A 144179-nucleotide genomic window follows, 5' to 3' on the forward strand; every position below is an offset into this window, starting at 1 on the left:
TTCGGACGTTACAAGTTGGTATCAGAGCCCTGGTTTGAGGGATTCAGACACACCTTCGGGGGTGTCTGGACTCAAATCGAGGGATTAAAAGATTTTTATAAAAAAAAAATGATTTTCTAAAGACTAAGTAAAAGGGGTTTCTAAAAAGAAAAAAGTGTGTTATGTGCGTGACCGGCCGAGCTCAAGTAAGTTTTCCCCAAACTACCCATACAAGTTTACGTTATGATTATCAGTTTCAGTTTCAGTAGAACAGCATGCTAGAATAGGACTAAGGATCTAGGAATGATGCCTTATGTGCCTGTTTTATGTGTTTCGGCTTTTTGAGAATTGCATGCTAGTACAGATCAGTCAGTATGATAGCCAGAGTAGTATATACTCGATTATGCGTACTCAATGCCCGAATGCTGCTTGCTTTGTGCTATTAGGAGTTCTAGTCGTCTTTCACTAACTAGTGAACGAATATGCTAAGTTACATATTGCAAGGATTAAATAATTTCAGAAGGTTGGGACTAGCCCTATTTCGCAGCTCTTGTTTGAGTCCAACCGTTGTAGGGTAGGACCTCTCATTCGAAGAATTATCTAGTCTGAGTAATATGTAATAGTATTCGCGAGCTAGTTAGGGAAAGAAAGCAGGGACTTCTTGTGCAGCTGATGGCAGAGAGTGGGATGGTGATTACTTAGGGCAAGCCTAGGGCGAGAGTAGCACGAGAACCGTAGTATTAGTAGAAAGGACTTGGTTGAGTTGAGGCAATTCTTGAGGAAAGTACGGATAGACATGGAAGGTGGTATGGGCCCGTACTACTGAAAGCGGAGGATCCGTACTCGATTCAAAAAGGGCCTAGACGAGACCGGGGACTTGTGATATGAATGTGAGCCTCGTTAGTGGAATATAGTATGATGGTGGTTATGCTATGTTTTGCAGCATGGTGACCACACGACAGGGAGCGGGAGGCTCAGGATCAGGATCGGGTTCAGGTTCAGGGTCCGAACCAGTTGATGAGGGTCTACGCGAGTTCATTGCGTCAGAGATTACCAGGGGCATCCTTGAGTCGACTCCCATCATCTTCGGGTCGATCAAGGAGGGTATTGTAGAGTTGATGGAGGATCGTCTCAGGGCGTTCAGGAGTGATATGGCGGCTAGCCAGTCAGGACCACGCACACTGTCCTTTAAGGACTTTAGGGGCAGTGGTGCATCAGATTTCCATGGGGCAAAGGACCCCATTGTTGCCAGACGATGGATTGCAGACCTTGAGTCTGCACAGCTGATCAGCTTCTGTCCCGAGGGGTCGAAGGTACGATTTGCAGCAGGGTGCCTACGTGACAGAGCTAGAGATTGGTGGGAGTCGGTTTGTGACTCTTTGGGAGCCGCGGCCATTGAGGCTATGACATGGCCGGACTTTGTGACACGATTCAGGGCGGAGTTCGCGCCTGCGGTGGAGCTCCACCAGTTGGCACGGGAGTTCTTGGATATGAGGCAGACGACAGAGACAGTGGCGGAGATCACTGCCAAGTTCCGGGAGAGGGCATTACTGGTGCCCCAGTATGCAGGTGATGAGGATATGAGGAGGACCCGCTACCACGACATGCTGCGAGCCGACATTCGGGAGCATGTCAGTTTTTCAGCTTGCCCTACCCTAGATTCTATGATTGCTAGGGCGAGGGAGAGGGAAATAGATCTGGAGCACATCCGGAAGAGGAAGGCAGAGGAGGGACAGACGATAGGGGCTTCGGGAAAGAAGCCCAAGGGATCAGATGGTAGGCCGAAAGGCCATTCAGAACCGGGCCGCTGTAGGAAGTGCGGCAGGTCGCACGAGGGAGCGTGTAGATTAGGATCGACAGGCTGCTACAGGTGCGGCAAGACGGGACACTTCAGCAGGGATTGTACTGCCCCTGCTCTGGTTATTCAGACATCTGAGTTGCTGTGTTTCCACTGCAACCAGAGGGGCCACAAGAGGGCCAACTGCCCCCAGTTGACAGCAGCAGCGCCAGTACAGGCGCCAGCTCCAGCGTCCCTGCGGATTACAGATGGCCGGCAGGGCAAGGCAGAGGCTCCGGTGGTGAGGAGCCGGGCATTTCAGCTGACAGCCGAGGAGGCACGCGCTGCACCCGATGTGGTGACGGGTATGATTCTTTCCCTCTGACCTATTTATATGAGATTTATGATATTGATATGTGCTCTGTGTATATACGTTTAGGATCGTTCCATGTGAACGGTATTCCAGTCCAGGTGTTGTTTGATTCGGGGGCTACCCGATCCTTTGTTTCTCTTGCACTTAGCAAGAAGTTTCCTGAGTCCTCGGGCATGTTGGATTGCCCTTTAGAGGTCGAGATTGCGGACGACCGATCGGTGCGAGCATCAGAAGTCTTCCGAGATTGTGTGTTAAGGTTGTTCGAAGAGCGGTATTTGGTTGACCTAGTTCCCATTCCATTGCAGGGAAACAAGGTCATTATTGGTATGGATTGGCTGAGTCCCAATGGGGCAGTGATAGATTGCGCGCAACAGTTAGTACGAGTCAAAGCCCCAAGTGGGGGAGAGTTAGTAATTCAGGGTGAGAGATCACAGCGAGGGCCAGCCTTCTGTTTCAGCAGCGAGGGCAAGGCGTTACCTTCAGCAGGGTTGCGCAGGATATGTCACATATGTCATGGACACCCGGGAGGCGGGTAAGGCGACGGTGGGCGATGTGCCCGTAGTACGAGAGTTCGCGAATGTATTCCCCGAGGAGCTGCATGGGATACCTCCAGAGCGACAGGTGGAGTTCAGGATCGACCTAGTCCCTGGTGCGGCTCCGATAGCCAAGGCACCGTATCGGTTGGCTCCTCCTGAGATGCAGGAGTTGTCTACACAGCTTCAGGAGCTGTTAGACAAGGGTTTCATTAGACCGAGCAGTTCACCCTGGGGAGCCCCGATTCTGTTTGTGAAGAAGAAGGACGGGTCGCATCGGATGTGTATCGATTATAGGGAGCTGAATAAGGTAACGGTGAAGAACCGCTACCCACTCCCGAGGATTGACGACCTCTTTGACCAGCTTCAGGGAGCATCTTGGTTCTCCAAGATAGACTTGCGTTCAGGGTATCACCAGGTGAGGGTCAGAGAGGAGGATGTGCAGAAGACGGCATTTCGGACACGTTATGGCCACTATGAGTTCGTGGTGATGCCTTTCGGGCTCACCAATGCTCCTGCCGCGTTCATGGACCTCATGAACCGCGTGTGTAGACCGATGTTAGACTTGTCGGTGATAGTATTTATTGATGATATCTTGGTTTACTCCAGGACGCGAGAGCAGCATGAGGAGCATTTGCGGGAGGTTTTGGAGACCTTGAGAAGGGAGAACTTGTATGCTAAGTTCTCCAAGTGTGAGTTCTGGTTGCGCGAGGTGCAGTTTCTTGGGCACCTTGTCAACCAGAACGGGATTTCGGTGGATCCGACCAAGGTGGAGGACGTGATGAGATGGGAGGTTCCGAAGTCTCCATCTGAGATTCGGAGTTTCCTAGGATTAGCTGGCTACTATCGGAGATTCATTCAGGATTTCTCCAAGATAGCATTACCCCTGACCAGGTTAACGAGGAAGGCTGTGGTCTTTCGTTGGGGGCCTGAGCAGCAGGCAGCATTCGAGACACTGAGATAGAGATTGTGCGAGGCGCCAATCTTAGGCTTGCCAGAGGGTATGGAGGATTTTGTTGTATACTGCGATGCGTCCATCTCAGGTTTGGGCACGGTATTGATGCAGAGAGGGCATGTCATCGCCTATGCGTCGAGGCAGCTGAAGCCTCACGAGGCGAACTACCCGACGCATGATTTGGAGTTGGGGGTTATTGTGTTCGCCCTCAAGATTTGGCGTCATTACCTCTATGGGGTTCGCTGTACGATTTACACGGACCACAAGAGTTTGAGGTACCTCATGGACCAGCCAAATCTGAATATGAGGCAGCGTCGGTGGCTTGATGTGGTAAAGGATTATGATTGTGAAATCCTTTATCACGTGGGGAAGGCCAACGTGGTGGCCGATGCGCTTAGCCGCAAGGCGGCGCCGATCAGGGATATTTGCATGCAGATGACAGTGGTGACTCCGCTTTTGGAGCGGATTCGGGAGGCTCAGCAGGAGGCTATAAAGGAGGAACATCGGAAGAGTGAGCGGATTGTGGGACAGGTTTCCTGCTTCGACCATGACAGCAGGGGATTATTGACATTACACCACAGGGTGTGGGTTCCATATCTCGGAGGCGTGCGCCAGGTTCTGATGGAGGAGGCGCACAAATCCCCATTCTCCATTTATCCAGGGGCAACGAAGATGTATAGAGATCTTCGTCTGGACTATTGGTGGCCCTGCATGAAGCGGGATGTAGCATGGTACGTTGAGCGGTGCCTGACCTGCAGGAAGGTCAAGGCCGAACACCAGAGACCACACGGCAAGATGCAGCCGTTGGATATCCCGCTGTGGAAATGGGAAGACATCACGATGGATTTCATCACCAAGCTTCCCAGGACCGCGCGGGGAGTGGATTCGATATGGGTCATCGTCGATCGATTGACCAAGAGCGCCCACTTTATCCCGATTCAGGAGAGCATCTCGGCCGAGAAATTGGCCGATATCTACATCAGAGAGGTGGTGGCACGGCACGGGGTGCCAGTTTCAGTGATTTCGGATAGGGATGTGCGGTTCACTTCCAGGTTCTGGAAGAAGTTTCATGACGAGCTGGGTACTCGTCGGCATTTTAGTACAGTCTTTCACCCGCAGACGGATGGCCAGAGCGAGCGGACCATCCAGACTCTAGAGGACATGCTGCGGGCGTGTGTTTTAGACTTCGGTGGTAGCTGGGATACCTATCTTCCTTTAGCCGAGTTTTCATACAATAACAGCTATCACGCGAGTATTGACTGTCCTCCCTTCGAGATGTTGTACGGGAGGAAGTGCAGGACCCCGATATGTTGGGGCGAGGTTGAACAGAGAGTCATGGGGAGCACCGAAGTAGTGCTCAAGACGACAGAGAAGATTCAGCAGGTCCGGAGCAGGCTTTAGACTGCTCAGAGTCGGCAAAAGAGTTATGCCGATAGGCGCCGATCAGACCTGGAGTTCCAGGTCGGGGATATGGTTCTCCTGAAAGTGTCACCGTGGAAGGGCGTCATCCGATTCAGGAAACGGGGCAAGTTGGGTCCCAGGTATATTGGACCGTTTAGGGTTGCAGCCCGGGTGGGCAAGGTGGCATATCAGCTGGACCTGCCAGCCGAACTCAGTCAGATCCACAGCATTTTCCACGTCTCCTAGCTGCGGAAGTGCATGGTGGACGATTCAGCAGTGGTACCTTTGGAGGACATCCAGGTTGATGACAGCCTGAATTATATCGAGCGGCCTGTGGCTATCCTAGACCGGAAGTCGAAGGAACTGAGGAACAAAAGGGTGGAGCTGGTGAAGGTGCCATGGTAGCATCGGAAGGGCTCAGAATGGACTTGGGAGCCCGCGAATGAGATGATGGAGCATTATCCAGAGCTGTTCCGGAAGGGAGCGGCAGACTTCGAGGACGAAGTCTAAAATAAGTGGGGGAGATTTGTAACACCGGGTTCATGGTATGATTTTATTTAAGTTTGTATCTTAATTTTGCCACGAACTCGGCGAGTCTGCGTCCCGACTTGCCGAGTAGCAGCAGGGTGGACACGGGATTTGAGCGGTGAACTCGGCGAGTCGATGCATGGACTCGGCGAGTCCACCTGTCTGGATGAAACTCTATTTTCAGACATTGCACCCTATTTTACCCATTCTAAAACACCCATTTCGTCCCATTCTCTTCCAGAAGAACTGGAGAGCGAAACCCTAGCCCATTTTGATCCTTGAGAGTGATTTTGGCTTGGTGAAGGAAGTTTGAAGCTTAAGCGAAGAAGGAGGAAGTTGGAGGGTGCAAGGAAGTGTGGTAGATCCGAAATCTACCCTGGGAGAAGCTCCTAACCAGGTAAGAAAGCTGCTTCTTAATCTTTAGTATAATAGATTCCCTTTTTTGTCCCTTATATGTGGATTTCAAGACCTTAAACCTCCCAAACTCCGTGTGTTTATACCCTAGGAGCTTAGATTTATGGTTTGGAACCATTGCGTGTCTCAGTTTTGGCCAGAATGAGTGAAGAGTCGAAGGGTACTCGGCGAGTGGCAAAGTGCACTCGGCGAGTTCCAAGAAGATGGCCTTAGACTCGGCGAGTTGGATAAACAACTCGGCGAGTCCTATGAAGATTGCCTGGTACTCGGCGAGTCGTTCTTCAAACTCGGCGAGTCCCTTGAATATAGCCTTGAACTCGACGAGTTGTTCTTCCAACTCGGCGAGTCATATGATCAGTCACTAGGATAAGAAGGGTTTAAGTGTAGGAGGTCCAACCCTCCGTAGTCGCACGTGGAATTAGCAATTTAACGTGTAGCTATAGTCCCAGAATCTCCAAATCTCCAAGGTTGATGTTCTGATGGAAGATTGGAGCGATTTGTGAGATCTGTTCGTCGGACTCGGCGAGTCACCCCCTCGGACTCGGCGAGTCCAGTCGCGGGTTTGTTAGTTGTCCCCGTCTAGCGAGTCAGGCTGACTCAGTGAGTGGGAACAGGGACCCGATGAGTCAGAGTCGGGCTAGACATAGAAGGACTCGGCGAGTCGCCATATGGACTCGGCGAGTCCAGTCAATCAGAAGGTTGACTTTGACCAAGGAGTTGACTTTGACCGGTCATTTGACCTTAGGGGTATTTATGAGTACCTAATCCATGTTTACGGATTTATAGCCGGAGGGATTACCGGTGCGGCAGCCAGGCGTAGTCTGAGCAGGTTTTTGGCAGCTACTCTCGAGGTGAGTTTGCTTCCATTAGGGACGGGTCTAAGGCACCAAGGCCGGCCCGTATAGACGATATGTTAGTATCGGAGTGTGGGCGAAGCCCGTATCTCATAGTTGAGTTTGATTGTGATATATGCCAGTATGATAGAATTGCTTATACTTGTTGTCTGTGTGATACTTGTATGTTATGGTTTAGTAGCGGAGTGTGGGCGAGGCCCGTATCTCCATGGATAGCAGAGTATGGGCGAGGCCCGTATCTCCTAGCTAGTAGAGTGTGGGCGAGGCCCGTATCTCTATGGGTGTGGGCGAGGCCCGTATCTCTTAGCTGTTCATTATATGATTGCATGGTATGTGGCATTATGGGGGAACTCACTAAGCTTCGTGCTTACGTTTTATAGTTTTGTTTTCAGGTACCTCTTCAGCTAGGGGAAAGGAGCCGGCGCGGTAGCGGCATATCACACACTCTCATGTTTTCCGCACTGTGGATTTTCTGGGATGTACTCTGAATATTTTGTTATGAACGTTTTATAACGATGTTTTATGTATTAACCTAATTTAAAAATGAAATGTTTAGCTGGTATTTTTCGGACGTTACAGTATTTTATAGAAAATACTGCATATCTAGGTGTAAGATGAAAGTGACTACACACTCACATGATTGGATGAAAATCGGGCAGCAATTCGTTTCTTAAAACGTTCGTTTCTAATAAAACCGAGAGTTTTATTGAGAAACCGGGCTCTGCGAAGGTCGGGCTTCGAAACCAAAAAGATAAATTTTCCGAGCTTCTCGGGCACTTCGTGGCGTATTCCGGGGGTTGTAATTGGTACAGGGGCTTTGGGGGATGTTCGAATGAAAGAAATATGGGTTTACGGGCTAAAAGTGACAAGTTTCCAAAATATACCCGGGAGGTCTCGCACCCTCCTATTTATAGGGGCCGAGGCTGCTGATCCAAGGGCTGAGAAGCCTCCACGCGTCAGCAGATGCGAAGGCTCGCAGGTGGCTCGTACGTCGGCTGCACATGCGAAGGGCTCGGTGGCATGTTCTGATTGGACCGAAGTCCGTGTCCGATGGGGGGTTCCGTGGCACCATGCGAAGCTCGGATGCACAAGGAAAGGGGCACGCGTCGCAGCTTAATTGGACCACTTCGGATTAGCTCTCCGGTTCGGATGACTCAGCAATATTTCGGACACGCGTCGGATGCGAGGCGAGGACACGTTGTCGAAGTCCACGTATGCGAGATTTCTCGGTTTTGACAATATTTCTCGATTTTCGCGCCATAACTTCAAAAATCCATAACTTTCGCATACGAGCTCCGTTTTTGACATTCTTTATATGCACGCGTAGGTAAAATTACGCTCGACAACTTTCGTTTTGACTTCGTCGGATAATTTTGACTTTAATTTTTATATTATTATTTTTAACAGACAGGGACAGGAAATCCGTTAAAAATTCATAACTTCTTCATCCGACGTCCGTTTTCGTCTGTCTTTTTACTGTTGTGCTACTATTGACGAGACCTTCGATTGTCGTTTAGGTCCTGTCGGCTAAAAATCACTCGATCTAAAATTCGAGTTTTTAGCTGTCTACTACTAAGCTGAAACTTCGAAAAATCATAACTTCCTCATACGAAGTCAGATTTGGGCGTTCTTTATATACATACTCTCGGTTTGACGAGCACTACGACTTTCGTCAAGATCACTAAGGCTAAAAAGTAGTTTATCAAAAACTCACTTTTTACGGCATTCGGCACCGTGTCGGTTTTGTCGCGAAACTTCGACAAATCATAACTTCTTCGTTATAACTCGGATTTCGGTATTCTTTATATATTCGTAATCCTTGTCACGACCACTACAACTTTCTTAATAGATATCGGCTTTATCTAATATTTATTTTCGACGCTCATTTTTATTCTTAATTATTTAACTCCTAGTAATTAAGCATAAAACACATAATATTCACATAATTCCTTTTCATTTCTTCAAAATGAGTTACAAAGGTTAACGTAGACTATCACATCAATATTAATGCCTAGCCTAGAAACACGGGCATTACACCTCAGGGCTGCGACGAGTTGCTAGAAGCGTAGCGCTTCCCGTCACCTTTCCGTGGATATGAGGTTCTTTGGAAACAGACATATAATGACGAAGGTATGACAGTTTGAAGTTTTGGAAGGATAAGTCCCTTATTTGAGAAAGGTTGCAGCTAAGTACGATGGGCGTACGTGTGTGTATGCTTAGCGTACTCAAGTGCGTGAAATTGAAGTGGAGCCACCTAGTACGCTGGGCGTACTAGGCACATAATGAAAACCCTAAATGACGGGGTGTCCCTATATAAATAATAAGATGGCCTCATGCCTGGCCACCATCCTCAGACAATCAACCCTCTCAAACCCTAAATACTTGTCCATTGAGCTTGTGTGTCCATTTGTGAGCTATTGAGTGATCTTGTGTTTCTTTGGAGTGAGGAAGGAGCCTTGAAGAAGAAGGAGTGGGATTCCAGGCCTTGGATCTGAGCTTATTTGAGTTTGGAGCTTCATTTTGAGGTATAAAGCTCAAATCTTTCTCACTCTTTTGATTTGTGCATCATTCTAGTTCAGTTTAGGGTTTTGGTCCCAAAGTTGGATGCTTTATGAGATATTGAGCTCCAAAGATTATTATCAGCTTCTTTGAGTGTCTTTAGTGGTGTAGAGTCATAAAAATCGAGAATTGGACGTTTGATTCAACCCATGCATGAGATATGAGCATTTTGAGATAAGAGAATGAGAGTTTTGGGTGTTTGTGACTTTATCAGCCATGCAAAGCCTTAAATTCATAGACTTTATGGAGTAAGAGCCTCTAGGTCGTCCAGATCTGTGATATGAGCTAAGGTCTTAACGAGTTAAGACCAAAAGAGTGAGAAAAGCCATATTGGACGTACGCCGTGCGTAATCCTAGTACGCCCCGCGTACTGGGCTGGTGTCCCCGATCAGGATTTGTGCATGCTTGTGTACGCTGAGCGTACCAAGGGAGGTACGCACCGCGTAACCTCGTTGTAGGCTTTTTGGTCTAAATCTTATATTGGGCCTTAAGGCTTGGGCCTGGATCTTTGGGCTTGTGTTTTAGAGATTTTGAACAGAGAAATATTATATATATATGTGCCTTGGGCCCTTGTGTTGGGCTTGTCGCTTGGACTTGAGAGTTGGGCCTCAGGAGAACCCATTCATTATTGGGCCTTGGTGGGCCCAATGAGTTTTAGGTTATTGATGGGCTAGTTAGTGGACTACCTTTAGACCTAAAGAGTGAGGGTTTGGACTTAGATCTTAATTGGGTGATTGTGGATTTTGGTCCAGTGTTAGAGGCCGGTGCAGCAGCAGCATCTATAGGAGTTGTTCATCATTCGAGGTGAGTCTTCTCATTATACTTTACCTAGAGTGGTAACCTTAATGTGACCTGAGGGTCTTATGTGCTTATATTGAGTATTGTGATATCCTGCATTATGTCTTTGTGATTTATGATGTGTGTTATTCTGAGCTTATTGAGTTAGGACCGGAGGGTCCACCCGAGTTGTGGGACCGGAGGGTCCCACTGAGGCACATTGACCGGAGGGTCTTATCTGAGTATAGCCATGAGAGGTTAATGACATATGTGTGGTATTTTAGGGAACTCACTAAGCTTCGTGCTTATCGTGTTATGTGATATGTGTTTCAGGTAATTCTCAGGATCGCGGGAAGGTGCCGGCTTGATTGTACACAGAAGAGAAAGAGTTATGTTTTGAGGATCCTGGATTATTAATCAATCAATTATGGAGTTGCATTTTGTTAATTAAATAATTGGGATTTTTGTGAAATGTGTTATGAGAATTATGTGATTTTAAAACGAAAAATTTGTTTGAAAATTTTCGGTGTTACAGTACCCCACACCCTTAGCTATGTGTTCGACGCAACCAAAAAACAAAGAGAAATACGAAGCACTAATCATGGGCTACAACTAGCCAATGATCTTTAAATCAAGGATATCTAGGTATACGTCGATTCGTTATTAATTACTAACTACCTTAATGGATTCTATGCAGTTAAATGCGAAAGGCTAGCATCATAACTTCAAATTCTTAAAGAATTAGCCTCCGAATTCGAAGCTTTTTGCATAAACCAAGTTCACACGGAAGATAATGTCGAAGTAGATGCATTAGCCAATCTACAATTTTCGCTTAGGATCCCACCGGAAACTAGGATCTCATTAATCCATGTAATAATCCCGACAATTGAGGATCCCGCCAAAAGTCCAAAAGATCCTGGCGACCGTGATCAGACAACTTATATTGCAACAATTGACGATCCTAGTCCTCAACCCCCTCTCCAGGATCCTAATTATCAGGATCTTGATCCAAATAATTTGGATCCTTTAAGATCCTGGATCAAACCCATTAGATAATACCTCCAAGATGGAACGATCCCAAAAGAGGAAAGAAGCAACAAAGCATTTAAGATGAGGGTCTCACGCTTCGTGATGATCTAAGGGAAATTATACAAGAAGTTCGTGGCAAGTCCATACCTAAGATGTTTGGAAGATCACGAAGCTGCAGAAGTTCTAAAAGACATACATGGAGGAGAATGTGGCAACCATACTGGGGGCAAATCCTTATGATCCAAAATACTAATGACGGGAAACTAATGGAAAATAATGAAAAAAATGCCTTCTTACACGCACCAAAATGTAACGAGGATCACAAAAACGCCTTCCAAGAAGTTAAAAAATACATCACTTCAGCACCCCTATTAGTAAAACCATTAGATGGAGAACCGCTCCTCGTATACCTTTCAGTATCCTCAAATTAGGTAAGTGTAGTCATGGCCAAGGATCTTGACGGGGACCAACATCCCATTTACTACGTAAGCAAAAGTCTCCTAGATGCCGAGACCATGTATTCTCATCTCGAAAAGGTAATACTTCCACTAGTTAGAGCTTCGACTAAGTTAAGACACTATTTTGAGACTCATACGATACATGTAAAATATAATTATCTAATTAAGAATGTTATGAGAAAACCAGAGATGTCAGGAAGGATGGCTAAGTGGTTGGTGAAGATCAACACATTTAACATAAAGTATGATTCAAGATCCGCAATAATGTCACAAGCACTAGAAGACTTTGTGGCTGCATTTTATGATGATCTACAAGCCAAAGTGGAAATGGAAACTCGACAACTTCTAGAAGAAGAAAACATGGGAAGATGGACGCTCTTCATGGACGGAGCATCCAACAAAAAAGGAACCAGCCTTGGGATCATAATAAAATCGCCACAGGGGGACATACTACCCTACACCCTTAGTTGTATGTTCGACGCAACCAAAAACGAAGCGGAATATGAAGCACCTATCATGGGATTGCAACTAGCCAAGGATCTTCAGGTATACATCGATTCGTTATTAATTACTAACCACCGTAATTCATCATATGTAGTTAAATGCAAAAGGATAGCAATATACCTTCGAATTCTTAATAAATAATCCTACGGATTCAAAGCTTTTAGCCTAAACCAAATTCACAAGGAAGATAATATTGAAGCAGATGCATTAGCCATTCCAGGATCTTCCCTTAGGAACCCACCAGAAACTAGGATCTCAATAATCCATGCAATGATCCCGGAGATTGAGGATCCCACCAAAAGACCAAAATATCCTGACGACCGTGACCAGACAACCAATATTGCGACAATTGAGCCTCCTATTCCTCAACCTAATCTCCAGGATCCTACTTATCAGGATCTTGATCCAAATAATTGGGATCCTTTGAGATCCTAGATCAAAATCATCATATAATTGATGGGTTTTGAGCATTCTAACACTTCCTAAGTGTACATGCAACCCTAATAACCTTGGATCTATGTTTGTCTAATAATCATGCAAAGTTGAATTCCAAGGTTATATTCCTATCTAGCATACATGGGGAACATTTTTAACTTGAATGAAAGATAGAATAACTTACCTTGTTGTTGATTATGATCCTTGAAACCTTGTGAGCCTAGCACCCCAAGTGTGATGCCTCAAATGCTTCACACAACACCAAATGCAAAGGAGTAAACTTTGAGAGAATCTTACACTTGCAAAATCGGCTCTAGCCCTCTTGTTTCTTAGTGTCCGATTTTGGTGGAGAATGGGTTTCTTATATAGTGTTTCACATCTAGGGTTACACCATGTAAACCCTAATGTGGCATGACTCTTCATTTCCATGACCCATGGGTTTGTAACTCCCATGGAGCCTCCATGGAGCATCCTATGGGTGGAACCCAACTTGATAATCCATGGAGCCTCTTAGCCCACTATATAAGATATGTAAGATTTACATAATTTACCCATATATTTAATTAGTTATCTTTTGATCACTTTATTAATTCTAAATTAATTCTTGATCAAACTAATTAAATAATATTATTAATATATTAGAACTTATAATATATTAATAAACCATAAGTGTTATTTCTCTCATTTTAGTTTATCCAATTGCATGGTGCCATGCAACCCAAATGGACCATGCCGGGTCGGGTCAAGTACATACCAGCAATAGTTATGGACTTAGACACCTTATCCAACAGTCTCCCACTTGGATAAGTCTAATAACTATAACTGCAATACTTTAGGAACCGATCGGGAATCGTAGCTCTTTCAAGGTCTCTCGGAACTGAGAAGATGATGATACGTCATTTCAGATAAGTGATCATATAATCCTCTGTTCTAGATATCAGCCAGACAAATACATGGAACAATGTCTTACTTATTGTCCAGCAGTTTGTTTACCGATTTCCGATTTGTTTGACAAAGAACTTAATTGAACACATCAACTTAGTTCTGACCGGGCCCGGTACATAGGTCAAAACAAAATCATCGAGGGGCCCAGATATCATCTTCTAATCCAAGAAGGAACAGATAAACTTCGACTCATATGTTTGTTCTAACACTCATTGAATTATACACAAAAACACGTTTTATAACATCGAGTTACCAATGCATTAACGTACAATCAATGCATAACCAACTCATAAGTAACAAATCATATCTCTAGGTTTGAAGACTTATATGATATTACCGTCTCACGGTCACTCGAGATAAATTCCATGAAGTGATTCCAGTGAGCGTGGGTTGAGTCCAATGCTCAGAACTTATGAGCACTCATGAGTGTTGTAGCCATGTCCAACAACTTAGACCTCTGCAACCAATCATGATAGTCTTGATTCATACCTACTTCCGATATATGACCGACTGTGGAGGTTCGAATAATATGATATACCAAACATAATTATTCTGGAAGTCAAAACATGCAAAAGAAATATAGTAAACGATCGACAAGAGATAGCAACACTTTACTCATAAATAAAACACATTTTATTCATCATCTAATGTCAATTACACTTTACAAATTTCAAGGTTATCTAACTACTAAATCTAATATCATCCTTCAGCCCTATGCTCCGAGCATGCTGGAGATGCTTAACCCGAGTCAGTCCCTTCGTGAGGGGATCTGCTGGATTCTCATCCGATGATACCCTCTTTGCCACGAGGAGTCCTTCTTCTATTCGATGTCTGATGAAATGGTATTTTCTGTCGATGTGTCTGGATCTCCCGTGATCCCTTGGTTCCTTGGCTAAGGCAACTGCACTTTCACTATCACAGAAAATTTCCATTGGCTCTTTAATAGCTGGTACAACTCCAAGTTCTCCAATGAAGTTCTTCAGCCATATCGCCTCCTTTGCTGCCTCGCTAGCTGCTATATACTCTGATTCACAAGTTGAATCAGCCACTGTCTCTTGCTTGGAACTCTTCCAAGAAATTGCTCCTCCATTTAAGGTAAAGACCCAGCCTGACTGAGAGCGGAAATTATCCCTATCAGTTTGAAAGCTAGCATCACTATACCCTACAACTCTCAAGTCTTCACTCCCACCGAGGGTAAGGACCCAGTCCTTAGTCCTCCGTAGGTACTTGAGGATATTCTTTACCGCAGTCAAGTGTGCCTTGCCAGGGTTCCCCTGATACCTGCTAACCATGCTCAAAGAAAAGGCTACATCAGGTCGAGTACACGTCATAGCATACATGATCGATCCTACGGCCGAAGCATAAGGTATTCGACTCATTTCTGCTATCTCAGCCTCAGTACTAGGGCTTTGTGTCTTACTCAATCTGGCATTACTCTGGATGGGTAACTCTCCTTTCTTGGAGTCCTGCATGCCGAATCTCTTCAACACCTTATCCAAGTAAGTACTCTGACTAAGTCCAATTAGTCTTTTACTCCAGTCTCTCAAGATCCTTATCCCTAGAATATAGGCAGCTTCTCCTAGGTCCTTCATAGAGAAATACTTCCCAAGCCAGGACTTAACTTCCTGCAGAGTTGGGATGTCATTTCCTATGAGTAGTATGTCATCCACATACAATACCAAAAAGCTAACTATACTCCCACTAGCCTTGACATATACACAAGATTCATCTTCACTCCTAGAAAAGCCAAATTCTTTGACTTTCTCATCAAAGCAAAGATTCCATCTGTGAGGTGCTTGCTTTAACCCATAAATGGATTTCTCAAGCTTACACACTTTATTAGGGTTCGGTCTAGCTGTTGCATGCAGCTAAGGTGTGGGTTTGTCAGACCCAATATAGATCTATACACAAGTATCACGCTCTCCCTCGAGGAGACTCTGGTTATAATACAGGACTTATTTGTAAATGGAATCGAATGTCTCACAGAAGTCATTAACGAATTTATGTGTAGTGTAATGAAAACTTGTTACCGTATGGCCGTACCTTGCTTAATGAAAATATCATTTGTATAAATGTACCCTTTTTAAATGTATGTGTTATGTAATGTTTCATAAAGTCATTAACGGAATTACGTGTTATGAAAACTTGGTACCGTATGGCCGTACCTTGCTTAATGAAAATATCCTTTGTATAAATGTACCCTTTTTAAATGTATGTATTATGTAATGTATCATAAACTATACCTATTATAGTTTATCAACCAAGGGTAGTACGTAGTAATGTATGCAAACTATATTCAAAATAGTTTATTAAATGTTTGAATGTATCGGTTGTACTTTGATTATAATCACTTGTTATTCTTTATATTTTATATGTCCAAATCCATTTGTAAACTGATGTGTGTCTAAATATTAAGATAAAATGTCATATATTGCAATAACATATAATCACATAAAGATATACACCTTGCTCAACATGTTACAAGGTGAAATTAAATTGACAGCAACTTTTTGTTGTATACAGTTTCTGTTACTGTTCTTAGAAAATTTATAGAAAAATCATCAAAGATCTAAATCCAAATCCGCAAATTCTGAGAGTTTGGAATATGAGTCTAGTTTGTTCGTAAATTTTATCATGATTTTTAGTGATCTCTAACAGAGGTGAAAATGTTCATAATCACAGACTGGTCCGGGTTTGCCTCTGAAATGATAGGCAGTTTTGTAAAAATCACCATAAATTGTAGAAAAATCATATGGAGATGTGCAAGTAGCCATTTTAAAGCTAAGAGTTTGACTTACTTGCACCTGCAACAGTTTTGAAAACTAAAATATTTAAGTTGACCAAAACAGTCCGTGATCAAAGTTCATCTTTTCTGATGTAATCTGATAGAAAAAGTTTAATTGTGTTCTTGATGATTTTACTTGTATTCCCCCCTTAAAACTTAAGAAAAACATGTAAATGTAGGGGTATGAACTCACCTTATGTGATTTCAGTAGATGAAAGTGAGATAGAGGAAGTGTTCAACCCAAGAACACTAAGAAGATGTCTTGATGATTCGAGAATCTAACACCGAATAAGATGAAATTTGTGTAAGATATCAATGATTTGAGTAGAATGGAGTTTAATAATTATGTGAATGATGAAGATACTTACTAATTGAAGAAAGAAATCCCTGGAGAAAGCCTTGAAGTTCTTGAAGTTGAGAGAAAAGATGAGAGAATTTTGGAGAGTGTTCTTGGTTGCTAAGTGTAGAATGAAAGGGCTTTTAAGGAGAATGAGGAGAGAGGACCAATCCTCCAGCTCTTAGAATGTGGGAAGAGCTGGAGATAGGGTGTAAAGGTACCCCAAGGAGACAAGGGGTAGTGGGAAAGAGTGGCTGATCATAGAGTGAGGTGGTGGTGGTTTGCTTTTGTCATAAAATAAGGAAAAGCAAATATTCCCTCAATAATTAGTTCAACCACTAATTCTTTTAATATATTTTTATAAAAACCCTGGGGATTTATATATTTTGGGGCCTTAGTTTATAAAATAAAGTTTTGGGTGAAAATCCCACATTAAAATAATGAAAAACGGAGTTAAAACGAAGTCGTAGTCGAAAAACCGGTAAAAAGGGGCCGTCTGCGAGACCTCTCGCATGGGCTGTCTGAGAGGCTTCTCATGCGAGGCTTCTGTCCTGAGAGGCTTCTAATGAGAGGCTTCGGTCCTGAGAGGCTTCTCATGAGAGGCTTCGGTCCTGAGAGGCTTCGGTCCTGAGAGGCTTCTCATGAGAGTTTTCGCTTCTAATAGGAGGGTTTTGGTTCCTTAAGGTTATTTTACCCGTTTTTACCCCGTTTCAAGTGGTTTTTGACCCGGTTAAGGGTCGGGATGGCCCGAATGATTACAAAAAGTTAAAGTAACTTTTGAGAGAGATTTGGGAGAGATTTCAAATAGAAAGAGATAGAGTGAAAACGATTTAGAGAGGTTTCGTTTGTGATTAATTTGAGTGTCCGGCTTCACAACGCAAGGTTCGTAAACCCCGTTAAATCGTGTTTTAGTGTCGTACACACTCCCGATGAGTGTGCAATAATTTTTTTATCGTTTTGGTTCAATGTTTACTGCATTTGAGACTTAGGAAATTCAACACACGAACTTTCCAAATAATGTTTCTCTCATTAAAATATTGCATTGTACAGTAATTACATAGTGTAAACCCTAATATACAAGGGTTAATTGAGTCGATTGGTTTTGACTTGTTGACTTTGTTTGACTTTGACTTGACTCAATTTTGACGATTGTCACATCATCCCCCCGTTAGAAGGAATTTCGTCCCGAAATTTGCATTTGACTGGGACATCAAGAGTTTGGGAAAAGATGTGGGTATTTTTGTTTCATTTGATCTTCGCGTTCCCAGGTGAACTCAGGCCCTCGTTTAGCGTTCCAACGGACCTTCACGATGGGAATACGACTTTGTTTCGTTCGTTTGATTTCCCGATCCATGATTTTGACTGGTTCCTCCATGAAGTGGAGATTTTTGTTAACTTTGATTTCGTCGAGTGGTATTACGAGTGTCTCACCAGACAAACACTTCTTTAGGTTCGACACATGAAATGTGGGATGTACTTTGTCGAGTTCCTGAGGTAATCGAAGTTTGTATGCTACTGGCCCAATCCTAGCAAGGATTTCGAATGGCCCGATGTACCTAGGATTTAGTTTCCCGCGTTTGCCGAATCGTATCATTCCTTTCCAAGGGGAAACGTTTAGTAGTACACGATCACCCACCTGGAATTCCAAGGGTTTGCGTTGTTTGTCTGCGTAACTCTTTTGCCGATCTCGAGACTCTTTTCCCTTATGATTTCATGGCCAGTGAGGGTGCAATTAGAGACTTGTCCTCTAGCTAGTTGTGTATCCCCCACCTCAGCCCAACACAGGGGTGATCTGCATTTGCGACCGTAAAAAGCTTCGAATGGAGCGACTTTGATGCTAGTATGATAGCTGTTATTGTAGGAGAATTTGATAAGCGGTAGATGGGTATCCCATGCTTTACCAAAGTCTATCACACAAGCTCTTAACATGTCTTCCAACGTTTGAATGGTTCGTTCGCTCTATCCGTCGGTTTGTGGGTGGTAGGCCGTACTCATGTCAAGCCTAGTTCCCAAGGATTTTTGTAGAGACTGCCAAAACCGTGAGGTAAATCTACTATCTCTATCGGAGATAATGGATATCGGCACACCATGGAGTCGTACAATCTCTTTGATGTACGTTCTAGTCAGCTTCTCCATCTTGTCGGTTTCTTTTATCGGTAGCAAGTGTGCTGATTTGGTCAATCTGTCTACGATTACCCATATGGTGTCAAGCCCGCCCGATGTCTTAGGCAGCTTGGTTATGAACTCCATGGTTATTCGTTCCCACTTCCACTCAGGTATATCCGGCTTTTGTAATAGCCCGGATGGTTTCTGGTATTCGATTTTGACCTTGGCGCAAGTCAGGCACTTGCTCACATAGGTAGCAATCTCAGCTTTCATGTTCGGCCACCAGTATAATTTCTTGAGGTCTAGATACATCTTATCCGACCCGGGATGGATGGAGTATCGAGTCTTGTGTGCTTCATTCATGACGACGTCTCGGAGTCCACCGAACTTCGGTGTCCAAATCCGGTTCATGATATAACGTGCTCCATCATCCTTGACTTCTAAGTTTTTATTCATTCCCCTTAATGTCTCTCCTGCCACCTTTTCTGCTTTCAAAGCTTCCAGTTGAGCTTCCTTGATTTGTATGGTTAGGTGGGAATGGATTGTCATTGTTAAGGATTTTACTCGGCGGCCCGAGTACTCCTTCCTGCTTAGAGCATCGGCCACTACATTGGCCTTGCCCGGATGATAACGAATTTCGCACTCGTAGTCATTCAGCAACTCTACCCATCTCCTTTGTCGCATGTTGAGCTCTTTCTGATTGAGGATATGCTGAAGACTTTTGTGATCAGTGAAGATAGTGCATTTCGTGCTTTAGAGGTAGTGTCTCCAGATCTTCAAAGCGAATACTACTGCTCCTAATTCCAGGTCGTGCGTAGTATAATTAACCTCGTGCGTCTTAAGCTGTCTTGATGCATACGCGATAACCTTCCCTCTCTGCATGAGCACACATCCGAGGCCTTGATTCGAAGCATCACAGTACACTACGAAGTCTTCGGTTCCCTCTGGGAGAGACAACATCGGTGCTCTGCATAGGGCTTGTTTTAACATTTGGAAAGCAGCTTCTTGTTTCCAAGTATATGACCGTTTGTAAAAGTTTCACACATACTAATTTAGTCGGGACATAATTAATATATTTATGTTTTAAAAAGATCTTTATCGGTTACTTCATTAATTGCAAAGTGCATACCAGTCATATGTGATTAAGATATAATAGTCCTTGGAATAGATGACCCTAACTCCAAGACCACAACCAAACAAGGACAGGAAGTGAAACAAAGATACATAAATTCTAAGTCTATAGAATCTTAGTTACATATGACCTTAGCGCATCCACTTAGCAGCTATTGATCTATAAATAAAGACCTATTTAATTCTCAGATAATTTATTATAGTAACACAAAATACTCCTATAGTATTTGTAAATGTTTAGTTTTGAGTTCTTAAAGTATCCTTTGTAGTGTGTTATTAGGTTTGTTAGATTTGTTGCCCATCCTGACCATCCCCCGGTATATGCAAGTCAATTCCCGGACAGATATAGTTGATCAGGCTATATCCTTCCCAGACTTAATCTACATATACTAAGGCATACTCAAAATGTTCAACTCTTCTTCTTTTGCTTTATGTTTTCGCTAGTTATGATACCATGCGAGCATGTAATGTATGTATGTATACTTTAATCAAGAAAATCATTTATTTTCTAAAAGTATATTTATTTGAAAAATGCACAAATCAGAGACTATTAGTCCCAATTGTGTTTATAGTTTTTATATCTTATGTGGTTTGATATACTTAATTCACTATAAATTGTGCTCCGATACCAATCTGTCACACCCCCAAACCAAGGATGGCGGAAATGTCCGGGGGTGGAGGACTTCATGTATAGTATCATAACAACAATTGTAATAGTAATTCAAGCAAACACAACCAACATATATATAATTGAAAAAGTTACATCATTGTATGAATTACATGTTTACGAATCAATTACAATATGTTGACAAAATATGAAATAGTAGACGCCTTAGCGTCCCATCCTCAAAAGCACTTGGTTACCTGTTTAATGATTTCCTGAGAATACAAGTTGTTTGAAAAAGTGTCAACACAAAGGTTGGTGAGCTCATAAGCTTTTGTTTGGTATTATTAAAAGCCTTTCGTTTGTAAAAGTAGTATTTGTTTTAGAAAAATCCAATATTTTCCTTAAAATGTATATGTAGTCTTAAATCCAAAGACCGAAATGTATAAGTAACTTTTCTTACTTATAATAAATAATGTAAGTTTAAATCGACATAAACTCGTTTAATTTTAACGAAGTTCCCGTAAATTCCAATATTCATTAATACTTTATGTGAGTTTATTAAAGCCTTTTCTTGTAAAAGTAGTGTTCATTCCAGAAAATCCAATATTTCCTTAATGTGTAAATGTAGTCTTAAAACCCAAAGACCGAAATGTACAAGTAGTGTTCGTTCCTTATAGTAAAACAATGCAAGTTTAAATCGACATAAACTCGTTTGATTTTAGTGAAATCCCCGTAAATTCTATGTTTGTTAATACCACATGTGAGTTATTATAACCATGCTATGACCTAGTTGGCCTGAAACGACGTTCTTCAGGCGTCGGAAATGTTATGACATTTGTCACCCCAGACCTGTCGGTCTAGCTGTTGCATGCAGCTAAGGTGTGGGTTTGTCAGACCCAATATAGATCTATACACAAGTATCACGCTCTCCCTCGAGGAGACTCTGGTTATAATACAGGACTTATTTGTAAATTGAATCTAATGTCGCACAGAAGTCATTAACGAATTTACGTGTAGTGTAATGAAAACTTGGTACCGTATGGCCGTACCTTGCTTAATGAAAATATCCTTTGTATAAATGTACCCTTTTTAAATGTATGTGTTATGTAATGTTTCATAAAGTCATTAACGGAATTACGTGTTATGAAAACTTGGTACCGTATGGCCGTAGCTTGCTTAATGAAAATATCCTCTGTATAAATGTACCCTTTTTAAATGTATGTATTATGTAATTTATCATAAACTATACCTATTATAGTTTATCAACCAAGGGTAGTACGTAGTAATGTATGCAAACTATATTCAAAATAGTTTATTAAATGTTTGAATGTATCGGTTGTACTTTGATTATAATCACTTGTTATTCTTTATATTTTATATGTCCAAATCCATTTGTAAACTGATGTGTGTCTAAATATTAAGATAAAATGTCATATATTGCAATAACATATAATCACATAAAGATATACACGTTGCTCAACATGTTACAAGGTGAAATGAAATTGACAGCAACTTTTTGTTGTATACAGTTTCTGTTACTGTTCTTAGAAAATTTATAGAAAATCATCAAAGCTCTAAATCCAAATCCGCAAATTCTGAGAGTTTGGAATATGAGTCTAATTTGTTCGTAAATTTTATCATGATTTTTAGTGATCTCTAACAGAGGTGAAAATGTTCATAATCACAGACTGGTCCGGGTTTACCTCTGAAATGATAGGCAGTTTTGTAAAAATCACCATAAATTGTAGAAAAATCATATGGAGATGTGCAAGTAGCCATTTTAAAGCTAAGAGTTTGAACTACTTGCACCTGGAACAGTTTTGAAAACTAAAATATTTAAGTTGACCAAAACAGTCCGTGATCGAAGTTCATCTTTTCTGATGTAATCTGATAGAAAAAGTTTAATTGTGTTCTTGATGATTTTACTTGTATTCCCCCCTTAAAACTTAAGAAAAACATGTAAATGTAGGGGTATGAACTCACCTTATGTGATTTCAGTAGATGAAAGTGAGATAAAGGAAGTGTTCAACCCAAGAACACTAAGAAGATGTCTTGATGATTCGAGAATCTAACACCGAATAAGATGGAATTTGTGTAAGATATCAATGATTTGAGTAGAATGGAGTTTAATAATTATGTGAATGATGAAGATACTTACTAACTGAAGAAAGAAATCCCTGGAGAAAGCCTTGAAGTTCTTGAAGTTGAGAGAAAAGATGAGAGAATTTTGGAGAGTGTTCTTGGTTGCTAAGTGTAGAATGAAAGGGCTTTTAAGGAGAATGAGGAGAGAGGACCAATCCTCCAGCTCTTAGAACGTGGGAAGAGCTGGAGATAGGGTGTAAAGGTCCCCCAAGGACACAAGGGGTAGTGGGAAAGAGTGGCTGATCATAGAGTGAGGTGGTGGTGGTTTGCTTTTGTCATAAAATAAGGAAAAGCAAATATTCCCTCAATAATTAGTTCAACCACTAATTCTTTTAATATATTTTTATAAAAACCCTGGGGATTTATATATTTTGGGGCCTTAGTTTATAAAATAAAGTTTTGGGTGAAAATCCCACGTTAAAATAATGAAAAACGGAGTTAAAACGAAGTCGTAGTCGAAAAACCGGTAAAAAGGGGCCGTCTGCGAGACCTCTCGCATGGGCTGTCTGAGAGGCTTCTCATGCGAGGCTTCTGTCCTGAGAGGGCTTCTAATGAGAGGCTTCGGTCCTGAGAGGCTTCTCATGAGAGGCTTCGGTCCTGAGAGGCTTCGGTCCTGAGAGGCTTCTCATTAGAGTTTTCGCTTCTAATAGGAGGGTTTTGGTTCCTTAAGGTTATTTTACCAGTTTTTACCCCGTTTCAAGTGGTTTTTGACCCGGTTAAGGGTCGGGATGGCCCGAATGATTACAAAAAGTTAAAGTAACTTTTGAGAGAGATTTGGGAGAGATTTCAAATAGAAAGAGATAGAGTGAAAACGATTTAGAAAGGTTTCGTTTGTGATTAATTTGAGTGTCCGGCTTCACAACGCAAGGTTCGTAAACCCCGTTAAACCGTGTTTTAGTGTCGTACACACTCCCGATGAGTGTGCAATAATTTTTTTATCGTTTTGGTTCAATGTTTACTGTATTTGAGACTTAGGAAATTCAACACACGAACTTTCCAAATAATGTTTCTCTCATTAAAATATTGCATTGTACAGTAATTACATAGTGTAAACCCTAATATACAAGGGTTAATTGAGTCGATTGGTTTTGACTTGTTGACTTTGTTTGACTTTGACTTGACTGAATTTTGACGGTTGTCACATCATCCCCCCGTTAGAAGGAATTTCGTCCCGAAATTTGCATTTGACTGGGACATCAAGAGTTTGGGAAAAGATGTGGGTATTTTTGTTTCATTTGATCTTCGCGTTCCCAGGTGAACTCAGGCCCTCGTTTAGCGTTCCAACGGACCTTCACGATGGGAATACGACTTTGTTTCGTTCGTTTGATTTCCCGATCCATGATTTTGACTGGTTCCTCCATGAAGTGGAGATTTTTGTTAACTTCGATTTCGTCGAGTGGTATTACGAGTGTCTCACCAGACAAACACTTCTTTAGGTTCGACACGTGAAATGTGGGATGTACTTTGTCGAGTTCCTGAGGTAATCGAAGTTTGTATGCTACTGGCCCAATCCTAGCAAGGATTTCGAATGGCCCGATGTACCTTGGATTTAGTTTCCCGCGTTTGCCGAATCGTATCATTCCTTTCCAAGGGAAACGATTATTAGTACACGATCACCCACCTGGAATTCCAAGGGTTTGCGTTGTTTGTCTGCGTAACTCTTTTGCCGATCTCGAGACTCTTTTCCCTTATGATTTCAGGGCCAGTGAGGGTGCTATTAGAGACTTGTCCTCTAGCTAGCTGTGTATCCCCCACCTCAGCCCAACACAGGGGTGATCTGCATTTGCGACCGTAAAGAGCTTCGAATGGAGCGACTTTGATGCTAGTATGATAGCTGTTATTGTAGGAGAATTCGTTAAGCGGTAGATGGGTATCCCATGCTTTACCGAAGTCTATCACACAAGCTCTTAACATGTCTTCCAACGTTTGAATGGTTCGTTCGCTCTGTCCGTCGGTTTGTGGGTGGTAGGCCGTACTCATGTCAAGCCTAGTTCCCAAGGATTTTTGTAGAGACTGCCAAAACCGTGAGGTAAATCTACTATCTCTATCGGAGATAATGGATATCGGCACACCATGGAGTCGTACAATCTCTTTGATGTACGTTCTAGTCAGCTTCTCCATCTTGTCGGTTTCTTTTATCGGTAGCAAGTGTGCTGATTTGGTCAATCTGTCTACGATTACCCATATGGTGTCAAGCCCGCCCGATGTCTTAGGCAGCTTGGTTATGAACTCCATGGTTATTCGTTCCCACTTCCACTCAGGTATATCCGGCTTTTGTAATAGCCCGGATGGTTTCTGGTATTCGATTTTGACCTTGGTGCAAGTCAGGCACTTGCTCACATAGGTAGCAATCTAAGCTTTCATGTTCGGCCACCAGTATAATTTCTTGAGGTCTAGATACATCTTATCCGACCCGGGATGGATGGAGTATCGAGTCTTGTGTGCTTCATTCATGACGACGTCTCGGAGTCCACCGAACTTCGGTGTCCAAATCCGGTTCATGATATAACGTGCTCCATCATCCTTGACTTCTAAGTTTTTATTCATTCCCCTTAATGTCTCTCCTGCCACCTTTTCTGCTTTCAAAGCTTCCAGTTGAGCTTCCTTGATTTGTATGGTTAGGTGGGAATGGATTGTCATTGTTAAGGATTTTACTCGGCGGCCCGAGTACTCCTTCCTGCTTAGAGCATCGGCCACTACATTGGCCTTGCCCGGATGATAACGAATTTCGCACTCGTAGTCATTCAGCAACTCTACCCATCTCCTCTGTCGCATGTTGAGCTCTTTCTGATTGAGGATATGCTGAAGACTTTTGTGATCAGTGAAGATAGTGCATTTCGTGCCTTAGAGGTAGTGTCTCCAGATCTTCAAAGCGAATACTACTGCTCCTAATTCCAGGTCGTGCGTAGTATAATTAACCTCGTGCGTCTTAAGCTGTCTTGATGCATACGCGATAACCTTCCCTCTCTGCATGAGCACACATCCGAGGCCTTGATTCGAAGCATCACAGTACACTACGAAGTCTTCGGTTCCCTCTGGGAGAGACAACATCGGTGCTCTGCATAGGGCTTGTTTTAACATTTGGAAAGCAGCTTCTTGTTTCCAAGTATATGACCGTTTGTAAAAGTTTCACACATACTAATTTAGTCGGGACATAATTAATATATTTATGTTTTAAAAAGATCTTTATCGGTTACTTCATTAGTTGCAAAGTGCATACCAGTCATATGTGATTAAGATATAATAGTCCTTGGAATAGATGACCCTAACTCCAAGACCACAACCAAACAAGGACAGGAAGTGAAACAAAGATACATAAATTCTAAGTCTATAGAATCTTAGTTACATATGACCTTAGCGCATCCACTTAGCAGCTATTGATCTATAAATAAAGACCTATTTAATTCTCAGATAATTTATTATAGTAACACAAAATACTCCTATAGTATTTGTAAATGTTTAGTTTTGAGTTCTTAAAGTATCCTTTGTAGTGTGCTATTAGGTTTGTTAGATTTGTTGCCCATCCTGACCATCCCCCGGTATATGCAAGTCAATTCCCGGACAGATATAGTTGATCAGGCTATATCCTTCCCAGACTTAATCTACATATACTAAGGCATACTCAAAATGTTCAACTCTTCTTCTTTTGCTTTATGTTTTCGCTAGTTATGATACCATGCGAGCATGTAATGTATGTATGTATACTTTAATCAAGAAAATCATTTATTTTCTAAAAGTATATTTATTTGAAAAATGCACAAATCAGAGACTATTAGTCCCAATTGTGTTTATAGTTTTTATATCTTATGTGGTTTGATATACTTAATTCACTATAAATTGTGCTCCGATACCAATCTGTCACACCCCCAAACCAAGGATGGCGGAAATGTCCGGGGGTGGAGGACTTCATGTATAGTATCATAACAACAATTGTAATAGTAATTCAAGCAAACACAACCAACATATATATAATTGAAAAAGTTACATCATTGTATGAATTACATGTTTACGAATCAATTACAATATGTTGACAAAATATGAAATAGTAGACGCCTTAGCGTCCCATCCTCAAAAGCACTTGGTTACCTGTTTAATGATTTCCTGAGAATACAAGTTGTTTGAAAAAGTGTCAACACAAAGGTTGGTGAGTTCATAAGCTTTTGTTTGGTATTATTAAAAGCCTTTCGTTTGTAAAAGTAGTATTTGTTTTAGAAAAATCCAATATTTTCCTTAAAATGTATATGTAGTCTTAAATCCAAAGACCGAAATGTATAAGTAACTTTTCTTACTTATAATAAATAATGTAAGTTTAAATCGACATAAACTCGTTTAATTTTAACGAAGTTCCCGTAAATTCCAATATTCATTAATACTTTATGTGAGTTTATTAAAGCCTTTTCTTGTAAAAGTAGTGTTCATTCCAGAAAATCCAATATTTCCTTAATGTGTAAATGTAGTCTTAAAACCCAAAGACCGAAATGTACAAGTAGTGTTCGTTCCTTATAGTAAAACAATGCAAGTTTAAATCGACATAAACTCGTTTGATTTTAGTGAAATCCCCGTAAATTCTATGTTTGTTAATACCACATGTGAGTTATTATAACCATGCTATGACCTAGTTGGCCTGAAACGACGTTCTTCAGGCGTCGGAAATGTTATGACATTTGTCACCCCAGACCTGTCGGTCTAGCTGTTGCATGCAGCTAAGGTGTGGGTTTGTCAGACCCAATATAGATCTATACACAAGTATCACGCTCTCCCTCGAGGAGACTCTGGTTATAATACAGGACTTATTTGTAAATTGAATCGAATGTCGCACAGAAGTCATTAACGAATTTACGTGTAGTGTAATGAAAACTTGGTACCGTATGGCCGTACCTTGCTTAATAAAAATATCCTTTGTATAAATGTACCCTTTTTAAATGTATGTGTTATGTAATGTTTCATAAAGTCATTAACGGAATTACGTGTTATGAAAACTTGGTACCGTATGGCCGTACCTTGCTTAATGAAAATATCGTCTGTATAAATGTACCCTTTTTAAATGTATGTATTATGTAATTTATCATAAACTATACCTATTATAGTTTATCAACCAAGGGTAGTACGTAGTAATGTATGCAAACTATATTCAAAATAGTTTATTAAATGTTTGAATGTATCGGTTGTACTTTGATTATAATCACTTGTTATTCTTTATATTTTATTTTTCCAATTCCATTTGTAAACTGATGTGTGTCTAAATATTAAGATAAAATGTCATATATTGCAATAACATATAATCACATAAAGATATACACCTTGCTCAACATGTTACAAGGTGAAATGAAATTGACAGCAACTTTTTGTTGTATACAGTTTCTGTTACTGTTCTTAGAAAATTTATAGAAAATCATCAAAGCTCTAAATCCAAATCTGCAAATTCTGAGAGTTTGGAATATGAGTCTAATTTGTTCGTAAATTTTATCATGATTTTTAGTGATCTCTAACAGAGGTGAAAATGTTCATAATCACAGACTGGTCCGGGTTTACCTCTGAAATGATAAGCAGTTTTGTAAAAATCACCATAAATTGTAGAAAAATCATATGGAGATGTGCAAGTAGCCATTTTAAAGCTAAGAGTTTGAACTACTTGCACCTGGAACAGTTTTGAAAACTAAAATATTTAAGTTGACCAAAACAGTCAGTGATCGAAGTTCATCTTTTCTGATGTAATCTGATAGAAAAAGTTTAATTGTGTTCTTGATGATTTTACTTGTATTCCCCCCTTAAAACTTAAGAAAAACATGTAAATGTAGGGGTATGAACTCACCTTATGTGATTTCAGTAGATGAAAGTGAGATAGAGGAAGTGTTCAACCCAAGAACACTAAGAAGATGTCTTGATGATTCGAGAATCTAACACCGAATAAGATGGAATTTGTGTAAGATATCAATGATTTGAGTAGAATGGAGTTTAATAATTATGTGAATGATGAAGATACTTACTAATTGAAGAAAGAAATCCCTGGAGAAAGCCTTGAAGTTCTTGAAGTTGAGAGAAAAGATGTGAGAATTTTGGAGAGTGTTCTTGGTTGCTAAGTGTAGAATGAAAGGGCTTTTAAGGAGAATGAGGAGAGAGGACCAATCCTCCAGCTCTTAGAACGTGGGAAGAGCTGGAGATAGGGTGTAAAGGTCCCCCAAGGACACAAGGGGTAGTGGGAAAGAGTGGCTGATCATAGAGTGAGGTGGTGGTGGTTTGCTTTTGTCATAAAATAAGGAAAAGCAAATATTCCCTCAATAATTAGTTCAACCACTAATTCTTTTAATATATTTTTATAAAAACCCTGGGGATTTATATATTTTGGGGCCTTAGTTTATAAAATAAAGTTTTGGGTGAAAATCCCACGTTAAAATAATGAAAAACGGAGTTAAAACGAAGTCGTAGTCGAAAAACGGTAAAAAGGGGCCGTCTGCGAGACCTCTCGCATGGGCTGTCTGAGAGGCTTCTCATGCGAGGCTTCTGTCCTGAGAGGGCTTCTAATGAGAGGCTTCGGTCCTGAGAGGCTTCTCATGAGAGGCTTCGGTCCTGAGAGGCTTCGGTCCTGAGAGGCTTCTCATTAGAGTTTTCGCTTCTAATAGGAGGGTTTTGGTTCCTTAAGGTTATTTTACCCGTTTTTACCCCGTTTCAAGTGGTTTTTGACCCGGTTAAGGGTCGGGATGGCCCGAATGATTACAAAAAGTTAAAGTAACTTTTGAGAGAGATTTGGGAGAGATTTCAAATAAAAAGAGATAGAGTGAAAACGATTTAGAGAGGTTTCGTTTGTGATTAATTTGAGTGTCCGGCTACACAACGCAAGGTTCGTAAACCCCGTTAAATCGTGTTTTAGTGTCGTACACACTCCCGATGAGTGTGCAATAATTTTTTTATCGTTTTGCTTCAATGTTTACTGCATTTGAGACTTAGGAAATTCAACACACGAACTTTCCAAATAATGTTTCTCTCATTAAAATATTGCATTGTACAGTAATTACATAGTGTAAACCCTAATATACAAGGGTTAATTGAGTCGATTGGTTTTGACTTGTTGACTTTGTTTGACTTTGACTTGACTCAATTTTGACGGTTGTCACATACTCTATATTGACAAAACCCTCTGGCTGACTCATGTAAGCATCCTCAGCCAACTTTCCATTAAGGAAAGCGGTTTTGACATCCATTTGCCATATTTCATAGTCATGAAATGCAGCTATGGCTAACAGAACCCTAATAGACTTAATCTTGGCCACTGGAGAAAAGGTCTCATCATAATCAACTCCCGGAGTTTGTGAGAAACCCTTTGCAACCAGTCGTGCCTTATAAGTGTGTACATTACCATCCATGTCGGTCTTCTTCTTGAAGATCCATTTGCACCCTACAGTCTTACGACCTGGTACATTCTCAACCAAGTTCCAAACTTGATTGTCGTACATGGACTGTATCTCGCTATCCATTGCCTCTTTCCACTTGGCTGACTCAGGGCCTGCCATGGCTTCCGCGTAACTATTAGGTTCATCGAGACCTATCAGTGTCTCATCACTGATAAGTGTATCACCTTCCGCAGTAATATGGAATCCATAGTAATGCTCAGGTGCATTCCTAACCCTTGTGGAACGCCTCAGAGGTACAGACTTGTCAATTGGCTCAACAGAAGTTTCCTCCTCAAGTTGAGTGCTATGGTTTGAAGTTCCTTCACCACTTGACTCTTGAATTTCTTCAAGGTCAACTTGCCTCCCACTGTCTCCTTGGCTTATGAACTCTCTCTCTCGAAAGAAAGCCCTCCTAGCTACAAAGACCACATTCTCACTAGGTCTGTAGAAGAGGTAACCAAAGGATTTCTGTGGGTAGCCGATGAAAATACACCTCTCACTTCGAGGTTCGAGCTTATCATGAGTCTCGCGTCTCACGAAAGCCTCGCAACCCCAAATCTTAATGTGGTCTAGTTTAGGTACTTTACCAGTCCACGTCTCATGAGGAGTTTTGGCAACTTTCTTTGTGGGAACTAGATTAAGGATATGGGCGGCAGTCTCTAAGGCATACCCCCAAAATGAGATTGGTAGCGAAGCTCGACTCATCATGGAACGAACCATATCCAACAAGGTTCGATTACGCCTCTCAGCTACACCATTCAACTGCGGTGTCCTGGGAGGTGTCAATTGTGAGACAAATATCACATTCCCTAAGATAGTCGAGGAACTCTGAACTAAGATACTCACCACCTCGATCGGATCGAAGCATCTTAATGTTCCTGCCCAATTGATTCTCGACTTCCTGTTTAAACTCTTTAAACCTCTCAAAAGTCTCTGACTTATGCTTGATTAAGTAGACATATCCATATCTACTGTAATCATCAGTAAAAATCAAATAATAACGATTACCATCCCTTGTGGCATGTTTGAAGGGCCCACACACATCCGTGTGTATAAGATCCAACAAACCTTCACCTCTCTCACAAGAACCTATGAAGGGTGACTTTGTCATTTTTCCAAGTAAGCATGATTCGCAACTATCATCTGACTTTAGGTCAAATGACTCCAATACTCCATCCTTTTGGAGTTGGCCTATGCGTTTCTTGCTTATATGTCCAAGACGACAATGCCATAATGATGCTTTATCCAAGTTATTATTGTTGGATTAATGTCTAAGTCCATAACTATAATTGGTAAGACTTGACCCGACCCGGCATGGTCCATTTGGGTTGCATGGCATCATGCATTTGAATAGACTATAATGAGAGAAATAACACTTAAGGTTGGTTAATATATTATAAGTTCTAATATACTAATAAGGTTATTTAATTAGTATTGATCAAGAATTAATTTGGAATTAATTAAGTGATCAAAAGGAGACTAATTAAATATATGGGTTGATTGTGTAAATCATTCATTCTTATATATATGGGCTTGTGATCCAAGATTCCTTATGTTGGACAAAGTCCATGGGGTGACCCATGGATACTCCATGGAGGTTAAAATCCATGGAGCATAAGGAATGGGTAAAGTTATGAGTTACATGGTGTAACCCTAATAGCCACCATATAAAAGAATCTCATGGCTCAAGAAATCGTGCACTAATGTGTGAGTGTGAGGGCTAGACGATTTCAAGGAGTGTTCAAGTTTCTCTCAAGTTATTCCAAGTGTATTTGGTGTTGTGTGAACCATTTGAGGTGTCACACTTGGGGCACTAGGCACTCAAGCTTCATGAAGACATTCTACATCAAAGATGTATGTATTCTATCTTGTTATATTTATTATTTTGTATGCTAGATTAGGATAATACCGTGGATGTTCATAATTGTATGTATAATAGAGAAAACATAGATCCAAGGTATTTAGGGTTGCATATACACTTAGGAGTGTTAGAATGCTCATAACCCAACAGTGGTATCAGAGCCTGGTTTTGTTTTCTTGTTATTCTTGCAAAAGTAGCTGAAAAATCGAGTTGGATGCATATATTCGATTGTTTTGGCTGGAATTGGACTAGGAACATTACCCTAAGATGTTTTTGGACTTATAAACTTGTTTTTGATGTGGTAATGTTCATGCTAATCCAATTTCTAAGATAATTGTCATAATTTCAAGATTTGTATTAGTTTGTATGTTCATGCTAATTTCTTGAAGATGGATGATTTGAATTATCTTGTTCTTATGAGGTTCTTAGATTAATAGAAAAGTTGTGTGAAATAGTTGTTTTCAATCCATTTTAATCTAAGAGTTGATTCCAAAGTGTGTTTTTGTAACTTGTCCTCAAGTTATATGAAAAGTCACATTTAAGAATCATAAAACTCATAAAAGTTGGCAAAGGTTACAAAATGAATAGTCTAGTTCTAATTAAATGGTTTTATGACTCCATAACTTGTCCTCAAGTTATGGAGGTTCAAGAGTCTCTTCATTAAATTAAAAAAAAAAGTGTAACCTTAATTAGTTCCATAAGTTGCAATAAAAAAAAGTTATTTTTTATTAATTAGTTTAAAGTCTTCCATAACTTGTCCTCAAGTTATGGAACTTGAAGAGTTTTTTTTTTTTTTAATTAAAACTACTTTAAACTCATAAGTTATGGAATTAATTAGTTTTGAATAGTTTCAAAACTTGCCCTCAAGTTTTGGAATTTGAAAAGTTTTCACTTATGAATACTTTAATTCCAAGTTAGCCCTAAGAATTTTAAAAGTTAAAATTCAACCCTTATACTTTATAATATTATAAGTTAATAATATTTATATATATGTATAAGAGTAAAGTCAGTCTTACCGTTAGTAGGCCTCATTCACGAAGCCGGTCTATAAGGGGGGTATAAGTTTACTGCCTATAAAATGTCAGTTTAATGGGTGTCCACTCTCACCCACCGCTTCCTTGACTGGTGGAGGGTCGTTAGCCGAACGGGTAGGACAAGGACTATAATTCTCCTTTCATTAAAAGTATTAATGATAAATACTAAGTAACTAAACTCTTATTAATACCCAATCTTAATTACTTAGGAAAATGTGAATTTGGTGCTAACCCATGAAATTACACTTTGCACTTTGCTTAAGTCGTTAGTGGAGCGTGTGTGGTTAACCGGCACACTAACCTGGACTTAACAAGGTAGGCAAAGGGTAACTTAATATTTATCATAGTATCGGTGGAGCGTGTGTGGTTAACCGGCACACTGATTAAGGGGTAAATATTAAGGGTACCAAGTATATTTGCATGGTTATTCACACCTTGTTTTGTGATCCTCGGCATCCCAGTCACAAAACCTGAAGGGCACACTCGAGATTGAAACATGCCTTTGAACAGTTCAATGAATCTCAAAGATCTAGGACTTTCAAATCCAATTAAAACCTAATAAATTATTTCGTTTTTCATGGTGGAAATTGGTGAATCGTCATTTACCTACCTTCAAATATTTTATAGCTTGGATTACGGCATCCCTCTTCTAAGTTATAAAATAGTTTGTTGGGTCCTAGCCTTAATATTTCATATTGGGTGTCATATTAAGGACTTTAAATCAACTATCTTGAATATCTCCCAAAAAGATGTCTGGTCTAGACATTTATGATCTTCCCAAATCTCTTGAAACAAGCTTTCCTAAATGAAGATGATGTCCCATGGATATCATACTTCTTTCACCTCCTCCAATTATTCTCCCAAACCCACAAGTTCCTAAAAAGTTTAAGGTCACTCAAGCCCTATTGGCAAGGCAAGGTCTAGGTGTGATCACATCTTGGAGATGTAGTCACATATTGACAAGCCGGGAGAGTTGGGTGTCAAAGTCTTGAGAAAGTTGGTGGCTCAACTACTTTCTAAGTCACATAGTGAGTTCTTTTGGGAATCCTATTAAAACAGACTAAGACAAGACCCTTAATGATCTTATCTATTTGCTAAGATCAACTTCCTAAAACGCTATGGACATTGACAACGATGACATTGGATATCCAGTAAAGCTCTCTCTTCCCAATGGAAAGGGATCGGCCATAGTCAACTCGGTTGACCCAATGGTAAAGAGAGAGGCGAAGTCTGAGATAGTCCCATTATCAAGGGTCCATAGGTAACTATTGCCAAAGGAAGGGGCATTGGTTACGAAGCTGCCAAATTTACCTAAGGATGTTAAAGTCAATAAGTTTGGCTCTACTTCAGGTAAAGTCCATTGTCTAACTCTATTAAGTACATGCTGATTCTGATCGCGAAGATGGATTTCAATCGCATGGTTCGGTGATCAGAATTTTGGGCTATTACTTAAGAGTTATGATATTTATATTGCTTAGGAATAGATAACAACAAGGTTTTCATATGGATTGTAAGGATAAGTTTTTCCGCAAAGTTTTAAAATAAAAGAAAAAGGTTTTGATTTTATTTATTTTAAGTATCCTTACAATGGAATATGTGAAAAGTTGTTGCTTATAAGATTCCACTGATAGCAATATTGGAAAAATGGATTTGATTCTTTCGGTTGTGGTAGTGTCTAATATTACCAAATAAGGAAAGATTCTCATCACCCAAGGTTCAATTGGACCGAAACTTGGAATCATGCAAGTTGTATAGTATGATGAATGAGAACTTTCAGCTTGGAAAATTAAGACTAATTCCTTATGTGAATAAGGAAAGGACTAAGGGATCGAGTACACATTCTTGTGCACTGGTCAAGTCCACCACAAAAGATCAAGAAGACTATTCGTCATGATTTACTTAAGTTCAGTAAATATGGTTATACTTATAAGTTTAAGTATAAGTCTGTAGCATTGGAGAAGTTTCAATGTGAGACAGAACGAATAAGAAGAATCAAAGTATGGCAGAAAGATAAAAGTTTCTCAAATCTGAAAAGATGGGAGAGTACTTTAGTATCATGTTTATGATCATCTTAATGATTAAGATACCATATCACAATTGGTCCTCTAAAGTCATCTTAGTGCATTCTTATGACTAAGAAGAGGAGTCATGAATTGTTGAAATGGTTAAATCAAAAAGATGAGTCATACTTCGTTCCAAAATAATTCTTAGAGTCATACTCCAAGATTGTAACTTGAGTGACATATCTTAAAGAGGGTTTGTTAACACTTGTCAAATGTAAGAGTAAAAGGTTATCTACTCTTGTACATTTGAAATTGGTAAGTTGTGATGTTTTCGATAAAACAGAGACCAACTTAGGCCAATTGTGTAAAGTGTTAGTCTTGATAAAGAATCCGCACTATCTCTTGAATATTTGACAAGGGAGTCTTATATGTCAAGAGGACAGTGGGAGTCTTAAAGCTCTTGAAAGTTTCAAGACTTAATCAAGAATAAAACCTAAAGTCCTTCACTAGCACACGACTTGAGGTTTATAACCTATCGTGTTGAAATTTTTGTGCCTATTCAAGTTGGCTTTGCATAGGAGTTCTGAGAGTTCTCAATTGGTTGCACAACTACTTGGAAGCAATGGCAGGCACCTGAGCTGCCAAATGGCAAGAATTTAAGATTGCGCAAGTTTAATCAATATGAGTTTGGATTTGTCACTAACCTTGTCTTGTGATTATGGTTTTGACAAATTCACATGGATAAGAACACATACACTATTAAATCTAAGTGTCATAAGGTTTCTCTCCGATTCATGAAAATGATGGTGAGGAAACACTTTCACTAAGTAGATTTTAGCTAGATAGCAACTGTGATATTTGCATTCTCAAAGTCGTTAGTGGAGCGTGTGTGGTTTACCGGCACACTAACATGGACTTGTGAGAAGTGGCAAAGGTCTAAACAATTGAGCCTATGATTACGGCATCCCTTTTCATAGTTCTAAAATTGTTTAGACACACATGTGAGCTATCTAAGAGAGGTGTATGATTTTGATAAAGTTTTATCAAAACAATCTAGTATCAGAAATCTGAACTTTGGTAAGAAAGTCAGCTGATTTCTGAGTACATGTCAAAGCTAGTGGGAGCATAAGTGTTATGCTAATAATCATCATGTTAGTGGGAGCATGATAATTATGAAAAAGGTTGCAAGTTAGCAATGTTAATTATAGAAAACAAAAGTTTCAATTCGTGAGGTTGCAGGGGTTGAAAAAGTTGTTTTGCTATAATTAAGGGAGAGGAAATTATACTTCATTTCAATTCTAAAAGCTTAGATTGAGATTTTAATCGTATTTAATCAAGGATATATATATGAATTTCATGTTGGAATGGCTCAACATAAGGAAATTCTATATATGGGTCCATTATTTGCGTTCTAAAATTCGATTATGATTACGACATCCCTTTTCATAATATGAATTTTGAGAACTTGGCAAATTAAAATGGAAATATTATAGCAAAAGACTGGTTTAGTCTTTATGTGACACATCATGAATCGTGTCCCATATGCTTCGGATATAGGATCAATTACATGTGCTATATTCATCCTTTCTAAAATTTTCCAAATGCCTGGGCATTATGAAGGGAAAAGGTCTAGAATTGGATATGACTAAAATGATTAAGCAATTGTCGAGGACAATCTAAGGTTTACCAAAGATTGGTTGCTCAAGGACAGTTGGAAGTATAATGTTAATTCTGGAAGGACCATATTGACATAATCTGTAAGGAGGCAACTCTTGTTCAGAAGTGATAGTCAAAATGGAATATGGAAATGTTTCAAAGTTAGAAATTATTCAATCTGTGTAAGATTAGGAAACTTAATGAAAGAAGGATGTTTCCAAGGAGCTGATCTCCTTTGGAATGCTCTGTAATGATTGTTGTAAGGATTTGGGACTGTGAAAAGAGGATCATTGGAGTGATGTTCAATTAATCTATTTAACAAAGTAAAGATCATAGACAAACATAGTATGCATACTTGGTGTATGGCATGACTAGTGTTTAGAAAACATAGTGTACATGCTTGGAGCATGGGACAACTATTGTTTTAAATTCAAGTATAAAGTTGATAAAACCGAAACAATGAATAATGAGTAATTAGTATGGTGATAAATAAAAGTGTTTATTTATATTCATAGGGTTTGATACCATATTTGATTCATTTATTCTTGTGTTTCACTTTGCATGTTTTGACTTCCAGAATAACTAAGTCGTTCTTCCTGAATGATTAAGTTATTCAAACCATCCACATTCGGTCATATGTTGGAAGTAGATATGAATCAAGACTGTCATGGGTTGGTTTGTAGAGGTCCAAGTTGGTGGACAAAGTGGTGCTACAACACTCATGAGTGCTCATAAGTTATGAGTATTGGATTCAACCCGCGCTCATTTGAATCACTTCATGGATTTTATCACGAGTGATCATGAGACGATAATATCTTATATTCTTCAAACCTAGAGATATGAGTTGTTACTATGAGTTGGTTATACATTGATTGCACGAAAACGCATTGGTAACTCGATGTTATAAAACGTGCCTTTGTGTATGATTCCACAAGTAGTAGAACAAGCCATATGAGTCGAAGTTTATCCATTCCTTTTACCTTCGGGATAAAAGCGATATCTGTGGGCCCCTCGATGATTTAAAGATGATACATGTGAGTGCTTGGCCAAGCCAGGACTGATTTGATTTGTTCAATCAGTCAGTCATCATGAATCGGAAATCGGGAAACAACAAATGGACAGAGAGAATGATTGATAATCCATGTATCAGTCCATATGATATCTAGAATGGAGGAATATATGATCCCTTATCTAATGGACAAGTCATTGAAAAAGGTCAGAGTTCATCGACAAGGTCAGAGTTCGACAGAAGCTTTTGAGAGCTACGATTGCTGATCGGTTCCTGAAGTCATACGCAATAATAGTTGTAGACTTATCTAAGTGGGAGACTGTTGGATTAATGTCTAAGTCCATAACTATAATTGGTAAGACTTGACCCGACCCGGCATGGTCCATTTGGGTTGCATGGCATCATGCATTTGGATAGACTATAATGAGAGAAATAACACTTAAGGTTGGTTAATATATTATAAGTTCTAATATATTAATAAGGTTATTTAATTAGTATTGATCAAGAATTAATTTGGAATTAATTAAGTGATCAAAAGGAGACTAATTAAATATATGGGTTGATTGTGTAAATCATTCATTCTTATATATGTGGGCTTGTGATCCAAGATTCCTTATGTTGGACTAAGTCCATGGGGTGACCCATGGATACTCCATGGAGGTTAAAATCCATGGAGCATAAGGAATGGGTAAAGTTATGAGTTACATGGTGTAACCCTAATAGCCACCATATAAAAGAATCCCATGGCTCAAGAAATAGTGCACTAATGTGTGAGTGTGAGGGCTAGAGGATTTCAAGGAGTGTTCAAGTTTCTCTCAAGTTATTCCAAGTGTATTTGGTGTTGTGTGAACCATTTGAGGTGTCACACTTGGGGCACTAGGCACTCAAGCTTCATGAAGACATTCTACATCAAAGAGGTATGTATTCTATCTTGTTATATTTATTATTTTGTATGCTAGATTAGGATAATACCTTGGATGTTCATAATTGTATGTATAATAGAGAAAACATAGATCCAAGGTATTTAGGGTTGCATGTACACTTAGGAGTGTTAGAATGCTCATAACCCAACAATTATCATTAACAGAATCAATACACAATACATTATTTCCTAAGTTATCAACCACAGATACAGTTTCATACACACTATCACAAGGTAATGCTTTAAAATAAAGAACATTATTAAAGAAAGCATTAATTGAACCAACTTCGTTATCAAATGAAAAGGTGAAACCTTGTTTATACAATGCATGAAAGGAAATAATATTTCTTGCCATTTCTGGCGAATAACAACATTTATTCAAATCTAAACTAACCCACTACTTAGCGATAAAGTATAAACTCCAATCTTGGTGACAGGTAAAGCTTTCCTATTCCCCATGATTAAGTTTATTCTTCCATGCTCCACATTCTCACTTCTTCTTAGTCCCTGCAAATCAGAACATATATGAATACCACAACCGGTATCAAGGACCCAAGAGTTAGAATGGAGTGAGTTATTAGATAAGATAGTGTAAATACCTACATGGTTGGGTTTAACTTTCCCATCCTTCACATCTTGCTGGTACTTTGGGCAGTTCCGCTTCCAATGTGACTTTTCATGGCAATAGAAGCATTCAGCCTCTTTAGGGTCAGAAGAAGGAGTGACAAAACCTTTCTTGGTTCCACTTGAAGAAGAGCCATCAAGGGTCCTAGCCTTGGTACCCTTCGAAGAGCTCTTCTTCTTCTTCCCTCTACCTTTCCCGATTGCCAAAATCGGGGCGGAGTTTGGAGTAGGAGTGTTAACAACTGACTTACCCTTAAGACCTGTTTCTGCGGTCTTGAGGAGTCCCTGAAGTTTGCTGAGTGTGACCTCTTCCTTATTCATGTGATATGGCATGCGGATTTGATCATAGCACGATGGTAAGGAGTGCAAAATGATATCTATTGCAAGCTCCTCAGGGAAGTTCACATTAAGCTTCAGCAACCGATCCACATACCTTTACATTTTCTGCATGTGGCTCGTGACGGATTCCCCGTCCTTCATCATGGTTGTTATGATAGAGCAGATGATTTCATACCTCTCTTGTCGTGCACTTTGATGGTATCTTTCCATCAGATCTTGGTGCATTTCAAAAGGGTAGAAGTCCTCATAGGACTTTTGGAGTTCCGCTGTCATGGTGGCCAACATGATGCATGCCACTTTTGTAGCATCCCTTTCATGTGCCCGGAAGTCAGCGATCTCCTGGGGAGTTGCAGTGGTCTCATCAATCTCCTTAAGCTCCTTGTCAAGGACATATTCTTTGTCCTCGTAGCGGGTAATCATCCTGATGTTTCTGATCCATTCATTGAAGTTGGATCCATCAAAAGTGACTTTCCCACACAAGTTCATAAGGGTAAAGGAGCCATTAGGATTAGAGCCAGAAGCAGCATTATTTGAAGACATCTGAAAGAAGAGAACAAGATTAGTTTAGATATTAAGAGAGTCCTTAATAAAACACCCAAATGTAATATTAAGGCTAGGATCCAATCACAATATATTATAACTTAGAAGAGGTATGCCGTAATCCAAGCTATAACATATTTGAAAGGTAGGTGAATGACGATTCACCAATTTCCACCATGAAAAACGAAATATAAATATTAGGTTTTTAATTGGTTCTTAGAAATTCCTAGATTCTTTTGAGATTCAATGAACTTTTCAAAGGCATGTTTCAATCTCGAGTGTGCCCTCCAAGTTTTGTGGCTGGGATACCGAGGATCACAAAACGAGGTGTGAAGTAACCATGCAAATCACTTGGTACCCTCAAGGTTTATCACTCAATCGATGTGCCAGTAAACCACACACGCTCCACCGATGCTATGGTAAACCTTAAGTCACCCTTTACCTACCTTGTTAAGTCCAAGTTAGTGTGCCGGTTAACCACACACGCTCCACCAACGACTTAAAAAAAGTGTAAAGTGTAATTTCATGGATTAGCACCTTATTCACATTTTCCTAAAGTAACTAAGATTGGGAATTTAATAAAAGCATTTAGTTACTTTATAATATTCATCATACTTTTAATGAGAATTTATAAGTCCTTGTCTTACCCGTTCGGCTAACGACCCTCCACCGATCAAGGAAGCGGTGGGTGAGAGTGGACACCCATTAAGTTGCCATTTTATAGGCAACAACCTTATACCCCCCTTATAGACCGGCTTCGTGAATGAGGCGTACTAGCGGTAAGACGACTTGACGTTATACATATATATATTAGTAACTTATAATATTATAAAGTATAAGGGTTGAATTTTAACTTTTAAAATTCTAAGGGTTGGAACTAAAGTTTTAATCAAGACTTTACATGTCCAAAACTTGAGGGCAAGTTTTGTAAACTTCCAAAACTTTTCATTTCTTATAACTTATGAATTAATTGAGTAATAAAAATGAAGACTCTTCATTTTTATAACTCTTGTGTTCTTTTAATGGCTTTAATAAAAGTGAGACTTTTGGTTTTCCATAACTTGAGGACAAGTTATGGACTCCATTAAAACACATTATGATCATGAATTAAACTACCATGAAGGTTACAAACAATTCCTATGATCATCTAATCTTCATAAGTTCAAGAACATGAATATGAACACTTTCAAGAATCAAAAATTACACTTAAAAAAAACTTGTAATTTTAATAATTGCCATTGTAAATGGATTAGCATAAACATTACACCATCTAAAACAAGCTTTAAAACATCAAAACAGTTTAGGGTAATGTTTCTAGTCCATTTCCAGCAACAAATGTGGAAACTTTCATACGAGCAGAAAACAGAAAAACGATTTTTTTCAAGCTGTTTGCACACAAAAAAAAAACAACAAAGGAACCTGGCTCTGATACCACTGATGGGTTTTGAGCATTCTAACACTTCCTAAGTGTACATGCAACCCTAATAACCTTGGATCTATGTTTGTCTAATAATCATGCAAAGTTGAATTCCAAGGTTATATTCCTATCTAGCATACATGGGGAACATTTTTAACTTGAATGAAAGATAGAATAACTTACCTTGTTGTTGATTATGATCCTTGAAACCTTGTGAGCCTAGCACCCCAAGTGTGATGCCTCAAATGCTTCACACAACACCAAATGCAAAGGAGTAAACTTTGAGAGAATCTTACACTTGCAAAATTGTCACACCCCGATCCTTGTTGGAATCGATCAAGGCGTGATATATTGTTCAAAGTCTCATGACAACTAGGTTATAATGTGATTAGATTCAATTAAGTACTAAGTATGCAAACAAGATCCACAACATACAAGTACAAATACAAATGCAAACCACATTTATTACATCAAATTTAAATTGTCTTGTGGATTTCTAAGGCACAACCTATTTTTCATCATTCTTCATTCTTCAAATCTGCATCATGGGTAAAAACAGGTCAACTACGAGAGTTGGTGAGTAATCAAATTTTAGTAGAGAAAATTGTGAAGTTGAAATATTTATAATTTGAAATCTGTTTTCTTTTGAAGTCGCCAAACAATTATATTTGAGATAACGGTTTATAAATCAAAAATTGATTAACAATTGATAACAACAACAATAAGTCCTCACCCTATATATATACATATGTATATATATAAATATATATAGGATGGAGCATCTAATCATCATACACACTCAACCACGTGTGATCAATCACCTTAGCGTCCCAAGGCGGGGTGGTCAACCCAATAGCGCTATTATTGTCCATAACGTACCTCAAGAATACGGGCATAGTCATGGAGATTAGACTAAAAATGATAATGCACTACAAGTACATGTAGCGTAAACGAACAATAGTTATACAATTAATGACTCACGTATAAATGTCCCAACAATGTCTCAATTGTGATAAAACAATAAAATGAAGTTGGAACATATTAGAACCACATGATACACCCCAAAAGTATTGAAGATTATAAAATATGGGGTAGATTACTCACATTAGTCCCAAAACGAAATGTGTGTGTCGTACGATAGACGATTCGGGTCAAAATGGCGTAGAACCTAATATAATTAATAGTTTTGGTTTAGGAACTGCTAAACGAGAATGGAGTATTAATACAAATAATTAGACACATATTCTTATATTAGATGAATTAACAATAATTCATTTTGATTATAATATTAAGGTATTTATTTGTTAAATGAATTTTAAATTGAATTACTTACTTTGCATAATTAATTTATATTTTCAATTTAGGCCAGATTTTAATAATTTCTTATTAAAATAATAACTTGCCCAATTATAATTATTTACAGATTTTAACAATTATTTATATGAAATAATCATTAAAATGCATTTTTACATGCTTAAATACTTAGGAAAATAGTTTTAAATAGTAAACAGTATTGAAAAATTATGAAATTATTAGGAAATCATTATCTCATACAATATGAATTACTGTAAACAGTTTACATGCTTAAATACTTAGGAAAATAGTTTTAAATAGTAAACAGTTTTAAATAGGCCAGATTTTTCTGAACTATTTTAGTATTTATTTAATATTTTAATGATTAAACAACACAAAATTCGGGAAAAATAGTAAATGATTCTCAAAATATCTGTAAAATTAACCATAGTTTTATAACATGATGTAGAGCCCAGTGTATAAGTTTCAGATATTTGTGACTATGGGAAGTATTTTTTATATATTTCATTATTAATTAATCAATAAAATTATAAATAATAGTAAACAGTAATATAAATGCATGAAACTTCATATATCATGTTTAATCATTATACACGTCATCCCAGAATTTTCTCAGAATTTATTGAATGCAACAAGTATTTTATGTGAATTATTGCCCTACTTTATTGCAATAATTATGATAATTCAATAAAAATAAGTTATTTTCTGAAAATTTCCAGAACTTCTTATTTTATTGATGGTATTCTGAGAAAAATCAGGTTTATGCAAAAAAATGAGTTTTAGATATTTTGGTGGATTTAATTTGTTTCTTGTATGAATTTGAAATTTTTAACAACATACCTTGATGAATGCTTCAAGAAGGATGAAGATTTGAGTATAATAGATTGTTCTTGGATGGAATATGAGTATTCTTGGAGGAAATTTCGATATTGAGAGTGAGAGAAAGAATAGAGAAGATTTAAGTGGTGAAGAGAATAATGTGTTGGGAGAAAAAGGAAAGGAAAGTGGATGGGAGGTGTGAGTGGGAGACCATGGGAATAATCTTTTTCCTTTTGGTGGTCTTCATAATTTCCCATTAACACAAGCATCTTTTACATAATTAATATAAGAGTTTTATAAAATTTAAAGTAAAGTTTATAAAAAATAGAGTTTTATAAAATTTAATGTAAAGTTTATAAAAATGGAGTTTTATAAAAGATAGGTTATTATTTGATTATAACAATCTACTTTGATTTGAAGTTTAATTAGAGAATTCAAGTTTGATTCTTTTAATTTAATTAGAGCATTATACTTTGATTTGATTTTAATATGGTATCATAATTTACTTTGATTATAGTTATAACGTTGTACAATACTATGTTGCTATTAACGTCAAGTTATATCGTATTGTATGGGTTTTGATCCTATTAGTGTCAAGTAATCTTGAGTAGGGTTTATTAAATTTCCAATTGGGTTGGGTTGACCCGAAAAGTTGTGGGTATTTGGTACGCATATGATCCTCACGCTCCCATGTATACTCAGGTCCACGTGCCGACTGCCACCTGACCTTAACCAGGGGAATGCGACTTCTTTTGAGTTGCTTTTCCTTTCGGTCAGCAATTTCCAAGGGTTTCTCGATAAATTGCATTGTCTTGTCGATTTGGATATCCTCGAGAGGAACATGAAGGTTCTCGTCTGCTAAACACTTCTTGAGGTTGGCTATATGAAATACCGGGTGAACTTTCTTAAGCTCTGTTGGTAGATCCAACTCGTAGGCTACTGGTCCGATCTTTTTTATGATCTTAAACGGGCCTACGTAGCGTGGTGCCAATTTACCCTTGCGTCCAAATCGAACCACACCTTTCCATGGGGACACTTTTAACATGACCATGTCACCTACAGTAAATTCAAGCGGTTTCCGTCGCTTGTCGGCATAACTCTTTTGTCGGCTACGAGCTGCGAGAAGGTTATCGCGAATCTGAGTGATTTTGTCGGTTGTTTCCTGGATAAGCTCAGGACCAACGATTGGAGAATCCACTGTTGCGCGAATCACGTGGGACTCACCGATTTCATGCCAGCAAATAGGAGATCGGCATTTACGGCCATACAATGCCTCAAATGGTGGCATCTTGATGCTAGAATGATAACTGTTATTATAGGAGAGTTCCACCAACGGTAAATGAGAGTCCCAGTTTCCTCCGAAATCCAAGACACACGCCCTCAACATATCTTCGAGTGTTTGAATTGTCCTCTCAGATTGACCATCGGTCTGAGGATGATAGGCGGTACTGAGATCGAGGCGGGTTCCCATTGCTGTTTAAAGTGATTGCCAAAACCGAGAGAGAAATCTCCCATGACGATCTGAAATGATGCTGAGAGGAATGCCATGTCGACTAACTATCTCGTTGATGTAAATCCGAGCAAGTTTTTCGACTTTGAAATTTTCCTGGATGGGAAGGAAATGAGCGGATTTGGTCAAACGGTCAATGATTATCCAAATGCTGTCACGTCCTTTTGTGGTACGGGGAAGTTTGGTTACGAAATCCATGGCGATCGCTTCCCATTTCCACCTGGGGATTTCTGGTTGGACCAATAGTCCAGAGGGTCGTTGATGTTCTACTTTGACCCTGGAACATGTAAGACATTTGGCCACGAATAAAGCAATATCCTTTTTCATTCCCGACCACCAATAATTGGTTCTCAGGCCATGATACATCTTGTCAGTGCCCGGATGAATGGAATATCGGGTTTTATGGATTTCTTCCATCAGGAATATGCGAAGATTGTCACGATCTGGGATCCAGATGCGATCTTGATAATAGAAAATACCATCAGATTTGGTTTCCAACTCCCCATCAATTCCCGTGGGCATGTCATTTTCGGTAATTGCCAAGTGTTGGGCTCCTCGAATTCGGTCCCTGAGATTGGACAAGATAGGAGAACATATTAGATGAAACGCATGTGCATGTTCTTTTCGGCTTAACGCGTCGGCTACGACGTTTGCCTTGCCCGGATGATAGCGTATTTCACACTCGTAATCATTTAGGAGCTCGACCCATCGTCTTTGCCTCATATTGAGTTCCTTTTGATTAAGAATATGTTGCAAGCTCTTGTGGTCGGTGAAAATTACGCATTTAGTGCCGTAAAGGTAATGCCTCCAAATTTTAAGAGCGAAAATCACGGCACCGAGCTCCAAATCATGAGTCGTATAATTCCTTTCGTGGATTTTGAGTTGTCGTGATGCGTAAGCTATAACCTTTCCCCTTTGCATCAAAACACAACCTAGACCGAGATTGGAGGCATCGCAGAATACCACGAAATCTTCGGATCCTTCAGGGAGTGTACGAATCAGAGCGTCACACAAACTTTGTTTAAGGGTTTGGAAAGCGTATTCTTGCTTGGGTCCCCAATCAAATGGTGTACCCTTGCAAGTGAGAGAAGTAAGCGGTAAAGCAATCTTTGAGAAATTTGAAATGAAACGCCGGTAATAGCCGGCTAAACCAAGGAAGGACCGAATTTCCTTGGGGGTACGGGGGGCTTTCCAATTCTGGACTGCTTCAACTTTTGCGGGATCGACTAAAATACCCTTATCACTTACAATATGACCAAGGAATTGTACCTCATTTAACCAAAACTCACATTTCGAAAATTTGGCGTAGAGCCGATGTCCTTGCAACGTTTGGAGAGTTAGGCGAAGGTGTCTTTCATGCTCTGCCCTTGTCTTGGAGTAAATGAGGATGTCATCAATAAAGACGATAACAAAACGGTCGAGATAAGGTTTAAATACCCGATTTATCAAGTCCATGAATACGGCAGGGCATTTGTTAGGCCGAAAGGCATAACGGTGAACTCGTAATGACCATAGCGAGTTCGGAAAGCGGTTTTGGGGATGTCTTCTTCCCGTACTCGAAGTTGGTGATAACCCGAGCGAAGGTCAATTTTTGAGAAGCATGAAGCTCCTTGAAGCTGATCAAAAAGGTCATCGATCCGAGGTAACGGATATCGGTTCTTGATGGTTAATTTATTTAACTCCCGATAATCGATACACATACGAAACGAACCATCTTTCTTTTTGATGAAGAGAACCGGGGCTCCCCAGGGTGAAGTACTAGGGCGGATAAATCCCTTATCGGTTAGTTCTTGGAGCTGACTTGCCAATTCTTGCATCTCGGTTGGAGCCAACCGATGTGGAGACTTGGCTATGAGAGTAGCCTCAGGACAAGATCGATGCGGAACTCTAGCTCACGTACTGGAGGGAGTCCAGATACGTCATCGGGAAAGATGTCGGGAAAGTCTCGTACTATCGGAATATCTTCAATCTTCTTTTCTTTGACCTTTGTTTCCACCACATGGGCTAAGAAAGCCATGTATTCTTTTCGTAGATATGATCGAGCTTGAGTACATGACATAAGACTAAGCTTTTTCGAATGAGTCTCGCCATAAATACGAAGACTTTGACCGTCGGCGAGAGGAATACGAATGAACTTATTGTAACATACTATTTCAGCATGGTTTTGGGATAGCCAATCCATTCCTACGATGATGTCGAAGCTACCAAGTTCTATAGGAACTAAATTGACAGAAAATTTATGACCGGAAAAATCGAAAGTGCAATCTTGGATGACTGCATTGAGTGAAACGTATTTTCCATCGGCGACTTCTACGGTAAAGTACTCATTAAGAATCGTGCGAGGTGTGTGAAGTATGGGCTCAAATTCCAAAGACACAAAACTTTTATCGGCACCTGAATGAAAAAGTACTGACGCGTAGCAGTTATTTATGAGAAACGTACCATTTACGACCTTGTTATCGGTCTTTGCTTGGGTTGCGGTAATGACAAAGGCTCGGCCTTTGGGAGCTGGAACCTGCATTGTTGGATTTGCCTGGGCTTGGGTGTTGATGATATTGACTAACCTAGGACACGCGTTTTTGAAATGGGTGGGGTCACCACAGTTGAAGCATGTTCCAGTTGGATATCGGGTTTGTGTTTGCTGATTTGAGGGTAGATAGAGTGGTCGCTGAGTTTTTGGTGCACGACATGTGTCCGCCAAGTGGCCATAGCGACCACAATTCGTACAGATGCGACACGGGCTGGTGGTCATATGGTGATAGTTACAGTGGTTACAGAGGGGGTGAGGTCCGGTATACGGCTTTTTATTTGGTTGGGCTGGTGGGGTGACTTGGGTGATAGGAGTAGCAGGGGTAATAACAGCATGGTTGTGGTGATGACTTTTCCGCTTCTTTTTGTCATGTCGGTGGGAGGACTCGGACTTGACAATTAGGGGGGTCTCAGGGGTCGACTTTTCAGTTGACATCTTTGAACCCTTGCGTGGGAGGACACCATCGTTCACATTGTCCTCGTTGAGTTGACGTGCTAATTCAATGGCGGATTCTAGGGTAGATGGCCTGCTGCTGGTCACCGAATCACGGATCTGGTGTGGTAACCCTTTGATGTAGCGGCGTAATGTAGTTTTCATAGGTTGAACCATGTGAGGTAGGAGTCTCGAGAGATCATGGAATATATTGGTGTAGGTCGCGTTGTCGCCTCCCTCCTGTTTCAGATTCCAGAATTCATCCTCGAGAGTTTGCAATTCGCTGTCAGGGCAGAACTTCTCCATCATGCGTTCTTTTAGTTTTGACCAGGTCATTCCCAAGGCAACAGCCTCTCCCTTTGCTTGTTTTTCTAGGTTCCACCATGTGAGAGCATGACCTAGGAGGCACCCTGTAGCATGACGGACCATCAGGTCCTCAGGACACTCGCTATGGATGAAAGTACTCTCCATTTCTTCAATCCATGTGAGGAGTGCGGTGGCACCATCGGTGCCTTTGAAGTAAGGCGGATTGCAGTTACGAAAGTGCTTGAACGAGCAACGAGGAGTTGTTGTTGGAGCTTGTGGCTGAAGAGAATGAAGTTGGGTTGCAATTGTTGGGATGACGTTTGCTACCTCCTTGGCGACCAGGGCAGCTAGCCTTCTGTTGTTGCGAGCAGCGTATGGGGGTCGTAATGCCATCTACGAGAAACACGCATATGGACTTGTGAGTTATTTGTAATTATGGAAATAAAGTTTTTAGACATTGTTGGGTAAAATAATTGTAAAACACTTGTTGGGCCATGGTTAGGAGTGTTGGGCACCTTTTGGGCTTTCCATGGTTACTAAATGTGAAACATGTAGCACTTGCGTGGGCCCCCACAAAACTAAGTTTTCACATTTCTTTCCCACTTCTAGGCCCATTAGGGAACTTAATAGTCCAATGAGTTGGCCATTTTGGAGTGTATCCTTTCGGATACGTTTGATAAGGTCGGGTATTTTGATGGCTCAAAAGTAATGTGAATGACGCGCTTTGGCCTATAGATTTGGGAACTCTCGCCTTTGGTCCCCAGATAAGCAAACTGGTCCCTCGGTTGATTGGGATGTATACGAATGCTTACCTAGTCAGGACTTTCGGGCTACCGGCACCTCCCCCTTCCAGTTACTACGCGTCCATTACTATGATCCTACCCAACTAGAGTGGATGACTTTGAATTTCCTATGAGCTCTAAGGAATACATATATGTATATACATTTTGTTAAACAACTTGAGTATGTGTGTGATTTTCAGAGAAAGTGGAGAATATTCACAAGTGTATGCACACATATAAGTGTCAGGAGTAATACGTATGCACATAAGGGAGCAATTAACACACAAAGGTATTCCTAGGATTTTCTAAGTGCGAATTGCATACAGTTGTGTGTGCATTTTATAAACTAGCATACGAGAGGACCCTAGAGGCTATAGACTAGGTCAAGGCAATTAACCTAATTCCTTATAGTCAAGGGCTCTGATACCAATCTGTCACACCCCGATCCTTGTTGGAATCGATCAAGGCGTGATATATTGTTCAAAGTCTCATGACAACTAGGTTATAATGTGATTAGATTCAATTAAGTACTAAGTATGCAAACAAGATCCACAACATACAAGTACAAATACAAATGCAAACCACATTTATTACATCAAATTTAAATTGTCTTGTGGATTTCTAAGGCACAACCTATTTTTCATCATTCTTCATTCTTCAAATCTACATCATGGGTAAAAACAGGTCAACTACGAGAGTTGGTGAGTAATCAAATTTTAGTAGAGAAGATTGTGAAGTTGAAACATTTATAATTTGAAATCTGTTTTCTTTTGAAGTCGCCAAACAATTGTATTTGAGATAACGGTTTATAAATCAAAAATTGATTAACAATTGATAACAACAACAATAAGTCCTCACCCTATATATATACATATGTATATATATAAATATATATAGGATGGAGCATCTAATCATCATACACACTCAACCACGTGTGATCAATCACCTTAGCGTCCCAAGGCGGGGTGGTCAACCCAATAGCGCCATTATTGTCCATAACGTACCTCAAGAATACGAGCATAGTCATGGAGATTAGACTAAAAATGATAATGCACTACAAGTACATGTAGCGTAAACGAACAATAGTTATACAATTAATGACTCACGTATAAATGTCCCAACAATGTCTCAATTGTGATAAAACAATAAAATGAAGTTGGAACATATTAGAACCACATGATACACCCCAAAAGTATTGAAAATTATAAAATATGGGGTAGATTACTCACATTAGTCCCAAAACGAAATGTGTGTGTCGTACGATAGACGATTCGGGTCAAAATGGCGTAGAACCTAATATAATTAATAGTTTTGGTTTAGGAACTGCTAAACGAGAATGGAGTATTAATACAAATAATTAGACACATATTCTTATATTAGATGAATTAACAATAATTCATTTTGATTATAATATTAAGGTATTTATTTGTTAAATGAATTTTAAATTGAATTACTTACTTTGCATAATTAATTTATATTTTCAATTTAGGCCAGATTTTAATAATTTCTTATTAAAATAATAACTTGCCCAATTATAATTATTTACAGATTTTAACAATTATTTATATGAAATAATCATTAAAATGCATTTTTACATGCTTAAATACTTAGGAAAATAGTTTTAAATAGTAAACAGTATTGAAAAATTATGAAATTATTAGGAAATCTTTATTTCATACAATATGAATTACTGTAAAATTTGTATATTTTTCTGAACTGTTTTAGTATTTATTTAATATTTTAATTATTAAACAACACAAAATTCGGGAAAAATAGTAAATGATTCTCAAAAAATCTGTAAAAATAACCATAGTTTTATAACATGATGTAGAGCCCAGTGTATAAGTTTCAGATATTTGTGACTATGGGGAGTATTTTTTACATATTTCATTATTAATTAATCAATAAAATCATAAATAATAGTAAACAGTAATATAAATGCATGAAACTTCATATATCATGTTTAATCAGTATACAGGTCATCCCAGAATTTTCTCAGAATTTATTGAATGAAACAAGTATTTTATGTGAATTATTACCCTACTTTATTGCAATAATTATGATAATTCAATAAAAATAAGTTATTTTCTGAAAATTTACAGAACTTCTTATTTTATTGATGGTATTCTGAGAAAAATCAGGTTTATGCAAAAAAATGAGTTTTAGATATTTTGGTGGATTTAATTTGTTTCTTGTATGAATTTGAAACTTTTAACAACATACCTTGATGAATGCTTCAAGAGGGATGAAAATTTGAGTATAATAGATTGTTCTTGGATGGAATATGAGTATTCTTGGAGGAAATTTCGAGATTGAGAGTGAGAGAAAGAATAGAGAAGATTTAAGTGGTGAAGAGAATAATGTGTTGGGAGAAAAAGGAAAGGAAAGTGGATGGGAGGTGTGAGTGGGAGACCATGGGAATAATCTTTTTGCTTTTGGTGGTCTTCATAATTTCCCACTAACACAAGCATCTTTTACATAATTAATATAAGAGTTTTATAAAATTTAAAGTAAAGTTTATAAAAAATAGAGTTTTATAAAATTTAATGTAAAGTTTATAAAAATGGAGTTTTATAAAAGATAGGTTATTATTTGATTATAACAATCTACTTTGATTTGAAGTTTAATTAGAGAATTCAAGTTTGATTCTTTTAATTTAATTAGAGCATTATACTTTGATTTGATTTTAATATGGTATCATAATTTACTTTGATTATAGTTATAACGTTGTACAATACTATGTTGCTATTAACGTCAAGTTATATCGTATTGTATGGGTTTTGATCCTATTAGCGTCAAGTAATCTTGAGTAGGGTTTATTAAATTTCCAATTGGGTTGGGTTGACCCGAATCCATTTTAGGCGGATGTCACAAAAATCGGCTCTAGCCCTCTTGTTTCTTAGTGTCCGATTTTGGTGGAGAATGGGTTTCTTATATAGTGTTTCACATCTAGGGTTACACCATGTAAACCCTAATGTGGCGTGACTCTTCATTTCCATGACCCATGGGTTTTTAACTCCCATGGAGCCTCCATGGAGCATCCTATGGGTGGAACCCAACTTGATAATCCATGGAGCCTCTTAGCCCACTATATAAGATATGGAAGATTTACATAATCTACCCATATATTTAATTAGTCATCTTTTGATCACTTAATTAATTCTAAATTAATTCTTGATCAAACTAATTAAATAATATTATTAATATATTAGAACTTATAATATATTAATAAACCATAAGTGTTATTTCTCTCATTTTAGTTTATCCAATTGCATGGTGCCATGCAACCCAAATGGACCATGCCGGGTCGGGTCAAGTACATACCAGAAATAGTTATGGACTTAAACACCTTATCCAACAATAATACCTCCAAGATGGCATGATCCCAAAAGAGGAAAGAAGCGACAAAGAATTTAAGATGAGGGTCTCACGCTTCATGATGATCTTAGGGAAATTATACAAGAAGTCCATAGCAGGTCTATACCTAAGATGTTTGGAAGATCATGAAGCTGCAGAAGTCCTAAAATACATATATGTAGGAGATTGTGGAAACCATACTGGGGGCATATCCTTATGCTCCAAAATATTAAAGACGGGGTACTACTGGGCAACAATGAAACAGGGTGCCTTCTTACATACACCAAAATGCAACGAGGAACACGAAAACGCCTTCCAAGAACTTAAAAAATACTTTAGTTCTGCACCCCTGCTAGTAAAACCATTAGATCGAGAACCGCTCCTACTATACCTTTTAGTATCCTCAAATTTTGTAAGAGTTGTCCTGGCCAAGGATCTTGACAGGGACAATCATCCCATTTACTACATAAGTAAAAGTCTCCTAGATGCCGAGACCAGGTATTCACATCTTGAAAAGTTAATACTTCCACTAGGTAAAGCTTCTACTAAGTTCAGACATTATTTTGAGACTCATACAATACATGTAAAATCTAATTATATAATTAAAAATGTCATGAGAAAACTATAGATGTCAGGAGGGATGGCTAAGTGGTTAGTGAAGATCATCACATTTGACATAAAGTATGAGCCAAGATCCACAATAAAGTCCCAAGCACTAGCAAAACTTGTAAATGACTTTAGTGATAATCTACAAGCCGAAATGGAAATGGAAACTCGACAAATTCTAGAAGAAGAAAACACGGGCATATGGACGCCCTTCACAGACGGAGCATGCAGCAAAAACGGAACCATCCTTGGGATCATACTAAAATCGCCACAAGGGGACATACTACCTCACACCCTTAGCAGTGAGTTCGACGCAACACAAAACGTAGCGAAATACGAAGCACTAATCATGGGACTCCAACTAGCCAAAGATTTTCAAATCAAGGATCTCTAGGTATACGTCAATTCGTTATTAATTGTTAACCACTATAATAGATCCTATGCAGTTAAATGCGAAAGGATAGCATCATACCTTCAAATTCTTAAAAAATTAGCCACGAAATTCAAAGCTTTTAGCCTAAAACAAGTTCACACAGAAGATAATGTCGAAGCAGATGCTGATGGGTTTTGAGCAAAGCAAACAATCCTATGTGTGCATGGAACCCTAATATGTTGGATCTATGTTTTGTCTATTATACATACAAGCATTGAACACAAAACTAAAAACCCTAGGAGGCATGCTATAATTTTCGAAATTGACATTATAGTAGGGTTAGGATACATATCTTTATTTTTATGTAGTAATAACAATGGTTTCCTTGAAGATCTTGAACTTTGAGAGCAAGTGTCACAAGTGTAACACCTCTAATGGCGCACAAACACACCAAGCAAGAGGATGAGAGGAGAGAGGAGGAGGAAGCACTAGAATTCGGCTCTTCTAGGTTTTGGAAGCATGTGGCTGAAATCTCTAGGGGTTGGGGCTCTTTATATAACTATTGGTTGCTTAGAGCCAAAATTAGGGTTTGCTGGAGGAAACCCTAATTTACAGCTTAACGCCTAAGCAGCCCATGGACTCCCCATCCCTTAGGCCATGGACGAAAATTCTAGGGCCTCCCTATATGTTTCATCTATCCCTTCTAGGATGGTTCAAGAGCCCAAATCCACAACTATTAATTAATTGCTAAACAGCCCATGTACTTTTATTTAACTATCTTAATACCAAAATTAATTCCAAATTAATTTCTGATTAAATATTAATTAAATAACATGATTTCTAATTAATATATTATTTTCATAACATATTAATAAATCATTTTACATACTAATTTATTATTCCAAATAATAAATTCAACCTCTCTCTCCAAAAGTCATCCTGTTAAGTTGCTAGTATGAAGGCAACCCAAAAGGACTATGCTAATATCAATTCAAGTACATACCAATTATAGTTATGGGCTTAGACACCTAATCCAACAGTCTCCCACTTGGATAAGTCTAATAACTATAATTACAAGTATAACTTCAATATTTGACTAGCAAATTGTAGCTCTCAAAGCCGCTTTCGAAATCTGACACATTCATTAATGTGTCCTAAGATAAGTGATCATATAACCCTCCGTCCTGCAAGATATCATGTGGACAAATGACATGGAAGAGAGTGATTCTCATTGTCCAATAGTTTGTTTCGTGATTTCTGATTTGTAATGACAAAGAACTTAATTGAACACATCGATTCAGTCATGACCGGGCCCGACACATAAGTCAACACCAAATCATCAAGGGGCCGAATATATCGCTTAGACAATCTACAAACCAATTCATGACGGCCTTAATTCACTACTTACTTCCAAAGTATGATCGAATGCGGATATTTGAATAATCTAATTATTCTGGAAGTAAAACATGCAAAAGTGAAACACAATGATAAACAATTGACAAAAGATAGTAAACAATACTTATAAACAAATCTCCATTTATTTAATCATCAAATGTCAGTTACATTTATTTGTTACAAGCTTCTAAATATCTATCTAATCACTAAAACTACTATCATCCTTCAGACCAATGCTCCTCGCATGCTGAACACGCTTAACCCTACCGAGAACCTTTGTGAGGGGACTGGGAGGATTCTCTTTAGATGATACCCTATTTACGACGAGGTGTCCTTCTTCTACTTGATGTTTGATAAAGAGGTATTTTCTTTTTATATGTCTAGATCTGCAATGATCTCTGGGTTCATTGGTTAAGGCAACCGCTCCTTCATTATCACAGAAAATCTCCATCGGCTCCTTAATGGCTGGCACAACTTCAAGGTCTCCAATGACGTTCTTCAACCATATAGCCTCTTTCGTTGCTTCGCTTGCTATAATGTACTCTGATTCACAGGTTGAATCATCCACCATTTCCTGCATGGAACTTTTCCAAGTCAACGCTCCTCCATTGAGGGTGAACACCCAACTAGACTGAGAACGAAAGTTATCTCCGTCTGTCTGAAAACTGGCATAACTATACCCAGTAACTCTTAAGTCAACACTGCCACCAAGCACATGGAACCAGTCCTTAGTTCTTCCCAGATACTTAAGAATGATCTTGACGGCTATCCAATGAGCTTTACCTGTATTTCCCTGACATCGACTAACCATGCTCAAAGCAAAAGCCATGTCAGGGCGAGTACATGTCATACTATACATGATCGATCCAACGGTGGAAGCATATGGAACTCGACTCACTTTTTCTTTCTCTACATCGGTACTCGGAGTCTTAGTCTTACTCAGTTTGGTATTACTCTGGATAGGCAACTCTCCTTTTTTGGAATTTTCCATGCTAAAACATTTCAGCACCTTACCCAAATATGTACTTTGACTAAGTCCAATTTGTCTTCTACTCCTATTCCTCAAAATCCTTATTCCCAGAATATAAGCAGCCTCTCCCATATCTTTCATAGCGAAACACTTTCCAAGCCAAGACTTAACCTCTTGCAAAGTTGCAATGTTGTTTCCTATGAGTAGTATGTCATCAACATATAATACCAGGAAGGTGACTATACTCCCACTAGCTTTGACATATACACAAGATTCATCTTCACTTCCTAAGAAGCCAAACTCTTTAACTTTGTCGTCAAAGCAAAGATTCCATCTGCGAGAAGCATGTTTTAATCCATAGATTGATTTCTCAACCTTACACACTCTATTGGGGTACTTAGCATCCACAAAACCCTCTGGATGACTCATGTAAACATCCTCAGCCAACTTTCCATTAAGGAAAGGGGTTTTGACATTCATCTGCAAAATTTCATAATCATGAAATGCAGTTATGGCTAGCATAACCTTAATAGATTTAATCTTAGCCACTGGTGAGAAGGTCTCATCATAGTCAACCCCTGGGGTTTGAGTAAAGCCCTTCGCAACCAGTCGATCCTTGAAAGTTTGTACCTTTCCATGCATGTCGGTCTTCTTCTTGAAGATCCATTTGCACCCAGCTGTCTTACGACCTGATACATTATCAACCAAATTCCAAACTTGGTCGTCATACATGGACTTGATCTCGCTTTCCATTGCATCTTTCCACTTGGCAAACTCAGGGCCCGTCATTGCTTCCTTGTAGTTAGCAGGTTCAACCAAATTTACCAGTGTGCTATCACTGATAAACATATCACTTTCTGTAGTTATATGGAAACCATACATCACAGGCGGAACGCTAACTCTACTAGAACGCCTAAGAGTCAATAACTCGTCAACTGGTTCAACAACAATTTCTTCCTCAAGTTGAGCACTAGTGTTCGAGGTTACTTCATTGTTTGACTCTTGAATTTATTAAAGATCAATTGTACTCCCACTGTACTCTTTGCATATGAGCTCTCGCTCGCGAAAGACTCCCCTTCGTGCTACGAAGACCACGTTTTCACTAGGTCTGTAGAACAAGTATCCAAAGGAATTTTGAGGGTAGCAGATGAATATACATCTCTCACTTCGAGGTTCAAGAGTGTCGTGAGTCTCTCGTCTAACGAAAGCTTCACAACCCCATACCTTGATATGTGCCAACGAGGGAACCTTCCCTGTCCACATCTCGTGAGGTGTTTTGGCAACCTTCTTTGTTGGGACAAGATTAAGCATGTGGGCAGCCGTCTATAAGGCATACCCCCAGAATGCGTTCGGAAGTGAAGCTCGACTCATCATGGAACAAACCATGTCCCATAAGCTTCCATTACACCTCTCAACCACACCATTAAGTTGTGGTGTCCTAGGAGGTGTTAATTGTAAAACAATTCCACATTCCTTGAGGTAGTCGTGGAACTCGATACTAAGATACTCACCACCTCTATCACATCTGAGCATCTTGATCTTCCTACCCAATTGATTATGAACTTCTTGTTTGAAATATTTGAACTGTTCAAAGGTTTCTGACTTATGCTTGATCAAGTAGATATATCCATAACTGCTATAATCATTAGTGAAAGTCACATAAAATTAATTTGCGTCCCTTGTGGTGGATTTGAAGGGCCACACACATCTGTGTGTATGAGATCCAACAATCCTTCACCTCTTTCACAAGAACCAGTGAAAGGTGATTTAGTCATCTTTCCAAGCAAACAAGACTCGCATGTATAATCTGACCATAAGTCAAATGATTCCAACACTCCATCCTTTTGGAGTTGGGCAATGCGTTTCTTGTTGACATGTCCAAGACGACAATGCCACAAGCATGCTTTGTCTAAACCATTAGATGAATCCATTTGCAACACACTATTACCTAAACTGTTTACAACCATCACAGTTTCATACACGCCATCACAAGGTAATCCTTCAAAATAAAATACACCATTATAATAAGCATAAATAGATCCATTCTCATTATCAAAAGAATATCTAAAACCTTGTCTGTATAAACCATGTAAAGAAATAATATTCCTCGTCATTTCTAATGAATAGCAACAATTGTTTAAATCCAAACACGACCCATTACTAAGCACTAAATAATAAACACCAATCTTGGTAACAGGAGACGATCTCCTATTGCCCATAATCAGGTTCATCTACACATGCTCCACATCCTCACTTCTTTTTAGTCCCTGCAAGTCAGAGAAAATGTGAAAAACACATCATGTATCAAGGACCCAAGAATTAGAATGTGACGAGTTTTTAGATAGAATAGTGTAAATACCTACTGAGGTTGTCTTGAACTTGCCATCCTTTATGCCTTGCAAGTACTTGGGGGCAGCTTCGTTTCCAATGCCCCTTTTCATGGCAGTAAAAACAAGTAGCCTCTTTAGGGTCAGTGGTGGGAGGAGCATCAGAGCTGGCATTTCCTTTGGTTCCACTGCTTGAGGACCCGGCTTGAGACTTTCCTTTCCAATTCTGTTTGGGAGGACCATTCGTCTTCTTCCCCTTTCCTTTCCCTATAGCCAAGACAGGAGCAACATCAGTAGGGGTGGAGGCAACACTTCTTCCCTTCATTCCACTTTTGTCAGTTCTCAACAAGCTTTGAAGTTGAGCCAATGTGGTCTCTTGGCTGTGATGGGTTTTAAGCATTCTAACACTCCTAAGGTGTTCATGCAACCCTAGATACCTTGGATCTATGTTTTCTCTATTATACATGCAAACTTTCCTCTTCCAAGGTATTACCCTAACTAGCATACAAAACTTTGATTCTTGGGTAATAAAACAAGTTAGATAACATACCTTTTGTTGTAGCTTGTTGCTTGGAGTTTCAAGAGCCTAGCACCAATAATGTGAATGCCTCAAGTGGAATCACAAATCACCACTAACACTTGGAAACTTGGAAGAGAACTCTTTAGCTCACAAAATCGGCCACACACTTGCAAAAACTCTAGGTGCCAATTTCTTGAACCAAAGGGCTTCTTATATAGTGTGGTTACATTAGGGTTACACTATGTAAACCCTAATAACTTTCCACATTCCTCATGATCCATAGGTTTTAACCCCCATGGAGTATCCACGAGTCACCACATGGGTTAAGCCCAACATAAGGAATCATGGATCATTAGCCCACATTATAAGAATGAATGATTTACACAATCAATCCCTATATATTTAATTAGTCTCCTTTGACCACAAAATTAATTCCAAATTAATTCTTGATCAATACTAATAAAATAATATGATTTCATATTAATATATTATAACTTATAATATGATAATAAATCATACATATCCTCTTCTCAAAAGTCCAAATTGTTCTGGTGAAGTGCAACCCAAATGGACCATGCTAAATCGGGTCAAGTAAATACCAAATATAGTTATGGACTTAGACACCTTGCCCAACAGTCTCCCACTTGGATAAGTCTAATAACTATAGTTGCAAGTACGACTTCAGGAACCGACCAGCAATCGTAGCTCTTAAAACTTTGTTGAACTAGAACGCACCATTTTAGACAAGTGATCATATAATCCTCTGTTCTCAAGATATCAGCCAAACAAATACATGGAACAACGTCATACTTATTGTCCAGCAGTTTGTTTCCCGATTTCCGATTTGTATGACATAGAACTTAATCGAACACATCAATTGAGTTCTGACCGGGCCCGACGCATAAGTCAAAACAAAATCATCGAGGGGCCCAAGATATCACTTTTAATCCTCTAAGGACTAAAAGGGATAGATAAACTTCGACTCATATGCTTGTACTAACTCTTCGCCAAATCATACACAACAGCACGTTTTATAACATCAAGTTACTGATGTGTTTTCGTACTATCAATGCACAACCAACTCACAGTCAACAACTCATATCTCTTGGTTTGAAAACTTATATGATATTATCGTTTCACGATCACTCGAGATAAATTCCATGAAGTGATACAAGTGAGCGTGGGTTTAATCCAATACTCAGAACTTATGAGCACTCATGAATGTTGTAGCAATGTCTAACAATCTACAATCCAAATTCATGACATTCTTGATTCAATACCTACTTCCAAAGTATGATCGATTGTGGACAGTTTGAATAATCTTATTATTCTGGAAGTCAAAACATGCAAAATTGAAACAATAGTAAATAAGTGACACAAGATAATAACTTTACTCATAAATAAACAACAACTTTTATTTATTCATCAAATGTCAATTACATTTTATCTATTACAAGTTTCAGAAATAGCTATCTAATCTTAAAACTAATATCGTATTTCAGCCCGATGTGCCTCGCATGCTGCAAATCCTTAACCCTATTCAGTCCCTTCGTGAGGGATCTGTCGGGTTCTCTTCTGATGATACCCTCTTTGCTACGAGGAGTCCTTCTTCTATCTTGTATCTTATGAAGTGATATTTTCTGTCAATGTGCATGGATCTGCCATGATCCCTTGGTTCCTTGGTTTAGGCAACCGCACTGTCGCTGCCACAGAAAATCTCCATAGGCTCCTTTATAGCTGGTACAACTCCAAGGTCTCCAATGAAGTTCTTCAGCCATATCGCCTCCTTCGCCGCTTCGCTTGCTGCTATGTACTCTGATTCGCACGTTGAATCAACTATAGTCTCCTGCTTGGAACTTTTCCAAGTAAATGCTCCTCCATTCAGGGTAAATACCCAGCCAGACTGAGAGCGAAAATTATCTCTGTTGTCCTGAAAGCTGGCGTCACTATACCCTGTCACTCTCAAGTCATCACTCCCACCGAGGATTAGATCCCAGTCCTTAGTCCTTCGCAGGTACTTGAGAATATTCTTTACCGCAGTCCAGTGAGCCTTACCAGGGTTCCCCTGATATCTGCTGACCATTCTCAAAGCAAAGGCCACATCTGGGCGAGTACAAGTCATTACATACATGATCGAGCCAACCGCGGAAGCATATGGTAATCGACTCATCTCAGCTATTTCAGCCTCTATACTCGGACTCTGAGTCTTACTCAGTTTGGCATTGCTTTGGATCGGTAAGTCACCTTTCTTGGAATTCTGCATGTTGAACCTCTTCAACACCTTCTCCAAGTAGATACTTTGACTAAGTCCAATTAGTCTCTTACTCCTGTCTCTCAATATCCTTATCCCTAGGATATAGTCAGCTTCTCCAAGGTCCTTCATACAGAAACACTTCCCAAGACAGGACTTAACCTCCTGCAAGGTTGGGATGTCATTTCCTATTAGTAGTATTTCATCCACATACAGTACCAAAAAGCTTACTGCAATACCACTAGCTCTGACATATACACAGGACTCATTCTCGCTTCTCGAAAAGCCAAACTCTTTGACTTTCTCATCGAAATAAAGATTCCATCTACGAGATGCTTGTTTCAATCCATATATGGATTTCTCAAGCTTACACACTCTATTACGGTACTCTGCATTAAGGAAAGCGGTTTTGACATCCATTTGCAATATTTCATAATCATGAAATGCAGCTATGGCTAGCATAACCCTAATAGACTTAATCTTAGCTACTGGTGAGAAGGTCTCATCATAGTCAACTCCCAGAGTTTGAGTAAAGCCCTCAGCAACCAGTCGCGCCTTATAAGTGTGTACTTTCCCATCTATGTTGGTCTTCTTCTTGAAGATCCATTTGCACATGACTGTCGTATGACCCAGTACATTGTCAACCAAGTTCCAAACTTGATTGTCATACATGGACTGAATCTCGCTGTCCATTGCCTCTTTCCACTTTGCAGACTCAGAGCCTACCATGGCTTCCTTATAGCTGTTAGGTTCTTCCAAATTTACCAGTGTGCTATCACTGATAAATGTATCACCTTTTGTAGTAATATGGAAACCAAAAAACTCAGGTGTATTCCTAACTCTTGTGGAACGCCTCAGAGGTACAAATTCGTCAATCGGCCCAACAGGAGTTTCCCTCAGGTTGATCGCTAGTGTTTGAGGTTCCTTCACCGCTTGACTCCTGAAGCTCTTCAAGGTTAATTTGCCTCCCACCCTTTCCTTGGCTTAGAAATTCTCTCTCACGAAAGACTCCTCTCCTCGTAACGAAGACAACATTGTCACTCGGTCTGTAGAAGAGATAACCAAAGGATTTTTGTAGGTAGCCGATGAAAATACACCGATCACTCCAAGGTTCAAGCTTGTGATGAGTCCCGCGTCTCATGAAAGCCTCGCAACCCCAAACGTTGATGTAAGCCAACGAGGGACCTTCCCTTTCCACATCTCGTGAGGTGTTTTGGCAACCTCTTTAGTTGGGACTCGGTTAAGGATATGGGCGGCAGTCTCTAAGGCATACCCCCAAAATGAGATAGGTTACGAAGCTCGACTCATCATGGAACAAACCATGTCCAACAAGGTTCGATTGTGCTTCTCAGCCATAACATTAAGTTGTGGTGTCCTAGGAGGTGTCAATTGTGAAACACTTCCACATTCCTTAAGATAGTCTAGGAAGTCGATACTAAGATACTCTCCACCTCGATCGGATCGGAGCATCTTCATCTTCCTGCCCAGCTGATTCTCCACTTCTTGCTTAAATTCTTTGAATCTTTGAAAGGTTTCTGACTTATGCTTGATTAAGTAGACATAGCCATATCTACTATAATCATCAGTAAAAGTCACATAAAAGCGGTTAGCATCCCTTGTGGCGGTTCTGAAGGGCCCACACACATCGGTGTGTATGAGATCCAACAAACCCTCACCCCTCTCACAAGTACCAGTGAAGGGTGACTTAGGTGCTGTTTGTTTTTTCTGAGGCAATATGTCTGCAGTCTGCGGACCACATCTGTAAACATCTGCAGTAGAAGAGGTGGACCAAACGTCTGCAGTCTGAAAAAAGAAGACTGTTTGTTTTTTTAACATCTGCGGGCTACTAAAATAAACTGAAATCTAAAGAAACTGATTTTTTTAAACTTCAAAGTGATTTTTTAATATTTTTATGACTTAGTTATAAATAATTAACAAATCTAGATCAACTTTTATGTATTATTGTATAAAAGATAAAAATAAAAATACTATGAATTAACGTATATATTTGATAAAAACCAACAACTTTGGTTGCAAAGTTATAACTAAACATTATAATTTAGAATCAAAGAATTTGATACATAAATAAATGGAAATAAACTTCGATTTTTTCAATTAAATCCATTAAAAACGTACCATAAATATTTTCTCGAGAAATTGACGATACTGTATTAAATAATGTTTTACAAAATTTGGCAAAAAAATATAAAAATTTATAGATTTTTTTTTCATATTTATATAAACAACTTCAACGGCTATTATTGTAATAAATATTTATTTATAAATTTGTCAAAAATATCATGTTTGTATCGTCGAACATTTTTTTTTTAAGTTTTGTAATTTTTTTTCAAATTGTTTATCCTTAATAAAGTTGGAAAAAATATTAATTAAAAAACACTTTTAAAAAATAAAGATATATGTGTTTTTTTAGGCTAGAAGATGTCTGAAGATGCTAGAAGACTCTGGTCCACATCTGCGCCAAGAATAGGGCACACAGACATTTTTTGGTCTGCAGTTTTCAAAAAAACAAACAGTTAGTCTTTTTTCCAAGTAAACAAGACTCGCAAGTGTCATCCGACCTTAAGTCGAATGACTCCAAAACTCCAACCTTCTGGAGTTGGCCTATGTGCTTCTTGTTAACAAATCCAAGACGACAATGCCACAAGGATGCCTTATCCAGATCATTAGAAGAATCGATATGCAACACATTATTTCCTAAGTTGTCTACAACCATCATAGTTTCATATACACCATTACAAGGTAATGCTCTAAAATAAAAAACATCATTATAATAAGCATTTATTTCACCAATTTCATTATCAAACGAAAATGTGAAACCTTGTTTGTACAAACCATGAAATGAAATAACATTTCTCGCCATTTCAGTCGAGTAGTAACAATTATTCAAATCTAACTCTAACCCACTACTAAGCAATAAAGAGTAAACTCCAATCTTGGTGACAGGTGAAACCTTCCTATTCCCCACGATCAAGTTTATCTTCCCGTGCTCCACATCCTTACTTCCTTTTAGGCCCTGCACATCAGAACATATGTGAATTCCACAACCTGTGTCAAGAACCCAAGAATTAGTATGTGGTGAGTTATTAGACAATATAGTGTAAATACCTGCATGGGTGGGTTTTACTTTCCCATCCTTAACATCTTGCAAGTACTTAGGGCAGCTTCGCTTCTAGTATCCCTTATCATGACAATAGAAGCACTCTGCTTCTTTTGGGTTAGAGGAGGGAGTAGCAGGATTGGCTTTAGTCTTGCTTGAAGAGGACCCATAAAGGGTTTTTCCCTTGTGACCCTTGGAAGGGGTCTTGCTCTTTTTTCCCTTGCCTTGACCGATTGCCAGGACTGGGGCAGTAGTAGGAGTGGTAACAACATTCTTACCTTTGAGACTAGTTTCAGTAGTCCTCAAATGTCCCTGAAGTTTGCTAAGTGTGACCTCCTCCTTGTTCATATGATAGGTCATGTGGAACTGATCATAACATGGAGGTAAGGAGTGGAGAATGATATATATAGTCAGCTCCTCATCAAAGTTCACATTTAACTTAAGCAAACGGTCCACAAATCTTTGCATTTCCTGCAAGTGGGCCGTGATCGGCTCTCCATCCTTCATCTTAGTTGTTATCATGGAGGTGATGATTTCATACCTCTCTTGACGTGCACTCTGATGGTATCTTTCCATTAGGTCTTGGTGCATCTCAAAAGGGTAAAAGTCCTCATAGGACTTTTGGAGTTCTGCTGTCATAGTCGCCAGCATGATACAAGATACCTTTGTGGCATCCTTCTCATGGGTAGTGTACTCAGCAATCTCCTCGGGAGTAGCAGAAGACTCATCAATGACCTTAAGCTCATTGTCAAGGACATATTCCTTGTCCTCATAGCGTGTAACCATCCTGATGTTCCTAATCCAATCATTGAAATTAGTTCCATCGAAGATGACTCTCCCACAAAGGCTCATGAAAGAGAAGGAGTCGGTAGGGTTTAAGCCAAAAGCATTGTTGGAAGACATCTGAAAAGAAGAAAGAAAAAGTTTAGATTAGATATAGAGTCCTTAATATAACACCTAAAATGAAATATTAAGGCTAGGACCCAACACAATATTTCACAATTTGGAAGAGGGATGCCGTAATCCAAGCTGCAAAATATTTGAAGGTAGGTAAATGAGGATTTACCAATTTCCACCATGAAAAATAAAATTGATTTATTAGGTTTTAGATGAATTGAAATTCCTAGATTCTTTTGAGACGCATTGAACTTTTCAATGGCATGTTTAAATCTCGATTATACCCTTCAAGTTTGTGACTAGGATATTGAGGATCACAAACAAGGTGTGAATAACCATGCAAATATACTTGGTACTCTTAATGTCATTTATCACCTAATTGATGTGTCGGTTAACCACACACGCTCCATCAATCTATGACAAACATTAAGCTACCCTTTTCTACCCTTACTAGTCCATGTTAGTGTGCCGGTTAACCACACACGCTCCACTAATGACTTGGTAAGGTGCAAAGTGTAATTTCATGGGTTAGCATCAATTTCACATTTTCCTCAAGTAACTAAGATTGGGAATTTATAAAATATTTAGTTACTTAATAATTATCATTATACTTAATGAGAATTAATGTCCTATCCTACCCATTCGGCTAACGACCCTCCACCGGTCAAGGAAGAGGTGGGTGAGAGTGGACACCCATTAAACCACCATTTTATAGGCAGTAACCTTATACCCCCCTTATAGACCGGCTTCGTGAATGAGGCCTACTAACGGTAAGACTGACTTGTTTTTATACACACACACACACACACACACACACACATATATATATATATATATATATATATATATATATATATTAAACTTATAATATTATAATAGTATAAGGGTTGAATTTCAAACTTTTAAAATTCTAGGGTTTGGATTTAAATTATTAATTGTGTGTGACTTTACAAATTCCAAAACTTGAGGGCAAGTTTTGAAACTCTTCAAAACTTTTTAAATTCATAACATATGAGTTTAATTCCTTTTAAAATGAGACTCTTCATTTTTCTATAACCTATGATTTTTAATGTTTCATTTAAATGAAAAACTTTTGGAATTACATAACTTGAGGACAAGTTATGGAGTCCATCAAAATCATCAATTAACTAACAAGCATGTTCAAGTTCTAGATTAAACTCATATGAATAAGACAATTCAAATCAAAAAAATTTCATGTAATTAGACTAATCATATAAACTAATACAAAACATGAAATTTTGACAATTATCTTTTGAATTGGATAAGCATTATCATTACCACACAAAAAACAGGTTTATAAGTTCAAAAACAGTTTAGGGTAATGATCCTAGTCCAATTCCAGCCTTAAAACTCGAAAATATGCACTCAGGGTCTCCAACTCGTCGAGTGTATGAACAAACTCGGCGAGTTAGCCTGTTTTGTGAAGAGACTCAGCGAGTCCCCCAGTGGACTCGGCGAGTCCACTGTCCAGACAGCAAATTTTTGATTTTTAAAGCATTTTCAAGCAAGTAGCATCAAGTGTAATTGAAAACAAGCCTAGGCTCTGATACCACTAATGGGTTTTGATCATTCTAACACTCCTAAGGTGTTTATGCAACCATAAATACCTTGGATCTATGTTTTCTCTATTATACATGCAAACTTTCCTTTTCCAAGGTATTACCCTAACTTGCATACAAAACTTTGATACTTGGGTAATAAAACAAGTTAGATAACATACCTTTTGTTGTAGCTTGTTTCTTGGAGTTTCAAGAGCCTAGCACCAATAATGTGAATGCCTCAAGTGGAATCACAAATCACTACTAACACTAGGAAACTTGGAAGATAACTCTTTAGCTCACAAAATCGGCCACACTCTTGCAAAAACTCTAGGTGCCAATTTCTTGAACCAAAGGGCTTCTTATATAGCGTGGTTACATTAGGGTTACACCATGTAAACCCTAATGACTTTCCACATTCCTCATGATCCATGGGTTTTAACCCCCATGGAGTATCCATGGGTCACCACATAGGTTAAGCCCAAGATAAGGAATCATGGATCATTAGCCCACATTATAAGAATGAATGATTTATACAATCAATCCCTATATATTTAATTAGTCTCTTTTGACCACAAAATTAATTCTAAATTAATTCTTGATCAATACTAATTAAATAATATGATTTCATATTAATATATTATAACTTATAATATATTAATAAATCATGCATATCCTCTTCTCAAAAGTCCAAATTGTTCTGGTGAAGTGCAACCCAAAGGGACCATGCTAAATCAGGTCAAGTACATACCAAATATAGTTATGGACTTAGACACCTTATCCAACAGGCTGTTCAAATGATAAGTCGGGATGAACTGATCATAACAGCTAGGCAATGAGTGCAAGACTATGTCAATAGCCAATTCCTCATCGAAGTTCACATTAAGCTTTAGTAAGCGATCCACATATCTTTACATACGTTGCAAGTGGCTCGTGACGGACTTTTCGTCCTTCATCTTGCTCGTAATGAGGGACTTCACTACCTCATATTTTTTTTGACGAGCTCGTTGATGGTACTTTTCCATCAAGTCCTTGTTCATCTTGTACGGCCAATAATCCTCATAGAATTGTTGTAGTTCAAGAGTCATAGTAGCCACCATGATGCATGCCACTTTGGTAGCATCATTGCAATGTCTCTTGTACTCAACCATTTGTTCAGGAGTAGCTTTTGTTTCATCAATCTCGTTTAGCTCTTTTTCGAGCACATATTCCTTGTCCTCGGAGCGTAAATCTATCTTGATGTTTCGCATCCAATCATTATAATTGGTGCCATCAAAAGTGACTTTTTAGAAGATGCTCAAGAGCGAGAAGTTGTTGGAGGAGTTGTTGTTGTTTGAGGAACCAGAAGCATTGTTTGAAGTTGACGTCTGAAAAAGAAGAAGGAAAAGTTTTGATTAGATATGAATAATCCTTAATATAACATCCAAATGAAATATTAAGGCTAGGATCCAACTAGATATTTTCACAACATGGAAAAGAGACGCCGTAATCTATCGTGAAATAAATAAAGGTAGGTAAATGACGATTTACCAATTTCACCACAAAAACGAAATTTTAAACGAATTAAGTTTTAAGTAAAATTCCTAGATCTTTTGAGATTCATTAAACTATTTAATGGCATGTTTAATCTCGATTATGCTCTTCCATTTGTGACTGGGATACCGAGGATCACAAATAAGATGTGAATAAACATGCAAATTAGCTTGGTTCTCTCGATGCCATTTATCATCTAATTAATGTGTCGGTTAGCCACACACGCTCCATCAATCAATGATAATTTACGAGATACCTATTGCCACCCTTTATTAGTCCATATTAGTGTGTCAGTTAACCACACACGCTCCACTAACGACTTATATAATGTGCAATTTCATGGATTGACATCAAATTCACATTTTTCCTAAAGTAACTAAGATTGGGTATTTAATAAAACATTTAGTTACTTTATTTATTCTATTATACTTATTAATGAGAATTAAGTGTCATATCAAACCCGTTCGGCTAACGATCCTCCACCAATCAAGGAAGCGGTGGGTGAGAGTGGACACCCATTCAACTGTCGTCTTTATACCCCCTTAAAGATCGGCTTCGTGAATGAGGCGTACTAACTGTTCGACCGACTTGTCTTATACATATAATAAATATTAAACTTTTAATTGTACATATAGTATAAGTTGTATTTTAAACATTTCAAAATACTAGGGTTATTAATTATTTAAATTTTGAAATTAAAACATTTTAATTTAATTTAACAAATGAATCCCAACAAATATTTGACAATAATTATTAAGTACATTTAATAATCAAATTAATAATTTTTTAACATAAATATTAATTATATTAATCACAAAGTAATTAATTTAGTCAAATATTTATCTCCTAATTTTATGGCATTCCATTTATCACCAAATATCAAGGTTCTAAATAACGTAAGGCGTGACTTGGCGGCAATGTCAAGCCTCAAGCTTTTCCAAGCCTTGGCGAGTCATGGCGTTTGTAAGGCGTGACTTAAGGTGGCAATCTTCTATATAATTAATATTTTTATATGTATTTTCAACCATTATTCATTTTTATACACATATATGAGTTAAGGCGGCGTTTTAGCAAAGCTTGGCGGCAAGTGCAAGCCTTGGAGCCGTGGCGCGCCATGGCGGAGCCATGGCAAGCTTTTTAGAACCTTGCCAGATACTAATCAAAAACAGATTTGGAAGATAAACATAACAAGCAATTATCTCTTTTTAACAAAATTAGGCAGATTTTATACAGATTTTCGGATCTGTACCGAGATCACGTCGTGAGCCATATTGCTCACATCGTGAGGAGCAGTTTTTCCAACAAAAAAACGATTTTGTTGCTTGATCAAAATACCAATTTGCAATCAATACAATCTGGAAAACAAAACATAGGCTCAATAGCACTGATGGGTTTTGAGCATAGAAAACAATCCTATGTGTGCATGCAACCCTAATATGTTGGATTTATGTTTTCTCTATTAGATATACAAGCATTGAACGCAAAACTAGAAATACTAGGAGGCATGCTAAAATTTTCAAAACTGACATTATTCTAGGGTTAGGATACATACTTTTATTGTTATGTAGTAAGAACAATTGTTTCCTTGAATATCTTGAACTTTAAGAGGAAGTGTCACAAGTGTAACACCTCTACTGACTCACAAACATACCAAGCAAGAGGATGAGAGGAGAGAGGAGGAGGAAGCACTAGAACTCCACTCTTCTAGGGTTTGGAAGCATGTGGCTGAAATCTCAAGGGGTTGGGGCTCTTTATATAGTTGTTGGTTGCTTAGTGCCAAAGCTAGGGTTTGCTGGAGGAAACCCTAATTTCCAGCTTAAGGCCTAAGCAGTCCATAGACTCCCCATCCCTTAGGCCATGGACGAAAATTCTAGGGCCTACCAAGAAGTTTTCTTCCATCCCTTCTAGGATGGTCCAAGAGCCTAAATCCACAACTATTAATTGATTTCTAAACAGCCCTTGTACTTTTAATTAATTCATTTAATCCCAAAATTAATTCCAAATTAATTTCTGATTAAATAATATGATTTCTAATTAATATATTATTTTCATAACATATTAATGAGTCATTTAATATACTAATTTATTATTCCAAATAATAACTTCAGCCTCTCTCTCCAAAAGTCATCATGTCAAGTTGCTAGTATGAAGGCAACCAATAAGTATTGTGCTACTATCAATTCAAGTACATACCAATTATAGTTTTGAAATTAGACACCTAATCCAATAGATGCATTAGCCAGTCTAGGATCTTCCCTTAGGATCCCATTAATGATCCCGACGATTGAGGATCCCGCCAAAACACCAAAAGATCCCGACGACCATCACCAGACAACCAATATTGCAACAATTGAGGATCCTAGTCCTCAACCCGCTCTCCAAGATCCTAACGACCGGGATCTTGATCTAAATAATCAGGATCCTACGAGATCCTGGATCAAACCCATTATAGAATACCTCCAACATGGCACGGTTCCAAAATAGGAAAAAAGCCACAAATCATTTAAGATGAGGGTCTCACCCTTCGTGATGATCCAAGGGAAATTCTACAAGAAGTTTGTGGCAGTTCCATACCTAAGATGTTTGAAAGATCATGAAGTTGTAGAAGTCCTAAAAGACATACATGGAGGACATTATGGAAACCATACTGGGGGCAGATCCTTATGCTCCAAAATACTAAGGACGGGGTACTAAGATGGAGAACAACTCCTCCTATACCTTCTTACATGCACCCAAATGAAAAAAGATGCCTTCTTACATGCACCCAAATGTAATGAGGAGCACGAAAACGCCTTCCAACAACATAAAAAATACTTTAGGTCAACAACCCTATTAGTAAAACCATAAGATGGAGAACCACTCCTCCTATACCTTTCAGTATCCTCAAATTTTGTAACTGTAGTCCTGGCCAAGGATCTTGATGGGGACCAACATCCTATTTACTATGTAAGTAAAAGTCTCCTAGACGCCGAGACTAGGTATTCTCATCTCGAAAAGGTAATACTTCCACTAGTTACAACTTCTACTAAGTTAAGACATTATTTTGAGACTCACACGATACACGTAAAATCTAATTATCCAATTAAGAATGTTATGAGGAAACCAGAGATGTATGGAAGGATGTCTAACTGGTCGGTGAAGATCAGCACATTTCACATAAAGTATGAGCCAAGATCCTCAATAAAGTCGGAATCACTAGCAGACTTTGTGGTCGACTTTAGTGATGATCTATAAGTCGAAGTGGAAATGGAAACTCGACAACTTCTAGAAGAAGAAAACATGGGAAGATGGGTGCTCTTCACGGATGGAGCATCCAATAAAAAAGGAACCGGCCTTGGGATCATACTAAAATCGCCACATGGGGACATACTACCCCACACCCTTAGCTGTGAGTTCGACGCAACCAAAAACGAAGCGGAATACAAAAGTACTAATCATGGGACTGCAACTATCCAAGGATCTTCAAATGAAGGATCTTCAGGTATACGTCGATTCATTATTAATTACTAACCACTTTAATGGATCATATGCAATTAAATACAAAAGGCTAGCAATTTACCTTCAAATTCTTAAAACATTAGCCTCCGAATTCGAAGCTTTTAACCTAAACCAAGTTCACAGGGAAGATAACGTCGAAGCAGGTACATTAGCCAATCCAGGATCTTCCCTTAGGATCCCACCAAAAACATGGATCCCAATCATCCATTTAATGATCCCGGCGATTGAGGATCCCACCAGAAGACCAAAAGATCCTGACGACCGTGACCAGACAGCTAATATTGTAGTAATTGAGGATCATAGTCCTCAACTCGCTCTCCAGGATCCAAACGATCAGGATCTTGATCCAAATAATTGGGATTATCCGAGATCCTGGATCAAACCCAATATAGAATACCTCGAAGATGGAACGGTCCCAAAAGAGAAAAGAAGCGGCAAAGCATTTAAGATGAGGGTCTCACACTTCATAATGATCCAAGAGAAATTATACGTGATGTCCATGGCAAGTCCAAACCTAAGATGCTTGGAAGATCACGAAGTTGCAGAAGTCCTAAAAGACATACATGGAGGAGATTGTGGCAACCATACCAGGGGTAGATCCTTATTCCCAAAAGTACTAAGGATGCCTTTTACATGCACAAAAATATAACGAGGAGCATGAAAATGCCTTCTAAGATCTTAAAAAATACTTATGTTTAACATCCCTATTAGTAAAACTATTAGATGGAGAACTGATCCTCCTATACCTTTCAGTACCCTCAAATGTTGTAAGTGCAGTGTTGGCCAAGGATCTTGATGAGGACCGACATCCCATTTACTACGTAAGTAAAAGTCTCCTAGATGTTGCGACTAGGTATTCTCATCTTGAAAAGGTAATACTTGCATTAGTTACAGCTTCTACTAAGTTAAGACATTATTTTGAGACTCGTGTCATACATGCAAAAACTAATTATCCCATTAAGAATGTTATGAGAAAACCAGAGATGTCAGGAAGGATGGCTAAGTGGTCAGTGAAGCTCAACACATTTGACATATAATATGAGCCAAGATCCTCAATAAAGTCGCAACCACTAGCAAACTTTGTGGTTGACTTTAGCGATGATCTACAAGTCAAAGTGGAAATGGAAACTCGACAACTTCTAGAAGAATAAAACATGGGAAGATGGACCCTCTTCATGGACAGAGCATCCAACCAAAAAGGAATCATCCTTGGGATCATACTAAAATCGCCACAAGGGGACATACTACCCCATACCGTTATCTGTGAGTTTGACACAACCAAAAAACGAAGCGGAATATAAGGCACTAGTAATGGGACTGCAACTAGCCAAGGATCTTCAAATCAAGGATCTTTAGGTATACGTCGATTCGTTATTAATTACAAACCACTTTAATGGATCCTATGTGGTTAAATGCGAAAGGCTAGCATCATACCTTTGATTTCTTAAAAATATAGCCTCCAAATTCGATGCTTTTAGCCTAAACCAAGTTCCCTGGGATGATAATGTTGAAGCAGATGCATTAGCCAATCTAGGATCTTCCCTTAGGATCCCACCAGTAACTAGGATCCCAATAATCCATGTAATGATCCCGACAATTGAGGATCCCGCCAAAACACCAAAAGATCCTGACGACCATCACCAGACAGCAAATATTGCAACAATTGAGGATCCTAGTCCTCAACCCGCTCTCCAGGATCCTAACGATCAGGATCTTGAACTAAATAATCAGGATCCTACGAGATCCTGGATCAAACCCATTGTAGAATACCTCCAACATGGCACGGTCCCAAAAGAGGAAAGAAGCCACAAAGCATTAAAGATGAGGGTCTCACGCTTTATGATGATCCAAGGGAAATTATACAAGAAGTCTGTGGCAGTTCCATACCTAAGATGTTTGAAAGATCATGAAGTTGTAGAAGTCCTAAAAGACATACATGGAGGAGATTATGGAAACCATACTGGGGGCAGATCCTTATGCTCCAAAATACTAAGGACGGGGTACTACTGGCCAACAATGAAAAATGATGCCTTCTTACATGCATAAAAATGTGATGCTTATCAACTACATATCAAAATCCTTCATCAATCGCCATAACCTCTACACCCTATCATCTCCTCTTGGCCATTCATCGAATGGGGAATGGATATAGTTGGAAAGTTACCAAAGGCTCCTGGTGGAAAGGTCTGCATGCTAGTAATGACAGACTATTTCTCAAAATAGATAGAGGCTGAAGCCTTTGTTCAAGTAAGAGACAAGGGGGTAGTATCATTCATTAAACATAATATCCTGACTAGGTTCGGGATCCCGGTCGAAATCATATGTGATAACGGGTCCCAATTTATAAGAAAAAGGACTAGAGACTTTTGTGCCAGGTGAGGAATTAAAATGATAACATTTACTCCTGTTCATCCTCAAGCCAATGGTCAAGCAGAATCTAGCAACAAGATCATAGTAAACAATTTAAAGAAAAGGCTAGATGAAAAGAAAGGTAGATGGGCTGAGGAACTTCCTTTCATTCTATATGCGGATAGGACTACATCAAAAACAGCCACAAGTCAAACTCCATATTCTTTGGTGTTTTGAACAGAGGGTGTGATCCTAACTAAAGTGGTGATCCATATGGAAAGATACCAACTCCAAAATCAGGAGAACGACGATGAGATCCCAACACAGGATCTTAACACTATTGATGAACTTAGGGATGCTTCTAGTATCCGCATTGTTGCTCATCAACAAAGGATCGCCAAAGCATACAATAAAAACATCAAAGTCAGGAGATTCCAGGTAGGTGACTTGGTCCTTAGGAAAGCATTCCAAATACCAAGGACCTAATGTAGGCAAGTTGGCACCCAAATGGGAAGGGCCATATCTTATCGATTCAAAAGCAGGAAAGGGGGCATATTGGTTGGCTACCTTAGAAGTAGACATCTTTCCAAGATCCTGGAATTCCATGCACCTAAAACCATATTTCATGCAAGGTAAATCTTTCATTTTAGATTCAAGGTACACATTCTTTACCCTTTACTTTTGTCTAAATTATTTTTTTTATTTTTTCTTAAAAAGACCATTACTGACTTAAGCATCGGAGGGGCGTTAGTTGGGCTAATGCCCATCCCAAGCTAGCGTTTGCAATTCTCAGAAATTGAAGGATCCTAGTCGCTACGAATAGAGACTGATCATCTATCCTCCAACTAAGGGTGCTTAATCCCCTCTAAGGTTTAAAGAGTTAGTAACCTCTTTCTAACAAGTCTAAGTTCCTACACCTTCTTTGACGCATGATATCTTACTATGGGATGTAAGTAAGGGGATCATTTCACGCTTAGTGACTTGGCAACCCTCTTATTTATGAACATATGTTAAGATCCTAAAGTTTGATCTACGGTTTATAAAATTCACATGTTATCTTAAGTTGGGATTTTACCTAGTAAATATCTTAAGTTGGGATCCTCCCCAAAATTTCTTAAGTTGGGATTTTCCCTAGTTACTTTTCTAAGTTAGGATTTTCCCCAGTATTTCTTAAATATTGGATTTATCCCAGCTGAAGCTAAATAGGGATTTTCCATAGCAAATTCCTAAGTTGGATTATTGTGAGAGGGATCCTTCCTTATACAAGTTCCAAGATCCTAGGGAACTAAAGGACTTACAATACGAAATTTCTCCTAAGTTAAAAGGCTTCAAAAGGTTAGAACTAAACCTATGGGTCATCAGGTTCTATGTATCCTTGTTTTTTAAAAACTATCTTTCTATGTTATAACTAAAGGTTTATCTTTCTAAGGATCCTAACTATTTTAAAGTCCTAAGCAGATGACTAGCCGTTTCAGATTATTAAAATCCCAAGAGTTCTTGTAAAACCTGAACTCTTTAGGATCCTAATCAACCAGGGATCCTTAGAAGACCTACTACTACAACCATATCAACCATGCAATAAGATGTAAGCAACCATGGCATCACATAAAATGGGTTGCCCACCAACCCCCAAAAAAAATTGTTTTTTACACCAAAATATTAAAATTATTTTAACTAATCAAACCTAAACCACGGTTTAATCATCACCTCCTGGAACCTTCTCTACTTCTTCCTCCTATCCTCCCACCTTCAGCTGCCCTGCAGGATCCTGACCAGTGTTAACAGGTTCACCAATCAATTTGGTTAGGACTTCACGCCAACCAGCAACATTCTAGGATCCCGCATTAGCCACATCCTCTACAAGTTTGATTTTAGCTTCCTAAACAACCACAATAACGTTATCCTTCACCTCATCAATCACCTCCGCCATCTCCACAGTTTGCTCCTCCTCTTTCTCAGCCCTCTCTTTACTCAGAAGCTCCACCATCATTAGGAGATCCTTGTTTGTGGCCTTTAATACCTTCTCCTGCTCCTTTAAAGCTAGCTCAGTCTTCTCAGCCCAGACCTTCAAGTCGGCTGTGGACCAAGAGATGTGGTCGGAGACCTGAAACAAGAACAACATCAGTAAAGATGAAACCATAAAAACTGATGGGTTTTACATGTAGCAATGCAGAAAAAAACATCTTAAACTCTTAAGGGTACATACAACCTAGTTTGATCTATGTCATTACTCTATTGAAACAAAAAACCATTGAACAACAAAATTAAACCTAGTAAAATCGAAAACACATACCTTTGGTGTGTTATTGTAAACAAACCCTTTGGACAATCGAATAGCTTCTTGAGAAACTAGCTTCATTTATGTGCAAGCCTTTAATGGTTCACACCCACAACACAAGAACCCAAGAAAATTTAGGAGAGAGGGGAGAGGTATCAACTTTCAGATTTTCTCTCTTGGAAGAGCATGGCCGAAACTTTACAAGTCCAAGACCCTATTTATAGCATATTAGGAAACACCTAGAAACCTTAATTTGAACATAAGATAATATTATTTAAATAAGGTAATTATCTGGTTTCTAGTTTATCCTCATGAAGGCTTCTAGAAGGCTCCTAAAGAGCCTCTAAAACCGTCCCTAGCAGGAGGGTTCTAGAACCTGTCCTCTGCTCAACTTTTGAACAATTACAGCTATAGTCTTTCAACTTATAATTAATTCTAATTAACCCATAATTAATATCAGTTTAACTCTAATTAATTCAAAATTATTTATAAATATTTCTGATTAATATATTAATCATATAATATATTAATAAATCAATTATCTCTCTCTTAAATAAATCTAAACAATTTATTGGTTATGAGGGCAACCCAAAAAGGACTTTAGTCTTATTCATAAATATTATACCAATTTAGTTAATACCTTAGACACCTTAATCCAACAAAAACATGGACCATAATTCGAGAAATACTTACTGCATGAGAAAAAGAGACCAGCTTCATGAGTGCCTCCTCAGCTCCAAGGTTTGTTGGATAATGGTGTCTAAGCCAGTAACTAAATTGGTATATTCTTGTTATTAGAAGCAAAGTCTTTTTTGGGTTGCCCTCAATTTAGAACTTGATTAGAATGATATTTATAGAGAGAAGATGGTTTATTCGATTATTATATAATTAATAAACTAATTGGAAATAATAAGGAAAAAAATTATTAATATATTATATGATTAATATATTAATTGAAAATACACAGTTGGTTTATTAATTTATTATATGATAAATAAATTAATATGAGATCAGTTGTTAAAATAATTGATTTGTTAATTTATATGGTTAATAGATTAATATAAAATCAAATAGAATTGATTAATTATTAATCAAAATTAATCTGTAATTAATTTGGGATTAATTAGAATTAGTTAAAGATGCAAGGGGTGAATTGTAATTGTTATATAGTTGAACAAAAGAAGCAATTCTAGAACCCTCCATGGTATGGATGGTTTTGGAGGGCTTCCTAGGGTTTCTGGAAGCCTCCTGGTTGCATAAAAGCAAAGGATTTGAATTACGATTAAATCTATTATTTAAGTAATTCAAAACTTGTTTTGCTTGCAAGTTACCTAAACGATAAATAGAAGCCCTTTGCTTGTATATTTTGTTGACCACATTACTTAAAGGTATAGGAACGAAATTCCCTTTATATCTCCTTTCACCTCCTCATTTTAGGGCTTCTGGTTTTAGGTGTGAGCCATTAGAGGCATCATCGTTTTGGTGCTTTCTTTCCAAGGAACCTCAAGAGGATTTGATTTGATTATATTCTATAATAATCAGAATATATGTAACCCTATTCTTTATGTTAATTTCGATTTTCATAGCCTCTCACTAGGGTTTGTTGATGTTCATAGCTCATTTCTATCAATAGAGAAAACATAGATCCTTTCTAGGTTGCATGTGAACTTAAGAGTTGAAGTGTGTTTTCTGCCACATGATTTTTTTGATAACCTAGAAAACCATCAAGGTTTTTCAGGATCCGATCTGTGACCTCATCAGTTTTCCTCTTCTGGGAACTTGGGGTCTTAATAGTAAGATCAATATGAGCCCTCTTCGAATGAAGAGAGGAGGCAACTTTTTCCTTCTTAACCACAATCAAACCACTAGACATGTCATCTTCTAGACCAGACAGGCCAAATTGAGCACTGGAGCGAGTAGCTTTGGATCCTGTATGTAACGAAGGATCCCCATTTGTTCATGATCCCAAAAATAAAGAAGGTAATAAGAAGAAAGCATGATCCTTACTGGTAGCCATTAAAACAGTGGTGGAAGAGCCTTATTGAAGACTGTAGTGTTCGAGCTTGAAAGATCTATCAGCTGTAGATAGAGTGAGGAAGTTTACAACATTGTCTTCAGTATCCTCAGCGTCCGGAGCAATTTCTTCAAATTTGAACCTTGCATCACAATAAGCAAAATAAGAAAGTGAATTTCAGGATCCTTGCAAGTAAAAGTAAATCCTACCCTTTTTGACCCAAGTCTTTGGTAGGAGATCCCCGCGGAGAATAGAGTCACGCCTCATAAAAAAGTACTTCTCTTTCCAAGCTCCGTCATTGTGTTTTGATTTCCGAATGAGAGGAGATTTTTTGGGTTTGAGCTTGAGCAAAAGCTGGAGTTCCTAAAGGTAGAAAGATCATAAACATGAGCCAATTCAACTAAGCCTATGCCTAGATCATTGGAATGGTTCAACCGACTGATCTGGAACAAGATCCTCCATATGACAGGAATGCCTTGGATGTATGAGATCTTTGTGGTTTCAAAAAACTTAGAGATGATTCCAGAAAAAGGATATTTCAAACCCAAAGAAAATGGGTATTCGAGAAAGCATACCCAAGATAATGAAACAAAATCTGGTTGAACTGAAGCATCATAAGACCTAAAAATTGTATACGTGGGAAAAGCCCCACTGGCTTTCAGGGACCCGATATCCTCAAAGTCGAAAGACCAAGTCTCACTATAGTTGAAGAGCTTTTGATCAATGAAGTCGTTTTCAAAAGGGGCAATAATACTGGGACGAGAGTGGATGATCTTCTTGCCCATGATTGAAAGATTCCAAAAACTAAAGAGAGGGAAAAAGAAGGATACCTTTGGAGATAGCCGGTGATGATCGGAAGAAAACAAGAGCAAGTGAAGAAGAAATATCTCCCTATTTACCCCTATTTATCTAGGTAACAGGAGAGATAGGATTTATTTGGCCGTTCCATCATGAGGATCAAACGGATAAAATTCTATATGTTAGGGTTTGATTTTCAAAAACCTTATCTCCGTTTAAATGAATTATACCTTTAAATATTCGAAATTAAGTTAAATATTTCACATGTATAATTTGGGGGCAATTGTTAGGGCCAAGATCCTTAATCCTATTCAGGATCCCAGATCTCGAAGATATATAAAGATCCCTAAATACATGTGAGGATCCTTACTGTTGTTATTATTATTTCTGATAACGTCTATTTTATGCATATATTTATGACATTTTCTTATTACTTTGTACTATGTTTTATGTTATACATAATTAAAATATACTTAATATGCTTTGAAATATTCAATTACAGTTAAAATGGGAGTTGGAATGCAAAAGGAGAAGAAAGGAGCTAAAAAGACACAAAAAGGATGTTGCTGGACAGTGTTTTGGCCTTATCTCATTACTCGTAACTCCGATTGATGAGATTCAAAATGATATGAAAACTAGACAATATTTCGGACGAATTTTGTGTTCTGAGAAAATGCTGATTCCTTACAACTACGGTGTGGTGAATGGAAACTTCGCGATTCTTAATGGTGACTTGGAAAATACGGGATTTCTATGAGGACCACGACGTGGTGGTGTCCAACCATGTCATGGTGATGTTGAAACCTATAAATAGAGCCAATAATTATCCCTAATGATATATCTTCAACCCTAGATCGATTCCTGCGATAATAAACCCCCAAGAAGCGGTTTTGAGGATCTAGAAGGCGTTCGGAAGGGCGTTAAGCTGACACGAGCGAAGACCTAAAGGATTAGAGAGCGGATTCATGCCAGAAATAATTTTTTTCATTGTTCTGACCATGATTATCGTTCTAATATGATTTTGTTATGCATTTACTTTCTAATTTGGGTGTTAAAACCCTTTGCTTTGGGTTTATGATTGAATGAATCCTTGAATTTGGGATTCATTGCCATTTAGATTGTTTATTCGTGTTTAATTTATTTTATCAAGTTTGATTGCAAGATCCATATGTGTAAAGATTGTTACTTTATTCCTTATTTCTGAATTAATAGAGTTTAGATGACCATCTGACTGTGTTAATTTGAATCAAAGTTGTCCACTAGAGTTTTGACGAAAACCTAGGGTTAGGAAATAAAGTGATGAACTTTAAAATGTATGCATGAGTAGACGACCAATCTATTCATGATTTAATTCCTACGAACTAAATACTGATTTTCATGATTTTGTGTTCACTTGATCAATGGATTAATAGTTGTGTTAAAATCAAAGGATTAGTTATCTAGAACTAGAGCTAGTCATTTTAGGAATCGGTGAACAAGAATAAATAAATTTGTGTCTAAACTAAAGTACCTAAAGAGATTTGTCTTTGGTCAGTTTATCGAGATTTGTTGTTTAGTCGTTTGTTTGAGATTTAATTCCATAAAACACTTCTTTACTACTTTCGTGTGTTTAGTATAACCTATAATAAAAACTCCAAATTAATTCACCACCATTCCCCTTGTTTTCGACACGTGTTCTTACCACAGCTATACTGTTACACGATTGGGTTCACTGCCTAGTGTGTGTGTGTTAGTCTGGTTGCGATAAAATCAGTTTTATAAATTTAAAACATGAGAAATTAATATATATATATATATATATATATATATATATATATATATCACACATCCAGTTTTTGGCGTCGTTGCCGGAGAACGGTTTTCAATTAATTTATTTTATTTGATTAATCGTTATTTATTTTTAGTTTTTTTTAGTTTTATTATATTTTTATTTTATTTTCGTTGATATCGTGTCACTTATCGGGAAGGGTTTTGTTGTTATTTGCAAGAATTCGTGATCATACGCATTTCTTGGTTTTACTTTTTGCATGGGTTTCAAGATTGCAAGCGATTAGGGAATTCTTGACTTGTTTAATCGACTACTTTGTTGATTTTTCCAACTCAATCCTCGAGGCATAGTATAGCAAGGTGTATCGAGGTGGTAAAGCGGAAGACCAAACTCTTGGTTCTCCTTATTAGTTAATGGGGCAAAGAAAACAAAGGAAATAGTCTGACACGTCCCGAACGTTTTTGTTTTCACAAACCACCTCTTGCATGCAAGGGAGTTAATCAACAATTGTAGCTTGATTTCGACGAAGATGAGTGATCGTGAAATCCTTTTTAGTTATTTTGGTTTGCTATTTTTAGTTATTTTAGTGACCTTTTATTTTTATTTTTAGTTTGTTTAAATTTTGTTTTCCACGTCGATGCTCTTGATGTTTCAGATCTTTTCAGAATTTTTACCCTGCGGATGCTTTCAGAAATTTCAACAATTGGGGTCGAATGTTGATTTGTCACCAGAGAAAAATCCCTGCGATTTTTGAAGATTACAATTGAAGACCATATTTTTGAATAAGTATAGGGTTCCCTACTTGATGAAGAGAAGAGTTTTGAAGGAATTCTATAGAAAGAAGAGTTCGGGAATGGTTCTAAGCCCTTAAGAAGAAAAGATGCATTATTTTGGCTCTTAAAGACATTTTGAGAAGTCACCATGACGTGGAACCATTAGACTACATCGTTTCATTCTTATTTTTCATAATCATCACGACTCCTCACTCGACACCATGACGTGGCGTTGCTTCCCACGTCGTGGATGAGGACCAACACACTTTTTGAAGATGGTTCTTTGGTTTATTTTGATTCGGCACATTTTCATTCATGCGAGAAGAGCCCAGAAGTACTGTTTCCAACCATTATACGAGATTTCCAAGTCTTCCAGCATATTCAGAAGCAATATTCCAGTTTCTAGTCTCCCGTCAATTTTTGGAGCAACTTTTAGCATCCCCATTCGATCTCGCCACTACTACCCTAGGGGAGTCTGTTCCAACTATATCTCTATAATTTTATGTTGTTTAATTTTTTAGCATGCTATTGGGACATTTCATCAAATAAGTGTGGGGTAGGGGGTCAAATATAGGAATACAAGCTTACTGATAAATTAAAATTTTGAAAAATGACTAGGATTTAAAAATTATTAGAAAGATTTGAAACAAAAATCTCAAATTGAATCTAGTGAAACAAATGTTGTGTTGAGATCTAGGTTTCTAGCATTGTGTGAGACGATCCGATGCGAGTTTCAATGTTTATTTGAGTCAATATATGGTATAGTGTATTTGTGGCTTCCCTATCCTAATGAAATCATCGAAAAAAACACAACATTGCTTAGCTTTAGGGGCGCAATATGTTTAGCATCGTGTACCAGAAATATATCCATGAGAGCTTATGTAGTCATTGCACATTAGACTAATATCCCTAACCAATAAGGGTTGAACTTAAGTTCCTTTGCTTAAGCATATGTATTTAGGATTTTTAGTTTTTGAGCGAAAAAAAAGTGAGAAAATAAAGTAAGTTTGGGGGTTTCACCAAAAAATACCTTGAGGTTATTTATTAAGTTATTTATTGAGAAAATTAAGCATAAGGCGGAATTTTTCAAGTTATTTATAGTATTTTTATTTTCTAGTTTATTTTTCCATATGTATGCTTGGGGGTTTAACCAAAAATACCTTGAGGTTAAGAAAGTTTTCTGAGGATGGATTCAGAGTGTAACGCCCACAGATTTGGGCTAGTCAATTTAAAGATAATAAGCATTGAAAATGACTTTTTGATAGAATATTATTTAGGATAAATAATCTTAACCAAGTTATAGTATATGTCACAGGGATTCCATACATATAAAGAACGCAGAAATCCGACTTATAACGAAGAAGTTATCACCGTGTGTGTCGTAAAAAGTGAGTTTGCGATAAAATACTTTTTAGCCTTAGTGATCTAAACGAGTAGTATACTTTAAACCGAGATCGTGCATATACAGAACGTCCAAATTTAACTTTGTTAGAGGAAGTTATGATTTTTCTAAGATTCGGCATAGCAGTATGCAGCCCGGAAATCGGATTTTAGATCGATTGATTTTTAGCCGACACAATCTAAACGATAATCGAAGATCTCGTTAATATGAACTCAACGATATAAAGACAGACGAAAACAGACGTCGGATGACAAAGTTATGAATTTTTAACGGACTTTATATGCCTAAGCCTGTGAAAACATAACTTTAAAAATAAAGTCAAAATTAGTCGACGGAGTCTAAACGAAAGTTGTAGATCACGTCACTACATACGTGTGGATATAAAGAACGTCAAAAACAGAGCTCGTATGTGAAAGTTACGAAATTTAGAATTTAATTAAATTATGGGATGATGTGAGGCTAACACGTGGCAAGATCTGAACCCTCCCTTTCTCTCCACGGCTTCGCTTGCGATGATGACACTTGCCCTGCGTACACACAATGTAAGGCTTCAGACGCCTTGCGTACTGAGCACGCCCAATGTACTCTGAAGTTACGCCCAGCATACTCCGAGGCTCCAGCCGATAAATAGATGCGCAATTATTCCATTTTTTTCACGCCTTTCCCATTCTTTCTCTCTCAAATACTTTTCTTAGCCCTTCACATTCCCTAGCACTTCACAAGCGTTATAGGTGAGTCTCGGAGCGCCAGAAGGCTCTGAGAAGAAGAGCTTTCGGCTCAGGAGTTCTGTCCCCGCATAACACGGCTCCTAGCTAAACCCCCTTGTAAGTGAGGTATGCTTACCCTACTTTAAGTAAAACTTATGTTTAAGTTCGTTATCGTTATTATGAACCTATAATAAATATATGTGCTAAGTATAATAAAATATAAATTATACAAAGTGTTATTATAATACCTTTTAACTGCTCGCGGTACGGGGAATCTGGTTTGAAGGGCCGCATAGGGTTGTTGGATTTCAGAACAGTTTTAATGCCAAAATGGTCCTGCCCTCCGGTGTTTCATGTATAACCCCTGTCTGTACATAGTAGTTGAAAAGTATTGTTTAACACTTATATAATACAAGAAAAACAATATTGCTCGTAAACCTTGAGTTAATGATAAATCTAGACTAATAATTAGTCGCGATAAATATTAGACTAAAATCTAGTGATAATGATACTAGGTTTCGTCGAAGGAAAATAAAATTGTTAGAAGCGAAGCGCTGCCCGAGTTTGGAGTCATCAATTTAACAAGTGAGATCCTACTAACTTTCATCTTACACATAGATAAGTATTTAATATAAATTATGTGCTATATGTGACAATTATCTGTGTTCTTGATATCTATGTTGGATGAACGATTTATACACGTTTTACTTGATTTAAACTGTATATGTTTTTTTATACATATAAATATATTGGGTTGTAACGCCTGGTTCCTGGTATGTATTTAACTTATAAATTATTCATTTTTGTAGAGCAACTCGACGAGTTGGAGGCCCCAGACTTGTCGAGTAGAGATGTTTTGGACCGCGCGTTTTGGTGACCAACTCGACGAGTTGGGAGGAATCAACTCGACGAGTTCGTTGGGTGAAATGAAACCCTACATTCAGGGTTTTGCACCCTATTTAAACACCTTAAACCTTTCATGTTGGCCTCATTTCCCAGCCTCCACTGTCCTAACCCTAAATCTCGAAACCCTAAAGTTGCTCTGAGTGATTGTGAGCCATTTTGGGTGTTTTTAGTGTGTGTTGAAGCCATTGGAAGAAGGAAAAGCTTGAAGAGTCAAGAAGGAGCTTATAGATCCAGAATCCTTGCCTCATCCATGAACCTTTTCTAGTATAAAGCTTGAATCTTGCCTTGTAGTTTTTTAGATCTTCTTTTGGGGTTATTTTGCTTGGTTTTGGCCCAAATATCATGGTCCTTGGGAGTTGGACGTCCCAAATGGGTTAAGACTTCAGATCTAGGGTCTAGAGGGGTTTTTATGGCATAAAGGTGCCAACTTTATGGCCATGGAAGTCCCATGCAACCTTTAGACCATCATTTTGGCCTTTTGGAGCTTCTAATGGCCATGCATGTAGAGAAAGCTAGGACTTTACGTGATCTTTATTTCCCTAGAGTCTAGATCTATGACATCATCGTCTATCTTGCAGTTTTGGTGGTTTTTGGATGAAGACCTTGGCCTTTTGGGTTAGGGTTTGAGCTTAATCCCTTTAGGAAAGGTATTAATGGGTAAAGTTGGAAACTGTACCCTTCTAGAGGCATTTCCAGTCTAGATCTGGAGTATAGGGTGTAGATCTGAAGAATAAGGGCTTAATGCATTAAGAAGGGTTAACAGACTGAAGAACTCGACGAGTTCACAGAAGGACTCGACGAGTTGTATTGAGAAGTCACGGTTTTATTGTAAAGGAAGAACTCGGCGAGTTGGGGGAAAACTCAATGAGTCTACCCGGGATATCGTGATTCTGTGAGTTATGGAAACTCGCCGAGTTGGAAGATAACTCGACTAGTTGGATCGCAATATCATGATTTTGTAATTCATGAAAACTCGGCGAGTTGAAGGGCAAACTCGACGAGTTGAGTCAACTCGGAGCGTTGACTTTGACTTTGACTTTGACTTGGACGAAAACTGGCCCTTAAGGGTATTATGAGTATGAAAGGGTAATTAAGGAAATGTTTTATGTGTAGCGGATTGAGTTGGGTTGATATTCGAAGCTGGGCACTGTTCAGCTACTTCCAAATTTCGAGGTGAGTTACCTTCCCGGTATAAGTGGGTCGAACGCTCAAATGTCGGCCCACTAGTAGTTATTTACAGTAGAGATGATTGTCTTTGTGATAATTTTCTAGTTTATTACTATCTGTTGAGATTTTTGTGCTTGTGTGCTATGTTATTACGTGGTAGTGGTAGGGGTGAAGTAGACCCCGTAACCGGTCGAAAGAAACCGAAGGAGTAGGCCAACACCCAGATATGCTAGGCAATATATGATTTATGTGTTTATATGCTAGGATATTATGTGGTAGTAATAAGGGGTGAAATAGACCCCGTAACCGGTTGAAAGAGACTGAAGGGGTAGGACAGCACCCAAATATGCTAGGCAGTTACCGCTTGAAAGGGACCGAAGGGGTAGGTCAGCACCTAGAGATGGTAGGCAGTTACCGGTTGAAAGAGACCGAAGAGGTAGGCCAACACCCTGATATGCTAGTAGTGACCGATTGAAAGAGACCGAAAGGGTAGGACAGCACCTGGATATGCTAGGCAGTATGTTTATTGTATGGTATGTGGTATGATGGGGGAACTCACTAAGCTTCGTGCTTATGGTTTTCAGTTTTGTTTTCAGGTACTTCTACTTCGAAAGGAAAGGAGTCGGCATGATCGCAACGGATCACACTATGATTTTCCGCATATGAGATCTTTGGGATTTGTACTCTGATGTTGTTTTCTTATGACATTTTTTGATTATTGAGATATTGGTTTTGATTATGATATTGGATGACACTAACGATTTTTCAAACTACTAGTTTTTATAATTATGTAATTAAAAATGAAATTTTTGGTCATGAATTTTGGGATGTTACAAGAAAAATATTTTTTCTAAAATTAAGATTAAGAGTTTCTATAAATAACAAGGAGTGTGATGCGTGCAATCGTCCGAGCTCAAGTAAGTTTTCCCGAAGATACCCATACATGTTATATTATGATATGAAGTGTGAATATGTGAAGTGCATGCTAGATTAGGGCTAAGGATCTTGGAAGGATGCCTTGTATGCCTACTGTATGTGCTTATTGAACTGCATGCTAGTACTGATTAGCCAGTGATATGATGGCATGTTTAGGATATGCCTGGTTTTGGTTACTTAATGCTCAAATGTTGCTTGCTTTGTGCTTTTAGGAGTTCAATTCACCTTTAATTAACTAGTAGACAAATACGTTAAGTTACATATTACGAGGACTAAATAATTTCAGAAGGTTAGGTCTAGCCCTATTTCGCAGTCTTGTCTGAGTCCAACCGTTGTAGGGTAGGACCTCTCATTCGAAGAATTATCTGGTCTTAGTGATATGTAATGGTATTCGCGAGCTATTTAGGGAGAGGTAGCAGGGACTTCTTATGCAGTTGATGGTGAAGAGTGGGTCGGAGATTACGCTAGGGCAAGCCTAGGAAGAGATTAGTGATGGGAGCTATTTGATTAAGAATTGTATTCATGGATAGGAAGCGTCTTTGGTAATCCAAGGCGACGTAAGAGGAAAGTACGGATAGATGTGGAAGGTAGTATGGGCACATACTACTGAAAGCAGAGGATCCATACTTGACTCGTGGAGAGTTGCGGAGAACCAGGGGTGGCAGAGTGTGAGACCTCTCAATGATTATGTATGACCCTGACGATTATGTGGTTTGTTTCAGATGGTGGTGACACGTCATGGAGCAGGAGGCTCAGGGTCTGGGTCTGGTTCGGGTATGGGTTCCGAGCCAGTTGATGATGGATTGCGTGAGTTCATTGCTTCCGAGATTATGAGAGGCATCCTTGAGTCGACCCCGGTGATTTTCGGCTTGATCAAGGAGGGTATCATTGAGCTGATGGAGGATCACCTTAGGGCATTCAGGAGTGACATGTCATGTGGCCAGTCGGGGACTCATACGCTATCCTTCAAGGCTTTAAGGGGATGTGGAGCACCAGACTTCTGCGGGGTGAAATACCCCATTGTGGCTAGGCGATGGATCGCAGACATTGAGTCTGCACAGGTGATGAGGTTCTGCCCTGAGGGGTCGAAGGTCAGATTTGCTACTGGGTGTTTGAGGGATCAAGCTAGAGACTGGTGGGAGGCATTCGGTGATACATTGGGAGCCCCAGCCATTGAGGCCATGACCTGGTCAGATTTTGTGTTCAGGTTTCGGGTGGAGTTTGCGCCAGCTATGGAGGTTCAGCAGCTGGCCAGGGAGTTTTATGATATGAGACTGACTACTGAGATGGTGGAGGGGATTACTGCCAAGTTCAGGGAGACGGCCTTGTTAGTGCCCCAGTAAGCGGGTGATGAGGAGATGAAGAAAACCCGGTACCATGATATGTTAAGAGCTGACATTCGGAAATATGTAAACTATTTAGTGTGCCAGACTTTGGATGATATGGTAGTCTGGGCACGAGAGAGGGAGATTGATATAGAGCACATTAGGAAGAGGAAGACGGAGACTGGGAAGACGACTGGGGTTTCGGTGAAGAAACCCAAGGGATTCGACTCGAGGTCGAAGGGCCAACAGGGCCGGAGCCGCTCTGGGAAATGCGGCAAGATGCATGAGGGAGTTTGCAGAGTAGGAGGATCGGGCTGCTATAAGTGCGGAAAGTTGGGGCACTTTAGCAGGGACTATACTGCCCCTGCCCCCACCATTCAGACATCAGACATGCTTTGTTTTCATTGCAATCAGCTAGGCCATAAAAAGGCCCACTGCCCGAGATTGGTATCAGGAGCGCTAGTGGCGGCGCCAGCTCTAGCGACCCTGCGGATCACAGATGGCCACCAGGGCAAGTCAGATGCTCCTGTGGTGAGTAGTCGAGCCTTCCAGCTGACCGCCAAGGAGGCGCGTGTCGCACCAGATGTGGCGACTGGTATGTTTCTTCTCCCTAGTTTTTATTATATGTTAGTTTTGATATTTATATTCCATGTATCTTATTTTAGGATTGTTCCATGTGAACGATATCCCAATGCTGGTATTATTTGACTCGGGGGCTAACCGATCCTTTGTATCGCTCAGGCTTAGCAATCAATTTGTTGGAGCTCCAGGGGAGATGGACTGTCCCCTTGATATAGAGATTGCGGATGATAGGACCATTCGGGTCGCGAGGGTTCACCGGGGATGTACACTGCAGTTGTTCGATGAGCAGTATTTTGTGGATTTAGTCCCTATTCCCCTGTGAGGGAATAAGGTCATCGTGGGTATGGACTAATTAAACCCCAATGGGGCAGTGATCGACTGCAAGCGGCAGCTAGTGCAAGTTAGGACCCCAAGTGGGGGAGAGTTGGTGATTAATGTGAGAACAAAGATCTAATTGTGCAGGGTCAAGTTTTGAAAACTCAAACCTTGAATTAATGCTTAAGATCAATGTATGCTTCTGATTAAATGTTCCAGTCAAGTCTGGCAGGACCAGTCGAGACTGAAGATGTGAATCAACAAAGTACTTCAAGTATTAAACATGGAACTATGAGTATAATCAAGGTAAAGACAATAAATGAACAAGTAGACTGTTTGAAATAGTTTGATTAGCGAGAAAGGTGAAAGTGAAGTAAATGTGAATATAACTATCTTTGGAGCAACAATCTGGCATGTATTCTTGTCATTAAGCACTCCTTATATATGAAAGGAGATACAACGTACATACCAAGATGTATACAAAGGACTAGATAAAAGTATAACTCCGGACACTTTGATTATCCATTTTGACAAAAAGACTTAGTCCTATGTAAAGTTACATCAAGCAAAACGACAAGAATAATTAAAACAGTGACAGACACTTCCTCACGGAACTATTCTTCATTTCAGACTTACCTCCATCTCATACATCATCTCCATTTCGCACTAGTAAGCATTCCGGACCACCACTCCATTTCGTACCAGAGACTGATTTCGGATCTTCTTATTGAATGATTGCTAGAGGTTCACTTTCAGGAACTAACAATCTCCCCCTAAGTGAACTTAGCAATCCAGTCTTCTAGCTCGAATCTTCTTTGATGAAGACATACGCCCTGTATAACCAATCTATGACTTCGATGTACCACTACAGCTGACTTATGAATTTTGTCTTCACATGCTCTGGTGCTTCAGACTTTGATGCACGACTGATAAACTTCCGAAGCGCCTTGGTGGGAACCAGATGTTTGTTGAGGACTCGGAAAAGTCCTTCTTGTTTCTTTTTTATTTGAAGATAGACAAATCCTAGCACTGGTTCATCAATGGGTCCTTCTGCCAATATCTCAGCTTCTGGTAGCTTGAAGTCAATCTTGGCCAAATATTTCTCGGTTCCGAACAGATGGGCCAATTCAAAATTGCAACGACAAATTCAGCAACTTAATCTTTGAGAATGCTCAGGGCAGCATGGTAAGATCCCATGCTAAGATGATCGATATGGTGAGTTCTGGAGTATGCTGCAATGGTCAGGATGTCGTTTGGATTTAGTGCATGGAAGTCGGCGTCAGTGATGGTCTTTTATGTTGGTTTGTTTCGAAAGATGTGATATCGGAACAGCACACAGTTCAGTTCGAACTTGGTTAAGACTTTCCTTCGGAACCCATAAATTTTAGTGATCTTTTTCCGAGATCATACTTCTTTTTGAGGAAGTGCGTTCTTTGAGTAAAGGTCTTCAATATTTCACGTTCTGTTCTGATGATCATTTATGGATCATATTCCGGGTGGAGAGGAGCGAACTTTGTATAGAACTTGATGTAAGGAGAGAGAGGCAGATCGATCGGGTCCGAGTCTTGGTTGGGAAGATCATAGTACATGAAAGGCACTATGTCCAGATCATGAATGATCTCTTCGTTGCAAAGAGGAGAAAGCCCTATCATCGGATTAGGATTGTCATTGGGGGCTTGAATTCGGATGCTTTCCTCAAGAGCTTGGTTTATCTCTTTTTGGGACCAACCACTTCTCTCTTTCAATGGAGGTTCGTGGTAGGGAAGTTTCGAGATGGGCTTCTTTCCCTTGTCTTGATGCTTATTAAGGACAGAGAGAATGTGTTGCATGTTTTCATCAACAACAAATTTTGGAGGAGAGGAAGGCAGGGTCTCTTCCGGAATATCATCCGACTTCCGGAGTGGTGAGCCTTCATCGATAGGAGCAATCTTGGGCGAAGAAATCGGAGGCAGCATTGATGTGGTGGCTCGTAAGGCATCAACCGTTAGTTGGGTTTTAGCCTTTACCATTTCTCGACTCTTTTGAAGTACATCGGTCAGAGTTGATGGCCATGATACAGCTGACCAAATCCTTTGCTCTTCCTCGGAGAGCACCTTTGCTGGAAACTTTTTCGGGGCTGGGAGCCCTATGATGGCATTAGTAACATACTTATCTTCATCATCATCTTCATCATCATCATCATCATTACCACCAAAAAGACCTAATAGAATTTGCAAGGAATCATCATAATTTTCATCTCGGAGTCTGAACTCCGAGACAGGCATCCAGGGTTGAGTTCTCCAGCTAGGTCCTTCTCCCCCTCTTGCAACGGAGGATCTTGCAACCGGTGCAAGCAACGAAGTTTCCTTAAGTTCCAAGAATCATTTGAACATCTTCTAAAAGCTTGTTTTGATTTGCAAAGTCGAGGCATCATAGGCTTCAGCCGTTGGAGCCTGAGATTTGAGGTGATCGAAGAGGTTGCCAAGGACCGAGAGCATATCGTCAAATTTGTGGTTCAGAACATTGACGATGTTCCAAGATGCTCTGAGAAGCGTGATAAGGACTTGTTGCATGATCAGGTTCATTTCATCTTTCTTCCAGATCTCATTCTCTAACCTCTGAATCTGTTTCTCATGGCGTACATGAGTTTGTTTGATGAGTTCATTGGTGGAACCGATTAAGTCATCATGTACATTTAGCATTTTGGTGATGGTGTCAAGATAGTGACCGAGAGAGGCATCATACTTCTTTTCTACCTCCTCGATAGTGTGCCTGAGTCGGAGGGAGATGAGCTGATGAAACTAGGCTTCCCTTTCAGCAGCAGTGGGTCCAGACTTGATGGCTTCGGACAAGGAGTTAAGGATTGCATCAAGCTTAGAATCCAGTCTGGAAACCTTTTCATCAAGCTTTGTATTCAGTCCAGCCATAGAAGTTTCTATTGCATCAACCTTCTTCATTATATCAGAGACATTGTCTCGGAGTTCCAAAAGGGCAAAAGGATCAACGAAATTTCCAGCGGATGATCATGTGTCCGAAGTGGAAGTATGGGACTTGTTTTTGTCATCACCTTGGTTTACTAGCGGTTCGGAAGGGCCAGGCTGGGTTGTATCTGCATTGAATTGCGTGGGAGTAGATTTTGTTTCATCTCCGAGATGCGGTTTAGCTTGATCATCAATTTTGATTTCCTCATCAACCGGCTCCGAAGAGGAGGATCAAATTCCGAAATCAAGATCCGGCCTTGATGAGGATGGCTTTGAAGGGAAGAGAAATGAGGAGAATATCGGAGTAGTAGCAATGGAAGCACCTTCATCATCGAACATAACTTCATCGGAAAGTTCTTCATTTGGATCGGAATGCATAGCATAATGGTGATGATTCTTTGGCATTTCTCCTGAAGCAGACTCCAAATCTATGATATCATCAGTTGGAGCAACGAAGGGCAAGATACTTTGGATGGCCCTATTTCTCATTAAGATGCGAGTTTCTTCGAATTGAGGCCTGGTGAGTTCTGGATGCCTCGTATAAGCCCTGTCAATAAAATCTTCCCACAAAGGATCATTATCACCTGGTCGTCATGTACCCATACCAGGTATCAGACCAGTTGTGGCACCTAAGGTTAGAGGGATAACTCCAGCCTGGGAATGCTTGGGGTTCGAGACAGGGGGAGCAAGGAACTTTGTTCAACACCAGCAACACCTTGTTGAGAAGGTGAGGTTGGATTATGTGGAGACTCCTCGTGTGTGTGTGTGCTATTGATATTGAAATTCCAAAGGGTACTTCAGAAGAGTGGGAAGGTGGGGTAAGTGGATGGCCAGAGTCAGCCGAAATGTCTTCGGTTCTTTCCTGTTAAGAGGAAGAACCGACTTTGGTTCTCTTTTTAGCCTTGGGCTGAGAGGGAGAAGTCTTTCGCTTAGCTGACTTCTTTTTCTTACCGCCTGAGGGAATAGGCTTGGCCACTTATGGAGTGGGCTCAATAGGGACCGGGGTAGATTGGGTAGGGCTATACACAATCAAGGTCTCCTTGTGATGTTTCAAATGAATTGATCCGAAATGTAAGATGGCCAACATATGTTCCGGTAATCGTATAATGGGTCCGAAGGACGTTTGGTCTGGAATGCGGTAATTTCTAATAGTTTTGAAAGAAAAAATACCTCTCTCAGAAAGTTGTTGGATCGTCAGGGCCCAAAACCCTTGACTGGAAATATCGCTGTGCTTCCTGTTGATGGAAAACTTCCAAACGTCTTGCCACAAGACTTCAGGAAGATCTACAACGTTGCTCTTGCCGTAGAAGATGTTGTAAACCACATATAACCAATCTTTGCTGAGAGTGTCTGTACCTCCATGTTTCCCTGACAGACCCCTGATAACGAAATGCATCAGGACTGTCCAAAGGCCTGAAACAACTAATTTCTTGAATTTCTTGGCTTTATATTCTTCGCCATAACCGATGTGAGTGAGAAACTGTTGGAATTCATCTGCTGTTGGTTCTTGGACCTTGAAGTCTGTAGGGTTCTCGTCTACTCCAATCGCATTCAGAAACGTGGATTTGTGAACAGGTACAATGCGATCACCTGTTATTCTGGTTTCAAGAACATCATTCTCGATTTTTATCAGATCAATAGTTGTGTGAAGAAGACGAAGAGGAAGTGGAGGTTCTGGAATCTTGGTGAGGGGAATTGCGATGGGATGATGAGCAATAAACTCAATCATGAAACTGATGGACTCGTCGTAGTCCATGGGGTCTAGGGAAAACAGTTGCGTCGTATCCCTAAGAAAGGGTTCGTTGGACTGAGATGATGAAGATCCTTTGGATGATTTCATTTTGGGAGCCGATTTGGGAGCTTTTGGGATGGATTGAGATGAAGCCATTTTTGCAGGAGATGAAAGCTTGATGAACACGGTTAAAATTGCAGAGAGGAGAGATGAATTTGAGAGCGTAAAAGTGAAAAAGGGTATGGAGAGGGGTTTATATAGGATTAGAGTGAAAATGGTTCGGGTCTAGAAAGGGTAATGATGAAACCCGGAAATGGAAATGGATGTCATTTATTATGTTTCCGTTTTTGGATGAGTTGACCTACAATGACAAAAGATGCCAATGGCTTGTTGTGTAAAACAGAAACCGTCACTTTGTTGATGTGATGTTTACTTTACAGAGACGTGTGCAACATGGAGCGAGTTTCGAGGGTGAAAATATAATCATCATTAAAAAGTAACCTTTAAAAAACGTTTCATATGAAAACCTTTTGGACTTTATCATGTGATTTGATTTCGGAGCCGTGAGGTTCCGGAATGTTTTGAAAACAGTTTCTGACCACGAAGAGTTCGAAAAAAAAATTGAATGATCTCGGAACATCAAAAAGGTCCGAGATAGGGTCCGGAATGAAAACATATGAGCCATAACGTCCAGAGTGAATTTTTGAAGAGATTCCGGAGTCAAGGGTCCGGAGTGAATTTTTTGATAAACTCCGAGATCTGATCTCGGACAAGATAAGAGAAGAGAGTTCAATACCGTTCCAGACTGGAATTCCGGGATGATCTTATGAAGTAAGTTTAGAGGTGAGATTGATACCAATGTGACTATATTGTTCATGGAATCCATATGATGAAATGAGCTGTACAACATAAAACTACAAGAAGTGGTTAGATAAAAAGACACGTAAAATGACCCTATTTATTCCGAGAGGCAATAGTTCCAAGATGAGAGAAAATTTGACTCTGAAACATTCTACTTTCTGATATTGCCATCAGAGGGTGCAAACCTCTTGACAGAACTGAGGATCAGGCATCATCATACCCATTGTATTCAGAAAACCATTGAATTTGGTTTCGTCTAATGCCTTAGTAAAGACATCAGCAATTTCATTGTCATATGGAACAAAAATAAGTTCGATGTTACCATTTAAAACATGATTTTAATAAAATGGTACCGTATGTCGATGTGCTTCGTCATTGAGTGTTGGATTGGATTATGTGAAATTGCAATGGCACTTTGTGAATCACAATAGATTGGGATTTGTTGCAACTGGTAACCATAATCCAAGAGTTGTGATTTCATCCAAAGAACTTGAGATGTGCAGCTAGCAGCAGCAATGTTGTAACACCCGAAGATTCAAGCCAATTTAAACTTTTAAAAACATTTCAAATTCACTAACTATTACAAATTTGTTTTCAAAATGTATTATATCAGAGTATCCCAGAAACAAAGTCATGAAAAGTGAGGAGTTGTACGATCACGCCTCTGCCTTGCCACGATCCCCTGATGTACCTGAAACAATAAAGTGAAACTGTAAGCCCGAAAGCTTAGTAAGTTACCCCCAAAATACCGATACACATACAGTCCACATAACCATGTCAACAATATCATAACATAACAAACTGAAACAGCATATAACGGTTCCACAGCTTTACAGACTGTATTACCCCTGGGCTCACAGTGTGAGTCGGGATTGCTTACCGGGCCCACAACTCACATCTGGATTGCCATCGAGCCCACAGTACGAGTCTCCCTTAGCCCGTAACTGGAATGCTCTCGAGCCTACAGTACGAGTCTCCCTTAGCCCATAAATGGAATGTTCCTAGGGTTTGTTGGCTACCGCACGGAGCAGTACAACCTCAAACCATCCCACATAACATATAACATATAACATAACCACTGAGCATGAAATAATCATATAACATCACACGTAGTCCTACAGGTCTACCTAACTGCCATAACCACTAGCATGCAACACTAACTCATACTCAACATCTAACACTGCTAGGATAACATATCCAATGGGCCGGCCTTGGTGCCTTAGACGCCTTAGTATAGTGAGGATAACTCACCTTGCGACTACCGACTGCAAATAGAAAGCTCAACTCTCGAATAGCCGTCACGAACCCCACCACCTATACCCAGCACATCATAAGGTTTATAAATTCCTGAATACCCCAGAAGTCAACTGGTCAACCCTTAGTCAAAGTCAAAGTCAACTGTCAAGGTCAACAGTCCATGTTGACCTCAACTCGTCGAGTACCCTCAGCTACTCGCCGAGTTTCTTGCAATACTTGTCTGCTCGCCGAGTCACCAGAGTGACTCGTCGAGTTCCTAAGGCTCGTGGTCGAAGCTCCACAGCTACTCGTCGGGTTTCCTTCTTACACTCGACAAGTCCACACGCATCCATTAATTAGGAAACCCTAACTGACTCGCCGAGTTGTTCATCCAACTCGTCGAGTCTACGGCAATCTTCATCGGGCTAACCGAGTTGTTCATCCAACTCGTCGGGTCCATGCCCATCTTCATATGACTCGCCGAGTCCCTTCAGTCCTTCAACCATACAGACACTTTTTAAGCCATGCCAAGGCTCCAAATTGCAGATCCAACTTCCTTAGGCATGCTTATCACGTAAAGTTGCAAACTTTACGTTCATGCAAGGCTTTTAAGACCCTAAAATAACAAAACTAAGCTTGCAATGAAGTTACACACTTGAGGGAAGGCTCATACTAGGCAAAGCTAATGACTTTATGAATCTAGAGGTCAAGGGGAGTCCAGATCTGAAGTTACAACTTTAGATCTTGGCTTAAGCACAAGTAACCTTTCTTAAAACTCATGCAAAATAGGTTAAAAGAGAGATGAGCCAAAGAAGCAGCTTAATACCTTCAGAGAGTGACAACTGATGAATATCTTAGCTCCCCACGAGTTCCTAGCCTTGATTTCCTTGCTTCCCAAAGTGTTTTCTCCTCCAAAATTCCTCCTCAAAGCTTGAACACACCAAAAGAACACACACACTCGATTTAGGGTCTGAGAGGGACAAGAAGTAGTAAAGGGGAGGCTGGGGGAGGCCAATGATCCTTTAAATAGGGTGCAATGCCCCGGGATTTAGGGTTTCATCTGCCAGCTCCTACTCGTCAAGTCCCTTCTTGGACTCGGAGAGTAGGTCACTAAAATACGTGGACCAACCCGCTGCTACTCGAAGAGTAGGGCAACCAACTCGTCGAGTAGACCCAAAGACCAAGAAGGATTCATACCAAAAATCAATACCTGAGAATCGGGGCATTACAATTCTCCCCTACTTGAACTAGACTTCGCCCTCGAAGTCTGCTGAGGTAAACAATGTCAGGTAATGCTCTCGCATCTCCGCCTCCGGCTCCCACGTATACTCGGATCCCCTCCGATGCTCCCACTGCACCTTCACCAAAGGTATTTCCTTGTTCCGCAGAACTTTCATCTTCCTCTCCAGAATGGCCACAGGCCTCTCCACATCATTCAGGCGCTCATCGACCTGAATATCATCCAACGACACTACTGCCTCCTGATCCAAAACACACTTTCGCAACTGCGAAACGTGGAAAGTGCTATGTATTCGGCTAAGCTCCTCCGGTAGCTCTAGCCTGTAAGCCACCTTGCCAACCCTGGCAATGATCCTGAACGGCCCAATGTAACGGGGACCCAATTTCCCCCTTTTCCTGAAGCGGATCACACCCTTCCAGGGTGAGACCTTTAGGAGTACCATGTCACCACCTGGAACTCTAACTCAGACTGATGCCTGTCGGCGTAACTCTTCTGCCGACTCTGAGCAGTCTGCAATCGCTGCCTAATCTGCTGAATCTTCTCAGTAGTCTGCAAGACTACTTCCGTCCGCCCCATCACCCTGTGTCCCACTTCACCCCAACAAACCAGGGTGCGACATCTCCGCCCATACAACAGCTCGAAAGGCGGGGCGCCAATGCTGGAATGATAGTTGTTGTTGTAGGCGAACTCTGCAAGCGGTAGGTGGGAATCCCAGCTCCCACCGAAATCAATGACACACGCCCTCAACATATCCTCGAGGGTCTGAATGGTCCGCTCGCTCTGACCGTCAGTCTGCAAATGGAATGTCGTGCTAAAGTGCAACCGCGTGCCCAGCTCCTCATGGAACTTCTGCCAGAAACGGGAGGTAAACCTGACATCCCGATCGGAGACAATGGAGACGGGAACCCCATGGCGAGACACGATCTCATGAACGTACATGTCGGCCAACTTCTCGGCCGACGAACTCTCCCGAATCGCCAAGAAATGGGCACTCTTGGTCAATCGATCCACGATGATCCATATAGCATCAAATCCCTTCGCCGTCCTCGACAACTTGGTAATGAAATTCATCGTGATCTGTTCCCATTTCCACATGGGAATCTCTAAAGGCTACAGCTTACCATGCGGCCTCTGATGTTCGGCCTTGACCATCCTGCAGGTCAAGCACCTCTCGACATACCAAGCGATTTCTCGCTTCATACATGGCTACCAGTAACTCAAACTCAGGTCTCTGTACATCTTGGTGGCCCCCGGGTGAATAGAAAAATGAGACTTGTGAGCCTCTTCCATGACCGTCTGCCTGACCCCACCAGACATCGGAACCCAAACCCGACCGCATCGGTTCAATAATCCCCAACTATCCTACACAAACCGGGTATTCTCACCCTTGATCCTCTCCAGCTTCCAATTCTCCGGTCGCATGCCCTCAACCTGGGCATCTCTCATCAAGCTCACAAGCGGAGAATCCACTGCTAGCCTCATACATACCGCTGGGGTAGACGACCGAGCTGACTTGCGGCTCAAAGCATCCGCAACCACGTTCGCTTTACCAGGGTGGTAAAGGATCTCGCAATCGTAGTCCTTGACTACATCCAGCCACCTGTGCTGCCTCATGTTCATGTTCGGCTGATCCATGATATGTCTCAAGCTCTTGTGATCCGTGTAAACGGTACAACGGACCCCATAAAGGTAATGTCTCCATATCTTGAGAGCGAACACCACTGCTCCCAGCTCCAAATCATGCGTAGGGTATCTCGTCTCATGCGGCTTCAACTGCCGTGACACATAAGCTATCACTCGTCCCCACTTCATGAGGACTGCCCCTAAACCTGTGATGGATGCATCACAGAACACCACGAAATCCTCAACTCCCTCTGGGAGTGTCGAAACTGGAGCCTCACACAACCGCTGACGGAGGGTCTGAAACGCCCTCTGCTGCTCAGGGCCCCACCAGAAATCCACCCCCTTCCTCGTCAGATGAGTAAGGGGTACTGCAATCTTGGAGAAATCCTGAATGAATCTCCGATAGTACCCTGCTAATCCCAAAAAGCTCCTGATGTCCGAGGGAGATTTTGGAACCTCCCACTACATGACCTTCTCGATTTTGGCCGGATCGACCAAAATCCCCTCCTGGTTAACGAGGTGTCCAAGGAACTGGACTTCTCGTAACCAACACTCGCACTTCGAGAACTTGGCATAGATCTGTTCTGGCCTCAAGACTCCCAATAACTCCCGTAGATGCTCCTCATGCTGCTCTCGGGTCTTGGAATACACCAAGATATCATCTATAAACACAATGACCGAACGATCGAGCATCGGTCTGCAGACCCGGTTCATCAGATCCATAAATACTGATGGCGCGTTGGTGAGCCCAAACGGCATCACCACGAACTCGTAATGTCCATAACACATCCGAAACGCGGTCTTCTGCACGTCCTCCTCCCTCAATCTAACCTGGTGATACCCGGATCTCAGATCGATCTTGGAAAACCAAGATGCGCCCTGCAACTGATCAAAAAGCTCATCTATCCTCGGGAGTGGGTAACGGTTCTTCACCGTTAACTTGTTCAACTCCCGGTAGTCGATACACATTCGGTGAGAACCTTCCTTATTCCGGACAAAAAGAATCGATGCTCCCCATGGAGAACTGCTAGGTCGGATGAACTGCTTGCCCAACAGTTCCTGCAGCTGTGATGACAGCTCCTGCATCTCGGGTGGCGCCAAACGGTACGACGCCTTGGCGATAGGGGCCGCACCAGGCACCAGGTCGATCTGAAACTCGACCTGCCTCTTCAGAGTTATCCCTGGCAACTCCTCCGGAAACACATCTACAAACTCCCTGACCACAGGAACATCGGAAACCGAAATCTGATCCCTGGCTCGCGTATCTAATACATACTCTAGATAATCTGCACCCCCGTGCTGAATATACCGCCGAGCCCTGGCGGCTGAACAAAACTTTGATCCCACTCTGGTTCCCTCACCATATACAATCAACTCTCCCCCACTTGGGGTTCGAACCACTACTCGCCGACCCTCGCAATCAATCATGGCACCGAAATGACTGAGCCAGTCCATCCCCACAATCACTCATACATCCCCCATGGGGATCGGAATCAAGTCTATCAGAAAAGGTACCCCAAAGATCTCCATCTCACACCCTCGGTAGATCGAAGTAGCAGAAACCCCATGTTCGTTGGCGATAGAGACTCGCAACAGACACTCTAGCTCGCCTACTGGCACTCTGAACTCCTACTAAATGTCTGAGATACAAAAGACCGACTCGCCCCCGAGTCAAATAAAACCAATGCAGGTAAGGAGTTCACCAGAAACGTACCGGCAACCACATCTGGTGCTGCCTTGGCCTCCTCGGCCGTAAGCTGAAAGGCACGCCCCTGAGCCTTCGGGGGCTCTGCCCTACCCTGCCTCCCATCGGTAATCCTCAGTGTAGCCGGCACGGTAGTCTGCGCCGGCTTAGCGGCAAGTAACGGACAGTTGGCCTTAACGTGGCCAACCTGATCGCATTGATAACATAACCTCATACCCTGAATTGGGATTGCTTGGCGACAGTCTTGCGCGTAATGCCCCTCTTTGCCACACCTGTGGCACCCACTACCAACTCGACACACACTAGAATGACCCTTGCCACACTTCCCACAAGTGTGGATCCGCTGAACCCCGGTCCTAGTATCAGCGGTCTAAGACCTCTTCGGCGCCGGCTGAGACTGTGCCGGGGCCTGCCGCTGCTCACTCAACTGCAGCTCAATCTCCAACTCACACCGTCTGGCTGCCTCCTGCAACTCCAGAAGAGTATCACATCGCTGGGTAGACACAAACTGACGGATATCCGTCTTGAGCATGCTCAGATAACGGGTCATCTGGGCCTGCTCGGAAGCAAACTCCGGGAAAAACATCGCTCTCTCCATGAACATACGGGTGATCTCCGTCACCGACTCCCCATCCTGTCTCAAACTCAGAAACTCCTGTGCCAAACGTTCCCGCTCGACCCGCGGAATGTAACGGGCGTGGAACATGTCCCTGAACTGCTCCCAAGTAACAGCAGTTCTCTGATCATCAGTGTATGACCCAGTCGCAAGTCTCCACCAGTCCTTGGCCCCGGACCTTAGCAGGTTCAGAGCACACCTGACCTTCTGGTCAATAGGACACGAGAAGGTGAAGAAACACCCCTCCACATTTGAGATCCACCTCATAGCCTTGATGGGATCCTGCGTCCCATCAAAAGTAGGGGGCTTCGTGTTATCGAAGTCCCTGTACTGAAAACCCCTACCAACTCCTCCCCTTATCGTGGATACAACTAATGCAGCTGCTGCGACAGCTGTCTCTGCAAGGGCTGCGTAGCGCTCATCAAAATACTCCACCATGGCTGTCTTAATCGACCCGAACATCTCCGGCAGCTGTGACCGGAACGCAACAGCAACCTCATCATGTAGGATCTCTCGAATCCAGGCATCCAACTCCTGTGTACTCATCTGCACCACCGGCTCAGGTGCTGTTGGCCCCTCCTGGCCTCTGTCTCCTGATCCTGACCCCGAACCGGATCCAGCCACAAAGCGTCTCGTCATCACTATTCTGAAACATACCACAAGATGTCAGATAATCCACATAAATAACTGGGAGCCAACTCCCGACTAACCCTAGGGGTTGTGACTTCCTTGATACGCGTATGGGTCCTGTGCTTTCAGTAGTACGGGCCCATACTACCTTCCACACCTACACATATTTGTCTCAAGTATCACCACAACACCCTAACCGTATTCATGACCTGGAAAGCGCTCAATCCTCACTCCTAGAGGAAGACTAATTGTCTCACCACTGATCTACCGGTCTCACACAATCCACCCATCCATAAAACTTCCACCAACCCTGAAGCACTAGTGTATGGTAGCCATACATAACGCTAGACCCTATAGACTTTCGAATATCCAATCCTACTCTAAGCTCCCAATCAAACAAGAACAGAACATAAGGCCAAATCAAACATTCTCAAGCTATAAGATCTTAATTATGCATAATTGTGATGCATACACTAAGCAACTATAGTAATGATGTCAATCTCATATAATGGAAACCCTAGGCTAGCAGGCATCAAGTAATCAGGCAATTCTATCATGTAATTCCTGAAGATCCATAGCCTAGTACTAGCATGCTGTTCTAACATATCACATTATCAAATAACTATATGGTATTTTGGGGTCTACTTACTAGCTCCGGCTGATCGTACACCCTGCATCCTCCTTTACTTATTTTGACAACTTTTTGAAAAATCATTTTAAAAATCCTTTCCTTGATCTGAGAATAGAGTTACACGAGTGTTCCTCCAATTCACTCAAACCAAGGCTCAGATACCAACTTGTAACACCCGAAAATTCAAGCCAATTTAAACTTTTAAAAACATTTCAAATTCATTAACTATTACAAATTTGTTTTCAAAATGTATTATATCAGAGTATCCCAGAAACAAACTCATGAAAAGTGAGGAGCTGTACGATCACGCCTTTGCCTTGCCACGATCCCCTGATGTACCTGAAACAATAAACTTAAACTGTAAGCCCGAAAGCTTAGTGAGTTACCCCCAAAATACCGATACACATACAGTCCACATATCCATGTCAGCAATATCATAACGTAACAAACTGAAACAACATATAACGGGTCCACAGCTTTACAGACTGGATTACCCCTGGGCCCACAGTGTGAGTCTGGATTGCCTACCAGGCCCACAGCTCACATCTGGATTGCCACCGAGCCCACAGTACGAGTCTCCCTTAGCCCGTAATTGGAATGCTCTTGAGCCCACAGTACGAGTCTCCCTTAGCCCGTAACTGGAATGCTCCTAGGGTTTGTTGGCTACCGCACGGAGCAGTACAACCTCAACCCATCCCACATAACATATAACATAACCACTGAGCATGCTATAATCATATAACATCACAGGTAGTCCTACAGGTCTACCTAACTGCCATAACCACTAGCATGCAACACTAACTCATACTCAACATATAACACTGCTAGGATAACATATCCAATGGGCCAGCCTTGGTGCCTTAGACCCCTTAGTATAGTGAGGATAACTCACCTTCCGACTGCCGACTGGAAATAGAAAGCTCAACTCTCGAATCGCCGCCACGAACCCCACCACCTATACCCATCACATCATAAGGTTTATAAATTCCTGAATACCCCATAAGTCAACTGGTCAACCCTTGGTCAAAGTCAAAGTCAACTGTCAAGGTCAACAGTCCATGTTGACCTCAACTCGTCGAGTACCCTCAGCTACTCGCCGACTTTCTTGCAATACTTGTCCGCTCGCCAAGTCACCAGAGTGACTCGTCGAGTTCCTAATGTTGGGTTATGAGCATTCTAACACTCCTAAGTGTACATGCAACCCTAAATACCTTGGATCTATGTTTTCTCTATTATACATACAATTATGAACATCCAAGGTATTATCCTAATCTAGCATACAAAATAATAAATATAACAAGATAGAATACATACCTCTTTGATGTAGAATGTCTTCATGATGCTTGAGTGCCTAGTGCCTCAAGTGTGACACCTCAAATGGTTCACACAACACCAAATACACTTGGAATAACTTGAGAGAAACTTGAACACTCCTTGAAATCGTCTAGCCCTCACACTCACACATTAGTGCACGATTTCTTGAGCCATGGGATTCTTTTATATGGTGGCTATTAGGGTTACACCATGTAACTCATAACTTTACCCATTCCTTATGCTCCATGGATTTTAACCTCCATGGAGTATCTATGGGTCACCCCATGGACTTAGTCCAACATAAGGAATCTTGGATCACAAGCCCACATATATAAGAATGAATGATTTACACAATCAACCCATATATTTAATTAGTCTCCTTTTGATCACTTAATTAACTCCAAATTAATTCTCAATCAATACTAATTAAATAACCTTATTAATATATTAGAACTTATAATATATTAACCAACCTTAAGTGTTATTTCTCTCATTATAGTCTATCCAAATGCATGATGCCATGCAACCCAAATGGACCATGCCGGGTCAGGTCAAGTCTTACCAATTATAGTTATGGACTTAGACATTAATCCAATAGTCTCCCACTTGGATAAGTCTAAAACTATTATTGCGTATGACTTCAGGAACCGATCAGCAATCGCAGCTCTCAAAAGCTTCTGTCGAACTCTGACCTTGTCGATGAACTCTGACCTTTGTCAATGATTTGTCCATTAGATAAGGGATCATATATTCCTCCATTCTAGATATCATATGGACTGAGACATGGATTATCAATCATTCTCTCTGTCCATTTGTTGTTTCCCGATTTCCGATTCATGATGACTGACTGATTGAACAAATCAAATCAGTCCTGGCTTGGCTAAGCACTCACATGTATCATCTTTAAATCATCGAGGGGCCCACAGATATCGCTTTTATCCCGAAGGTAAAAGGAATGGATAAACTTCGACTCATATGGCTTGTTCTACTACTTGTTGAATCATACACAAAGGCACGTTTTATAACATCGAGTTACCAATGCGTTTTCGTGCAATCAATGTATAACCAACTCATAGTAACAACTCATACCTCTAGGTTTGAAGAATATAAGATATTATCGTCTCATGATCACTCGTGATAAAATCCATGAAGTGATTCAAATGAGCGCGGGTTGAATCCAATACTCAGAACTTATGAGCACTCATCAGTGTTGTAGCACCACTTTGTCCACCAACTTGGACCTCTACAAACCAATCCATGACAGTCTTGATTCATATCTACTTCCAACATATGACCGACTGTGGATGGTTTGAATAACTTAATCATTCAGGAAGAGCGACTTAGTTATTCTGGAAGTCAAAACATGCAAAGTGAAACACAAGAATAAATGAATCAAGTATGGTATCAAACCCTATGAATATAAATAAACACTTTTATTTATCACCATACTGATTACTCATTATTCATTGTTTCAGTTTTATCAACTTTATACTTGAATTTAAAACAATAGTTGTCCCATGCTCCAAGCTTGTACACTATGTTTTCTAAACACTAGTCATGCCATACACCAAGTATGCATACTTTGTTTTTCTATAATCTTTACTTTGTAAAATAGATCAATTGAACATCACTCCAATGATCCTCTTTTCACAGTCCCAAATCCTTACTGCAAATGCAAGAATTCCAAATTCATGCCATTTACTGAAATCTGTTAGATTCTAAACTTATATGCATTGATCCTCTTAATGATTATGCACAAAGTCAGAAAGACTTGACAACAATCATTACAGAGCATTCCAAAGGAGATCAGCTCCTTGGAAACATCCTTCTTTCATTAAGTTTCCTAATCTTACACAGATTGAATAATTTCTAACTTTGAAACATTTGCATATTCCATTTTGACTATCACTTCTGAACAAGAGTTGCCTCCTTACAGATTATGTCAATATGGTCCTTCCAGAATTAACATTATACTTCCAACTGTCATTGAGCAACCAATATTTGGTAAACCTTAGATTGTCCTCGACAATTGCTTAATCATTTTAGTCATATCCAATTCTAGACCTTTTCCCTTCATAATGCCCCAGGCATTTGGAAAATTTTAAAAAGGATGAATATAGCACATGTAATCGATCCTATATCCGAAGCATATGGGACACGATTCATGATGTCTCACATAAAGACTAAACCAGTCTTTTGCTATAATATTTCCATTTCAATTTGCCAAGTTCTCAAAATTCAGATTATGAAAAGGGATGCCGTAATCATAATCGAATTTTAGAACGCAAATAATGGACCCATATATAGAATTTCCTTATGTTGAGCCATTCCAACATGAAATTCATATATATATATCCTTGATTAAATACGATTAAAATCTCAATCTAAGCTTTTTAGAATTGAAATGAAGTATAATTTCCTCTCCCTTAATTATAGCAAAACAACTTTTTCAACCCCTGCAACCTCACGAATTGAAACTTTTGTTTTCTATAATTAACATTGCTAACTTGCAACCTTTGTCATAATTATCATGCTCCCACTAACATGATGATTATTAGCATAACACTTATGCTCCCACTAGCTTTGACATGTACTCAGAAATCAGCTGACTTTCTTACCAAAGTTCAGATTTCTGATACTAGATTGTTTTGATAAAACTTTATCAAAATCATACACCTCTCTTAGATAGCTCACATGTGTGTCTAAACAATTTTAGAACTATGAAAAGGGATGCCGTAATCGTAGTCTCAATTGTTTAGACCTTTGCCACTTCTCACAAGTCCATGTTAGTGTGCCGGTAAACCACACACGCTCCACTAACGACTTTGAGAATGCAAATATCACAATTGCTATCTAGCTAAAATCTACTTAGTGAAAGTGTTTCCTCACCATCATTTTCATGAATCGGAGAGAAACCTTATGACACTTAGATTTAATAGTGTATGTGTTCTTATCCATGTGAATTTGTCAAAACCATAATCACAAGACAAGGTTAGTGACAAATCCAAACTCATATTGATTAAACTTGTGCAATCTTAAATTCTTGCTATTTGGCAGCTCAGGTGCCTGCCATTGCTTCCAAGTAGTTGTGCAACCAATTGAGAATTCTCAGAACTCCTATGCAAAGCCAACTTGAATAGGCACAAAAATTTCAACACGATAGGTTATAAACCTCAAGTCGTGTGCTAGTGAAGGACTTTACGTTTTATTCTTGATTAAGTCTTGAAACTTTCAAGAGCTTGAAGACTCCCACTGTCCTCTTGACATATAAGACTCCCTTGTCAAATATTCAAGAGATAGTGCGGATTCTTTATCAAGACTAACACTTTACACAATTGGCCTAAGTTGGTCTCTGTTTTATCCAAAACATCACAACTTACCAATTTCAAATGTACAAGAGTAGATAACCTTTTACTCTTACATTTGACTAGTGTTAACAAACCCTCCTTAAGATATGTCACTCAAGTTACAATCTTGGAGTATGACTCTAAGTATTGTTTTGGAACGAAGTATGACTCATCTTTTTGATTTAACCATTTCAACAATTCATGACTCCTCTTCTTGACTTTAGAGGACCAATTGTGATATGGTATCTTAATCATTAAGATGATCATAAACATGATACTAAAGTACTCTCCCATCTTTTCAGATTTGAGAAACTTTTATCTTTCTGTCATACTTTGATTCTTCTTATTCGTTCTGTCTCACATTGAAACTTCTCCAATGCTACAGACTTATACTTAAACTTATAAGTATAACCATATTTACTGAACTTAAGTAAATCATGACGAATAGTCTTCTTGATCTTTTGTGGTGGACTTGACCAGTGCACAAGAATGTGTACTCGATCCCTTAGTCCTTTCCTTATTCACATAAGGAATTAGTCTTAATTTTCCAAGCTGAAAGTTCTCATTCATCATACTATACAACTTGCATGATTCCAAGTTTCGGTCCAATTGAACCTTGGGTGATGAGAATCTTTCCTTATTTGGTAATATTAGACACTACCACAACCGAAAGAATCAAATCCATTTTTCCAATATTGCTATCAATGGAATCTTATAAGCAACAACTTTTCACAAATGCCATTGTAAGGATACTTAAAATAAATAAAATCAAAACCTTTTTTCTTTTATTTTAAAACTTTGCGGAAAAACTTATCCTTACAATCCATATGAAAACCTTGTTGTTATCTATTCCTAAGCAATATAAATATCATAACTCTTAAGTAATAGCCCAAAATTCTGATCACCGAACCATGCGATTGAAATCCATCTTCGCGATCAGAATCAGCATGTACTTAATAGAGTTAGACAATGGACTTTACCTGAAGTAGAGCCAAACTTATTGACTTTAACATCCTTAGGTAAATTTGGCAGCTTCGTAACCAATGCCCCTTCCTTTGGCAATAGTTACCTATGGATCCTTGATAATGGGACTATCTCAGACTTCGCCTCTCTCTTTACCATTGGGTCAACAGAGTTGACTATGGCTGATCCCTTTCCATTGGGAAGAGAGAGCTTTACTGGATATCCAATGGCATCATTGTCAATGTCCATAGCGTTTTAGGAAGTTGATCTTAGCAAATAGATAAGATCATTAAGGGTCTTGTATTAGTCTGTTTCATAGGATTCCCAAAAGAACTCACTATGTGACTTAGAAAGTAGTTGAGCCACCAACTTTCTCAAGACTTTGACACCCAACTCTCCCGGCTTGTCAATATGTGACTACATCTCCAAGATGTGATCACACCTAGACCTTGCCTTGCCAATAGGGCTTGAGTGACCTTAAACTTTTTAGGAACTTGTGGGTTAGGGAGAATAATTGGAGGAGGTGAAAGAAGTATGATATCCATGGGACATCATCTTCATTTAGGAAAGCTTGTTTCAAGAGATTTAGGAAGATCATAAATGTCTAGACCAGACATCTTTTTGGGAGATATTCAAGATAGTTGATTTAAAGTCCTTAATATGACACCCAATATGAAATATTAAGTCTAGGACCCACCAAACTATTTTATAACTTAGAAGAGGGATGCCGTAATCCAAGCTATAAAATATTTGAAGGTAGGTGAATGACGATTCACCAATTTCCACCATGAAAAACGAAATAATTTATTAGGTTTTAATTGGATTTGAAAGTCCTAGATCTTTGAGATTCATTGAACTGTTCAAAGGCATGTTTCAATCTCGAGTGTGCCCTTCAGGTTTTGTGACTGGGATGCCGAGGATCACAAAACAAGGTGTGAATAACCATGCAAATATACTTGGTACCCTTAATATTTACCCCTTAATCAGTGTGCCGGTTAACCACACACGCTCCACCGATACTATGATAAATATTAAGTTACCCTTTGCCTACCTTGTTAAGTCCAGGTTAGTGTGCCGGTTAACCACACACGCTCCACTAACGACTTAAGCAAAGTGCAAAGTGTAATTTCATGGGTTAGCACCAAATTCACATTTTCCTAAGTAACTAAGATTGGGTATTAATAAGAGTTTAGTTACTTAGTATTTATCATTAATACTTTTAATGAAAGGAGAATTATAGTCCTTGTCCTACCCGTTCGGCTAACGACCCTCCACCAGTCAAGGAAGCGGTGGATGAGAGTGGACACCCATTAAACTGCCATTTTATAGGCAGTAACCTTATACCCCCCCTTATAGACCGGCTTCGTGAATGAGGCCTACTAACGGTAAGACTGACTTTACTCTTATACATATATATAAATATTATTAACTTATAATATTATAAAGTATAAGGGTTGAATTTTAACTTTTAAAATTCTAAGGGCTAACTTGGAATTAAAGTATTCATAAGTGAAAACTTTTCAAATTCCAAAACTTGAGGGCAAGTTTTGAAACTATTCAAAACTAATTAATTCCATAACTTATGAGTTTAAAGTAGTTTTAATTAAAAAAAAAACTCTTCAAGTTTCACAACTTGAGGACAAGTTATGGAAGACTTTAAACTAATTAATAAAAAAAATAACCTTTTTTTTATTGTAACTTATGGAACTAATTAAGGTTACACTTTTTTTTTAATTTATTGAAGAGACTCTTCATTTTGTAACCTTTTCCAACTTTTATGAGTTTTATGATTCTTAAATGTGACTTTTCATATAACTTGAGGACAAGTTACAAAAACACACTTTGGAATCAACTCTTAGATTAAAATGGATTGAAAACAACTATTTCACACAACGTTTCTATTAATCTAAGAACCTCATAAGAACAAGATAATTCAAATCACCAATCTTCAAGAAATTAGCATGAACATACAAACTAATACAAATCTTGAAATTATGACAATTATCTTAGAAATTGGATTAGCATGAACATTACCACATCAAAAACAAGTTTATAAGTCCAAAAACATCTTAGGGTAATGTTCCTAGTCTAATTCCAGCCAAAACAATCGAATATATGCATCCAACTCGATTTTTCAACTACTTTTGCAAGTATAACAAGAAAACAAGTCTAGGCTCTGATACCACTGTTGGGTTATGAGCATTCTAACACTCCTAAGTGTACATGCAACCCTAAATACCTTGGATCTATGTTTTCTCTATTATACATACAATTATGAACATCCAAGGTACTATCCTAATCTAGCATACAAAATAATAAATATAACAAGATAGAATACATACCTCTTTGATGTAGAATGTCTTCATGAAGCTTGAGTGCCTAGTGCCCCAAGTGTGACACCTCAAATGGTTCACACAACGCCAAATACACTTGGAATAACTTGAGAGAAACTTGAACACTCCTTGAAATCGTCTAGCCCTCACACTCAAACATTAGTGCACGATTTCTTGAGCCATGGGATTCTTTTATATGGTGGCTATTAGGGTTACACCATGTAACTCATAACTTTACCCATTCCTTATGCTCCATGGATTTTAACCTCCATGGAGTATCCATGGGTCACCCCATGGACTTAGTCCAACATAAGGAATCTTGGATCACAAGCCCACATATATAAGAATGAATGATTTACATAATCAACCCATATATTTAATTAGTCTCCTTTTGATCACTTAATTAATTCCAAATTAATTCTTGATCAATACTAATTAAATAACCTTATTAATATATTAGAACTTATAATATATTAACCAACCTTAAGTGTTATTTCTCTCATTATAGTCTATCCAAATGCATGATGCCATGCAACCCAAATGGACCATGCCGGGTCGGGTCAAGTCTTACCAATTATAGTTATGGACTTAGATATTAATCCAACACCTAAGGCTCGTGATCAAAGCTCCACGGCCACTCGTCGGGTTTCCTTCTAGCACTCGACAAGTCCACACGCATCCATTAATTGGGAAACCCTAACTGACTCGCCGAGTTGTTCATCCAACTCGTCGAGTCTACGACAATCTTCATCGGGCTCGCCGAGTTGTTCATCCAACTCGTCGGGTCCATGCCCATCTTCATATGACTCGCCGAGTCGACCATGCGACTCGCCGAGTCCCTTCAGTCCTTCAACCATACAGACACTTTTTAAGTCATGCCAAGGCTCCAAATTGCAGATCCAACTTCCTTAGGCATGCTTATCACGTAAAGTTGCAAACTTTACGTGCATGCAAGGCATTTAAGACCCTAAAATAACAAAACTAAGCTTACAATGAAGTTACACACTTGAGGGAAGGCTCATACTAGGCAAAGTTGATGACTTTATGAATCTAGAGGTCAAGGGGAGTCCAGTTATGAAGTTACAACTTCAGATCTTGGCTTAAGCACAAGAAAACTTACTTAAAACTCATGCAAAAGAGGTTAAAAGAGAGATGAGCCAAAGAAGCAGCTTAATACCTTCCAGAGAGTGACAACTGATGAATCTCTTAGCTCCCTACGAGTTCCTAGCCTTGATTTCCTTGCTTCCCAAAGTGTTTTCTCCTCCAAAATTCCTCCTCCAAGCTTGAACACACCAAAAGAGCGCACACACTCGATTTAGGGTCTGAGAGGGACAAGAAGCAGTAAAAGGGAGGCTGGGGGAGGCCAATGATCCTTTAAATAGGTTGCAATGCCCCAGGATTTAGGGTTTCATCTGCCAGCTCCTACTCGTCGAGTCCCTTCTTGGACTCGGCGAGTAGGTCACTAAAATACGTGGACCAACCCGCTGCTACTCGACGAGTACGGCAACCAACTCGTCGAGTCGACCCAAAGACCAAGAAGGATTCATACCAAAAATCAATACCTGAGAATCGGGGCGTTACAAATGTATTATGCTTCAGCTGTTGAGAGTGCAATACAGTTCTGTTTCTTAGATGACCAGCTAACCAATCCACCACCTAAAAATTGACAGCCACCAGATGTTCTTTTCCTGTCCAATTGAAGACCGCCATAGTTCGAATCGGAATATGCTTGAAGGAGGAAACTCTCATTTTTTGGGTACCAGATTTCGAGATTCTTTGTACCTTTGAGGTATCGGAATATTTGCTTAACGGCCAAGAGATGAGACATCTTTGGATTGACTTGAAATCTGGCACACAAACATGTTGAAAACATGATGTCCAGAAGACTTGCTGTAAGGGAGAGTAGTGATCCAATCATTCCTCTGTGCTTCTTTTCATCAACAGCAACACCCAAAGGGTCCAAGAATATCTTGTGTCCGAAACCCATAGGTACCTTTGTTGAGACACAGGCGTCCATTGAATATTTCTTGAGAAGTTCTGAGATGTACTTTTCTTGGTGAATAAAGATTCCTCGATTGGTTTGTTTGATTTAAATACTGAGGAAAAAACTCAAATCATGATTCATACTCATTTGAAAACGATTGATCATCAGTTTGGCAAAATCAGCAACCATTGATGAATCCATAGATCCAAAAATGATATCGTCAACATAAATTTGGATAAACATGAGATGTTTTCTATTTTCCCTTTGGAAAAGGGTAGAATCGAGAATACCTCTTTGAAAACCTGAACGTTTGAGGAAGTCGGTGAGAGTCTCGTACCAGGCGCGAGGAGCTTGCTTGCGGCCATAAACAACTTTTTGGAGTTTGTAGCAGTAATTCGGATATGAGAGACTGACAAAATTGGGAGGCTGTTGGAGATATACTTCAGTATCAATTTCACCGTTTAGGAAAGCACTTTTGACGTCCATCTGGTAAACCTTAAAGCCTTGTGAGCAGCATAAGCAAGGAGGATTCTGATGGCTTCAAGACGAGCAACAGGAACAAAGGTCTCATCATAGTCAAGCCCTTCGATCTGTGTGAATCCTTTGGCCACCAATCTTGCTTTGTTCTGAATGATAACTCCTGCGTCATCTAGTTTGTTCTGAAACACCCATCTAGTACCAATAATGGGATGGTTCTAAGGAGGAGGGACAAGAGTCCAGACATCATTTCTATCGAATTTTGCCAATTCTTCCTGCATGGTTGTAATCCAATCAGCATATTTTAATGCTTCTTTGATGGATTTGGGTTCAACCATTGAGATAAATGCCAAGAAATGACATTCATTTTGAACACTTGTGGCAGATCGAGTTTGTACACCAGCGTTTGGATTTCTAATAACTTTGTTCGGAGGATGATCCTTGGTCTATATATGTAATCTCGGAAGCTCTTATGCAGCAGAAGATCCAATATCAACAATGGGGTTGTGTTGCTCCCCCTGAATAGTTGGAAATTATGGATGATGCTCGCCCTAAACTTCTGAACCGGATTGGTTGATATCGTCATCAGATGGGAAATCGAAGAAATTTGGATCATCATCGTTGTTGATCGGATTAGAATCAAATTCAGCAGCTACATCTTGGAATCCATCCACATTTGATTCAAGGGAAGTTTAACCATTCTCCCCCACAACTTGAGAAGGTTGAAATGGTTCGGAATCAAATGGAGGAAAATTGGGTGTGGGTCCTGAAACATTTTGGGAAACCGGAGCTTCGTTTGATGAGTTTTGTCTTGTTTGAGTTCCGAATCAAGAGCTGTTTCTGAAGGTCTGAATAAGGTTTCAAAGTCAACTTCATAAATTGTTTGCTGGTTCGTACATCCTGGCTGTGGAGCATCAGACTCCAAGATATGGGTTGTGACATGGGTTGGGCCAGAATTCCGAACGAAGTTGTCATCAAAGGTGAAATCAAATCTTTCTTCTATAACTCGAGTACGTTGATTAAGAACTCGATAAGATTTTGATTTTGCAGAATAACCAAGAAAAATGGCTTCATCAGCTTTGGGTTGAAACTTTGTAAGCAGATCACGGTTGTTTTTGATGAAGCATCGACATCCAAAAACATGAAGAAAGGAAATACTTTGCTTTCGACCGTTCATTGATTCATACATGTCATGTTGAGGCGTTGATTGATAATACTCCTATTCTGAGTGAAGCATGCAGTTGAGACAGCTTTAGCCCAAAGATAGAGTGGAATATTGGCAAAGTTAAGCATGGATCGACCAGCTTCAAAAAGTGTTATGTTGCCTCGTTCGACTACACCATTTCGTTGTGGAGTGTATGGAGCAGAGAAGTTGTGGTCAATACCCTTCTCGGTGAGAAAGTTCTCTATGGAGGCATTGGTGAATTCCAAACCATTATCACTTCGGATTCGCCTTACCGGAAGTTTGATGAGAACTTTTATTCCTTTGATGAAGTTGATGAGTTCGGAGTCGGTTTCTGACTTGAGCCTTAGGAAGAAGACCCAGGTGAACCTAGTAAAATCATCCACAATCACAAGAATGTATTTTTTTTTATGTAGACTCTCTACTGTTGAGGGTCCACACAAGTCAATATTCATAAGTTCTAACGGCTCTAAGATGTATTTTTCAATGATAACAGGATGACCCTTCTTGGATTGCTTTCCACACTCACATATAGCACATAAATGATCATTTTCGAACTTGAGGTGTGGAAAACCTCTTACCATCTCACCGGAAACAAGACCATTCATATATCTAAAGTTCAGATGAGCAAGCCTTTTATGCCATAACCAAGTGACGTCAGGAACAACTTTTGAGAGTAAGCGGAGTTGGGGCTTGCCAATGATCATGTTGATGTCAAGAGGATACATGTTCTTGTTGTGATTTGATTTGATTAAACATTCCTTCCGGTCTTCTGACATGACATAGCTATGTTTCTTGCAGAATTCCACTCGTCGATTCGTATCAGTGAGTTGTGCCACACTTATGAAATTATGCTTTAAATTAGCTACATATGCCACGTTTGAAATGGAGAAGTTGTCATTTGTAAGGATGCCATAACCTCTTATCTGAGAGTTTGAGTTGTTGCCATACGTTACGTAGCCAGCATTTGGTGAAAGTTTGAGATCTCGCAAAAAGTTCTTCTACCCCGTCATGTGCATGGAGCAAGCACTATCAATATACCATATTGTTTCTTGCTCTGAAGCACAGAGTGTCTGCAAAATTAGTGAGTTGTGGAGTTTTTAGGCTCCGAGTTAGGTTTTGGGACAAAGGCACGAGTTTTGGACTTTGGTTGTGACTTTTGAGCAATAGATGTTTTGGAAGGTTTGTTATGAGATTCTTTTGGAAACAAACTGAAGGCCATGGTTCTTTCATCTATCCAATAATCATACTCAATGACATGAGGGTTCGGAACAACCTTTCTCGAAGAAGCAGCTTCCGGAGCAGTGGTAATCATTAAGTCTCTCGATGTTGCAGTTTCATTTTTGAGATTTTTTACTTTCCATACAAGATTTTGTTTTGAAGATTTTTGTGAAACTGTTTTCTTAAAAACTCGTTCTTTGGTTGATGATACATTTGGTTTTGAAAGCTATTGTGGTTTGAAAATTATACCATCATATTTGGCTAAAAAAACAGATGAAACAGACCGAGGAGGGTTAGTTCTGACAGATTGAGTATCGACAATGGGCTTTTTCGAGGTAGGACTGACCACTTGCTTATGTTCTACCTGATTGGAAGGATTAGAAGGCCTTTTGAGAATCTTAGTGGGTGCGAAGGTGTTATGACTCCTAGTTGGTGGAATGGTAGTCCGAGATACACTCTTTTTGGAGTTCTCAAGGAATCTTGAATTTTGTCTCGACTTAATTTCATTTTTTAGATCATTTTTGGCTTCTACCTTAGGATCAACAACAACTTCCTATTCAACATGGGTTTCATTTTGGAGTTGAAAGAAGATTTGGAAGTTTGGCCAACAGAGGGGTTGTCAAACACAGGTTTGATTGGCACAATTTTGGTTTTGAAGACCACTTGTGAATCCGACTCACATGAATTAGATGAATTATCAACGTCACTATCTAATGATGCCTATACAAACTCAGAAGTATCAGGTTCAGTTGTATCTAGAATGATTTCTTCAACAACACAGTTGTTAGGAGGACTGTGGTTCGGAGTTTGAAAAACAGTGCCTGGAATACTAGAGGCGGAAGAGGTGTGGAATCAGGACACTTAATAACTATAGGCTGAAACTCAGGAATAAGTGATGCAAATTGGTCAGAAGTCTCAGGAAGAGGTGACAAAGGTGAAACAAGGGTGTCCGAATGTTTGATGTTCGGAACGTCTCCCATAAAAGTTAGGTTTTGCAACTCCTTCAAGGGAAGAGCAATAGGTTTCGGAAACTCACTTCTGAGACCAGAAGCTTTTGACCAAAGATGATGAAAATTATGAGTCATCCGTTCATTTGCTTCAAGAATGTCAATGGAATTATGCAAAACATCTATTTTGGCATTGAGACGTTTGTTGTCAGAAATTAAAAAATTTCTTTCAGAATAAGTGATTTCACATTTGTCTTTAAGAATGATACATTCATCTTGTGACATTACAAGCTCTCATTCTAAAGACTCTATTTTCAATTTCTTATCCTCGAAACGTAACCTAAGACGACTTAATTCATTCTTCTTTTCACTGGCTTCTATTGCTAACTCATAGGCTTTGTAAATGATGTTCATATATGATTGGATCTGAGTTAGATAAGGTTCACAGAGGGATAGATCAAAATTATTATCATTAATCATAAATTTTACCTGTTGAACGTGATGGGTTTTGAGCATTCTAACACTCCTAAGTGTACATGCAACCCTAAATACCTTGGATCTATGTTTTCTCTATTATACATGCAAATATGATTATCCAAGGTATTATCCTAACTAGCATACCAAAACATTGATACTAGGATAATAAAATAGATAAAATACATACCTTGTTGTTGTTGCTTGACTCCATAAAGCTTGAGAGCCTAGTGCCCCAAGTGTGACACCTCAAATGGTTCACACAACATCATGAACTCTTGGAATAACCATGAGAAGAAGACATACATGTTCAAATCGGCTAGCCCTCAAAATATGTATCACTAGTGCCAATTTCTTGAACTAAAGGGGTTCTTATATAGTGTGGCTATTAGGGTTACACCATGTAACTCATGACTTTACCCATTCCTTATGCTCCATGGGGTTTAACCTCCATGGAGTATCCATGGATCACCACATGGGTTAAACCCAACATAAAGGAATCTTGGATCATAAGCCCACATATATAAGAATGAATGATTTACACAATCAATTCCCATATATTTAATTAGTCTCTTTTTGATCACTAAATTAAGTCCAAATTAATTCTTGATCAATACTAATTAAATAACATGATTTCATATTAATATATTAGAACTTATAATATATTAATATGTCACAAAATGTCTTTTCCTCATAAACGGTCTATCCAATTGTTCCGATGCCATGCAACCCAAATGGACCATGCCGAGTCGGGTCAAGTACATACCAATTATAGTTATGGACTTAGACACTAATCCAACAGTCTCCCACTTGGATAAGTCTAAAACTATTATTGCGTATGACTTCAGGAACCAACTAGCAATCGTAGCTCTCAAAAGCCGCTGTCGAACTCTGACCTTGTTGATGAACTCTGACCTTTGTCAATGACTTGTCCATTAGATAAGGGACCATATATTCCTCCATTCTAGATATCATATGGACTGAGACATGGATTATAATCATTCTCTCTGTCCATTTGTTGTTTCCCGATTTCCGATTTATGACGACTGACTAATTAAACAAATCAAATCAGTCCTGGCTCGGCCGAGCACTTCCATTTGTCATCACCAAATCATCGAGGGGCCCACAGATATCGCTTTTATCCCGAAGGTAAAAGGAATGGATAAACTTCGACTCATATGGCTTGTTCTACTAATTGTTGAATCATACACAAAGGCACGTTTTATAACACCGAGTTACCGAATGCGTTTTCGTGCAATCAATGTACAACCAACTCATAGTAACAACTCATATCTCTAGGTTTGAAGAATATAACATATTATCGTCTCATGATCACTCGTGATAAAATCCATGAAGTGATTCCAATGAGCGCGGGTTGAATCCAATACTCAGAACTTATGAGCACTCATGAGTGTTGTAGCCCCTTGTCCAACATCTTAGACCTCTACAAGCCAACACATGACAGTCTTGATTCATATCTACTTCCAACATATGACTGACTGTGGATAGTTTGAATAACTTAGTCAATCAGGAAGAACGACCTAGTTATTCTGGAAGTCAAAACATGCAAAATGAAACACAATAATAATAGAATCTAATATGGTATCAAAACCTATGAACATAAATAAAACACCTTTTATTTATCACCATATGATTACACATTATTCATTGTATACTGTTTCAGCTATCAACTTTATTCTTGAATTTAAAACAATAGTTATCCCATGCTCCAAGCATGTACACTATGTTTTCTAAACACTAGTCATGCCATACACCAAGTATGCATACTATGTTTGTCTATGATATTCACTTTGTGAATTAGATCAATTGAACATAACTCCAATGATCCTCTTTCACAGTCCCAAATCCTTACTGCAAATGCAAGAATTCCAAATTCATGCCATTTACTGAATTCTGTTAGATTCTAAACTTATATGCATTGATCCTCCTGTAATGATTATGCACAGAGTCAGAAAGACTTGACAACAACCATTACAGAGCATTCCAAAGGAGATCAGCTCCTTGGAAATATCCTTCTTGCATTAAGTTTCCTAATCTTACACAGATTGAATAATTTCTAACTTTAAAACATTTCCAGATTCCATTTTGACTATCACTTCTGAACAAGAGTTGCCTCCTTACAGATTATGTCAATATGGTCCTTCCAGAATTATCACTATACTTCCAACTGTCCTTGAGCAACCAATCTTTGGTAAACCTTAGATTGTCCTCGACAATTGCTTAATCCTTTTAGTCATATCCAGTTCTAGACCTTTTCCCTTCTTAATGCCCCAGGCATTTGGAAAATTTTAGAAAGGATAAATATAGCACATGTAATCGATCCTATATCCGAAGCATATAGGACACGAGTCATGATGTCTCACATAAAGACTAAACCAGTCTTTTGCTATAACATTTCCATTTCTATTTGCCAAGTTCTCATAATTCAGATTATGAAAAGGGATGCCGTAATCATAATCGAATTTTAGAACGCAAATAATGGACCCATATATAGAATTTCCTTATGTTGAGTCATTCCAACATGAAATTCATATATATATCCTTGACTAAATACGACTTAAAACCTCTATCTAAGCTTTTAGAATTGAAATGAAGTATAATTTCCTCTCCCTTAATTATAGCAAAACAACTTTTTCAACCCCTGCAGCCTCACGAATTGAAACTTTTGTTTTCTATAATTAACATTGCTAACTTGCAATCTTTATCATAATTATCATGCTCCCACTAACATGATGATTATTAGCATAACACTCATGCTCCCACTAGCTTTGACATGTAATCAGAAATCAGCTGGACTTCTAGAAATCAATACTTTATTGACTTTCTTACCAAAGTTCAGATTTCTGATACTAGATTGCTTTGATAAAACTTTATCAATATCATACACCTTATCTTAGATAACTCACAGGTGTGTCTAAACAATTTTAAGAACTATGAAAAGGGATGTCGTAATCATAGTCTCGACTGTTTAGACCTTTACCACTTCTCACAAGTCCATGTTAGTGTGCTGGTTAACCACACACGCTCCACTAACGACTTTGAGAATGCAAATATTACAATTGCTATCTAGCTAAAATCTACTTAGTGAAAGTGTTTCCTCACCATCATTTTCATGAATCGGAGAGAAACCTTATGACACTTAGATTTTATGGTGTATGAGTTCCTATCCATATGAATTTTGTCAAAACCATAATCACAAGACAAGGTTACTGACAAATCCATACTTATATGGATTAAACTTGTGCAATCTTAAATTCTTGCCATTTGGCAGCTCAAGGGCCTGCCATTGCTTCCAAGTAGTTGTGCAACCAATTGAGAACTCTCAGAACTCCTATGCAAAGCCAACTTGAATAGGCACAGACATGTCGACACGATAGGTTATAAACCTCAAGTCGTGTGCTAGTGAAGAACTTCATGTTTTATTCTTGATTAGTTCTTGAGACTTTCAAGACCTTTAAGACTCCCACTGTCCTCTTGACATATAAGACTTTCTTGTCAGATATTCAAGAGATAGTGTGGATTCTAATCAAGACAAACACTTCACACAATTAGCCTTAGTTGGTCTTTGTTTTATCCAAAACATCACAACTTACCAATTTCAAATGTACAAGAGTAGAAAACTTTTACTCTTACATTTGACAAGTGTTTTAAACCATCTTTAAGACATGTCACTCAAGTTACAATCTTAGAGTATAACTCTAAGAATTGTTTTTGGAACGAAGTATAAATCATCTTCTTGATTTAACCACTTCAACAATTCATAGCTCATCTTCTTAGCTACCAGAATGCACTTAGAGGATGAATTGTGATAAGGTCTCTTAATCATTAAGATGATTACATAACATGATACTAAAGTACTCTCCCATCTTTTCAGATTTGAGAAACTTTTATCTTTCTGCCTAAGTTGATTCTTCTTATTCGCTCTGCCATACATTGAAACCTTTTCCAATGTCTCAGAATTACACTTAAGCTTGTAAGTATAACCATATTTACTGAATTTTAGTAAATAATGACGAATAGTCTTAACGATTATTTGTGGTGGGCTTGATCAGTGCACAAGAATGTGTACTCGATCCTTTACTTGACTCACACATCCATGTGAACAAGTAGTTAGTCTTAATTTTTCCAATGCTTGAAAGTTCTTATTCATCATGCTATACAACTTGCATGATTCCAAGTTTCTATCCAACTGAAACTTAGGTGATGAGAATCTTTCCTTATTTGGTAAATTTAGACACTACCACAAATGAAAGAATCAAATTCATATTTCCACTCTTACTCTTAATGGAATCTTATAAGCAACAAAAGTTTTCACAAATGCCATTGTAAGGATATTTTAAAATAAATAAAATCAAAAAAAAAAATTTCTTTTATTTTAAAACTTTGCGGAAAAACTATCCTTACAATGCAAAAGCACATGAAAACTTTGTTGTTATCTAATCCTATGCAATATATCATAACTCCTAAGATGTAGCTTAAGAATCCGATCTTCAAACTATGCGATAGAAATCCATCTACGCGATCAGATTCGGCATAATCTTTCTTTAAGTTTCTTCACTTTTTTCTTTGATTCTTAAAACATCAACATGTGACCCAGTCACATCATGTATCAAGAATCTCAGAATAGAAACTTAGTAGAGTTAGATAGTGGACTTTACCCGAAGTAGAGTCAAACTTATTGACTTTAATATCCTTAGGTAAATTTGGCAGCTTCGCAACCAATGCCCCTTTCTTTGGCAATAGACCCTTGATAATGGGACTATCTCAGACTTAGCCGTTCTCTTTACCATTTGGTCAACCGAGTTGACTATGGTCGATCTCTTTCCATTGGGAAGAGAGAGCTTTACTGGATATCCAATGTCATCATTGACAATGTCCATAAAGTTTTAGGAAGTTGATCTTAGCAAATAGATAAGATCATTAAGGGTCTTGTCATAGTCTGTTTCATAGGAGTCCCAAAGGAACTCACTATGTGACTTAGAAAATAGTTGAGTCACCAACTTCCTCAAGACTTTGACACCCAACTCTCCCGGCTTGTCAATATCTGACTACATCTCCAAGATGTGATCACATATAGACCTTTGCTTGAGTGACCTTAAACTTTTCAGGAACTTGTGGGTTAGGGAGAATAATTGGAGGAGGTGAAAGAAGTATGATTTCCATGGGACATCATCTTCATTTAGGAAAGCTTGTTTCAAGAGATTTGGGAAGATCATATTTTGGGAGATATTGAAGAGAGTTGATTTAAAGTCCTTAATATAACACCCAATATGAAATATTAAGGCTAGGACCCAACAACCTATTTATAACTGGAAGAGGGATGCCGTAATCCAAGTTATAAAATAGTTGAAGGTAGGTAAATGACGATTTACCAATTTCCACCATGAAAAACGAAATATAATTAAGTTTTAATTGGATTTGAAACTCCTAGATCTTTTCAGATACATTGAACTTTCAATGGCATGTGTGAATCTCGATTGTGCCCTCTCAAGTTTGTGACTGGGATGCCGAGGATCACAAACAAGGTGTGAATAACCATGCAAATTGACTTGGTACCCTTAACTTTATCACCTAATCGATGTGCCGGTTAACCACACACGCTCCACCGATCTATAATAGAGTCAAGTTACCCTTTGCCACTCTTACTAGTACTTATTAGTGTGCCGGTTAACCACACACGCTCCACTAATGACTTGGTAAGGTACAAAGTGTAATTTCATGGGTTAGCACCTTTTCACATTTTCCTAAGTAACTAAGATTGGGAATGTACAAGTGTTTAGTTACTTAGTATTTATCATTAATACTTTCAATGAAGGGAGAATTATAGTCCTTTCCTACCCGTTCGGCTAACGACCCTCCACCAGTCAAGGAAGCGGTGGGTGAGAGTGGACACCCATTAAACTGCCATTTTATAGGCAGTAACCTTATACCCCCCTTATAGACCGGCTTCGTGAATGAGGCCTACTAACGGTAAGATTGACTTTATCTTATACATATCTATATAATTAAAATTATAATAATAGTATAAGGGTTTGAATTTTAACTTTTAAAATTCTAAGGGCTAACTTGGAATTAAAGTATTCATAAGAGAAAACTTTTCAAATTTCAAAACTTGAGGGCAAGTTTTGAAACTATACAAAACTAATTAATTCCATAACGTATGTGTTTAAAGTAGTTTTAATTAAAAAAACTCTTCAAGTTCCATAACTTGAGGACAAGTTATGGAAGACTTTAAACTAATAAAAGAATGTAACTTTTCTTTATTTTGTAATTTATGGAATTAATTAAGGTTACACATTTTATTACTTAATGAAGTGACTCTTGAACCTCCATAACTTGAGGACAAGACTCTTCATTTTTGTAACCATTACCAACTTTTATGAGTTTTATGAAACTTAAATGTGACTTTTCATATAACTTGAGGACAAGTTACAAAAACACATTTTAGAATAAACTCTTAGATTAAAATGGATTGAAAACACATAATCAATTAATTTTTCTATTAATCTAAGCAACTCATAAGAACAAGATAATTTAATCAAACTTTTTCATGTAATTAGCCTAATCACTAAACTAATACAAAACATGAATCTATTGACAATTATCTTTGAAATTGGATTAGTATGAACATTACCACATCAAAAACAGGATTATAGGTTCAAAAAGAGCTTATGGTAATGTTCCTAGTCCATTTCTAGCCAAAAAACTCGAAGATATGCTGTCAGGGGCTCCTACTCGTCGAGTGTATCAACCTACTCGTCGAGTAGGATGATTTTCTTCATGGACTCGGCGAGTTCATCAGTGGACTCGGCGAGTCCAGTGCCCAGAATTCCCGAAATTCGACTTTTTCAGCATTTTTCAGCAATTTGCATCAAGTATAATTGAAAACAAGCCTAGGCTCTGATACCACTGATGGGTTTTAAGCATTCTAACACTCCTAAGTGTACATGCAACCCTAAATACCTTGGATCTATGATTTCTCTATTATACATGCAAATATGATTATCCAAGGTATTATCCTAACTAGCATACCAAAACATTGATACTAGGATAATAAAATAGATAGAATACATACCTTGTTGTTGTTGCTTGACTCCATAAAGCTTGAGAGCCTAGTGCCCCAAGTGTGACACCTCAAATGGTTCACACAACATCATGAACTCTTGGAATAACCATGAGAAGAAGACATACATGTTCAAATTGGCTAGCCCTCAAAATATATATCACTAGTGCCAATTTCTTGAACTAAAGGGGTTCTTATATAGTGTGGCTATTAGGGTTACACCATGTAACTCATGACTTTACCCATTCCTTATGCTCCATGGGTTTTAACCTCCATGGAGTATCCATGGATCACCACATGGGTTAAACCCAACATAAAGGAATCTTGGAACATAAGCCCACATATATAAGAATGAATGATTTACACAATCAATCCCCATATATTTAATTAGTCTCTTTTTGATCACTAAATTAAGTCCAAATTAATTCTTGATCAATACTAATTAAATAACATGATTTCATATTAATATATTAGAACTTATAATATATTAATATGTCACAAAATGTCATTTCCTCATAAACGGTCTATCCAAATGTTCTGATGCCATGCAACCCAAATGGACCATGCCAAGTCGGGTCAAGTACATACCAATTATAGTTATGGACTTAGACACTAATCCAACAGAACGATGTTTCTGCCAGGTGGATCGTTAGTAGCCATGTAGCAGTAGTTTGGTTCAACATCTTCATAATCTTCCTCCGATCCAGATGACCAGTAGCCTTCATCACATTCCAATGTTTGTCTAGCAACTAGACACATGTTTCTACTGGTACTTATGTCATCATCATCTCCAGAAGACCAATGCCCTTCCACATATCTTGATACAGTGGTAACAAAGGCTTTTTCGCTCTCTGCCAGTTCTTGAGCTAGACGTGCATTGTAAGAAGAGTCCTTGATCTTTGGTTTTTGTGGGACTTCAGCTAAACAATCTTTGGCAAAGTGGTTCGCATGACCACATTTGTGACATACAATCTTAGGTTTGTCAGACTTCGGAGTATGTGAAGATTCTGAGGTGTGATTTGGTGTAGGAAGGTTAGGTTTGTATGCTGGTGGGTTTTCTGAAGGTTTTTTGAATGGTTGAGGGTTATTTTGATAAGGAGCCCGGAAACGGTTGTGATATGGCTTGTTAAAAGGACGATTGTATTTCATGGAAAGCAAAGAAAACTCTTGTTGGAAGCGGAGTTCGGAGTCCATATATTCAGGGTTAAGGTCACCATTTAATTGATAGTTTTTATTGGTAGGAGTTGCTATGGTTGGAGGTGAGGGTTTAACAGGTGGGATATATGGAACAACAGCAGTGAAGGGGTCCGAGACAGCGGGGTTCGGAATCTGAGGATCGTAAGAACTAACAAGAGCTAACGGACCTCCTGTAAGTTCTCGTAGAGTTTGTGCAACATTTGATTCATGACCTTGAAGCTCATTGAAAAGTTGGTAGAGATTCAACTTTTTCAGAGATCCATTACTCTGAAGACATGATTTCACATTTCCCTAGCCCTTTCCGAGACTGTTAATTAACTTGAGGTTGTATTCAAGTGGGGTTTGGACTATCCCATGAGTTGTCATGTTGTTGACGACAATTCGATATCTGTTTGAGTCTGAGGCAACAGATTCACCAGGAGTTGTAGTGAAAGTGCCGAATTCGTTGACAACGGAGGTCAGACGCTTATCCTTCATGTTTTCAGATCCCTCGAACAAGTCTTGAAGTGTGTCCCAAATTTCTTTAGCAGACTTCCGCAGTTTAATGTGCTCAAAGGGAGAAGGTGGAACACCAAACACCATTTCCGAAAAAGGCAACGTTCTCTGCATGCAACTTTTTGAGGTCATCAGTAGTGAGAGGTGCTTGACGTTGTTCATCCTGTCCCATGAGAGTTGCAGCAGCATCTCTAACAATTGTTCGAATTGGGACATGTGGACTTTCTGTGACAACCGTCAAAATTCGAGTCGGTTCTAGATTTGACTAAACTTAGTTGCATGTATAGGCACGACACATACTAGACTTAGTAACTAGAAGCTAAGTTATAACCTACTAGAAACTTGGAAACAAGTAGAATCGAATGAAAGTGTACTTAGATTTCACTTGGTTATGTGAATTCTACAACTACTTAACTTTAATGACTATCCACATTCGGGTCATTCCTTGACTTGAACACCATTTCATGAATCATATACACCCATCTTGCACTTGACCTAGTAGTAGAAATTAGGTCATAATCTCATAGAAACTTGAGTCAAAGTTGAAAACTAGGACTAGTATACTTGATTTCCTCAATTTCACTTGAATCTCGAAACCACTACATAGAATGCCAATAAGCCGATAAAATAAGTTACAAACATTATTTATAACTATAAAAGAGTTATAATACCATAAGATAATTTAAAGTCTCAAATATTCTATTTATTTTGATATCCAAAGATTTACAAAATCTCAAGACCCTAAAAGCCATAAAAACTCATATTTATAAACTTTAACCTTAAAAATTCTATAAAAATAATTATGAAACTTATAATATGATCTTATAATAATTAAAATTATGAAAATGCATTTAAGGAAAATAAAATTGAAGTCATTAACAATTGCCCTAAATTTATAAGTCAAAAATCAAGGTTTCATGAGCAAAAACTTGGTTAGGGTGTATATTTTATAAAAAGTTTGATATTTTTATAAAAGAATTGAATTTTTTTATAAAATTAAAAGAGAGGGAGGGCAGTTTACACTCAAAACCGTCCATCCTCTTCCCAAGATGCTTCCCCTCTTCCCAAAACACATAATCACACCTCTCTCACACTCCATCTCCTTCACTTCTCTCTCTCTCTCTCTCTCTCTCTACACTCTCTCTCACACTCCACCATTTACCACACTCAAACTCTCTCTTTCCCTCTCTAAAACCACGAAATTCTCCAGCCAAGAACATCTCTTAACCTTCAAATCTTCATCTTCTAGGGTTGTTCTTCATGGTAATCACGAAAATCCTTCAATCTCCTTCACTTTTCTTTCTAGTTTTAAAGGTTTTTCTTGCATTTCCTTGTTCTCTTAGAAAATTTGTGTGAATGTTCATTCACTTCAGTTTTGATGATTATGGTGGTAGATTTTCACCAAAAACATCTTGCATGTTACAAAATGGTGAAGATCCATGACCTAAACCTAAGTCAAAACCATGGAAATGCACTTTTCTACACGTTTTGGTGGAAAACTACCACATGCATCCAAAGTTTTCTTTCAAAAACGAATTTTAAACATTTCAAACTCATGAATGAACTTCAAACAAACATGCATGTGATGATCTTCAAGCTTAGAAGCTAGATCATCAAAGTATGTTGTTATAAGCTTTCAAATATGTTCATGAAGGATTTATTTCCAAATAAATACAAAAAACTCCTTTTCTGACCAAATCCGATTTTTCCCCAATTCCCATCAACAAGATAAGATGATCTGTAAATTTCCAGAGAATAGTTCATTTTTCTCGAATTACTATAATTAATGCAATAAAATAGAGCAATAAATCATATAAACTACTTTCTTAGGTCTATAAATCCTAGGTAATTCGTGAATGACCCCTATTCTAAATAATGACCCCACATTAAATTTCATCGGTTTTTGTTACTGTTTAATATGGTTTTGAATTTTCTTTTTGTTTGGCTCCAATAAATCATAAAACCACTTTAGAGAATGTGAAAATGATATATAACAATTTTCGCAGTTGCTACCAGAGGTATAAGACTTAGAAAAATATTTTCAGAATTTTTCATTTTGCATTCCTATTTTTCCCCGATTTTTGTATTTATAATGGCCTAAAAATAGAAAAACTAGTTCTGCTCATCCAAAATTCATGAAAATTTACTAGAACACCTTGTAGTACATTAGGAGGCTACATAACAATTTTGATGATTTTTCTTATCTGTATACTATTTGTCTCCTATTTTCTAAGATTAAATACACTTAAATACACAAAATCAGATTCCAGTAGATAAAAACCACATTTGGGATTTTTCCCAGATTACTTACACTGTAAATGAACTTTACATAAATTTTGGTAATTTACTTTAAATTTTTAATAATTATTCTCCAATTAATGATTATTTAAGAGGATAAAACAAAGAAAAATAGAAAGACTAACTGAAAAATATCTTTTATATTTTTCACAGCTTCTACATGTGTAATAAAAGTGTTACAAAAATTTTGGGCATTTTCGGAAACTGTTTTCTATTTATTTCAATTTTTATTAGAATAAATGCTCAAAAATCATAAAATTGGGTTAAATAGTTTGTAAATTCATTTTTATATTTTTCCCAGCTTAATTATGTTTACTAACAGTAATAGAAAAAGTTTGGGTAATGTTGGAAACAACTTTCTATTTATTTCATTTTTTATTAGAATAAATGCACAAAAAAATCATAAAATTGGGTTAAACAGTTTAGAAATCCATTTTTATATTTTTCCCAGCTTAATAATGTTTAATTACAGTAATAGAAAAAGTTTGGGAAATTTTGGAAACTATTTTCTATTTATTTCAATTTGTATTAGAATAAATGCTCAAAAATCATAAAATTGGGTTAAATAGTTTGGAAATCCATTTTTATATTTTTCCCAGCTTAACTATGTCTAATGGCAGTATTATAAAATGCTTGGGAATTTTTATCATCTGGATCCTATTTTTCACGAATTTATATTGTTATGAAGGCTTAAAAATTGGGAAAAATAGTTAATCATATCAAAACTTCAGAGGAAAATTTCTGGAAGACCGCTACTGTGTTTAGAATGAAAATGCAAAGTTTGAGAATTTTTGGAAATTTTTTGATAATATTTTGGCTTTTTAAGAGCTTAAAACACATTTAAATGTGTTGAAATACCCTCAATTAATATTACAAAAATCTTGAAATTAATATCCAAAATTGTCTTAATCACATGAGCTATAAAATTTCACCATTTCAGAAAAATATTTGTAACTTATCAATATTAAATTTTCACGCAATATTGGCATAATTCTATTGTAGTAGTAAGTATACCAGTGTTAGATTTCGATTAGAGACTCACTAGCGAATATTATTATTGTAGGAATCGGTAGTGGTACACGTGGAACGTAGTTCAAGGCATCATTTGCATCATCTCAATGCATTGTGAGTATTCACGCACTCCCCTATTTTCAGTTTTTATGTTTTGGGGTGGAAAAGCATGTCCCGAAAAACTATTATTTGTTCGTTGTATTTAAATTGATTTGTATCAAACATGATTGCTATTTTATTGCTATATCTCTCTATGTATGTCTATGCAACACGGAACATGAGAACTTATCGTCTTAAGGCCCTTCCCTTACACTTTTCTCTAACCATTAACTCTTTGAGCCAATGGTCATTGTGGATAGCGCTATTAGGAATTGACAACTCCTCACTCGCCCGATTGTTGGAGTGCATGATACCATATAATCTATGGAACGATAAGCATAGATCTTGATAGGGCTTCAGTCATAGTCTTGGTTGAGAACTCATTGTTTGCTCATACACATACAAACTCGTTACTTATTATAGCAATAAACTTTGTATCTCATTATAACAACGAACTTTTGTTACTAAATATTTATTTACTTGTTTTAGCAACAAACTTGGTTACTTCCTATAGTAACAAACTTATTTGCTCCTTGTAGCAGTGAAACTTGATTACTCATTTTAGTAACAAACTTTATTTCCCATGAGGATATGAACGTTGCATCTCTTTTGGGCAACATACTTTATTTCTCATGATGACAACGAACTTTGTTTACACAAACTTATTTACTCATTTTAGCAATATATTTTTATCTATGGAAACTTATATCGAAATTTTGATTTCGATTCATGAAACCAATATTATTTTTAAACTTGTGAGTACTCACCAACTATTTTTATAGTTGACGCTCATTTTACACGCTTTTTCAGGAATCATCGAGTAAGTGGCACTTAGGGAAACATCACTTATAGGAGCATTCGCATTTGTTGTATTTCAATTTACATTGTAATTTCTTTTAAAAGTTGTTCAAACCCATTGTAAATTTGTAATGATTTTTAATACTATGGTTGGTGTTGTCTTTTAACTTTTGCTATGAAACCCTTTATACTGCCACGCCTCGTGTTTCCGCTTTAGCGGGGTGTGACAGAAAATGGTATCAGAGCCGAAGGTTATAGAGAATACCGGTTTTCCTTTGGAGAACCACAACTATAGCCAAAAAATTTCAAAATGTTTTTAAAATACTGAACACACTACTGGTATAACTAATTCGAGTACGTATTATTGGACTTTAATTAAGTATAGCCTGACCAACTATGCTTAATTAAGGAAAATTAATGCGAGGCTAGAAACGGTTATAGTAGAATTATGTTCAAAACGATTTTCAGCTTGAACTTTTGAAAAACAAAGTTTTTCTGTGTGCGTACGGGCATTTCATATTATAGGCATTCATCTAGATACACTTAGAAACTAAGTGCACTTTTATAACAATGCCTTTATTTAGAAATAATCTTATCCCTTATCAAGTGCTAGGTTAACCACTTAGGTTATATCACTAGCCACTCTAGGAGCAATGCACTTAGTACTGAGAATGAGTATTCCTCGGTAGCTGTTGACTTTAGATGTAAGGTTAGTAGCTAGATACACACTAGTAATAATCTTTAGTCGAAACCTATACCAATTATACCTCAGTACCTCTTCATCGTCTTTGTACCATAGTTACAACTAGGAAAGCTTTCCGATACCGACACAGATGAAAACTGGAGCATCACGTAAGGAGGTAGATGAGTCGCCACTAAGTAATCACTTGGATACCATTGGCAGGCATTCCGGGTTCGACTCATGAGGAGACACGGAGGTTTAACCCATACGTGAGACTTCTCTACTACGCTACGAATTTAGCTTTAGGTTATTTCCACCTTGAGCTTAAAACTTAACATAGGATATCCCTTTGGCCTCTATATTAAAAATGTTTTTCAAACAATTTTTCTTGTCCTTTATTTTGGGGAAAAGACATCGGCACTCGCCTTATACTCTTTTTGTACTCGCCTTAGTATTTAGGTACGATCAACTACACTAACATATTTTCTCCTTACTTCTTAATCTTCCATCAAAAAATTATTTCGCTTCATCGGTTTTATTTATCATCGATAAAATATTTTATAACCACTTCATTCAACTTAGTAGACATTTCCTAACAATGTAAGCCATATTCTCGCTAAAAATCTTTTGACAACTTGCTTTAACTTAACACTTTTCTTCAAAACTCAATTTAACCAATATTTGTTTTAACCTTGCTATTTTAATTTCATTTCAAATCCATTTCAATGGATAGATGTGCTTTTAAGGGCATGTAAACCATTTTAATCCTTGCTTACCATTTTGACACGTTTTCGAAAAACTTAGAAACATTTTCTTTTATAAAAGTGTTTAAAATCTATGCTATAAAAATTAAACATATGATATTGAAGTTCTTAATATGTGAAAAAGTTTCATCGAATCTTCAAAACACTTTTGTTTTGACACTTTTAACAGCTTTCTCATTTAGACATTGTAATTTACGTTAATGTGTTTTCTCGAAACCCAACATGATATTTATGTAAATTTCTACTTCAAACATGTTTATAAGAAATCTCTAATGCTTGTATTTCAAAACATACCTTATTTGTGTACTTTGCTTCAATATGGTTTTATAATCTATAAAGTTTTTAAAATTTATAGCATTTGAAAACTTAGTGTTCACTTTTAAATTTCCAGTGATACACTCTCAACAATGAATAATTATTCTTCTAAATATATTGATTCTTTACCTTATCCATTTTAATCATTGTTGGACTTCAGTCTAAAAAGTCAAAATTGTCAGATTTTCAATTGCCATTTGTAGGGCTTCTTTTTTTTTTCCCACAAATGGATTTTAACTTAATAGATAACTTATGAATTTTTAGCAATCCTTAGCAAACACTTTAAAACTCCCACATGTCTATGTAACCATCAATATACATCAAATATTAAAGTTCGAAATATATCTCAACCTGGTTTTAAATCTACCTATATGTATTGTTCTTAAAATTTTAACAATAACAATCATTGTCGCCGCTACCTTCCTTTTTCTTTCCTCCGAACTTGATTTCTTGCTCTCCTTCTGATTTTAGATCTCGCACGCCCATGATAGTAACATAATACATTGTGTAACTTTGTTTCTGTCTATTTTGCTTCTCGTTGTATCATGTTCGTACACATAAAGACTAGAAGTCTACACTTTCGTTTTGAGCGATTAATACGTGTATAGTCGTGAGACATAATTTTGATTTAGTTAACTTTGTTATATTCAATTACGCATTTTATCATATACATCTTGCTTTTATTTTGAAATCTACTATAAACAAGTGATCCTTATTTACATTTTCTCTTTCGTTCTGAATTCGGAAACTTGATTTAAAATGTAATTTTCATTGTATTTTTCTTACAATTAATACACAAGATGAATACCATTGTTCTTATCATTTTTCTAAATCCGTAAAATATATGTGAAAGAATACATTTTCTTATGCTTCTTGTTTTCTTTAAATACATCAAAAGTCTTGAATTTTACTATGATCTATTCTCTAAATGATTGTTTTTGTAGAAACACTAAATTAAGAATGCACTATTTTCAATGATCGATATTTTACACATTTCTTAAAATAACATTCTACTTTGTAATTTTCAGTGAGTTCCTAAACTCTCAACTTTGTTTTCATAAATATTCTGACTCTAAGATTGAATTTGTCCTCACTTAGACAATTAGACAATTTTTCAAAAGAGTAATCAAAATATTTTTGTATAAATTCCCTTATTGATGACTTAAACATGTAACCTTAATTAATATTTATATGATTTTACTACTTTGTTGGATCGCCACACATGTATCTTCATTATCTTGGAATTATTACACATTTTGATAATAGTGAGATTAATTATCATTTCTAAACACACATTTTGATAACAGTGACATTTTTATCACTTCTAAGCACTTAAAATGCTATCTACACAATGTGATTTAATTTATCATAAACTTTCACCGCCTTCATTAGAAACAATGACTCTCCAATTATATATACTCTTCGAATATAGTTCTATTATTGTAAGAGTAACCGTAGTAGTAATTATAGCCTTGGAGATCCTCAATCATTTCGTAATTTATTTTGTAGACGACACTTAAATAGCCTTTACATTTGAGATGTACCAAAACGTCGTTGCCTACCCTTAGTACGTATTTTTAGGAACTTACCCTCGATCGCTTCCCTTTCATTCGTGCTACCCCTTCTTATTTCAAAATATATCTTTTCCAGAGGTAATAGCCAACCCGGAAGTGAACAAATTGTTTCTAATCTCTTCTTCATTAGGCGGCGAATTTACACTTAGTGCTAATTTAGAATGCAACTTAAGGATCAATGCGAATTTAACGCTCAGTGCAGTTGGTGCTTCAGCAAAACTTATACCGCTCTCTTAATTCAGATAATATCTAACTAGATGATCCTTTTCGACTAGGTCGCCATGGTTGGATCATGATTCCATGAACCAAATTTTCCATAATCTAGACGAAAGAACTCGAATTAAGGAAACACTAATTTGACTATTTCTTCCTTTGAGGAAATAAACCCAAAATAATCAAAGAACACTTGAAGTCACCACCTCTCCAGCTATACAATTGTATTCGGCTGAGTTCTAATAGAATACGTCACGAACTGAATTTCGGGGCGAAATTCTTTCAACCGGGGGAGACTGTGACAACCGTCAAAATTCGAGTCGGTTCTAGATTTGACTAAACTTAGTTGAACGTATAGACACGACACATACTAGACTTAGTAACTAAAAGCTAAGTTATAACCTACTAGAAACTTGGAAACAAGTAGAATCGAATGATACTGTACTTAGATTTCACATGGTTATGTGAATTCTACAACTACTTAACTTTAATGACTATCCACATTCGGGTCATTCCTTGACTTGAACACCATTTCATGAATCATATACACCCATCTTGCACTTGACCTAGTAGTAGAAATTAGGTCATAATCTTATAGAAACTTGAGTCAAAGTTGAAAACTAGGACTAGTATACTTGATTTCCTCAATTTTGCTTGAATCTCGAAACCACTACATAGAATGCCAATAAGCCGATAAAATAAGTTACAAACATTATTTATAACTATAAAAGAGTTATAATACCATAAGATAATTTAAAGTCTCAAATATTCTATTTATTTTGATATCCAAAGATTTACAAAATCTCAAGACCCTAAAAGCCATAAAAACTCATATTTATAAACTTTAACCTTAAAAATTCTATAAAAATAATTATGAAACTTATAATATGATCTTATAATAATTAAAATTATGAAAATGCATTTAAGGAAAATAAAATTGAAGTCATTAACAATTGCCCTAAATTTATAAGTCAAAAATCAAGGTTTCATGAGCAAAAACTTGGTTAGGGTGTATATTTTATAAAAAGTTTGATATTTTTATAAAAGAATTGAATTTTTTTATAAAATTAAAAGAGAGGGAGGGCATTTTACACTCAAAACCGTCCACCCTCTTCCCAAGATGCTTCCCCTCTTCCCAAAACACATAATCACTCCTCTCTCACACTTCATCTCCTTCACTTCTCTCTCTCTCTCTACACTCTCTCTCACACTCCACCATTTATCACACTCAAACTCTCTCTTTCCCTCTCTAAAACCACGAGATTCTCTAGCCAAGAACATCTCTTAACCTTCAAATCTTCATCTTCTAGGGTTGTTCTTCATGGTAATCACGAAAATCCTTCAATCTCCTTCACTTTTCTTTCTAGTTTTAAAGGTTTTTCTTGCATTTCCTTGTTCTTCTACACCATTCTCTTAGAAAATTTGTGTAAATGTTCATTCACTTCAGTTTTGATGATTATGGTGGTAGATTTTCACCAAAAACATCTTGCATGTTACAAAATGGTGAAGATCCATGACCTAAACCTAAGTCAAAACCATGGAAATGCACTTTTCTACACGTTTTGGTGGAAAATCACCACATGCATCCAAAGTTTTCTTTCAAAAACGAATTTTAAACATTTCAAACTCATGAATGAACTTCAAACAAACATGCATGTGATGATCTTCAAGCTTAGAAGCTAGATCATCAAAGTATGTTGTTAAAAGCTTTCAAATATGTTCATGAAGGATTTATTTCCAAATAAATATCAAAAACTCCTTTGCTGACCAAATCCGATTTTTCCCAGATTCTCATCAACAAGATAAGATGATCTGTAAATTTCCAAAGAATAATTCATTTTTCTCGAATTATTATAATTAATGCAATAAAATAGAGAAATAAATCATATAAAATACTTTCTGAGGTCTATAAATCCTAGGTACATTCGTAAATGACCCCTATGCTAAATAACGACCCCACATTAAATTTCATCGGTTTTTGTTACTGTTTAATATGGTTTTGAATTTTCTTTTTGTTTGGCTCCAATAAATCATAAAACCACTTTAGAGAATGTGAAAATGATATATAACAATTTTCGCAGTTGCTACCAGAGGTATAAGACTTAGAAGAATATTTTCAGAATTTTTCATTATGCATTCCTATTTTTCCCCGATTTTTGTATTTATAATGGCCTAAAAATAGAAAAACTAGTTCTGCTCATCCAAAATTCATGACAATTTACCAGAACACCTTGTAGTACATTAGGAGGCTACATAAAAATTTTGATGATTTTTCTTATCTGTATACTAGTTTTCTCCTATTTTCTAAGATTAAATACACTTAAATACACAAAATCGGATTTCAGTAGATGAAAACCACCTTTGGGATTTTTCCCAGATTACTTACACTGTAAATGAACTTTACATAAATTTTTGTAATTTACTTTAAATTTTTAATAATTATTCTCCAATTAATGATTATTTAAGAGGATAAAACAAAGAAAAATAGAAAGACTAATTGAAAAATATCTTTTATATTTTTCACATCTTCTACATGTGTAATAAAAGTGTTACAAAATTTTTGGGTATTTTTGGAAACTGTTTTCTATTTATTTCAATTTTTATTAGAATAAATGCTCAAAAATCATAAAATTGGGTTAAATAGTTTGGAAATTCATTTTTATATTTTTCCCAGCTTAATAATGTTTACTAACTGTAATAGAAAAAGTTTGGGTAATGTTGGAAACAACTTTCTATTTATTTCATTTTTTATTAGAATAAATGCACAAAAAAATCATAAAATTGGGTTAAACAGTTTAGAAATCCGTTTGTATATTTTTCCCAGCTTAATAATGTTCAATAACAGTAATAGAAAAAGTTTGGGAAATTTTGGAAACTGTTTTCTATTTATTTCAATTTTTATTAGAATAAATGCTCAAAAATCATAAAATTGGGTTAAATAGGTTGGAAATCCATTTTTATATTTTTCCCAGCTTAACTATGTCTAATGGGAGTATTATAAAATGTTTGGGAATTTTTATCATCTGGATCCTATTTTTCACGAATTTATATTGTTATGAAGGCTTAAAAATTGGGAAAAATAGTTAATCACATCAAAAATTCAAGGGAAAATTTCTGGAAGACCTCTACTGTGTTTAGAATGAAAATGCAAAGTTTGAGAATTTTTGGAAATTTTTTGATAATATTTTGGCTTTTTAAGAGCTTAAAACACATTTAATTGTGTTGAAATACCCTCAATTAATATTACAAAAATCTGGAAATTAATATCCAAAATTGTCTTAATCACATGAGCTATAAAATTTCACCATTTCAGAAAAATATTTGTAACTTATCAATATTAAATTTTCACACAATATTGACATAATTCTATTGTAGTAGTAAGTATACTAGTGTTAGATTTCGATTAGAGACTCACTAGCGAATACCATTATTGTAGGAATCGGTAGTGGTACACGTGGAACGTAGTTCAAGGCATCATTTGCATCATCTCAATGCATTGTGAGTATTCACGCACTCCCCTATTTTCAGTTTTTATGTTTTGGGGTGGAAAAGCATGTCCCGAAAAACTATTATTTGTTCGTTGTATTTAAATTGATTTGTATCAAACATGATTGCTATTTTATTGCTATATCTCTCTATGTATGTCTATGCAACACGGAACATGAGAACTTATCGTCTTAAGGCCCTTCCCTTACACTTTTCTCTAACCGTTAACTCTTTGAGCCAATGGTCATTGTGGATAGCGCTATTAGGAATTGACAACTCCTCACTCGCCCGATTGCTGGAGTGCATGATACCATATAATCTATGGAACGATAAGCATAGATCTTGATAGGGCTTCAGTCATAGGCTTGGTTGAGAACTCATTGTTTGCTCATACACATACAAACTCGTTACTTATTATAGCAATAAACTTTGTATCTCATTATAACAACGAACTTTTGTTACTAAATATTTATTTACTTGTTTTAGCAACAAACTTGGTTACTTCCTGTAGTAACAAACTTGTTTGCTCCTTGTAGCAGTGAAACTTGATTACTCATTTTAGTAACAAACTTTATTTCCCATGAGGATATGAACGTTGCATCTCTTTTGGGCAACATACTTTATTTCTCATGATGACAACGAACTTTGTTTACACAAACTTATTTACTCGTTTTAGCAATATATTTTTATCTATGGAAACTTATATCGAAATTTTGATTTTGATTCATGAAACCAATATTATTTTTAAACTTGTGAGTACTCACCAACTATTTTTATAGTTGACGCTCGTTTTACATGCTTTTTCAGGAATCATCGAGTAACTAGCACTTAGGGACACATCACTTATAGGAGTATTCGCATGTGTTGTATTTCAATTTACATTGTAATTTCTTTTAAAAGTTGTTCAAACCCATTGTAAATTTGTAATCATTTTTAATACTATGGTTGGTGTTGTCTTTTAACTTTTACTATGAAACCCTTTATACTGCCACGCCTCGTGTTTCCGCTTTAGCGGGGTGTGACACTTTTTTTAACGGATCTCCAAATAGCTTCACCTTTTTCTTTTCCAAATAAAAATCTTTCCATTCTGACTTTCCAGTGATTATACTCTTTAACAACTAGCAGTGGGGAACGAGTAGGGCAACCCATGCTATTTTCTATTTGCATTGAATACATTTGTTAAGAATTAGAAGCAGCCATTGAAGTTAAGATATCTTGAGCAAAAGTGGTATATAGAAGAACTTTTATCCTGAACACAGAATTGATCGAAATACCAAGTTAATCTCGAATCAACTATAATTTGTTCTTATTGATTCAAAGGACAACCACTCAAGCTCTGATACCAATTGTGAGAACAAAGATCTGATTGGGCAGGGACAAGGTTTGAAAACTCAAACCTTGAGTTAATGCTTAAGATCAACGTTTGCTTCTGATTAAGTGTTCCAGTCAAGTCTAGCAAGACCAGTCGAGACTGAAGATGTGAATCACCAAAGTACTTCAAGTATTAAATATGGAACTATGAGTATAATCAAGGTAAAGACAATAAATGAACAAGTAGAATGTTTGAAAGAGTTTGATTAGAGAGAAAGGTGAAAGTGAAGTAAATGTGAATATAACTATATTTGGAGCAACAATTTGTCATGTATTATTGTCATTAAACACTCCTTATATAGGAAAATGAGATATGTCACACCTATAAACCGAGATGGCGGAAACATTCGGTGGCGGAGGACGTCATGTACAGTATCATAACAATGCACAATAGTAAAACAAACAACAACATCCATTGCATTAATAATATATTTAATACATGTGTGTTCTTTGTATAGTTATAAGACACCAAAAATGTATAGCAAAAATAAAAGACGAGTCTTGAACATGCTCCGTCTTCTCAAAACCTGATCCAGTGTACCTGTCTACTTGTTCCCTGAGAATACAAGTTATTTTGAAAGAGAGTATCAACATTTAATGTTGGTGAATTCATAAGTTTTTAGTGTCAAAATGTTTGTATTTGCTTCATGAAAATGTTAGTGTACTTCCCAGAAAATCCTATTTTTTCTACTTTAATCATGAAAAGTAGTCTCTTACCCAAGACCCAACTGTTTGTATGTTTGTTCTCTTGTAATGGTGTAAAATGTATGTTTGTACTTGAAATAGTATAAAATGTATGTTTTCCATATTTGTAAACTATCTTTACTAGAAAAATAGTATGCATTGCTCATGTAAGAATATCACTGTATGAATGTAATGGAAAATGAAGATTTACAGTAGTATTGTATTAAATACACTACTGATGAATTAATTGCCTTGTAACCGAACTAGTTATTTTAAGGTTTTAATGTGATTAAGGTTATTACCATGCTTGATTGACTAGTATAAAACACGACGTTCTTCAGGCGTCGAAAATGATATGACATTTGTCACCCGTAGACCTGCAGGTCCCACTGTAGCTAGCAGCAAGGTGTGGGATGGTCAATCCCGTATAGATCTATACACAAACTCGCGCTCTCCCTCCAGGAGACTCTGGTTACAAAACATGACTTAGCAAGAATATTGCTATGCCATGAAATAGTATTTCACATTCTAGTTAACTTGTTCACGTATAGTATGTAAGTTCCTTCTTGTTCTTGTAAATGAATAGTATACTTTGTAATGACATGTAGTAGTATGTATGTATTGATTCATGTATTGTTTCTCTGATCTAGAAAATAGTATGAATTGATTCTCTAAACTATACCTATTATAGTTTACTAGTATGTTTGTTTAAACTGTAAATGATTTGGAGAAAAGACTCAATTGCCTAACATATGCAACTGAGTTGAGTATGTATTTGAAAATGAGATTTAATATTCATGTATATATTTAGCATGTATAATTATGATATAGCCGACAGTTGGACTAGGGTTCATACCCTAAGCCCACAGCCAAACAAGGAATAGGAGTAACGGTATTTAGCAATAGTCCTAAGTCCGTTAAAGCATGATTATACATAAATATACAAACGAATATGATTTTGATATACACAGAAATCTAAACTAGTCTAAAAGAGTTTTTTTGAAATGATTTTTACAATATTTATAAGCATAAGAAATCCTTCGTTTGTTTTGTTTTCACATGTAAGAGTTAACACAATTAAATTGTGTTCTACTTGTGTCACACCAAACCAAGGATGGCGGAAACGTCCGGGGGTGGCGGACTTCATGTATAGTATCATAACGACGAGTTTAATAGTGCTCATAGTAAATGCAACCATCATAATTATAATTGAAAAACTTACACCGTAGTATGAGTTTACATGTTTCAAAATCAATTACACTATGATGACAAAAACGAAATGTTTGACGATTTAACGTCCCATCCTCAAAAGTTGTTAATTTCCTATTTCACTGATTTCCTGAGAATACAAGTAATTTCGAAAAAGTGTCAACAATTAAGTTGGTGAGTTCATAAGCTTTTGGATGTAGTTTTGGAAAACCCTTGTTTGTAAATATAATGTATGCATAAGAAAAATCCAATATTTTCCTTATAAAATGTTATGTAGTCTTAAATCCCAAGACCGAATGTATGAGTGTGTTTCGTAGTTGTAACGAAGAATGCAGTTTTAAATAGATAAAACCCTTTTTAAAGTAGAATTTCCCGTAAACTTTAAGTATTGTTAACTCCCTATGTGAGTCGCTATAACTATACTACAACTGGATGACCTGATACAACATTTTTCAGACGTTAGAATTGTTATGACTTTTGTCACCCGTAGACCTGCAGGCCCCGCTATAGCTAGCAGCTAGGTGTGGGGTGTCAATCCCAATATAGATCTATACACAATTATCACACTCTCCCTACAAGAGACTCTGGTTATAACTTACATGAATTTCTAACCCGTACTCTAAGAGTACAATTGAAGAATTGTCTCACAACTTACGTTAACGAGTTTACGTGTGGTTTGAATGTAAAACCTTTTCTGTGATGGAAATAAATCCCCTTTTTATGTAGTATGTTTGAAATGCACAATCCATAAACTACACTTACTATAATATATCGTGTGGTAAACGAAAACTCGTTTATATTGACAATAAAACCTTTTTTTGTGTAAGTAGTATGTTTAGCAAAGCATAACAATACTTCTTATGTTTCATCTTGTATGTTTGTAATGATAAAGGACTCTTATAATTCAGTGAGTAATTTCTGTTATTTAAATGTAACTTAACAGAAAAACATGTAAAATATAAAGTCATCAAAGATAAACACTTTGCTCAACATGTTACAAAGTGTTATGAAAGTTGAAATCTGTTAACTAGTTTTTACCCTTTCTGCATTGTTTTAGAAAAATCATAGAAAAATCATACGAAGTTGAAAACTGAATTCGTAAACACTAAGAGTTTATAAAATGGGTCTAGTTTATTCATAATTTTTATTATGATTTTTAGAAGTCTCTAACTTGTGTCAAAATGTTCATATTCACAGACTGGTCCGAATTCGTTTCTGAAATGATAGAGAGTTGTATAAAAATCACCATAAATTGTAGAAAAATCTTATGCAGATGTGCAAGTAGTCATTAGAAAGGTATAAACCTGAACTACTTGCATATTACATAGGTTTTAAAGATATTAAGTTTAAGATGGTCAAAACAGTCCGTGAATAGGACTCAACTTTTCTGTGAAAAGCTGAAGTATGAGTTTGAGTTATATTAGGGTGTGTTAACTTGTATTCCCCCCCTAAAACTTGAAGAAAAACATGAAAATGTAGGGGTATGAACTCACCTTGAGTGATTTCCTTAGATGAATGCTAGAGAGAAGAGGTTTCCAAGTCAAGAACACTTGGTAAATGCTTGGAGAGTTGAAGATCTAAGAACAAATATGGCGATATTTGTTATGAGAGATCCATAATTTGAGTGAAGGTGTGAAGAATGTTCAAATGTAGGATGAAAATACTTACCAAAAGTGAGTGAAAAGCTCAATATCAGCCTTGGAGTCTCGAGTTTTTAGAGAGAGAAAGTGAGAGAGAGAGAGGTGTTTGCTTTTTGCTGAGAGAGTGAGTAAACTGGAAGGAGAGATGAGGGTTTTCCAGCTTTTGATCAAGATAACTTGTTGGAGGGGAGTGTGAGAGGACAAATAGTTGACTAGGTAGGGAGGAATAGTGATTGGAGGTTGTCATAAGTAGGTATGGGGGATAACTTGTGTCAACGTTATGAAAAGTCAACACTCTACATCCATATCTTACACAAAAGATATTATTTTTAGATGAAGGTTTTCCCCCCAAAATGTGATTAAAATATGAATATATAAGGTCTTAAATGCCAAAATATAAGTTTGGGTAAAAATCTCATGTTAAAATCATGAAAAATGAGCTTAAAACGCGAAACTACTCGAAAACCGGGATCAAGAGGCAAACCTGCGAGCTCTGAGGTGAGGGTTCGGTCCTTGGAGCTTAGAACCGAAGGTAGGTTCGGTCTATGGGCTGGGAACCGAAAGTAGTTTCGGTCCGAGAAGACTCGTGTGCGAAATTGCTCGAGTAGGAACCGAAGGCGTATTGGAAGCGAAATGGACCGAAAGCGAAATGGACCGAGAGTAGGCGGAGCTTCGGTCCGAAGGGACTTGATCCGAACTGAAAGTGAGTTCGGTCCTCAAAGGGGAGTTCGGTTCTAAGTGGTTTCGGGTCTAGGAGGTTTCGGTTCTTTAAGAGGGTTCGGTTCTATTAGGGTTTTGGTCCTTAAAGCTAGTTTCGGTTCCATATGGCTGATTTTCAAATAAACTTCTCGTTTCAAGTGATTTTTGACTAAGTTAAGGGTCGGGATGCCCCGGGTGATTATAAAAAGTTGAAAGAGATTTCGAGAGAGATTTGGGAGATAGAGAGAGAGAGAGAGAGAGAGAGAGAGAGAGAGATAAAGTGAGAGAGATTTAGAGAGGCTTTGTTTGTGACCTTTGCGAGTGTTTATCCTCGAAATACAAGGTTCGTCAGCCCCGTTAAACCTTGTTATGAGTGTTATACGCCCCTGTAGGGTAGGTAATAGTATTTTATCGAGTAGTTACATCATTTACCCTGATTAGGTGTAACGTCCGTAAATTTTACGCCAAATTCAAACTTTTTCAACCATAAATAAAAGTCAAATAGTATTGTTTACAAAATGTTTTCAAATCAATATCCATCAGAGTGTCCCAAAATCATATCATAAGGATGAGGAGCGGTACGGTCACGCCTTCGCCTTGCCACGATCTCCTAAAGTACCTGAAACAATAAACTGAAACTGTAAGCCCGAGGGCTTAGTGAGCTACCCCCAAAATACCAATACCACACTGACAATACCATATCAGTAACAACCAATCAATCAATCATGCATACTGGGCCATCGGCCTGACTGGTCCGCCCTACCGGGCCTACAGTCTAACTGAATCTATTCATGCATACTGGGCCATCGGCCTAATTGGACCACCCTACTGGGCCTACAGTCTATCTGAATCTATCCCGAGCCTTCGGCATGACTGGTCCGCCTCATGGCCTGCAGTCTCCCCGGACCGCTCATAGGGTATGTTGGCCTTCAACACAAAGCAGGACCGCCTCAACCCAACCAATAAGCAAATAACCAAGTTCACATAACTATCATATACTGGCATATACAACATCAAACATATCTATCATACTGATCATCAATCATAGAATCCTCTCGTAACGAGAGTACCGACCTAGCAGGTCACTAACATATTCCTTACGGATCATAAAGCATAGCATACTGTCTACCCTGATTCCGATCTAGCAGACCAAGCCATATGTAGCATACCATAACAATAACAACAAAAGGGCCGGCCTTGGTGCCGTAGACCCTATCGATATAGCGAGGATGACTCACCTCGCAGATGCCGACTCGAAAGGTAAACTCCAATTCTCGGATCACTTGTCACAGGCTCCACTACCTATGACCATAGTACAATATACTCATAAGTCCTTAACTCTATAAGGTACTCCATAACCCACCAGTCAACCCCTGGTCAAAGTCAAAGTCCTCAGTCGAGGTCAACAGTCCATGTTGACCCCCAACTCGCCGAGTACCCTTGGCTACTCGCCAAGTTCCTCGAAGCACATTCCACTCGCCGAGTCATCGGGGTGACTCGTCGAGTTCCTTCGATTCCCGATCAAACTCTAAGGCCACCCGTCGAGTTCCCTCCTTGCCACTCGACGGGTACACACGCATACATATCCTAGGGAAATCTCATCCGACTCGCCGAGTTGTTCTTCAACTCGTCGAGTCTTATGGTGATCTTCATCCGACTCGCCGATTTGTTCATCCAACTCGTCGAGTTCACGGCCATCTTCATGTGACTCGCCGAGTCAACCTTGCGACTCGCCGAGTCCATTCAGTCCTTTTTCCATACAGACTTGTTTTGAGCCATGCAGCGGCTCCAAATCACAGATCCAAGCTTCTAGGGCATGCTTTTCACGTAAAGTTGCAAACTTTACGTGCATACATGACTAATAAGGCTCTTAATGCTAAAACTAAGTTCTTAATGGGGATTTATGTACAAGGAGGGCCTCATTCTCGACCAAAATCAGAGCTTTATGACTCTAGAACCCAAGAAGGTTACAGATCTGAAGTTACAACTTCAGATCTAGCTCATATCCCACATTACCATCTCAACCAAACCATAAAAACCCTAGATCTCAACCAAAAGAGATCTAGAAAGAAAAAGGAGAAAAGGTAACGACTTGATACCTCCAAATGATGCTATTTTAGGTAGATTTCCGATCTCCCACACTTCCTTGCTCCTAGCCTTTTGTTTCCCCAAGCTTCTCTCCTCAAAAGATCTCCTTTCCAAAGCTTTACACACACAAGAATGAACACCACACGAATTAGGGTT

This window comes from Lactuca virosa, chromosome 1 (assembly GCF_052849685.1).
Source record: "Lactuca virosa cultivar CGN04683 chromosome 1, Lactuca_virosa_CGN04683_v6, whole genome shotgun sequence".
NCBI lineage: Eukaryota > Viridiplantae > Streptophyta > Magnoliopsida > Asterales > Asteraceae > Lactuca > Lactuca virosa.